Source organism: Cavia porcellus, unplaced genomic scaffold (genome assembly GCF_034190915.1).
Source record: "Cavia porcellus strain 051 isolate PalLab524CR breed Dunkin Hartley unplaced genomic scaffold, mCavPor4.1 scaffold_16, whole genome shotgun sequence".
Lineage (NCBI taxonomy): Eukaryota > Metazoa > Chordata > Mammalia > Rodentia > Caviidae > Cavia > Cavia porcellus.
The window spans coordinates 904,637-1,044,907 of record NW_026947499.1 but is presented as its reverse complement, the minus strand read 5'-3'; the positions used below and the strand labels follow the sequence as shown (position 1 = coordinate 1,044,907).

The following is a 140,271-nucleotide window of genomic DNA, read 5'->3' as shown; positions in this document are numbered from 1 at the left end:
CCGGAGTAGTGGCCCCCTCTTGCCCTTGGCCCAGTCAGTACAATGACACCAGTGCGTGACACCTGGGGGAGAGAAAGGTGAGGAAGACCCCTGCGAACTGGGCTGTGGCCCACGGCTGGGGAGTCCAGAAACCCCTGAGGAGGACGGTAGCCGTGTGCTCGCCAGCTGGAAGCAAAATTGTGGCCTTCTGGACAGGAATGGAGAAGGAGACACTTTGGGCGGGGTCACCACATGATGAAGCTCACGGGAATCCGCCGTCATCCGCCAGGACCGAGCCAGAGTGTGTTGCATAGCACCGGGGCGGGAGCAGCCACCTCCAAGCCCGAGTCCTTTGAGGGGACCCCAATCCCCGTAGCCCCCCGGGTTTATGACTCATGGGTTTCCCATGTAGAGACGACTCTGCCGACTCCCACTCCCTTCGAACCGTAAGACCCTCACCAACAGGGCGCCCAGGAAGCCCAGGCATCTCCCCCTCACTCGCAACTGGAGGTTTCTGAGCTGCATTTTAGCCAACCAACCAAATAAATCACCAGCAACTTTTTCAGCTCCACGAGCTGTGACATTCTGTTCAGAATCTCAATTTAAAGGGCCCTTATCAGAGGCACAGCCCGATCCAGGTTTCTGCCACCATTATCCCACACCCTTAAAGCCCGTTCCCGTCCTCTCCAGAAACACCTCTGCTCCTGAGAACTAGAAAACCCCAGATGTTCTGCAGGGCTGCAGCAGAGCCCCTCACGGGTCACGCTGTTACCTCACCTTGGGGGTCTTCAGAGACAAAAGCCAGGTCACAGGCCCAGAGCAGGAGTGGCAAACCCATGACACACATGCTCACTGAGAGCTCTAAAGGGTCACCGTCCCTGGCCTGAGGAAAAGTGGACAGTGAGGGTGAGTCCCGGGACGTGGGGCATCGTCTGGAAGGGCGGCTGCATCATGGGAAATCAGTGCTGTTCCCGTGGGCAACGCGGGATTGGCTTCCTGGGTGTGGAGGAGAGCCCAGCACCACGGGACAGAGGCAGGGCTGCCACTCAGCATGGAGAGATCTCACCAGACCCAAGATACTCGGTGTCCTCAGCCGAGCGTGGTTCCTCCCAAGTATCCCCGCTGCAATGCATGGACCCCATTCTTTTCCAGTCACTGTCCTCTGTTTAACTTTAGACATCGGGGGGCTCTTAGTCGCCTTCCCTGTGACTGAGACAGTTCCCAACATCCACAGCTCATAGGACGAGAGGTTTGTCTCCTTCACATTCTGTGCATGGTGGGTGGCTCCAAGGCAACAGCCCGGTGTGGGGCAGTGAACGGGGAGCCAGGAGGGCGTGACGCCTCCAGGTCCCAGCCCCAGACCCCGGATCTGCAGCCAGACCCCAGTTCCGAACAGCAGTCAGCCGGAAGCCCGTGAGCCCCACACTTCCGAAGGCCCGAGGCTGAGCGCGTGAGGTGGGGACACCTAGGTGGGATCCCTGACGGCGCGGTTGAGCCGTCTCACAGCGAGACCTGCCTTTGGTTTCTGCGACTTCAGCCCTGAGGCTGAAGGAGAGGAGGTTCCCCTCCGACACAGTTAGAAGCCTTTACAAGCTTTCGTGGGTCTGCAGCGGGAATTGGAAACTTTGAGCGGCCTTTTTTGTTTATGGCTTTGTCTTCACAGTGAGGAGCCTTCAGAACCTTTGTGCCTGTCCGCCGCCGAGAAGCTGAATCTCCAGGCTCCTTTCTGCCTTTATGCCTTTGACTTCTCACTCAGAAGCGTTTGGATCGCTTGTGGCGGACTCGAACGCGTGGTTTCCCTGTAGCCTAGAGATGCCGCAGGCGGAGCCACCATCGCGGGCCGCCTGTGCCAATTCCGTGCGGCTCAGGCGTGGTGAGCTGGGGTAAGGGACCAGGTCTCCTCCAAAACCTTAGCGTGGCTCTCAGTGCCCTCCTCCGCATCTCTAGGACAGACCGCGGCAGTTTTAGGGCTCATCCAGTGAGAGACCCAGCTCCCAAAAGCCACCGAGCTGGTAACAGAAATTCATCTTTAAGTCCCCTCCGTCCAGAGCCAGTTCTGGAACCCAAACTGTGTGAGGTCCTTTGCGGACACAGCACCCACGTAAAACACACACAGAGCAGGTGGCCAGGGAGCCTCAGGGCTCCAGAGCCAGGTGCGAGGGCAGGACCCGCACAAGAGGCAGGCTCGGGAAACGCTGTGGCCTGGGGTCCTCAGGCTCATTCACTGCGCCTGGCCCCGTGTGGTTCTGATTCTTCCTCAAAGTCAAAGTGGCCGTGCCGGGTAAACCCTTTGAATCAACTGGGGACATCAAAACAGCCCAGCCAAAGACGCTCCCAGAGGAGCCCTTCTAGGGCTGCTTCTAAAAGGGCAAGAAGGATAGGACACGCACATGCTTTTGAAATGCACTGGTGTCCGGCTGTCGAGGGGGAGTCATGGAATGTGCCTTTCACTGCAGTAAATGTTTTAAACACCCACTGTGTTTGTTGATTGCACCTTGGAAGCATTCAGTGGCATAGTTTCTCAGGGCTGAGGCAAGGACATTAGGGACCAGGTATTCACATGGAAAATAACACTCCTTCCTCTTCTCCCTCCAACTCCTCCCCACCCCGCCATCATCACCAGCATCGGGAGGCACTGTACCCCAAAAGCCATCAGTGGAGGGCCCTGCAGATGCATCCCAGGCGGAGGCCAGGATGGTGTGCCGCTGGCCAGGCGGTGAGCGGCCGTGCACCTCAGCAGCAGCAGAGAGCAGCGGCCAGGCCAGGGAGGAGCCCAGGGAGGAGAACTGGGGAGAGGGCTGGGCGCTGGCTGGGGCCGCGGGGACCTGCGACACAGGCCTGGGAGGAGGGGGGGCATCCTGAGACAGCCCAAGAGAAGACAGGACAGGGGCCCTGCCAGCCGCGTGCTGGGGCTCACAGCGTGGGAGACAGACGGGTGAGGGCGGTGAGGAAGAACTGGTGATGATGGAGACCGAGGAGGACAACCGCGACAGAAGTGAGACTTGGGAGAAGGGAGGGTGACGGCGATGCTGACGGGAGAGCGAGCGGGTGAGATGATCGCAGGGTCAGCTCCACGGGGAGGCCGGAGGGGGAGGCGGCAGCCAGGCAGGGGCGGGACGAGGGCCCCGACCGTCCTTCCGGCTTTCACCCCCTGCCCCGAGACAGACAGGGCTGAGCTCACAGCCTCCCGGTCTCTGCACTCAGCAAAGCACCCTGAGCCCTGAGGACAGGGACAGGGGGCCAGGCTGGGCCACAGTAGGGGCCAGCGAGGGCTCAGCCTCCACCCCATGGACCAGGAGGAGCTTCGCACCTGTGCCCGGGGCCCCGGACTCAGCATCAGGTGACGCGTGGCGCCTGCACACAGCCTGGGCACAGCGAGCCGGGCCCGGAGCCTCAGGCCGCTCCCAGTACCAGGAAGGCAGCACAGGTGGGGTGCGGGTCCCTGAGCAGAGCTCAGGGTGGGCGCTGGGGCCTCGGCTCCCCTCCCCCTCTGCCTCAGGACTGTGCCCCTCACCGTCCCCTCCTGGGCAGCCCCTGTGCTCAGATTCGGCCCGGGGACACAGCTCCTCCTGCGGCCAGCGGAGGATAAGCACGAGGACGCGTCCCTACCCCGGCAGGGCGGGCGCAGCCCGCAGGGGCGGCAGCTATTTATAGCATGAGCGAGCGCTGCGGGTTTGTCTCATCAGCCACCCGCTGCAATCACAGGGAGCTGAAATAACAGCCGACTCCTCACCGCACTGCCGCGTTGTTTCCAGGGATAGAGAAGACAGGAGGTGAAATTACATAACAAATATTATCCTAGAGAAGCAGGAGTGTTCCCCGGAACAAATGGAGACTGATTTGTTTAGCTTATTTTCACTTAAAAAATTATCTTAATTATGCAGTGATGCGTGAACGCGGCCTGCCCGCGGCGTCTGGAGATGAGTGCTCCAGGTCGCCCGTGCGTGGGCTCCAGTGATGAAGCTCGCAGGGCCCCACAGCCTCAGCCACCTGTCACCCCACACCTCATGGGAGCCGGGCACCGTGACCCCCCACAGTGAGCTCACACTGGCGTCTCACAGACACAGCAGGCTCCCAGGAGGACGCGGCCCGTGCTGGGTCCCCTGGAGACAGCGGACATCCATGGCCCCTGACGGCCCCAACGGCCCAGCATCCAGCTCCAGCACCTCAGTGACTTCGCTCTCATCGCTGGGACAAAATCTTGGTCCCCAAGGTTGGAGGAGGAAAGGTTTATTCAGCTCAGTGTGTGGAGGTTTCGGTCCATTACCCACCAGCTCCAAGGCACGGGGCAGGGGACTCGGGGCACCCATTCCTGGGGGTGGAAGACGGCAAAGCAGTGAGAGCTTGGCAGTGTCTCTCTGCCCGTTTACACTGTACCCCAGGCCCCTGGGGCTCGGGCGGTGCCACACCATCCGTGGGCGGGTGAGGCAATCACTCCCCTTAATCTGGCATCACATCTGGCCTCCTCCAAAACTAAACCTGCACCAGGCTTCAGGGACATTTAGACACAGATTGTAACATCTGGCCTGGAATGGGGCCTTAGCATGGCCAGATGCTTCCAGGGGTGCTGGGTGAGGGGCCCGGGGCTCTGTGCAGCCTATGACAGCGCCCAGGACCCTGAGCTCCCTGGGAGCCGCTCCTGCCTTGAGGTTGGATTGAATTCTGCTGGCACACACAGCCTCCAGCCGCACAGATGCGCCCTCCCTCCAGGGCGCACAGAGGGTCAGAGCACCGCCTTCCCCAGCGGGGGCCCAGCACAGAGAGGAACGCACCGAGGCCACGGGACCAGAGCACCCGTGGCCGGGAGGAGGCCAGTACAGGCGGAGAGCGAGTCTGGATCCCTGCAGCGGCTGCTGCCAGGAGGGGACCAAGCAGGGTCACCCCAAAAAGCTGAGACGGCAGGCAGGCTAGAGGCGAAAATGGGACAATGGCAATCTGCCATGAGCTGGGGGAGGGATGGGGACAGCCTCAGCCAGGGCACCACAGAGGTCTTGAGGGGTGCAGCCACTGCAGAGCCAGCCGTGTAAAGCGGGGTCCTGGGGGCTCTCGTGCCCAGGCAGAAGGGCCCCATCATCCCTGGAAAGCACCCACGGGGGAGGCTCAGAGACCCAGGCAGGGGCAGGACCTGGGAAAGGGCCCAGCAGGAGCAGCACAGCCATCTCACCTGACCAGGATGGACCCTGAGACTTCAGGCGCCCCAGACGCTGGGTGCTCGGGTCACACGGAGGCCTGCCGAAGGGGCCGGCAGCCAGGGCAGTGGTGCTGCCCTCGGGAGCAGTCGGGTCCCCGGCTTGGCTTTCTTCCTGGAAATGGATCTGTGCCTGGGGCCTGGCCTGGGCACAAATTCACGCTCGCAGGGTTCACAGACAGACGCTGCTGCCCTGTCTCTCCCCATTTGGGCTGGGCCCAAATGCACAGCCACACTCTCCACTTGCCCACTCTGCCTTGGCAGGACACGGTGCCCACTGCTGGCCAACACGCTGCCTGGGGCCCAGGCTGGTCACTCATGCCAGGCTGGAAAGTCAGCAGGATGGATCCTCATCGATCACACCAGGGAAAGCGAGGCCCTATGTTCCTCCCCACCGGCCACCCATCTGGCCTGCGGCTGTCGCCCTTGTTATGGGGCCCACTCTCAGTCCACTGTCATCATCGTCCTGTGTGCGGTCAGCCGTGGGGTCTCCTGGGGGCTGCGGGCCAGACTGGCAGCCCTGCTCCCTGTGAGGTCGGGGGCAGCTCAGGGGCAAGGGCTGTGCGTGTGGGAGCGTGCAGTGTGAGTCTGGCTTGCTCATGCCAGGCCGTGCATGTCCTGGGCTCCCTCTAGGCTCACAGGGCTTGGGTCCTCTGCACAGAGCCGTTCACTCTGGCCTGGTCTTGGTCCTCAGGAGCGGGCAGCAGTGGATATTTTGTGGGCTAAACCTGCCATCTCCCCACACCAGCTCCTGCACCTTCCAGGTCTGCAATGTAAGGACCCGACTGCCCCAGGTGGATTTGGGCAGAACATGCCCCTCCGGCACACTGCAGGCTGATTGCACCCCAATCACTGCCGGGTTCAAGGGCAGACCTGACCCTGCTGACAGGGACAGGGCTGACGGTCCACAGCCCCAGCTGGAGCTGATCTAAGGGTGGCCCGTGTGGACCCCAGGAACCTTCCAGGCAGGATGGCCACGGACAGTCACCCTGTATCACGGCTGAGGCACCCAGCGTCTCCTGCAGCTGGGCACCGAGAAGAAGGCCTGCCCAGCACCAAGTCCTCTGGCTCCTCCAAGCAGAGGCTCATGGGAGGGTCCTGGGGACCTGAGGTCTGTGGGGCAGGTCGCAGGCTGGCCGCAAGAGAAGCTGGAAGTGGAGTCACCTGACCATCCGTCTGCTCCCCACCCTGCCTGACCTAAACACCCCCCCCAGCAGGACACACAGCCCCCCTCTTCAGGGCTTCTGCACTCTCAACCCAGAGGCTGCCCCAGGAAGTAACAATGCAGGGTCACAGCAGGGCTTCTGACCCTCGTGCCCCACACGTGGGCGGGAGGAGCAGCGGCTTGGACACAGCCTGTGTGGGGCTGTGACTCCTCCAGGCTAGGCGAGAACTCCATCCTCTGCCTGCAAGGGGCGAGGGCCCCGGGCTCCCACAGAGCCCAGCGCAGGAGGGCGAGCTGGCCAAGGGGAGGAAGGGGGCAGTGCCTGGGGGCGTGGCCTGGGCCTGCAGGGCTGTCTGTCACATGCCGCAGGTGGGTAGAGGTGGTGCTGGTCCGCGCCAGTCCCAGAGCCACTGCTCCATAGAGGGTTCCTCTGCTCCGCTCGGACGCAGTCCCACCCAGTGCAACCTGGCAGCAGGTGGAGCCTGCAGGGCCAGCGCCTGTTCGTGCCATGCGTACCTTGGCAGCTGCGCCTCTGGCAGCCCTGCTGCAGGCTCTGTCCGTGTCGCAGTTACTGCCGGTGAACACCGTGGCCAGTGCCAGGGCAGCTGCTGACCATCGCCAGCAATCGGCACGGGTGACTGCAGATCACCACTGGTCACTGCAGGTCACTGCAGGTCTCTGCTGGTCTCTGTTTCTGCCAGTCAACCCGGTGATGCTGGCCTTCGAGCTTCCTGTGCCCTTCCCGCTGCTCTCTGCACCCCCAGTGCTGATAGCTCTTGTACCAGCACCCCATTCACACTCACCCTGAGGGATCCCAGGCCTTCCAGGCCCACCCTGTCACGGGAATGAATCTCAAGCAGAACCCAGGACCAGAAGCCGGGTTTCTTCGGACAGTGCGGCGGGTGGCACTGGGGCCAAATTTAAGGCTCGGATTCATCAAATTCGAGCCTGCTGGATTTGCCAGTGGAGACAGCGGAGAGCAAGCAGAGGAAGTGTGTCACGCTGGAATCCAGGCCCCGCGCAGTGGACCCCGAAGGAGCTGCATACAGAGCAGGAACGGGAGGATTCCAGCTCCCTCCGTGCAGACGTTCCTGCCGGAGCCGGGAAGGAGAGAGAGGCCCGCACGTGTCTGTCTGAGCCTCGAGTCCTAGGGGACATTTCTTGGCTGCTGGACGGAAAGGGGCTGGGAAAGGTGAAGGTCACACAAACCTAAGGCCTCTGCCCCTTAGGCCGCCGCCACCCCAGCGTGGAGGGGCACAGGCGTGATGGGACCCAGCTCCAGGCCCACACTCCAGGCCAGTTCCACCCCCGGGGGGATGCCGCAGGGTGCGCTTTCAGGGTTGGTGGCTTTTAGAAAATTAAACAGCCAAATCTACAGTCTCAGTAAAGAATCCTCTGATGAGGGCTGGGAATTTAGCTCAATGGCATAAGCGCCTGCCTTGCAAGTGTCAAGGTCGTGAGTTCAATCTCCAGTACCAAAAAAAAAAAAAAAAAAAAAAAAAAAAACCCTCTGATGCTTTTTGCCAAGATCTCTACAGTTGCCTCAGGTACACTGCACCCAAAAAGATATTTATTAAATATAAAACTACAAGGGTAATAATGGGCCTGGGGTTTAGCTCAGTGGCACGAGCACCTCCCTGGAAAGCACAAGGTCATGAGTTAGATCCCCAGTACCAAAAAATAAATATAAGGGTCAGTGTATCTATCAGCCAAATATTGCCTTCGATTCAGGTGTGTGGAAGTAGCCCCAGTCCACCTCCAGTCACCACGGCTCGTGGGGCTTTATGAAAACATCCGAATTCAGCAATACCCTCAACAACCCGAGCAGGATTGAGATCAGACTCGAGCTTGTCAGCCAGGGTCCCCTGTTGGGCAGACAGGCTGGGAGTGGACAGGGCTGGCCCTGCTTGCGTCACTGTGGCCAGGCTGTGGTCAGGCTGTACCGGTCGATCAGGGACACATCTGCAAGCTGTTTGATGCTCAGTGAGATCCTTCTCCCATCATGAGGCTGCGAAATTCAGATTACATGCTCAGGACGAGAGAGACAGAGATGAGAGAGTCAGAAATGAAATGCAAATGATACGGTCAAGATGAGAGAGAGGGAGAGGAGACAGACAGACAGAGACAGAGTCAGACACAGACAGAGACAGACATAGACACAGACACAGACACAGACACAGACACAGACACAGACACAGACACAGACAGAATAAGATGTGAACAGTTTGGTTCTCCAAAGGCCCTGCCCTCCCAGAGGCAGAGGGCTTGGGGGAAGCCTCTGTGTTCCCCCTCCTGTCTCTCTAGGGGACCCCAGTATTTATTTACAAGTGAGTTTTACACTCAAAATTTCCATCCCAGGCAAGCTGATTTCAAGGGAACCCATTTAGACCTACACTTGAGGCGCTGTGCTCCACCCTGCACCCCAGTGTTTATGACCCCGTGTTGCTCATCCTGAGTGTCAGCTGGGGTGTCTGAGGCCCGGGTCTGAACGAAGGGGCAGGAATCCTGGCTCTGCCCCTTGCTGGACATGTGGCCCTTGGTCAACTCTTGCCATGTGCCTCAGTTTCTCAGAAGTGAGACGTGGACGAGAACAGAGCCTGCCCCAAGGGGTGAGCACCTTCCAAGCCCTGAGCACCCGGCCTGTCACTTGGAGGTGCTGGCCACACAGCGGTCACCGTCAGCACCCGGCAGGAGGACAGAAGCGGTCTTGGGCTCATGGCGCCGCACTCCTGCATTCCTGGGGAGGCCCTGAGTCCAGAGCCTCCCGTCCTGCGGTACCTGGTCCTTTTCCTTCCCAGGCCCCAGGCCCAGGCGCCTCGCACGGAACACACACTTGAATCGCTCTCCAGCTGCACCGCCTGGACTTCGCACGGCTGACGGTGATGCTCAGGCTCTGGAAGCATCAGCAGCCCGGCCCCGCCTGCCATTGCCCTGGATTTTCTTTTAGATGAAATTGATTTTCTGATCCCACAGACCCTGCCTCCTCACGCGCCCAGGGCGATTAGCATTTAGTGGGGGCTCCTGCTCCCGCCCGTGCCCTCCCTGCCCTCCCCGCCGTCTCAGGGCTGCAGCCTCTGGCTCACTCAGGGTGAGTCTTCATTTGCTCCTGAGGGACGGTGAGCCGGCTCAGCCTCTCCCACCGCTCCCGCGCGCCCCCCAGAATCATTTTCCTCTCCGTCTGCTTCATCTTCTCTTTCTTGTATTTTCATACACAAAGCAAGTTTGCTGATTCCCAGAGCTCGGGGTGTCTGTCAGGCGCCCCCTCCCCTGTCTTCTCTGTGTTGCTATCACACATCGCCCCGGAGTGAGGGACTTGTAAACAAGAGACACTGATTCCTCACAGGGATGCCGGGGTCAGGTGCTGCAGCCCACTGCCCGGCCAGCACCGTCCCCTGCTCCCCACAGACCCATCCTGTGGGTGAGGGCCCGCCCTCGCCATGCAGCTGCCCCCAGACTGAATGTGAGCCCTGTAGAGTGCGGTCATCACACATGACACCTGTCGGGGCGCCCGGCACTGTCCCCTGCCGCCTGTGCCTATGTGAGGTCCACCCGTGGAGCCCAGCCCTGCCTGAGGAGGTTGTGGTCATGCTGATCCTGAGGTCCAGGCCCGAGTATGTCATGTGCGGAAGAGCACGGCACCTCTGGGAGTCACCCCGGTCCAGAAGGCTCTGGCAAAAGCCCAGAGACAGCTGGGAAATGGCTCCTCGTGGTGTGGAGGCTGAAGTCCAGCTCGGGCGCCAGCACGCAGGCCGGGAGCCCCTCGGCTGCACGGGGTGGGCATCCTCACATGGCAAGGAGGCACAGAGCTCCGAGGAGTCTGTTATAAGGGACCCACCGTGACCCCATCACCTCCCAAAGGCCACACTCCCTAAGAGGAGCAGAGAGAGGGGCCACGGAGAAGCAGGGAGCAGCCCTCAGCAGACCTCAGCACCGTGGGACCCTGAGGTGGACCAGCGAGTGGGGGAACTAAAACCCCGACCGTGGGCTCCAGTTCACAGTGCTGGGGCGGAGTCAAAACCAAGTCCTCGGGGCTGCTGTGGGTCTCACCTCCCCCTCCCCCTCTCCTTCCTCCTCCCCCTCCTCCTCCTCCTCCCCCTCCTCCCCCTCCTCCTCCCCCCCCCCACTGCCTGGACGCCCTCAGGCCCTCCTACCCCGTCAACAGTCGCAGCTCCCTGCCCTGCTGTCCTGCCCCCTGGCCAGCCTGGTGATGCCCCTTCCCAGAGAGCCACCTCCCCTGTGGCGCCCCCTGTGGTTGCTCTCGGGACTCTGAACATCTGGCCCTGGCCCAGCACGTCCCCCACATGTCGCCACCAGGCATGACAGACATCCATGGATTCAGCCCAGAAGGTTCTAGGTACCACTCAGGGTGCACTCTGAGGACCCAGCAGTGGCCAGAGTGGCCTCTGCCCCTGTGGAGACAGAGACGCAGCGACAAGGCTGTCAGGGGTCAGCTATCAACTCCTTCAGTGCGGATAGAGGTTGTGAGCCAACCATGCAGTTCCCAGGGACACTGGGCCCCCAGTGTCACCACTCTCCCTGACCCTCCACAGTGGCCAAGACAGCTTTCAGAATTCGTCCAGCAGCCCCTCGCCCCCTCCACTGTGCCCTGTGGGTCCAGCCCTTCCCCACCATCACCACTGCTGACCTGTGCTGGTCTTCGCCGCTGGTCACCCCTGGTAAACGCTGTTTGCTGTTGGTCCTGCCTGTTTGTCCCAGAATTCTTCAGGGATGCTAGTGCCTGGTTACCAGTTCACTTAGTGGCCCAAGATGACCCCCGTGAGCAGTCGAAGGCCTGCTCCAGCCAGCAAGCAGAGGAGACCAGAGGGAGCACTGCTCGCCACCCAGTAGTGTGGGTGATTCCTGTGTAGTGAGGCTCACATGCCAGCACACTTCACGGCCTGTCCGAGGACTCTCATAATGACCAAGGGCATGGGGCCATCACAGGGCAGGGTCATCAGGAGTGGCTACGGGGCAGAGGGCGGTGACTCAGGTCTGCTTCGAGCCTGTGTGGCCGAGGAAGCCGTCTCCTGGAGCAGGAGTGACCCTGGGGGACAGAGGCTACCTTCCACGGAACACTGGGGACGACGCTGCTTGGTGGACTCCTCTGCATCAGGAGGTCCGGCTCTGGTGGCTGCAGCTCGCTGGAGCTTGGGATCTTGGGCCTTCCCTCTCCAACCTTAGCCCCACCAAGGCTCAGCTCCCTGCTGCTCCTGAGAAGCCACAGTGGCTGGGAGGAGATGGCCCAACTGCTGAGCTGGAGGACAGAGCTGCAGCTGCCCCAGCCACCCTGGAGAGGGAGCAAGGGCTAGGGAAGGTGACCTGCGGGTGGGTCACACCATCCGCCTCAGGGAGCAAAGGACCCGGCAGAGCTGGGGGTGGCAGGGGTGTGTGTCCTCTCCAGGAAGCAGGGAGAACAGCGGGAAGGAAGAAGAGAATGGAGGAGGAAGGAGGACTCCTGGAGGACCCCAAACTGTCTCCTCACCAGCTCCTGCTCTAAGCCGACCCTCCACGCGAACCCCTCATCCCGCTCCCTTTCCGCCTTTCACTGTGGCTGTGAACTGGCATATGGATTAGGCCGCATTATCAGGGGCAAAAACAGGGTCCAGCCCCCTCAAAAAGAAAAAAAAACTGAGCCAAAGCAAGATCAGAGGTGTGCAGAGGTGATGGCAGGGTGGGCACTGCTGTCCCCCGTGGCGGCCTGGGACCCCCCTGTAGCCCCCAGGAAAGAGCAGTGCAGAGCGGCTTGTGTCGCACCTGCTCACATCCGGTGACCAGAGCTCGTGACAGAGGAGTCTGGAAACCCGGGCTCCGGCCTGGGAGCCCCAGAGCAGTCGGAGAGGGGCTGGTGGGGTCTCGGCCCCGAGAACAACAGGCGTGCAAGCCTGTCACTCTGATCTGATCATCACATGCTGTCTGCATCCACTTGGTATCACACTGCATGACGTAAGAATGTACCATTTCCAAACAATAATTTTGAAGGAAAAAAGCAGCAGGAGAAATGGCAGCGGGGCTGTGCCTGGGCCTCTGCACAGTCGTGAGGGAGGGAGGCCCCTCCAGCCGCGGTCCCGGCTCCTCAGCCCGTGCGCTGACCCAGGAAGCGCAGCCTAGACTCCTCTCTGGACAAATCAAAGCAAACCATCGGTCTGTGAGGAGCAATTCCGACTCCAGGAGCTGGAGCAGACTCCAGGTCGTTACTCACTGGGCAGGAACCCAGACAGAAAGCTCTTGTGGGCCCACCCCACCCCTTTGGGGTGCACTTTGGGGAGGAAAAGGGAACAGTGGCCGGCAGGATTCCACCCGCGATTCCCAGGTGGTGCATCAGATAAATCCATTTGTAACATGCCGTTAACTCACAAAGCGCTGAAATACGTTTAACTAAACTGCAATGAACTCGCCATCGGGCAGAAACCAAGCATGAACATTTTAATTCCTAGGAGGACTCTCTTAATAAAGCTGTGGCCACTGGAAACGAGGTGCGTAATGGAATTACTTCTGGGAGTTTCTGGACTGTCCACACACAGGAAAACGGTGCCGCCAGGAAATGAGGCGAATAATCATCCCAGACCACAGGGAAGTTCCCTGATGCTCTGGGGCACACTTGGAAAGAGCCCCGGACGCTGCAGTGTGGGGTGCTGGGAGGATGGGTAACATGCGCGGCCGTCACGGAGGCGCCCAGAAGAGGGCAGGCACCAGGACCATCCAGATTCTACTGACATTTTGCCAGTTCTGCCGCGTTTCCTCTTCACATAACGCAGGGCCAGAAGCCAGCCTTGTCCACTCTTCCCCTCGTTAACCTCTTCTGAATTCTAGAGGTGTTGTCTCATTTGCACACACCTGAAACGGGCAGCCTGGGCCCAAGAATCCAGGACAAGCAGTGCACCCCGAGGGGACCCCAGGAAAGGTAGTTATCCAGCCAGTCCCCTGGGTACCTGGCCAGCCCCCTGGGTACCTGGCCAGCCCCCTGGGTACCTGGCCAGCGAGGCCCCTGAGCTCCGCCCTGTGATTGGTGTGGGATGGTCACATGGCCCAGCCAGTCCAATCAGAGTAAGGTAAGGATCCCACGGCCAATGGAGAAGGGTCTTGTATCTTCCACTGGCCGTGCCCTGGCTGTAGTGGAGTCCAGTTCCATGGTGGAAAGTACAGGGAACCGGACAGGTCAGGGTCAGGTGCTCACTCGGGCACCTCAGACATCGCCCGGGGACACCCATCCCGGGATTCCAGTCCCAGCCGCAGCCTCTGACCTGGTATCTCAGGAGTCACGGTTCCCTTCTGTGCCGAGCACCGGCCCAAGAGGGCTTAGTCCATGGGGCCCCGGAGCTCTGCCCACCGCCTCGGGTCACTCCGTGTGTGACTCCGCACCAGGGCCTCCTTCCATCCACTGAGGACTTTGAATACAGTCCCCTCCTGGCCGCTCCGATGACAGCCTCTGGGTGCAGTGAAGCTTTTCTCTCTTAGATAAAAAAGAGCCTGCATGGCAGCTCTGCACTTGGGAACCTTCCCAGGGTCTGTCCCTGGCCAAGGCTGCCTCCCATCAGAGGCCGGCTTGATTGAGACAGCATAGCTCCGCGGCCAGCAGGGGGGGAGGATACTCCGGTGGGATAACCCCCCCCACCCTGGCTTGGCACCCTGGAAGCTGCCACTAACTTGCCAAGGTGGACCTAAGGAGGGAGTGACCACCATGTCCCCAGGTGCAGGTGCCTCGGACAGGACAGCACGGCCCTCAGAGCGCAGCCCTCCCTTCCTTAACACCCCGTGCAGGGTGCAAGGGCTGAGGATGCCATGCTCTGAGTGAAGAACTCATCAGGCTTTGGAGCTCCTGACGCTTGGCGCTGGCCAAGGTACAGCCCTGTGGCTCAGGCCCTGGGACCCAGCCCGACCCTGGCTGAGGCAGTGGCTCTGGGTGCAGCACCGCCCTGGACTCAGCTTCCTGGAAGCAGAAGCTACTCGATGCCTGACCCAACCACTGCTGCCCACATGGGACGGGCACAGGGGGTGGGCATCCCCTGACTGTGGCTCTCTCCGCCTCCTCTCTGCCCCCTTCCCACGTCACCTGCCCCCATGTGTCACCTGCCCCCGCGCTCCCCCAAGAGCAGAGAACTGAGGCTCTCAGAAAACATCAAAGTGAATTCAGTTTTCAAAAACATAGCACAGAAAAAATTAAAAAATTTGAAAACATAGAAATGAACATAGCACAGGTCCTTAGACCACCAATGACCACCAATGTCCCTGTCCCCTCTGTCCCTGCCCCTGGGCACTGCAGTGAGGCTGCCCCAGGACTCCCCACAAGCTCATGAATGGTGTGCAGAGGTTTAGAGGAGAGGGGACCCAGGGTACCTGGGATGCACAGACTGCAGCGGCTCCCTGGCTGTCAGGTGTCTAACCTGCCCAGAAGGGACCTGGATCCCCTGTGTCACCAACTGTGGGTACTAAGTCTGTCCCGTGACCAGCACCCTGCCATTCAGGGACCCATCCACATCCGCTGACTGCAGCAGGGCGACGGTGCTCTAGGTCCCTCCCTGCCTCAGACCATCACCAGCCCTGTGATCTCTAGGGTCCGCTGGCCACAGTCAGGCCCGCTGGCCCCAGGAAGCAGTGGTCCCTGATGTTCCACCCTTCTGTCCCTCTGTGTGACCCTCCCAGGGGGCCTCACTCTGACCTGTGCAGATCAGTCAGCAGAATGGACTCACCTCTTCCTCACATCCACACACCAGAGAGGCGTGGAAAGCGGGTGACAAACAGAATCCAGCTGTCATGGACCCCCAACAGAGGTGACGGGGAGTCTGGGGACCACACACAGCTCAGAGAGCTGGCAGGACATGCAACCAAAGGACACAGGTCAGGGGAAGCCCTGGGGCGGGAGGCAAAGCCCCCGGCTACAGATGTCAAGGTCACCGTCAGAGCAACAGCTAGCAGAGACGAGGCTCCGGAGCCCATACCGCCTCCCAGGGCTTGAACTCGCCAGCCCCGCAGCCCTGTATGTGTGCAGGCAGGTGCATGAGGCTGAGGCCCCGCAGCTCACAGTGCTGGGGTTGGGTCTGAACCTGGCCATCTGGACCCCTGCGCTGACCTGAGCTCCAAGAGGAGATGGAGCCAGGCATGCAGAGAAACCCAGGGCGGGCAGGGCCCAGCCCATACTGGGGATCTCGAGTACCAGTGCCAGAGTCTGGGCTGGAGTCAGCTGTGTACCCCAGAGCGAGCCCTGGCCCCAGAAAGCAGCTCAGGTCATCTCCCCAAGGTGAAAGACTCAGCCCCAGAGCCTGGAGCCATCACACAGAGTCCTGGCAGGGGACAGCAGGGAGAAAAGGACACACACAGGTGTCCAGCAGGGGCATGGGGACCGTGCGTCCCATCACAGGGGTTGCAGCCCCAGACCTCAGGGGTGGACCCCAGGCTGGCCCAGCCCCTGCCACCTGGGCACAGTGTGGTACAGAACCCCAGAGCCCAGTCAGGACCCTCAGGGCTGCGCTGGGAGGACTGGCTCCTACACTGGCTTCGTGCACCAGGCAGAGCTTGACACCAGGATTGGTGACTCTCCCCAGGTGGCTCTCATGGGTGGCCAAGGCCCTGCTATCCGTTGCTACAGTTGTCACTGAGTCCAGAGCTGGGAAATGATCCCTTCTGAGCCAACACTCTGCACAGCAGGCTCTCGGGAGGCCCAGAGCAACCCCTGTGATGGGATGTGTGGTCCCCATGACCTGCTGGACACCCTCCTACACCCAGACTGAGTGGGGTTGAAATTGTGCCTCAGTTGTGTGCAATGCAGAATCAGCCACCAGGCTGGCTCTGAAAACCACGTTTCACATTTCCATGGCTCAAAGTGTGTGCCATCGGCCTACAGGGTGCCCTGAAACCATGGCCCAGTGAACCAGACACCAGGCTTTCTCCTCAGGCAGGGCACGTGGATGGAGAGAAAGCCAAGAGGAGACACAGAGGACCCACACACTGGAATCTTCCCAGCATCCCGGGAAGGCGCGTGTGCCCAGGAGGCGCCCAAGGGCTGGCACCTGGCCTAGACACCCCCACTAAGACATGTCCGGGTTCCCTTTTGGTGATCTGTTCATGGGCAGTCTTCCTTCCTTAGACTTACCTGTAAGTTTTTCCATGACCAAATGTGTGTTTTAATACAAAGTTGTTTTTAAGAACAGTGGGGAACCTTGCAGTATGGGTAGCTGGGTACTTGGGACAGAGACCCCGATCAGTGCCACCCTGATGAGAACTGGAAGCGCATGGAAGACACAGCCTCCTGGGCTCGGCTCCCAGGCTCTGTGGGCTGCTGGGTCCTGTGTTCTCTGCTGCAGTGCTGTCGGCCACAGGTGAAACTTGGTCCCTTCCCCAACAGCGAACAGGAGGCAGTCCTCGGGTCGGGGGTGGCACAGGAGATGGGCGAGGCAGGGCTCGGTCCGGCCAGGTCAGGAGGCCAGGACTGGGCTCTGAGCCTCCCGGAAGGATGGAGGGAGCAGGCACAGAGCTGCTCCGGCTCCTGATCCTGCTGGGGATGGGCTGAGCCTCGCAGGATCAGCCTGGCTTCCTGCCACAGCCTGACAATTCCACAGCAGCACCGGCCAGTGAGCCGAAAGGATCCCCTCAGCCAGCACCCTCTGCCCACGAGGGAGAGGTCTCCCACCTAGAGCCCGCAGTAGCAAACAGGAACAGGTCTAAGTTAGCTGTCACTAAGCCAGAGAGAAACGCTTCCAGGACCACAACCTCTATGGAGCCCCCAGGCCCACCTGAGCCCCCTGCCAGGTCCTGGCCACTGGCTCCCCTCTGAGTGCCCTTGCAGGCAGGTGCTGAACAGGAGTCCTCAGCCCTACTGCTCCATCCAGGTGTGGCTGGGACCCCAGGCAGTCCGAGGTTGCTCTCACCCTGGGGCCCTGAGGGAGCCTGGGCTCAGAGCACACCGAGAAGCCCAGAACTGAGCTCTAGCCAGGCAGGAGCACCTCAGACCAGCCTAGGAGCCATGGGTGCAAGCGAGGCACCACGGGGCTGGCCAGGACCCAGACCTCAGGACACACCCAGGCTCTGATCTATCGATGAGCAGGACACACAGCACCCTGGCTGGCACTGACCGTGACAGGGTGAGGTCAGCCCCAGGTCACTCTGAGCCCACATCTGCAGGGCTGAGGCCACTTCTTGGCCGTCGGGAAGGGGAAAATATACCCCAAAGCTGCATGGGGTGCAGGGAATACCCCTCCCTGCCTGCTATAAGCCGGCCCTTGAGTGCCCTTCTCTGCCACCTGATGGAATCCACGCTCAGCCTTGGCCACTGGGGCTACCCTGAGGCTCCCCTTGGCCCACTCCAGCCACGTGTCCCCTCCCACGGGGTTTTGTGCCACTTTGCACAGGGGAGTTGGCAGCCACACTCGGTCAACAGTGCCAGCTTGCAAAGGAGAGCCAGGCAGCCCCTCCTGATCCGAGTCACTCCTCGGGTCCACCTGTGATCCCCGGCTCTGTGTCGCCCCAGGATGAGGGGACTTCCGCACTCCACAGGGACTCCTGGGTTTCCTCTTCCCACCAAGTCACCGACCACTGCCTCAGTTTACCCCCTTGCTGCCTGGCACAGGGACAGAGTCTGTCGCCCTCCAGACCTCATGGGCCCAGAGGTGGGGAGGGGGGACAGGGTCCCACTGCTGCACGGTGGGCAGGGATGAGGCCAGTTGCAGGGCTGCACCCACCTGCCCACTTCCTTCCTCCCCAGGCCCCGGAGGGCGTGGCCGCCTGCCAGGTTAATTTGCTGCGTTTAGAATTCATTACGAGATAATTATCCCATCCATCCCTGCTGGCTTGTTTATCACGTTGGCTTTTAGGCTAGAAAAGATGGGGAGGAGTGGCAGTGACCGCGGCAGCGCCTGGGAGCTGCAGGCCGGGGAACAACCGCAGCTCCATTAGTTGGAAGGCTTCATCCAGGGCAGGACGGCGGCGAGCTGGGAAGAAGACCTCCGCCCTGACCCTTAGAGGGAGCCTGCGTGGCCACCCCACGAGTGACCTTCACCCAGGGCCCAGGCCCTAATGCCTCAGGACAGCCCCAAGTTCCTGCCGGGGCCGCCTGCGGCCTTCAGCGCTGGGGCCAGGTCACCACGGGCAGGGCGGGCAGGACAGGGCCAAGGGCTCCGGAGCTCTGCCGCCAGGGGGCGCCCTTCCAGAGGGGGCGGCGCTGCTGAGAGCGACTGCTCGAGGAACTGGGGTGGGGGACACAGGCTTCGCAGGCTAAGTTAGCAGGCTAGGTTAGCACTGTGTGCTGCCTGCGGATGGGTCCACCCCTAAGTGCTGCTTCCTCAAGTAGGAGACAGAAGAACCTGCTCGGCGACTGCTCTAATGAGCAAAGTCAGCCACCGTGACAATTTAACTGCAGCCCCGGAAAACATGGACGTGAGCACAAGACAGACTCCTGCCTGGCTGGCCCTCTTCTGTCCCCCAGACCAGGGCGAAGCCAACCCGGTCTGTGTAAGAGCAGCGACCCCTCCCAGGTACATGGGCCAAGTCCACCGCCTGCAGACGCCGACCTTCCTGCCTCCTCTCCTGGTGCTCCAGAGCTGCCCTCTGAGCTGCAGCCCAGACGCACGGTCTCTAAGACATAGAAGCTTCCAGAACAACAGGGCAACCAGAAGTGCGTGTCCAGCCAACCCTACTGCAGCAGCTGTGGCCCAGGTGCCCAGAGCCCAGCAGGGATGAGCTGGCCCGGCCCAGAGCACCTGGAACGAAGCCAGCGTCCCGCAGAACACAGGACTCCAAGTGCCAGCCAGGCGCTATGTATGTGCGACCAGGCACACAGGCCCGCCTCAGTTCAGTGGACTGCACACTCCGCACCCTGGGGTGCTGCTTCCTACTACAGCCTGGAGTCCTTTCAGCCCCAAGGCCTTGGCTCAGTGGGTGTGCCCTCCCACCTACCCCGGGGGGTGTCTGGTGACATCTGGCAGGGGCCATCCCTCAAGGCCAGGATGGGTCACGGCCTGCGGGGGGGGGGGGGGGAGGGGGCCCTTCCCACCCCCACCCCCAGCCTGCAGGCTGTGCGCCACTCTGCTCTCCACTCACGCCTGGGCTAGAGTCTGAGTTCCTACACCAAGGAAAGGCCCTGGGTATGGATGCAAAGCCTGGGACATCACATTGACTGCACCCCAATTTAAAGCAGCCGCACGCTGCTCAGTCCAGGAGTGGGGGAGGCTTGGAGGTCTCAGAAGAACGTGGGGACCCTGCTTAGTGCTGAGCAGTACCAGAATGTGACTGGCATTTGCTCAGTGGTTTACCTGGGATTGAAGTCTTGCTTTTTGTTCTTTGTGTTTTTTCATCTCATCAAAAGCTGTTTAAAGCGCTCCTCTGAACTGTGGCTTCGGTGTGGGGAAGTGGCCAGCAGCAGAATGCAGCTCCCTTAGCCCGCGGGGAGGTGGCTGGTGCAGCAGGCAGGAGACTGGGCCGGCGGCACACACTCAGCTGCACTGGGCTGGGAGAGAAGGAAGCGCAGGGCTGCAGACACACTGCCGTGCCGGCCGTTTTCAGTTATCCCCCATGAAATCCACTAAGGGCTCCCAGGAAAACTGGGGAACCCCGAGAAGTCCCCGTGGGGAAAGCAGGGCCACAGAGAGGGCAGTAAGGAGCACAGTGCCCACCCCGGGGCCCTGGTGGCATGCCCTGCAGGTGGGTGGTGGGGATCACAAGGCTCTTCCCTGGGAGGCAGGCACAAGGATATCGATGGCTGAGTCTGGCCAGGATCCCCACCTGTGCCTGACTGCAAGTAGGACCTGCCTGGGCCTCAGGATCTCCACACCCACACCAGCACCATGGGAAGAACCCCGAGCAATGCGATTCCCAGCAGCTCAGCTGCTCTCTGTGGAGCACGAGGAGGACCCGAGGCTGCAGGGAGGCAGGCAGTGCATCACAGGGAGAGGTGAGGGCTCAGCCAGGCAGGGCCAGGCAGAGAGTGACCCCGGCAGACCTTCCACTCCCTCCACCAGAGAGCGCCGACCGCAGCATGAACTCGGCTCTTATCTGCCTGCGGTAACAACACATCCGGTCTCCAGCGAAAGTGCCAAGGTCTCAAGGAGCTCATAACCTCCCAGCAGTCATCGCCCACCTGTGTCAGACCTGCTGACAGGAAATTAAACCTGAGGAATACCACGGTAAAGGTCCTAATGGGAGAGATAATCAATGCACTATTTGTCAGATAATTTCAGCAAAGAAAGCAGCTGCAGGAAGAAAAAACAGTGATGTGAGATATCAGAATCACAGTCAGGAGCAAAGGGCTCTCTCCAGAGCTCACAGGTGGGCTTGGCCCTGCCTGGAAAAGAACCACTGGGTGCTGAGGGAGCCAAGGAAATTTCCTGCACCTGCCCAGGAGAAGGAAGGATGAGAGAGAGGAAGAAGCAGGAGAGTTTTTTTTAAATGATGGCTTCCACAAACAGTGGACAAAAGATCTAAAACACCCATAATTAAGACTCCAGATAAAGAAAGAATCAGACAAAAGAAATATTTGAAGGAATAGCCACAGAAAATTTTCCAAAATTACTGACAATGGATCCGAGAAACTCACTGCTAAGAACCATAAACAAAGACAACCACAAAAATCACCCTCAGCAGACCCTACTCAAATTGCAGAAAAACAGAGACAAAGAAGCCTTCAGTAACCTGCAAGGCAGTGCAGGGGGCCCATCAGCTACAGAGTAACAGCAGGAACGTGAGGGGCTGACGGCACTGAAAAGGCAGCCAGAAGCAGTGTGGACACTGTCACCAGGCTCAGAGTCCCAGATTTCCTCACTTAGTGAACCACTTCTGCTGTGAGGAGATGGTATGATGTGCACAGACCAAGGGAGCTTCCCATCTTGGAAGCTTTTACTTCCAGCTGCAGAGCCCCCTCCACTTCCTGCTGGTGGGTCGCTGTACTTCCTGCTAGAGGCCCTCTCCACTTCCTGTCAGAGGCCTCCTCTTCCTGTCAGAGGGCCCCTCCACTTCCTGTCAGAGGACCCCTCTACTTCCTGTCAGAGGCCCCCTCCACTTCCTGTCAGAGGCCCCCTCCACTTCCTGTCAGAGGCCCCCTCCACTTCCTGTCAGAGGACCCCCTCCACTTCCTGTCAGAGGACCCCCCCCATTCCTGTCAGAGGGCCCCCTCCACTTCCTGTCAGAGGGCCCCTCCACTTCCTGTCAGAGGGCCCCTCCACTTCCTGTCAGAGGACCCCTCTACTTCCTGTGAGAGGCCCCCTCCACTTCCTGTGAGAGACCCCCTCCACTTCCTGTCAGAGGGCCCCCTCCACTTCCTGTCAGAGGGGCCCCTCCACTTCCTGTCAGAGGCCCCCTCCACTTCCTGTCAGAGACCCCCTCCACTTCCTGTCAGAGGGCCCCCTCCACTTCCTGTCAGAGGGGCCCCTCCACTTCCTGTCAGAGGCCCCCTCCACTTCCTGTCAGAGGCCCCCTCCACTTCCTGTCAGAGGCCCCCTCCACTTCCTGTCAGAGGGCCCCCCACTTCCTGTCAGAGGCCCCCCCACTTCCTGTCAGAGGCCCCCCCACTTCCTGTCAGAGGCCCCCTCCACTTCCTGTCAGAGGCCCCCTCCACTTCCTGTCAGAGGCCCCCCCACTTCCTGTCAGAGGACCCCCTCCACTTCCTGTCAGAGGACCCCCCCATTCCTGTCAGAGGGCCCCCTCCACTTCCTGTCAGAGGACCCCTCTACTTCCTGTCAGAGGCCCCCTCCACTTCCTGTCAGAGGCCCCCTCCACTTCCTGTCAGAGGCCCCCTCCACTTCCTGTCAGAGGACCCCCTCCACTTCCTGTCAGAGGACCCCCCCATTCCTGTCAGAGGGCCCCCTCCACTTCCTGTCAGAGGGCCCCTCCACTTCCTGTCAGAGGGCCCCTCCACTTCCTGTCAGAGGACCCCTCCACTTCCTGTGAGAGGCCCCCTCCACTTCCTGTCAGAGGCCCCCTCCACTTCCTGTCAGAGGGCCCCCCACTTCCTGTCAGAGGCCCCCCCACTTCCTGTCAGAGGCCCCCCCACTTCCTGTCAGAGGCCCCCTCCACTTCCTGTCAGAGGCCCCCTCCACTTCCTGCTGTCAGACAGTCTCTAGATGTGAGCTGGACATTCTCTAGACAGTGGAAATGTAATATGGGGCAGAAAATGGATAAATACTATAAGAAATGCTGTAAAATAACAAACATATGGTTTTCTCATTTGAAGGATCAGCAGTAACTAAGCAGTAGTGGTGCTGTGGCCTGCACGTTTGCTCCCTAAGCTCCAGGTTGAAATCCTCTCCCAAGGTGATGGCAGCAGGAGGCGGAGCCTGTGGGGTACCCTGAGGCCGTGGGGTGGAGGTCTCCAGAATGAGGCCCCGGAACGCCCTGCTCCCTGTCGCCATCTGAGGACGCAGTGGGAGGGCAGCTTGAGGCCCTCCCCGGATGCTAGATCTGCTGGCCTTGGTCTCAGACCTCCAGCCTCTGGGTTTTGTTGCCTACAACCCACCCGGCTCCTGGATGTTGTTACAGCAGCCCAAACGGACTGAGAGAAAGCTGCAGGTGAGCAGAGTTGCCCCGGGGCTGAGGGGGCCGGACACACTGCCGTCCGTAGGTCTTCACACTTCAAGAGAAGCTCTCTCCTGTTCCTTGACGAGGAATCCAAGGATTGTAAAAGAATATTATAAATCACACTTCAACCACCAAACTGCTTTTCAGTGAGCTGTAAAACATAACTCAGTGGAAAAGACAAAACAACACAGTCGTGGGCTGCCTGACAATGTTTCAGTCAAGGACAGACACGTAGAGGAGGACAAAGGCCCACAGCTCATCGCCTAGGGACGCAACTGCCTTGGTTTGTGAGGCCTCTCCGTGAGGTTTGCACTTTTACCCAGCTCCATGCTTCCCGGGATGTGTCCCGCCATTCAGGAACACCTGACCAGGAAAACGGGTCCGTTAAACTCACGCAAAGCAGGCGGAAAGTCAAGACACAAACAACAAATAGAAAAACACAAACCCACCGCCCCATGGTGGTTCTGAATCTCTTCCCACCCCGAGGCGCTGGGAGCGTGCTCAGCACACACGTAAAGATGATCAGATTCGATAAAAATAGCCGTGAACCAAACAGACGCTATCTATGGTAAATTCACTTGAAAGACAAAAGCATCTGTCCGTGTACGGGTCTTTTGCCTGTAGCTGGAACACCCAGCACCACACTTTAAAGGAAGAAAGGTTGGTTTGGTCCATGATTTCCGAGGGTTCAGCCCATGGTCACCAGGGCAGCAGAGCCTGGGGCAGAGGGGCTCATTCTATGACAGCTAGGAGGCAGGGAGGGAGAAGGGACGATCTGGGGACAGGAGCACGCTTCCTGGTCACATCTCAGTGACACCTTACCTCCACGTGAACCACTGATGGACGACTCCCTAAGGAGCAGCGCGCCCGGGACCAGTCGGCTTCCATCCCTGAGCCATGACACTGGGGAGGCATCTCAGGTGCAGACCACAAGATTTGCTGAGTACCATGGCGGAGTACGGCACACCAGGCGGGCCCAACTGGAAGAAAACTGGAATAAATGCATTAATTTCAGCAAAACAGACTTTAGCACAAGAAAGATGCTCAGGCCAGAGTGGGCTGTTACCTAATGATAGAAGGACGCATTCTCCAAGCAGACATAACGATCCTAAACATCTCCGCTCCTGAGACAGAAATCCAAATTGCACGAGGTAAAAACTGATAGAGCCAAGAGAGGAACCGCCAGGTCCACAATCACAGCGAGAGACTTCACCCCTGCTCGCTCAGGGATTGATAAAACAAGGAGGCAGGAAATCGGTGAAGATATTGATGACCTGGGCAGCCTTAGCCACCAGCTTGACCTGATCAATATTCTCAAGCCCCGTCCTCCCCCCGACACCGGGCCCAGCGCGGAGATTCGCACCAAGTTAGACCACATTTCGGGCCATGGAAACTAAGGAACGTAAGTCTTACTGGTGTGTTCTTAAATCATAATAGAATTAAAGTAGAAACCAGTAACAAGAGAGGGAGGCCCAGGAAATTCACCAAATATTTGGAAATTGAGCGACACACTTCTTAAATAACCCATGTGTCAAAGAGGAAGTCTCAAGAAAATTGAACCCATACCCTTGAGCATTCTTCATATATGAGGTCTGTGAAAGCAAAATATGCCTGCTGTACTGAGAGCAACCTACACTGCGAGCTGCTGACCAGACCAAGCCAAGCCCGGGGAAAACCTGCCTGATTCCCTCGGGCTGACCACCAGGGTGGCTCAGCGCCCCTGGATGTGAGGGCCACACGGGGTCTTTCTTCTGGTGCATCTCGGGGCTGTGGCTCATGGGTAGATCAGTTGCTAGCATGGGTGAGGCCTGGGCTCCGTTCCCAGCAGGTGCGCACACAGGTGCACACACAGGCACACACACAGGTGCACACACAGGTGCACACACAGGCACACACACAGGACCAAGTGGAGAGCAGGCCACACAGTGCTCTGCCCCTGGCAATCCACGCCCTCCTCAGCTACACAAGCAGCCCTCGTATCTCCCGCACACAGAGCCCAGGTTGTAATAGTGCATCCTCCTCCCCGCAGCGCCTGTTCCCACCAACGCAGCAGCACAGGACCCCCAGATAGTGTGCAGGGTTCTCGCCCACCATCAGACTGTGGCAGCAGCTGGCCCCTGGAGCTCCGGCCCTGCTGCCCCTCCCCAGCTGCGGCTGAGTGCACTGAGCCGTCAATGCCCTGGGGCCCCGGGCACATGGACAGAGAAAGACAGCCACTGAAAACTTTACCCCAGCAAGGGAGCTCAGGGGAAACACAATTCATCTTTGAAGGAGGAAGAGCCTCTTCTGGAAGGAGCGAGAGCTGTCAGCTCCATCTGTCAGGAAATAAAACATCTGTTTCCACCGGAGGAGGAACATGCCCTAAATCCAGGAACTGAGCTTCGCTTCCTAGCAGAGGCTGCACAGTGATTTCAGATGAGCTTTTGTGGTCTGCAAAGTATTAAATTTTCCTTGAGGTTGTGCCAGTTTTGTAGAATTGGATTTCAGGTCAAAATCTGTGTTCCTGACTCCACTCAAGACTCCAGGATGCCCGGGCACGGGAGCCACCTGAGCAGAGGCCACCGCTGTCTGGGTCCCAGGAGTCCAGCTGATTTGCTCCAGCCTCACAGCAGCTGCAACCCCGTCCATCCTCTCCCAAGTCCCACAAGCCACAGCTTCCTGTGTCCACCCCTGGGATCTGCCCCAGTGCTGTATGGGCTAGGGGTGCAGGCAGCCTTCAGGACACCATGAGATCACACCGGCTCTGCGGGTAGGGCCTGCCTGGCACCCTGCCTCTCCCCAGGCTTCGGCACCTGGCAGACTTCCACCGTGCCCCAGGGTCATCTGCAGAACACACTGTGACCTGGCGGGACTTGCAAGGTGATGTCCCCACCAGAGAACAACCAGGGCCCCAAGGTCTCGTCTAGTGCAGCCACCCCTGCGGCCTCTGCCCTCTGCCCCCTGCCCTCTGCCCTCTGCCCTCTGCAGGGAGCAGCAGAGACACCTGAGGCCCAGCCCCCAACACCATCCTTGAGGGCCAAAGAGCCCTGCCAGGGAAACTGCTCTTTTCAGATCCCCGCAGTACGGTGGACACACGGAGTGGGGAGGGAGGGAGAAGCTCTTGGCAGTGGCCCTGACCGAGGGGCCCCACTGAGGATGCCCACCCTAGGCATCTCGGCCTGGTCCTGCCGGTGGTGGGGGAAGGGAGGCTCCGGGAAGGTGTCTTGGCCGCCACGGAGCTCTCGAAGCTGGCCCTCAGGGCCTGGGCTCGGCTCCAGGTCAGACCTGATCCGTCATCTGGGAAAGAAGGTCAGGAGCCTGCTGCTTTGCTGCAGGAAGCCGAGGACCGAGGGACACTGTTCTCACCAGCCTTGCCACCGCGCCTGCCCTCTGAGCGGCCTCCTCCTCCAGTGCGTGGGTGCTCCGAGTGCGGCTGAGAGCCTGTTCTACAGCAGGCTGGTGGTTTCTCTGTCTGCTGAGCATCTCAGCACTTCTGAGTGACCCCTCGAGGAGTCACTGACAACTAATAACTTGGCGGGCTGTCTCCTGACATGATGGCGGGGAGCCCCAGGCCAGGCCAGCTGCAAAGAACAGAGGACTCTGAGTCCTGGGACAGGAACCCTCGCTCCACCAGGAGTGCAGGTCTCTGTGCGTGTGGTGGACGTCCCTTCTCAACAGGACCTGGCACCTGGCACTCTCGGATCTGACTGGCCCGGTTCCTAGGGCCCCTGGGCCTGTCCCTCCCCAGAGCCGCTTTTGAGCCTGCGGGCTTCCAGGTGTCCACTCAGAGGACAGGCAGGGAGGCCAGGGCTCACACCCAGGCGCAGCTGCCAGATGGCACCGAGAACCTCACCCTGCCCCTCCCCCAAGGCTTCCCCGGTCCCCGTTCCAGGAACGCCCTCTCTGCCACCCGGTGTCCGGCACACCGGCCACACCTGCTGCAAGGCGGTTCTAGACCCGGCCACTTCCATGGTTCCTAAAAGCACAGAACCGCAGTGAAGGGAGTGGGGATGTGCAGAGCCTCGCGGCGCAGCACCAGCAGTCGGCACTGGGGCTGTGTGCCAGCTCAGCGTGTGCCAGGGTTTGTCCGCTGCCAGCGACCTCGCCCGGCTCAGCCGCGGGGCAGGAGCTGCAGGCCCAAGCGGAGGACGGCCTCCCCGCCCTGGGGTCCAAGGTGGTGCAGTCCCCATCCTGGCGGGGGCTCCAGCACTTCAAGACTCTGTGAGGGCAGGACCTGAAGGGCAGGGCCTGTGTGTCCTGGCGGCAGTGGCACAGCCCCAGTGCTTCCTGCCGTGGGGACTGGCTCCGGGATCATGCACGGGGTCCACCGCACGGCGCCGGGCGACATCGGGCAAGAACGTCAGCTCTGAGCCCAGCCGCCTGCTCACGCGCTGTGGGGGTGATGACAGTCCGCAGGGCAGGGGGGGGCCGTGAGAACTAAGACGCAGTGACTCACTCACACTCGTGGTGGGCACGCACTGAACACCAGGTGCAGACGTGGAGGAGAAGGGAGAACTGGCGCCAGTCCGAGGACTGCGTGAAGTCGGAGGCTTATGCATTTAGTGTTCACTAAGTGAGACTGTATAGGTCACTGAGCTAATGTGTGTAGGCACTAACACAGCAGCTTGCAAACGGGCTGCTAACTTCAGAGATGATGACGGTGACCATGGTGGCTGTGGCGATGGTGGCGATGGTGGTGATGGTGGTGGTGTGGGCTCAGTGGCAGACAGTCTGTGGAGGTCAAGCTCTGTCTCTCTTTACTTGAGAGGTCCGACTGCGTCTCCTCCCTGGAACCCTCACTGGAACCGGTGTGGCCTCCCCAGTACCCACCGAGGACAGGAGGGGAGTGAGGAAGTGACCGTGTTCTAGGCCAGGGAGAAGCGGCCTCCCTGACTGATTCACTGCCTGCAGGCTGGAGGGTAGAACTAGCCTCCTGGCACAAGCCCGAGGTCCCCATCGCCTGTGAGTGACCCCACTGCCGGCTGAGCTCCTAAGAGAAATTCCACAGCATCTCAGAAAAATAAGCGAATGCCTCTCTCCTGTCTCCGGTGTGTCTGGGGCCCGAGTCGGCTGTTCCACTATTGCGTCCTCAGATGAGCACCACGTCCACCTCTTCTGGCTTCCTCAGAGCACCCTGAGAACAGGGTGTCTGTCATTCGCCTCCTCCCTATGCACCCCTCCTGGCACAGGACCTGGCAGCTGACAGAAAACGCAGCAAACGCTTCCCGGCTTCAGCGGCTCGGGGACCAGAGCAGCCTCTCGGGCGGGTCCGCCTCCAGCCCCTGCCTAATTAACACAGAGGTGGGAGCCCCTGCCTGCGCCTGTCTTTACTTAGGCCCAAAGCCAACCGGCCCCACGAGAAGGAGGACGCAGTTCACGGGTTCCTGATGAAAGTAATTACGGGAAAGTGACAGGGAGATGGATGGAGGCTGCTGGACCGACAGCAGCCTGGACTGTTTCCGCAGAGCCTGCGTCAGGGACCAGCTTAGCCACGGGGGCCGTGCAGGGATGTGAGCCACTCAGCTCCTGCCCAGCACCACAGGAAGCGGGCAGTCCACAGCACCAGGTCGTGCAGTCCAGGGAACAGTGCTGACTGTCGGCCACCCACACAGGCTCTGCAGACCGAGCAGGCCCCTGTCTGTGGTGCTGGGCTGGCAGGCCACTGTCTGTGACCCTGTTGTCCTGGTGACCAACCAGACACTGGGGGAGAGAAGCTCCACAAAGTCCTCAGCTCAAGGCACCTGAATGTGACGCTGCTCACGGGCTATGCATGGTGTGTGTGCCCGTGTGAGGTGTGTCTGTGTGTGCAGGTGTGTGTGTGTGTGTACCATGCATGCACTTATATGTGTGCATAGCATGGACAGCTGTGCATGCACCTGCACATGTGTGCTGTGTACCTGCATGTGTGTGCTTGTGTGTTTGCACACACGTGTGATACATGCTGCCTATGTGCACCTGTACATCTGGATATGCATATGTACACGCGTGCATTTGTGTGCATGTGTGATCATGTGCACATCTGTGTCATATGCATGCATCTCTTTGCCCATGATGTGTGTGCACATCTGTTGCAGTTGTGATCCGTGTGTACAGCTGTGTACATCTATGAACACAAACATTCTCTGCCCCATCTCACAGTGGCCCCTGAGGAGGACCCCATGCTGAGGGAACCACAAGACTTGCCCCAGCTCCTCGGTGACAATGGGGTGAGATGGGAGAGATGGCCAGCCAGTCTGTCTGGGCCTCAACCCCAAGCTGAAGCACCTCAGCCTCACCGAGCGCAGCTCTGTGCTCTGGGGAGCCCTGGGCAGTGCACCCATCACGAAGCTCCCTGCTGCGCTCAGCCCCACGTGGCCTCTCCATGCCTCCTGCCCCCAAGCTCCGAGGCTGCCTGCAGTCTGGGGATGGAGGACAGGGAGCTGTGGGAGGCTTGTGGGGTGCAACCACTTTGCTCCTTGACTCGCTCACCAGTATTGGTTTACAGAGATTTGGGGGCATCATCTCCTCCAGAGATAAGAACCACCCTCGTCTGACAAATGAACCTAGGGACTGGTCAGGTACACAGCTGCCCAGCAGTGCCTCAGTTTACAAAATGTCCCTTCATGTGTCGGCACCTATGCTGTGCAGTTTGGAAACCCGAGATCCCATACAGAAGTCGGTCCGTCAACACCTGCGGGCACACAGAGTCCAGCCCTCGTCCAAGTCCGCAGAAATGCAGGACAAATGTCCAGCCATGGCAGCCGGATATGCAAATGAGCACGGGGCACACAGTGCTCCGTAGCCCTGGGATGATGAGGACGAGGCTAGGTGGGGACTTGGGAGGACACAAAAATGCCCAGAATGTGCTCTGGGGGGCGCTCATGGGCTTGGGGAGGTGGCGGCTGAGTCCTGAGTCACAGCAGACGAGCTGTCCTGGGATCCCGGCCAGCAGAGCCTCGGAGCCAGGAGGAGCTGAGCCTGGATTCAGTCCGTCCGAACATTTGGTTTTCCCGCCTCCCTTCCAGTGTGGTGTGACCTCAGTGAGTCCATTTTGCAGAACTCCCCATTCTCTGAAATCCTCACAGATCAACACCTCCGAAGTGAGATTTGACTGTCACAGGGTGCGGGACAGACTTGTCTTGTGCAAAGCCGGGCCCACACAGGCAGATCCAGAGGCAGCGTCGAGGACCCTGACCACTGTGAGCGTCCAGGAGACCGAGGGAAAGGAAGTGACTTCTCGGCTGCGTCTGCTTGGAATCAGACACTTGGTGGCTTAGTGACTGGTGGTCCATTTAACCCCAGCTGAACTGAATCACCGTGGTGCTGAGTGTGGACCGCTGCCAGCGCGAAAAGGAGACCTGGAGAGGAAGAGCAGCGTTGTGGGTTCTCCTAAGCATTGTTACTGTCTGGAGCCATTGGCTCCCCTGGAGGAGCTTGTCATGCTGGCTCCCCTCCTATGAAGCTGGCTGTGATTACCCGAGGAGCTCAGGGCCTTGTCACCGAGAATCGCTGTGGTTCACTTTGGGGGAGCTCTGGTCCTTGCTTTGAGCATCACTTCCTGGTTCCAGACAGGAAGATGTGTGCTGTTCAATCTCCAGGGGAAGTGTGAAACGCTGGCTTCCTGATATGAACTAGGCTGTTCCCATCATTGGAGGAGCTTGGGCAGGACCTCGCTGTCACTGAGGATGGCTGTGGTACTTTTTGGGGGAGCCCTGGTCCTTTTTTGAGCATTGCTTGTGGGCTCCAGTACAGAACTCTCAACCTTCTGGCACAGCTTCTTCACCCCACTGGCACCTCCTTGCAGCCCTGACTACAGCAGACACCCAGGCCCATGCAGTCCATCTGGTCGGCGCGGGCTCACCTGTTCTGGTGGGAGACTCAGACAGCAGAACGGAGCTTCAGGACCGCGGCAGGGTCTGGCCCTGCCTGCACCTCGGCCTGCCTCACGGCGACCCATCAGACAGAGGTGAAACCCACACGCACTGGGAGGCCTGTGGGGCCCAAGCGGCTTGGATTTCCTTTACCTTGCACAGTCAGGTTTGCACGTTATCAGAATGCACCCAAGTGTAACAAGTCGTGCTGATACCTGCACCGGTACCAGCACCGGCAGAGAGCGCAGTGCGTCCCGTCTCCGGGACTCACTACAGAAACAAGGGTTTGGGTTTTTTTTGTTTTGTTTTGTTTTGTTTTGTTTTGTTAACGAGGCCTCCCTATGGTGCCCACACTGACCTCCAGCTCAAGAGCTTGGAGATCTGCCCACCTCAACCTCCTGAATGCTGGGAACACAGTCGGTGCCCCTGTTCCTGGCACAGAGTACAATTTTTATTAGCCCATTAACTGGAAGGGCCTGAGAGGCCTGCATTTAGAGAGCTCCTTGGAGTTTTATGTATCTGACTGAAAGTGCCATTAAAGGCGAATCCATGCTGTGGGCGACAGATTTCACTGGGTCCATGAATAACACCCTGACGGGCGGCGGGTGGCACCGAGGCCCGGCGATCCTGCAGGTGTACCCTAAGCAGCCATGGGCAGCACGCCCAGCCTCTCACCCAGACCTCAGGCTTCCACGAGATCGCGCCATCTTCAGAGCGCCCACGTCAAGCACACCCACAAGTGCAAGTTAGGGAAGATGCAGCCACCCAGGGGCGCTCTCTGCACCGCCCACGACATGCCTGGCCAGGCTGGGAGCTTGCCAGGCTCCGGAGGAGCAGAGGTCCAGCCTTTGAGGCCCTCCAGGGACCTAGCAAGAAATCACAGTCATTTTAGGTCAAGAAGACCCAACTTAGAACCTTGATGCTGAGGAAGCTTGCCCAAAATGTCGAAAGTTTTACGGTATTTGGTCAAAATGGGATCACAGATTATTATGAAATAGTGGTCATTCTATTAGCCAGAGTGACAAATTCAGAGCTTTCTAAAGCAATCAGAGGTAAGAGAACATAGGTCTCTCAAGGCTCAGCCTTCTGAAGCAACGAAAAACTTGATCAAAGACAGAAATCCCCATTGAATGAGGGAAGAAAATGTGGCATTGACAACATCGGAGTATTACTTGGCCATAAAGAAAGAAAATCTTGAGGCATTTGTGAGCGAATGGAAGAATGAAAGCAATTATCAGAGCCAAACATCTCTGCCCCTTGCTAAGGGACAAGGAAGGGCCCTAAGGGGTGTAAAAGAGGCCTCGGGAAGCCAGCAGCGCTCAGTGGGGCCTGAGGCTTGGGCGGGCCGGGCCAGAGTCCTCTGGGCGCTGTGGGAAGAGCCAGGGCGTGCAGTGTGGAGGATGCCTGCAGGTCCAGTGGGAGCAGCTCAGCACCGCCCAGCGTGGTAGAGTACACCTGGGGCCCCGCCCCTCGGGAGGCTGAGACAGGAGGATCACCCTGGGCTCGGGGCCGGCCTGGGCTACATGGCAAGACCTTGTCTCAGAAGACTAAAATCTAAATCTGTCCTGATTAACAGTTTATTTATTCATTTATTTTGTCTTTTTGAGCCAGGGTCTCGCCATGCAGCTCAGGCTGACCTTGAATTCACTTTGTAGCCCAGGCTGCACTTTAACTCGAAGGGATCCTCCTGCCTCAGCCTCGTGAGTACTGCTGGGATTACGGCGTGGCCTCCTCACGACTTATGAGCATACGCTTTAGAGGGTCATCGAGTCTTAGTATTCCAGGTCAGGAAAATGACCCAGGCATCTCAGAGCGCCTGCCACTTCACACCACTAAGCTGTTAATCACACTGGGTGTTTATTTATGAACATTCGCCTCCTGGCCTTGTTTTCCGTCAGCTTGCTGGACCACAGATGGATACTGAGAGGCCCCTCCGAGCGCCCTGACCTCACGGATGGATACTGAGACGCCCCTCCAAGCGCCCTGACCTCACGGATGGATACTGAGACGCCCCTCCGAGCGCCCTGACCTCACGGGTGGATACTGAGACGCCCCTCCGAGCGCCCTGACCTCACGGGTGGATACTGAGAGGCCCCTCCGAGCGCCCTGACCTCACGGGTGGATACTGAGAGGCCCCTCCCAGCGCCCTGACCTCACGGGTGGATACTGAGACGCCCCTCCGAGCGCCCTGACCTCAGGCTGTTTCTGGGCGGCTTCTGCTCTGGTCAAGGCAATGCCGTGTGACCTTTGTCCTCCCATACCTTATCCCCCAGAACCCCAACTGGAGGCTCTGTCCAGTCAATGCCGGAAGCTCTGCAGGCTTTCTGTGCAATCAAACGGAGGGCGCGTGCTGGCGACCTGGAAAGTGTCCCTCTCACTAACTTTGGGCCCCACTCTTTCCCTGTAAGCAGCAGAGATCTCACACATTTGGGGAGAAAATTATCCTGTGCATAGAACATGCAGACATAGAGGGCGCCGGCAGGCAGCTCTGGTTTGGCCTGACCCCCGAGTGGAGAGACCCTGGCTGGGGGTGCAGAGAAGGGCTGTGACCCCACCGCATGACAGGATGGGTGGCCAGGCAGTGGGGACATCGCGCCAGCCCAGGGACCTCCATCTGAGCCCCACAGTCAGCGCTGGGGGTCAGGTAGGCCAAAGCCACACCACCTGAGGATGACCACTCTCCCAACCAAACAGCCACTGGCCAGAGACAGCTGCACCAGAGGGGACCACAGGCACCCCCTGGCCAAAATAGCATGGGGCAAGCCCAAGGCTGGCTAACCCTAACCCAGGTTGGAGCCCAGCCTGAGCAATTCAGCGACTTAGCAAGACCCTGGTCTCAAAATGAAACATAAAAAAGGACTGGGATTTGGCTGCATGCAAAGCCCTGGCTTCAGGCCCCTGCCCTGCGGAGAATTAGCCTCTGCCAGGAACTCTGGGCCAGCATCCCGGCATGGTCCCCAGCCTGGCAGCTCGCACTCTGGGAGGCGGGGCCGCCCCACATCAGCAGAGGGCCCCAGGTTGTGGCCCACACTTCCCTTGAGAGCGTTCACCAGGGACCCAGGTCCCACCACACCAGCCCCCGTGGCACTGGGGGGTCAGATTCGGGGTAGACAGAGCTGGCTTCTGCTTCTCCGTGGATGTGGGTGACAGGTCAGCAACACACTCCCCAGGGTTAGCATCGCGCCTGGCTCCATCCAGACCCTCAGGCATCAGGTCCTCACCGGGAAGTGAGACCCGGTCGGTGAACACACAGCTCACCCTGTGCTCCCCTGAGAATCCGCTGGGCCGGGCCGAGGAAGGCACAGCTCAGGGGCTGTTGTGAGTGAGCATAATGGCGGCTGCAAATCTGGGCATCACCTGCCCGGAGCCGGGAAGCAGCCTCAGCAGCTGAGAGGTTCCAGACTTGGGGTCCCCGCCCCACCCCCTTCCGTGTGCTTACCACAGCCCCACCCAGCTCAAGAGGAGTGAAGTTTGGACCCCAACTCAGACCAAGTCACTCACAGAGGGCAGCATCCGGAAGGACCCCCTCTCCAGTCCTCAGCTACTGAAGGACAGGACTGGGCCACGGGTCACACGCCAGGCCCAGAGCCCAGGAAACGTGTGCTGGGGTGCTTGAGACCTGGAGGGCTCCAGGCCAGGACCCCCCAAGCCTCCTGCGGGAGCCACATCCTGAGCGTGCTGGGGACCTTGCCTCAATGTGCCAGCAGAGAGGCACAGGCACCAGAGCGGCCACACAATGGAAAGAGAACGCATGGCCACGTGGGGATCTGCACCCAGAGCAGCTCTGAGAGCGGAGGAGAGTGGAGGGAACCTGCATGAGCCCTGCAGGGCCTGAGCCGCAGCCCTGGGAATTCAGACAGCTGTGCAGGGCTGGGGAGGATCGAGGGCTGCAGGGCCAGGCTAGGAGCCTGGAAGCCGCTCCCCAGCCCTCAGCAGCGCCCATGAAGCCTCGCTTCCCGCACCGAAGATGAACTGAGCCAAAACCGCTCAGCCTGGTTCCAGGTCTTCCCACTCCTCCATGGGAAAGTCCCAAAACATAAAACAGCAGGTGGCTGGACAGCCAGCACCAGGGGGCAGAAATGGACCTCCCTGCAGACACGCTGATGACTTCCATGTATTATCTGTACAATTTTAATTGTCCAGCTCCGAAGAAAAATGAGACACGCGGTGAGATAGGAAATCCGCTGTGTCCAGGAGGGAAAGGCCGGGTCCAGACTGCGGCCCTGCAGCACGAGAGGAAGTCACCTCACGGTTCTGAGTCAGCGTCACAAACTGGCTCCCAGACCCCGAGAAACTGGGACTCCAGAATCAACTGGACACGCAAGACCACACCCCACTAAACACACCCAGTGCAGGTAGGATTATTTTTAACTATCAAAAGACTTGTGCCTGCAATCCCAGCACTTGGGAGGCTGAGGCAGGAGGATTGGTGCAGCGTAGCTCAGAGCCCGAGAGGGGGAGAGGTGCGAGGAGGCAGCACACGGCCGCCGCATCTTCCTGAAGATCAGCACGTGGCAACTGGGACCTCCACTGTGGGACACGCAGCCCCTCCCTCTACTGCCCGGTCCTGGTACACCGAACGGCCCAGGAGTACTCTGCCCAGTACCCAGAGCAGCCTCCAACGGAAACAGAATGAAACGGACATCGACCACGGAGGCCAATTTCTGACACACAGAAATCGAGCGATACACTCCTACACAACAACGAAACAATCAAGAATTAACAAGGAAATTCGAAAGTATTTTGACAGGAACAAAAATGAATACACAGCACACCCCAAAGTGTGTGACACAGCAAAAGCTTTGCTGTCGGTGGGGAATGCCTGGAGGGGAAAGGGAAGGAGGATTTCAAACCAGAGCTTGTCGCTGCGCCTAAGAAACTAGAAAAACAGGAGAGAATAAGGCCAAAGCAAGCAGAAGAAAGTAAACACTGAAGCGCAGGTGTAAACAAATGAATCCGAGACTAGAAGGGCACTAAAGGAAATCAATGAACACTTCTGTGAGATTAACAGAAACGACATTTACCTGGACCGACCAAGGAGAGAGAGAAGGCACAAACCACCCACACCACAAAGACCACCAGGAACCTCAGAAACGGCACCTAATCACGGGGCAAAACCATGGACAGCTGCACACCAACAAGTTAGACACCTCAGATAAGGCGAAGGACAGCTGTGCACCAACAAGTTAGACTCCTCAGATAGGGTAGAAGGACAGCTGTGCACAAACAAGTTAGACACCTCAGATAGGGCGATGGACAGCTGCACACCAACAAATTAGACACCTCAGATAAGGCGAAGGACAGCTGTGCACCAACAAGTTAGACACCTCAGATAGGGTAGAAGGACAGCTGTGCACAAACAAGTTAGACACCTCAGATAGGGCGATAGACAGCTGCACACCAACAAGTTAGACACCTCAGATAGGGTAGAAGGACAGCTGCACACCAACAAGTTAGACTCCTCAGATAGGGTAGAAGGACAGCTATGCACAAACAAGTTAGACACCTCAGATAGGGCAATAGACAGCTGCACACCAACAAGTTAGACACCTCAGATAGGGTAGAAGGACAGCTGTGCACCAACAATTTAGACACCTCAGATAGGGTAAAGGACAGCTGTGCACCAACAAGTTAGACACCTCAGATAGGGTAGAAGGACAGCTGGACACAAACAAGTTAGACACCTCAGATAGGGCGATGGACAGCTGCACACCAACAAGTTAGACACCTCAGATAGGGTAGAAGGACAGCTGTGCACCAACAATTTAGACACATCAGATAGGGTAAAGGACAGCTGTGCACCAACAAGTTAGACACCTCAGATAGGGTAAAAGGACAGCTGTGCACCAACAAGTTAGACACCTCAGATAGGGCGATAGACAGCTGCACACCAACAAGTTAGACACCTCAGATAGGGCAATAGACAGCTGCACACCAACAAGTTAGACACCTCAGATAGGGTAGAAGGACAGCTGCACACCAACAAGTTAGACTCCTCAGATAGGGTAGAAGGACAGCTGTGCACAAACAAGTTAGACACCTCAGATAGGGCGATAGACAGCTGCACACCAACAAGTTAGACACCTCAGATAGGGTAGAAGGACAGCTGTGCACCAACAATTTAGACACCTCAGATAGGGTAAAGGACAGCTGTGCACCAACAAGTTAGACACCTCAGATAGGGTAAAGGACAGCTGTGCACCAACAAGTTAGACACCTCAGATAGGGTAAAAGGACAGCTGTGCACAAACAAGTTAGACACCTCAGATAGGGCGAAGGACACCTGTGCACCAACAAGTTAGACACGTCAGATAGCGTAGAAGGACAGCTGCACACCAACAAGTTAGACTCCTCAGATAGGGTAGAAGGACAGCTGAGCACCAACAAGTTAGACACCTCAGATAGGGTAGAAGGACAGCTGTGCACCAACAAGTTAGACACCTCAGATAGGGCAATGGACAGCTGCACACCAACAAGTTAGACACCTCAGATAGGGTAGAAGGACAGCTGAGCACCAACAAGTCAGACACCTCAGTTAGGGTAGAAGGACAACTGCGCACCAACAAGTTAGACACCTCAGATAGGGTAGAAGGACAGCTGTGCACCAACAAGTCAGACACCTCAGTTAGGGTAGAAGGACAACTGCGCACCAACAAGTTAGACACCTCAGATAGGGTAGAAGGACAGCTGTGCACCAACAAGTCAGACACCTCAGTTAGGGTAGAAGGACAACTGCGCACCAACAAGTTAGACACCTCAGATAGGGTAGAAGGACAGCTGTGCACCAACAAGTTAGACACCTCAGATAGGGCGATAGACAGCTGCACACCAATGTTAGACACCTCAGATAGGGTACAAGGACAGCTGCACACCAACAAGTTAGACACCTCAGATAGGGTAAAGGACAGCTGTGCACCAACAAGTTAGACACTTCAGATAGGGTAGAAGGACAGCTGGGCACAAACAAGTTAGATACCTCAGATAGGGCGATGGACAGCTGCACACCAACAAGTTAGACACCTCACATAGGGTAAAAGGACAGCTGTGCACAAACAAGTTAGACACCTCAGATAGGACAATGGACAGCTGCGCACTAACAAGTTAGACACCTCAGATAGGGCGAAGGACACCTGTGCACCAACAAGTTAGACACGTCAGATAGGGTAGAAGGACAGCTGTGCACCAACAAGTTAGACACCTCAGATAGGGTACAAGGACAGCTGTGCACCAACAACTTAGATACCTCAGTTAGGGTAGAAGGACACCTGCACACCAACAAGTTAGACACCTCAGATAGGGTAGAAGGACAGCTGCGCACCAACGTTAGACACCTCAGATAGGGTAGAAGGACAGCTGAGCACCAACAAGTCAGACACCTCAGATAGGGCGAAGGACAGCTGTGCACCAACAAGTTAGACTCCTCAGATAGGGTAGAAGGACAGCTGTGCACCAACAACTAGACACCTCAGATAGGGTACAAGGACAGCTGTGCACCAGCAAGTTAGACACCTCAGATAGGGTAGAAGGACAGCTGCGCACCAACGTTAGACACCTCAGATAGGGTAGAAGGACAGCTGCGCACCAACAAGTTAGACACCTCAGATAGGGTACAAGGACAGCTGTGCACAAACAAGTTAGACACTTCAGATAGGGTAGAAGGACAGCTGAGCACCAATAAGTCAGACACCTCAGATAGGGTACAAGGACAGCTGTGCACCAACAAGTTAGACTCCTCAGATAGGGTACAAGGACAGCTGTGCACCAACAACTTAGACACCTCAGTTAGGGTACAAGGACAGCTGCGCACCAACAAGTTAGACACCTCAGATAGGGTAGAAGGACAGCTGTGCACCAACAAGTTAGACACCTCAGATAGGGCGATAGACAGCTGCACACCAACAAGTTAGACACCTTAGATAGGGCAGATGCAAACTCCATGGAAGCTGTCCAAGCAGGGAACAGGAACAGGCCTGTGTGGGATGCAGAGGTCAGATTAACCACCTAAAACCACCTTCGAGAAGACAGATTCTGCCAAACATTTAAAGAAAAGTTGACATCAACCTTCACAAACTCTTTCAATAAAGACAGGAGGAGGGAAGATTCCGCCATGTATTCTCGGAGGGCACAATTAACTGATTCCAAAACCAGACAGAAACACCACAAAGAAACTACCAATCAATACGCTTTGTGAATAGAAATGCAAAAATCCTTTATGCAACTCTAGCAAACCAGACCCAGCAACTTTGTATAAAGAGGACTGTAACAGCTAAAAAAGAAGGGTTTACACCAGGGACGGAAAGGCTTAACACCTGAAAATCAATCAAGGTAACAGGACAAAATGGAACGGAGGACAAAACGCCAGGAAGACCTCAAAAGTGGCAGAGAAAGCGTTCAACAGAAACTCGCCATCCTTGAGTGGAAAAGAGCTTTCCCGCTGGTAAAGGGCGTCATCCCTGGCATCCATGGCAAGCCATCCAGACCCGGTGCCTGGGACTCCCAGGGAGCCCCTAAGAAGCTGTAGCATAACAAATGACCGCGGCACATTTGCACTCCACTTAAAAACTGAGTGTAATCACTGCTTTCCTCACTCGCTGTGGAGTCGGATTGCTCTTAACACTGAGGTGCACTGTTAGGTTATTTATTTGTGCTCGCTCTGTTTTTGTGATGTGGGCATTCAGCCATAAGCCTCCCTGCCAGGACTCTTTCCATGGTGTCCTGCGTGTTCTCATGTTCTGTAGGCTGTACCAGGTTACTGATTGTTTTTGAGACAGGTCTCACTATGCAGTGTAGGCTGGCCTTGGACTCTATGAACCCCAGGCTGGCCTTGAACTCAGAGCAATCGTCCTGCCTCAGCCTCCCAAGTGCTGGGATTACACGTGTGTGCCACCACAGCTGGCCGTGGATAATTCTAAGAACTATGGAGAGCAATCGGTGCCTTAAAGCGTGAAGTGAGACCCAGGCTGGGGCTCGTACCGGGTCATCCCAGGAGACAGGCAGAGCTCGCACGTGTCTGCCCTGACAGCACCACGGTTACCTGCACAGGAGAAGCGGGGACGGTGCCACATCACACCACAGCAATGTTCACCCCAGTTCCTCGGGCCTTGTTTCTGTCTGCCTGACAAGCAAGGCCATGTGCACCCCAGGGGTCCTACGCTCCTAACAGCTGTGAGCTCCCCTCACTCACACTGTGCCCACCCCATGCCAAATGAGGTCACTTAATCCATGCACCAGAGCCGTCGCCCTCAGCACCCACCGTGACTGCCACGTGGTCCGCTAAGGGGAGCGGCACCTGGCCTTGGTCCCCCGTCTGGAGACTGCACTGTCCTAGAGGGCCGTGCGTGCCCCACCTCAGCCATCAGAGACTCCAAGGCTCTCAGCCCAGAAACAGAAGGGCCAGGGGCAGAGGGACGGCCAGGCGGGGGCCCGTACCCATGTCGAGGCCACTGGAGGACATGACTAAAGAACCTGCAAGGAGGAGCTGAGCCCAGTGGAGGCGCCCACAGCCAAGGGGAGCCCTGCCCCGCCAGGAGTGGCCCCGCCCCATGGAGAGGAGCCCCCGTCCAGCTGAAAGGTGACCCTGCCCTGCTGGGGTGCAGTCACAATCACAGAGACAGCAGGGCCTCAGCTCCACGCAGAGTCTCGGCTTCAGTCTGGCTTCTGAGCTGCGGTGCTGAGCCCTCACTGGCATCTCGAGTGGGGTTTTCCTTCCCTGTGCTGCGGCCACAAGCTCGACCGAGGCGCTCGCGTCCAAGGCCCAGCTGTTCCTTCATATGTGTGGGCAGGCCTGGCCTCTGTCCAGGGAGCCCTTGGGACCCTTGCAGACACGTGAGCAGCCAGGCAACATTAAGGTTAAGTGCCAGAAATTTAGCTCAGTGACACAAGTGCCTGCCTGCCTGCCAAGCTCGAGGTTGAGTTCAATCCTCGGTACCAAAAATAAAAAATAAGTGGAGCAGAGCGGCACCTGCCAGGAGAGGAGCTGGTCCCACCGGGCGCTCTTCAGGGAGTCCTTGCTACAGGACCGCACCCCTCCTCTCCCTGCCCGGTTCCTAAAAGCCATCAAGCCCTGCTGTGTCTAATGTCACCGACCCGGCACACGTGGCTGTTCCCAGCTCCGCCTACCGGCTGAGCCGAAGGGACCCCAACACGGGTGCCAGGCTGCCATCATCCTGGCTTGGTCTCCTTGGCCCTGCAGCTGCCGGTATGGGGTGGCTTCCAGCGGCTCAGGCAGTGGCTATGGCCTGCGGACGTTGTGAGGCTCCCAGAACCTCCCCGTGGGAGCAGGATGAGCCCAGGGCTTCACACAAAGCCTGGGAGCCCCGGGCTACGTAGGCAGCCTCTGTGCGGAAGCTGGATTGGGGCCCTGGAGGTCCCCGGTAGCCAGACCCAGCCCCCCAGACCGGGGATGCCTGAGCTGCAGGCACACGCTTGTCCTTGTATGGCAGACCCAGGAGGCCTGGCCACAGCATATTTCCCAGCCTCCCTTACAGACGTGTGTGATCATGTGACAAACACTGACCAATGAAACATGCACTGAATGGTCATGTGACAGGTAGTGACCAATGAAACTTCAGTGCACTGTTGGGGGCAGGTCTGGACTCCCAACAGCGGTGGCCCCCAAACCACTGGTGGAGACCTGGAGGGCCTTGTGGCAGCTGCTCCAGCCGTGATCTGCCCTCCTTGGGACCCCTGATGGAGGGAAAGCAGCTCCTCTGCTCAGGTTCTTCTGCCTCCTTTGCTTGCGCTGACCACCACCTTAAGGAAAACAGGAAGCACGACCTTTCCTACTGCAGATCCTTCTGTTACTGGAAACGTTAGGAGGGGAGAAGGAGCCAGACAGCAAATTTCTGTCGGGCTATAGCTGAGGTGAGGAGGCGTGGCAACTCCCAGTGTTCAGCTAGCAAGATGCAGGTGGAGAAAGACTGGCCTGGGAAGTGAGGACACAGTGCTGACCACCACCTGCCACCCCAAGCGTCACCACACTGACACTGCTGTCCTGAGGGAAGCGGCTTCATCATCTGCTCTGTGGGACGACGCCCACCAGAGGCTCAGTGTCACTGCCCAGGCCCAGGCTAAGGAGTGGCCAAGCCCAGTCCAGCAGGGACCCCTCGGGGTCACCCCCACCATGGAGCTGTCCCCAAGGCGCCTTCATTCTGGGCCCTGTGCCGCCTCCCTGCAGCCTGGGCAGGTGGGGGGGAAGCCTGGCAGACAGCAGCCCTCATGGAATAAACACTCAGGATCGCAGGAGAAGCGGTAACAGAGCACGCCCAGCCTCTGTGGGAACACTGCTTCCTGTCGTGCAGAGAGTCTGTTTCACGGGTCCCAGTGTGCGCTCCTGTGCCCTTCCCAGACCCTGCCCTGAAGTGATGTCTCCTTCCTCTCCTGTCTGCCTCCTTTCCAAGGTGTCACTTTCATGCCATTGATTGTTTTACTGGATTCCATCGCCATTTTCCTAGCAGGGCCATCAGTGTCCCTGCAACCCCTGGGAGACCGCAAGTCCCTGCAGCAGAGGCTTCTCCTGCCAGGCCTGGCCACTCGAAGCCCAAGGACCATGTCGCAGTCAGCACTGTTTAGAGATGTGCAGGGTGAACTTCCACTTCTCCTCCCCTCCCCCTTCTTTTCCTCTCCTCCCCCTCTCCTGTCCTTCCCTCCCCCTCCCTTTCCCTCCTTCTTTGTCTCTCTCTCCCTCTCCCTCTCCATCTCCATTTCTATCTGTCTGTCTCTGTGGGTCCAGTCCAGGAGTCACCATTTCTGCACACATGGCCTCCATCAGGCCCCTGCTGTCCACTCTGACTGTGTCTGTCCCTCCCTGTCACAGGCCACAGCCTGGTCTCATGGGGACAGAGCCCAGAGTGGCTGCTAGGGGTCAGCACAGAGGCCACCCTCACCCAGGACAGGCGGCACCTGAGAACCCAGGTGCAGAAGGGAGAGACCATCTGCAGGACCTCCGGCCCCAGACAGGGACGACTCTGGATGTGGTCAGGGAAGGACCTGGGCCTGGATGGCACAGGCCTGGGTCAGCAGCTCCAGCGCTCAGAGCCCAAGCCCTCACGAAGTGCTTAGTCCAGCCAGCCCAAAGCTGCCTCTGCAGCCAGGTGATGACAGCTGAAGCACCTGATTCCCTGATTCCCTGATGTCTCTGCTTCTCAGTTTTCATTGTGTTGTCAAGAAATCGAACCAGACACTGCCACAGCAATAGGTGCACCCTGCACCTGACCCTGCCCAGCCCTGCGGCACACAGCGTTTCTCACCCCAGGGAGCCGCTCACCAGTGCAGGGGGCAGTGAGTCAGCCCAGAGCCCCCCACAGCTGCAGCACCGTGGAGCGCAGAGCAGAGCCAGGGCCTGGCACAGAGCCCCGTCTCTTCCGGCTCAGCGGGCTGCAGTGGCTTGCGGGCTGGCAAGAGAAGACTGAACGGCTGTGCCTGGCGGGGCCCCAGGTTGGGCTTACAGCCCGCAGAGAAACTCACACCCCTCTGTTCCAGCACCGTAAGTCTACGAGGGACTCGTAGGATTCACTCAACCCACTCACGCGGCCCGACTCCTCCTGTGGGATCCCGATACCTCCCTCCAGGAGAAGATGGATTAGTTTAAAAGCCAGGGCCAGGCGCACAGCGCTTGTGTTTCATGCAGCACACGCAACGCCTCTGGCTGTCAGCAGGAGGTGGCGTCTCCCTCCGCACACCTGGAGACCCGCCTCACCCTGTGCCAGCTGGATGCCCTCAGCAGACACTCAGGAACTGTACGCAGTAAGGCAGGCTGCAGGGAGAGACTTCCTCACTGGACAGAACTGCAACCTGGTCCCCAGGAGCTCAGGTCACCCTAACTCACCACTCTTCTGTTGAGTTGGGGTGGACACACTACAGGGCTCTGCGCGTCCCCTCCACCCCTCCAGTGGTCCTCACCCCCCTCTTTTCCTCCTTTTAAGTGACCTGCCTGACCCCTGAGCCAGCTGACTTCCCTGCTCTTCCATGAACACTCGGAGAAACAAACGTAGAAGTGTAGCACAGGCTTAGGAAGTCCGAGTCAGAAGACACAAAAGGACAGAGATGGGAAGACTGCAGGCGCATAAGTGGGCTCCTGGATGATCCTCCACCCCTCTGTCCACCCACCCATCCACTTATCCATCCGTGAATCCATCCACCAATTCTCCACCGATCCATCCACTCACCCACCCACCCACTCACCCATCCACCCACTCACCCACCCATCCATCCATCCATCCCACTCATCCACCCACCCACATGGTATTTTCTGAGCCAGTGCTAGGTCCTGGAATGCTGGAATACTGTAATTCACAAAGACATGAAGGCCACGGCCCCGCCACCCTGAAGCTTCTCTTCAGCACCTGCAGGGGCTGAAAGGAAGTGAGGTCAGACAGACCTAGGCGAGCTCCACGCAGCGGCACTCTGGGTTTGTGACCTTGCAGGTGAAGCTCGCCTCTCTGCACCTGATTTTCTGATGTGGAAACTGCAGAGCGCAGCTTGTAGGACTGTGTTAAAATCAGAAGTACTGCTTCCATGCGCAGCCGGAGCCCTGATCCCCACTGTCGGTGGGTGGACAATGCCACAGCACCCACCTGTGGCTGTGCCAGGACGCCTTCCCTCCCTGGCCGAATGGGCCCTCCGGCAGGAGAGAAGCATGCTGGAACCAGAGCCCAGCTCTGCCCTTGCTGCAAGACACTGACGTCCAAGCCGGCGTGTGAGGAGCTGAATGGGGGCAGGGGACAGATGTGCCAGCAGCCTCCAGTAAACTGGCCAGGGAGCAGTAATGACAGATTGCTACTGATGCAGAGGCCCCGTGTCTATTCAGAGGTTGTCCAGGATCAGGTTGGACATTGTGTGACCAGTCACACCCTACGACAGGTCACGTGCCAGCCTGAGCCTGCGGGGAGAGGGCCAGGGGTTGTGGGCACAGAGGCTGAGGGCTCTGACACCAGTCCTGAAGTCACTGGCACAGGTCTGCGTGAGGAGGAGGGGGCAGGACCCCCCTGCACCAGTGGCTCTGAGTGTGTCCAGAGGAAGGAGGTCATGGAGACACTGGCCAGCAAGGGCAGCACTCCGTGACAGGAGGGTGTTTTGGGACTCAGCCCAGCTCCATCCTCATCCCATGAGCCGGGTTGCACCCAAGTCCTGCTGTGAGAAAGCCACAGTGAAAGGTCAAGGACCCCAAGACCTGAGCACTGTGACAGGGACGCACTGGACGCACTGCCCTCCCAGTGGCTGTGGTCTGTGAGGTGTCCACGGTGGCCCCCAGAGGGGAGTGGGATGGATGTTAGGTCACCACACAGATGGCACAGGTGCCCAGCTGCTGTCTGCGCCCTGCCTGGTGGTCACAGACTCCAATCTCCCTTCCAAGGTCCCCAAGCTTCTCTGTCCCACTAGCTCTCACATAGCTGGGTGCTCAGGGATGCAGGCCAAGCCCTGCTTCAGTGCCTCCCACACTGTGAGCCATGGGCAGTCCCTCTGGGCTCTCTGAGGCACAGGGCTCTGCACTCTGACACTCCCTTGGCCCAGCATCACCCGCACTGACCTGCACTGGCGGCCACACTGCTGTGATCTCAGGGAAGAGCCTGGCCCGAGGCCCTCACACCTCCCAGGGGCAGACGCCTCTCAGCTGCCTCCTCACCCTTCTCAGTTGCCCCCAGTTGCTAAGCCCTCAGCCCCAGCTCCCCAGAACATTAGCGGACCTCCACCAACTCGCAGGCCAAGCCCAGCACAGGGCGCTCACATCGTGTCCAAATACAGCTCCACCCCTCTGACAAAGCCAGCTGGTCCCAGGGCCACTTCCCAGAGCTGCGGCCTCTCCACCACTGGAAAAGTCTCCTTTGTAGTTTATCAAGCTCTTTATAGCTCCAGCTAAGTTGGCCAGAGGAGTTTGTGACCAGCACACGTGAGCTGTGGCCCGGACCTCCTTCCTCTCAATCTTTGTCCCTTGGAGGCCTCACAGGGACGCAGCCCTAACACACAGACCACACGATGCCTCCGACGCGGCTCCCGGGGACCGCAGACCCCGGCCCAGCCCAGGCCCACGTCCCCCGGAAGCAGCACCTTGGTGTCCCTGGTGCTCCCTTCCTGTTGGGCAGTGCGGGGTCCCTCCTGCCTTCTTATAAAGCTCCTTGCTTTGTCCCCTACTTCCTCTTCCTCTGTGGGCGGGGTTTTACATGTACCCCTGAGCCCCAAAACCATGCCGACAGGAGTGGACGACAGCCCCAGCTCCAGGACACATGGCCATGTTCCTGTGTCACAGCTACGTTCTGCTAGCAGGGAACTGGAGGGGACCGAGGAGCCTCCCGCCACCGCCTGCCCACAGTGGCCGTGCTGGAGCACCTCGACGCTCCTGCCTCTGGGGTCTATTAAAACAAGGTGAGCTGCTCTGGCACCCGTGTCACAGCTGCTCCTCGCTCCCCCAGGTGCCCGAACACTGATCTGCCCCGTCTCCTTCTTGCTTTCCTGATGGCGTTTATCCTGACAGACAGGTGCTTCCCCATAGGTGACAGCCGTCTCGCTGTTCAGGTGACTAACTTCAGAGGATCTGTCCTCCAGGCTCTGCAAGCCAGCGGCCGGGCAGCTGTGTGATAAATGCCGGCTGCTGTCCACTTCCTGGCATGAGCCAAGGACAGCAGCAGCCCTGAGGGGACGCAGGTCCAGTGTCCCATGGGCAGCCGCATGGTTCTGACATCTCCAGGCTTGAACTTGGCTCCAGCAGGATCACTGCCCTCGGGGTCCCTCCCTCTGGGCCTCTGCTCTCCAGCCCACAGAATTAGTGGCTCAGACTTCCCCCTTGATTCTACAATGTCTACAGAGCACCTGCCCTGCACCACGAGCCCTGCGGTGCCCAGCACTCAAAGGCACAGGAAGCCCAGCAGGAAGACAACAGGTCCAGGGACACAGAGGACACAGACGCCCCACAGAGCAGGATGCAGTGTGGCCCAGGAGCTCACGAAGAGAGCAGGAAGGAGGCAGCACTGCTAGCAGAGTGACACAGGTACAGAAGCCTTGGGGCTGGGACAGAGGCAGAGGGGACTAAGGAACAGGACAGTATTGTGAGTGTTGTCCACACCAGCTCATGGGCCACCCAAAGGGGAGCGCTCACAACGTAGCAGAGCCAGGGCCAGATCTGTCTCTGATAAGGGCACCTTCTCTGGTTCTGTGGTGGGGAGCAGAGAAGCACTGGGCCTGGAGGAAGGCCCTGCAGCAGCAGGGGAGGCTGTGGGGAGGAGAACGGGCCCAGGGACACCCTGGCTGGAACCACCCAGGAGCAGTGTGTTGAGCCCCAGAAAGTTGGAGGGAAGAAATGGAGGTCTCCCGACTGAGCAAAGTGACGGCCTTGGACGGTGCATCCACCCTGCACCGGCCGGCTCTGCACCCCACACACACCCCCATGCAGACCTCGGGCACCTGACGGCAGCCCAGAGCTCAGAGGCAGCTCTCGCCCTCAGCCACACTCGCTGCAGACCCAAGGGGGCCAAGGGGGCCGAGCTGATCGCAGTCAGGAGAAGCTCTGGCTGGCTACATCTCCCATGCCGTCTCTGCACCATCCTCCTCGGAAGCACTCTGAAGGCCCGCCAGGCGCTGCGTCTCCACCACTGCAAACAGCCATCAAATGTTAAAAACCCAGAGAAGCCTCATTAGCAGTACGAGCCCGTCACCCATGCACCGATTAACGAGCTTACGCACTCTGCTCTGGGCTGCAGGCCGCCAGCTGGAGAGCAGACTTCTGGCAGCACCAGGGCCGCAGGAGCCCAAGGGACAGCAGCCATGGCCTGAAACCAGGGGACTGGGCCCCGGGTAGCCTTTGAGGACAGAGGTTCAAGGGTGCACCGCAGGGTCAGTGGGTCCCAGAAGTGTGGGCTGGGACGAGGGCTGTGTGGAGGGGGCTAGGCACCCCAATGCCAATCATCACCGGTGCCAGTGCCTGGGCCGAGGCCGGCCTCACCCTCCCGCAGGTCTTCACATCCCTCCACGCCTGCCAGGCTGGCACCACACAGACACCCGAGCCACAGGCAGACCCCGTCTTGGACTCAGCCCCAGAGCCAAACCAGCCTCGCTGCTGATGAATCTCCGTCCTGGGACAGCAGTTAGAGCGGCAAAGCCAGGCTGAGACGCATGGCGTTTGGAGTCTGAGGAACAGGTCTGGGGATCCTGAGTCCCCAGCACATGTGTCACGCGGGGCTGCAGGTGGAATCACTGCCCGGAAGCAAAGCACCTGGCTCAGTAGTCCCTCGCCTGTCTCCCCTCCCCTCCTCGCCGGTGCAAATGGATTTTGATCGGATGCGGGCACACAGGTTGGTGCTGCCAGATGGTTCGAGGGGAAGGAAAGGGAGGCGGACAGGGCGACACTAATGTTCGGATCTGGCTCATGGTGGGAGCTGGAGCGGCTTCGATGCAGTGACTGTTGCCTGAGCTCACCGCCAGCCTGGCCGCTCCATCTGTGGCTGCCGTTCCTGGGCCGAGCAGAGCACAGCGGTGCCCGGGGCGCTGCTGGATGAAGACGGAAGAGGGTTTATCCCCAGGGGCCAGGCTTCGGCGTCCCTGGTGCACCTGCCAACATTACTTATTAGTCAGAATTCTCTACAGGAGCAGTCGCCAAAGTGCATGTGGCTCCTGCCTGGGATTTAGGGGCTGGGCCAGCAGGAGCCGAAGCAGAAGCCTCTTGGTTGTGTCCGTTGACCTGGAGATGAAGAGTCCTAAGTGGTGGTCTGCACCAGAAGCAGCCCAGGGCGGGAGGCCCAGAGCTCCCTGCAGTCACCAGTGAGTGGTCTGCAGTGGCAGGCTGAGCAAACTGAGACCAACGCCCAAAGGCAGCGGCAAGGACAAGAGCGCCTCCAGAAAAGGGAAACACTTCCTTCTGCAGAATTTTTTGTTTGGTTTTTTGTTTTGTTTGAGGAAGGTCTATAGCCCAGGTTGACCTCAAACTCACAGTGATCCTCCTGCCTCAGCCTCCCCAGTGCTGGGATCACAGGTGTGCGCCACCACACTTGAGTAATACTTCCTTCTGCTTTCCCGTTTCATTGTGTCCAAGATACGAACCTATTGGTAAGGGCCACGCACATTCAGGGCGAGTCCTCTCCCTTAGTTTGCTGCTCCACATGTCAATCAGGCACAGCCACACCCGGGGTTTACTGATCTGCCAGTCAGTTCTTACTCAAGAAAAGCTGACAAGTCACCAGAGGTGTAGTGTGCAATTTTAATGGTAATACCAGTCCAGTGTCCAGCACTCGCTCAGTCTACATGGACACTCCTCAGTATTTGGTGTTCCAATCCCTTGCCTTTCATTCTAGAAGCTTCTACTAGAGTCAGCTGAGGCAGTGCCTGTGGCTTGAATGCAAAGGACACTGCTGGACTTCAAGGGTGACCTGGGTTTTAAACCCAATAAAAGTCACGCTGTTTTGTAGGGCAGTGTCCACTGGGGCAGTGCAAGTGAAGGGGGGAGACCAGCAGAAGCAGTGATAGGATGCTCAGAACCTTCCAGACACGTCCTGGGCAGCAGGTTAACGGTGGGCGTCTGTCAGGGGTTTGGATTCAGCATGTCCCCCAAATCCTCATGCACCAAACGAGGTAGGGCTTTTGAGGGGCCATTGGATCCTGAGGGTTTGGTGTTCATCAGCAGATTCCTCTAGGCTCAGTTTACCGTCCGAGTGCGCCGTGAGGAGTGGGGCACGGTCACTGTGCGTGTGAGTCACTGTGGGCATCTTTCCCTCCGTGGCTCCTCCCTTCTCTCTCTGCTTCCTGGCCACAGGGACTGAGCAGCTGTCCCCCACCATGACGCGTCTGCTTTGGAACAAGCCATCACGGACTGAAACCGACAGATTGTGAGGCCAAACAAACCTTCCTCTTTTAAACTGCGGGTGCTGGGTAGTTTGTCTAAAATTAAAGCACTAACCAAGAAAATGTGGGATTGATGCATAAGAGCTTGGGCATCGAACAAGGACAGGGAAAGGACACACTTTTCTTTTCTTTTCTTTTTTTTTTTTTTTTTGTCTTTTTCGTTATCGGTACCAGGGATCGAACTCATGACTGCCTGCTTGCAAGGCAGGCGCTTATGCCGCTGAGCTAAATCCCCAGCCCCCAATTTTCTGCAGTGACATGACAGTGCACTGCTGGCCCTCCAAATAAAGCCACCAGGATGACAAGGGATTTCCACCATGACACCGAGCAGTCTCAGGTCCTGGCGGGGCTGCCCACTCTCACGGGGCAGCGTGTCTTCACGCACCCTCCACGCCTCCCCCAGGGGTGGCCTTTGTCTGCACCTCAGCAGCAGCCTCGAGGGGCAGCTTCAGAAGGGTCATGGACAGGAGGCAGACTACTAGCATCTGCAAGGCACTAAAAACTCTCAAATTTCAACAGTAAAAATGCTAACGAGCCGCCTGGGACGTGGGCTGGGTACAGGCACAGACGTTTCTGCTGATAACCCACCCAAAGTTGCTCAGCGTCCAGAGGGTAAAACGTCACAGCCGCCTGGGAAGCAGCCTGACTGTTCCTCAGAAGAGCAGATGAGGTACCCACAGGATCCACTATGACACTAGGGCATTTGTCACCAGGAAAGAACATTTCTGGTCTCACAGAAACCTGGACACAAACATTGAGAGCGGCCTCACTCCTGATGGCCCAACTGGAAACACCCCAGGTGTCCGTCAGCAGGCGGTGGGGGCCCAGCCGCAGCACACACGCGGAGGTTACTGCTCAGGGAGGAAGGATGAACGGTAGCATTCACAAAGCTGTGGACGAATCCCCAGGAATTGGTGCTGCGGGGAGAAGCCAGTGAGTTGGGGTTTGTGCCTCTGATCCCCACCGCATCCTTCTGAGCAGTGGCGGGCGGGTAGCCCTGGGGGTCATGGTGGTAGAAGGAGGGGGTGTGGTTATAAAATAAGCTGAAAGGAAGGTTTGCAGCTTGACTGAGGATGCAGGGACCCACACTGTCCTGTGGCTAAGAGGCACGCTGTCGGGACTTCTATCTAGATGTCCCCCAGTGCCTCAGACACTCATAGGTCGGGCTTCTTGGAGGTGACTGGACCATGAGTGTGTGACAGCGGACCATGGGCGTGTGACACTGGGTGAGTCCCTGGTGGGTTTATGGCTGGGTGTGAGGTTGGGGTGGAGCCCGGCAGGAGCAGGGGCTCACTGTGGTGTGGACTGCAAGAGTCTGTTCCCCACCTCCCTTGATCCCTGAGTGCTTTCCGCTGCCAGGCCACGAACTCTTTCTCTTCAACCATGTCTCTCCGCCATGTCACCCTGCCTTGGGACCAGCTGATTATGGACTGGAACTCCTACAAACTGTAAGTTGAAATAAGCCCAACTTGCTGGCCAGGGGTTTAGCTCAGCGACATAAGCACCTGCCTGGAAGGTATGAGGTCATGAGTTCTATCCCCAGTACCAACAAATAAATAAATCAGTCACCCTGACTTTCTTTTACTTGAGTGCTGGCTGCTGTGTGCCAGCAACAGGAAGGCAGCTAAGACACGCAGATGCCTCATAAGGCAGCATAAACAAAGTGGGGGATTCAGAGTCAGATCACTGAGCTGCGTCAATCTCAACAGTCTGCGTGTGGGCTGTGTTACGATGTGACATCTTGTACACTGTGAAGTGTGTGCAGGACACTTCTGTGGTTTATCTCGCAATAGAACATCCACCTGGCTTCAGTCTGATGCCACAATTTTAAAAACAGGTCCTAGCTAGGCATGGTGGTATATACCTATCACCTCGGTACTCAGGAAGCTGAGGCAGGAGGATCACCATGGGGCCAACTGGAGCTACACAGTGAGCTCAAGGCCAGCCTGGACTACATAGTGAGACTCCTGTCTCCAAAACACCAAAGAAATAAAAATAAATAGCAACAGGTCCTCTTTGCCTGGAACAGTTCTGGGGTGCACTAATTTCAGCCACACTGGTTTAGTTCCCAGCAGCACAGCTCGGGTTTAGCAGACCACAGCGTGGACATACGACTGACCCACAAGCACAGGGCACTGCCAGGGTTGGCCACGATCACCAGGCAAAGGACAGACTTGCAGGACGCCCCTGTGATCTCCTCAGAGTCTGCCATTAATGGGTCTCAGGACTCCTTCGTTTGCTCAAACCTTCAGCCAAAGGGTTCCTCAGTCTTCCTGTCTCCTCCACAACACCAAGTAGGAAAAGAAGATTAAAATAAACCCCTGCAAAAAAGAAGGGAAATAGAAAGCGGGTGGCAATGAAATCGTAAGCAGGAAAACAGAAAAATCAATAAAACACCAAGTCGGTGCTTTGTGTCCTCCGGTGTTAGATATAATTAGCAAATAGAAATTGTGGATATTCCTGGTGCTCAATAGGATGGCTCCATATAGCCACAGCCTGTGACAAAAGCGATGGGATCTTTGAAAATATCAATGCATTTGACAAATGCTTGCAAGACCGAAAAAAAGCGAAGACGTAATTGGCTTCTACTAAGAACAAAATAGGAGGTAAACCGCAGGCCCTGTGGACCCCACGGGCAGGGAAGCTGGTAAACAATCTACACTTAGCGGAGAGTCCTGGAAAAACACAAACTGCCACCACTGGCCCTTGATGAACCACGTAATTTGACTATCTCTGCAACTACTAAAGAAATCCAAACTATGATTAAATATTGCTGAATACAAAGTTTTCAGGGAAGCGCACAGGAGCACGAGACCAAAGCTCTAAATAGAAGTTGGCATTGACTTTTAAAAATGTTTCCAGGAAACAGAAGAAGAGGAGACCCTTTCCAGATTACTTCTGGAGGGTGTGCTGGGCGTAACAGAAACAGGGCACACAAAGGGGACAAAACCAGTGCCCTCGGGAACGCAGGCCGCGTCGGGTACCGGCAACAGAGCTCAGCAGCGCCACACGGAGCCCAGGGTCAGGAGCAGGAGCCGTGGAGCTCCGAGGTGCTGCCCTCCGGATGGGATCCAGGCCTTGTGAAAGAGCTCGGCTCCCTCAGCCTTTGCTCCAGGTGAGGACGCAGGGACAGCGCCATTGAGGAGCAGGAAGCAGGTCCTCAGCACACAGCAAATCTGCCAGTGCCTTGACCTGGGACTTCACAGCCTCCAGAGCTGTATTGTGTTTAAACTGCTCCGTCTGTGGTATCTTTGTCGTGGCAGTGCAAAGGACAAATGGAATGGATGGAAGGGGAGAAGAAATTGCATGGATGGGATACGATGGATGAATGGCATGGGATGGGATGCATGGATGCATGGATGGGTAGGTAGATTGATGGGTGGGTGGATGGATGGACAGGGGGACCACAGGATGGCAGATGTGGTTTGTGTCTAGGTGCCCCCAAAGCCTAGCGCAGTCTTAGACAGGACTTTTGTGGAGGTGGCTGACTCTAGAGTGTGTGATGTTGCCACTAAAGTGTGTGACTAGTAAATCAGTCCACTGATTGGCTTGGCATGGTCCTGGCCAGGATTAAAGGGGTCAGTGCTACACCTGCCCAAGGGCAGGTATTCTGCATACAGCACAAGGGGCAGAAAGAGTCTTGTCTCCTCCCTGTCTGCTTTCTCTAGCTCCACCGCCATGAACTGTTCTCTGCAAAGGCACCGTGCTATGGAGCAGCCGATTGTGGACTGAAACCTCTACAAACTGTAAGCCAAATAAGCCTTTCCTCCTTTGACTTCGGGTATTGGGTATTTTGTCTCAGCAATGAGGAAAGTAAGCAGATGTATGGAAGGATGGATGGAATGATGGTGGGTGGATGGATTCACGGATGGATGGATGGATGGATGGATGGATGGATGGATGGCAGGTTGATGGGTGGTTGAGGGATGGGTGGGATAGAGTACGGATGGATAGATGGAAGGGGTAAAATGAAACGTACACACTAGGTAAAATGAAATCAAGGACACTTACAAGGACCCTTATTGGATATCACTTCTGCCCATCAAGCAGATCAAGCTTCTCCTCCCTAATTTCTCAGTCAGATCACAACCTCTGAAGTGACCAGAATCTCATGAACACAGTGTTCTGAGAGCACATGAGCCACCAATGGGGTGGGGGAAGCTCTCAAAAAGTAAGTAGACTGCGTACCTCCACGTCACCCCGATCCTGTCAGCCCCACACATAAAAGGAGAAATCCGGTGTAGAGGGTAAAGCGAGGGTGCCTCGAGCCCATGTCAAGGCTCGGCCTGTGCCCCAGGGCTCCTCCAGTCACGGGCACTGCAGCCCTTGCTGCTGGTGACCACAAGGACAGGAGGGCTGGGCCGTCTATCCGCTCCCTGGAAACGCACATCCCTGGTTTGAGCCCACTCCTCCCTGGGTGTGCTTGCTGCCCACGTTACACCAAAGACTCACAAGCCTCGGACACCCCTTGCTTGTGAGACCTGTCCCCTTCCTACAGGCCTTTCCTGCCAAGGATGTGCTGGGGGTGAGGGCCCCAGAGCAGGCCACAGCCACCACATCTCCAAAGATGCTTTACATTTCATCTTGGTTGCTTTTCTCAGACAAGACATCCACCACCCACAAGTAAAGGGAGGAAAGGCTTATTTAGCTCACAGTTTGTAGAGGTTTCAGTCCATAATCGGCCGGCTCCAAGGCAGAGTGGTTGGCAGAAGAGCCTCACAGAGGAGAAACAGTTCGTGGGGGACAGAAGGCAGCACCAGCAAGCAGGGGACCTCCACAGCTCTGTGTGCACCTCACATCTTATCCAGGCTGCTCAGGGCAGGCAGCACTCACACCCCTAATCCAAGCAGCCCTTGATCCTAGCATCGTACCATGCACTGATCACACACTCCAGAGCCAGCCTCCTCTGAGAAAGCCCCTCCTACGGCCACATGAGGCTTTGGGGGACATCTAGACACGAGCCGTAACAGTGACCACACAGAAAAGCAGCTGGAGGGAGAAACACCCCAGCCCATGCTGAGGCGACTGGGGAGGAGGGCGGCTCATGGGTCCCCACTCAGGGAAACAGCCGTGTAACTCACAGCAGCGGCCAACCTTGGGAGTAAACGGGAAATGATTCCAACATGGCAAAGGGAGCCACTCAGCTGGACGCTGGGTTTGGAATTTAATATTGCACTCAAATTATGGAAGCAGGGATCGTTATGAAATAGAATTTCCACTTTAGCCTCTATCCTGTCTCCTAAAGGGAGGTCAAGGAGGCTGAGGTGTAACCCTGGGCCATATTTAACAGGAGAGGCAGCTGAGGCCCAAGGTCCTAAAACAGACTCAGAACAAAAGTTTCCAGTGCAGCACGTCTGCAACCCGCACGGGAGCTCGGCCCCTCTGGGCCCCTCTGGGCCCCTCGCTGCCCTCTCGGTGCCGTGGGTGCCAGTGCAGCGGGGTCTGCCTCTCTGTCCCAGGGCCCACTCCCTCCCTTCCTGTTGGGGCCCCCAGCTCCTGTTCCTGTTTCCGATTTTAAATGCAGCCCCTCCTAGAAGAGAAAGCGTGATGTGGACCTCAGCAGGCCCTCACACAGGTCCTCACGCAGCCCTGCCTTCCTCTGCCCTTGGAGTCCAGGCGGGAAATCACCTTCCACCTACCGACAGCCTTCAGAAGCCTTCGGAAGGCGTCCTGCTGTGTTAATGCAGTGGCACAGCTCAAACACAAGCCAAGGCGATGCCCAGGGTGACTGAGAACCCAGGGCACAGACGCCAACCACCCCAGACTGGACCCAATATGGTGTCCTCGAGCCTGGACCTCCGGATGCGGAGGTGTGGGATGGGTTTCCATGGTGACGTGATGCTGAAGGGCCCTGGCAAGAGGAAGGACAGCGAGGACTCAGCTGCACATGGGCCACAGACACTGGGGAGGTGACCACCTGGATGTGGTTACCATGGCAACGTGATGCTGAAGAGCCCTTCACCACCCAGAAGGGGTGGCAAGCACTCGGCCCACGCCCCATCCCCAGGGCTGCACACCAGGTGTTTGGCTCCCATTTTTTAAAAAAAAGCTGGAAATCCTGATGCTTACATGGAATTTCTAGTTTGCAGCATTTCACAACTCATTCAAATGTAGAAAATAAATAAAAACCAACACACCAGCCAGCCCGCTCAGGCCAGGAGGTCACCCGGGCAAACAGTGAGGCAGCCTCCCAGCTGTGCGGCTCCCTGAAGGGTTCACGACATGGGAGCAACGCACAGCGCACAGTGAAGGGGAGGGCCGCTCTGTCCCAGGGTCCACGCCAGCACGCCGTCACTGTGCCAGCTGCACACAGACCTGGGCAGCCCTGGCCACCCCACCAGCCTCTCGGCCAGTGTGCTAGGTGGATGGTGACCTGAGGGTCCACGTCCCGGTGACTGCTGTCTCCAGTACCCCGTGCCGCCCATCTGCCTGCCCTGGGGGCCACTGCCACCCCAGGATCCCCGTCCCCTATGAGGCAGCTCCCCTCAGTCCTCATAGCTGCCCTGCAGAAGCCCCTCTGTATCCCCACAGCCCCCAGGAGGTGGCCTTGGGGGACGGGGAGTGACCCACAGGTGACGAAAGTACCCTGCTACTTCCGCCTGTCAGAGCCTCAGGGCTGTGAGCGGGCACAAGCCGCAGGGTGAGCAGTGCACAGCCACACTCCTGTCCTGCGGGTCCGATGGCCACACTGTCCCTCTGCCTTCACCCCATGCCCCAGGATGGGTCAGCAAGCTGTCACAGGGTCACACCGATACTACAGGTGGGCAGCGTCCACCTCCTGTGGCTGTGGGCACCCCAGGACTGCAGCCGGGCAGAGCAGGGCTCCTCTTCAGCCCGACTCGGGGAAGACTGGACCTTTCCTCTCTCATTTCTCAACAACCGTACTGGAGGCTGTGGTCGCCTTTCTCTGGGGCATGGACAGCAGCGGGCTTGTGGCCACTGAAAACTCCCTCTGCTTCATCAAAAGTAAATGAGTGAGTGGCCTGGCCACAGGTGGCCCTTCTGTCACGTCCAAATCCCGCCTGAATCCCACCCACCCCAAGAGCCTTCACACCCAGAGGTGGAAACCGAGGCCACCCTGGAATTCTGCACAGCCTGCTGGAACCCCAAACGCTCCCTTGCCAGGTCAGGGGAAGGGAGGAGCTGCCTGCACCTCTGTCCTCCCTGTCTTCCTCCTCCTCCTGCTCCACAGAGCCGTGGCCTCCCACTCTGCGGGTTTAAGTGAGATTCAAGGAGAAAAACCTTCCCTGGGCCCAGCTGCATCTGAATCTCTCCATGCCATGCAAAATTACCCTCTGCCTTGGCCAGAGAGTCTGTTGCCCAGGAAAGAAAATTAAATTCTAAACACAGAGAGTCGGGTTAGGTAACGATGGGTGGGAGTAGGGGAAACACACAGCGTTCCAGGCAGCGGCCACCCGACCCGGTGCTCAGAGCAGCCCACTTTCCCTCCCGCGGTACCACGCAGCTCTGTGCGGGCAGCAGACCCTTAAAACAAAGGACGAGGGGAAAATCTAAGAGCGGAGCCAGGCACTGTCTTCAGAATTTGACTTTAAACACTTGCCTGTGTCTAATCCCCGCTTGTCCAAAACAAACGTGTGCAAGGGTTTCACTTCGCAGAGCAAAACTCTGCAATACCTCGGAAGACTCCGGGGCCCGGAACCCAGGGCCTCCTGGCTCTTCTACAGAGTTGGGCTGGCCTCTCACCACCCTTCCAGCACCGCGCTGCCTCTCAGCTCCAAGGAATCGCTTTGATTCCCCACCCCCAGCCCATTATTTCTAGAAAACCAGCCCAGAAGCAAGGAGGTCCCCAGCTCCCTGCCCAGCAGGATTTCTTCAGGCTCAAAACCAAACACAAGCTGCAACAAAACCACCTCGGCCTCCCAGGTTTATTTCTGTTTTGTTCCCTCTGCCTCTCAGGTCCGCACACTTGTGATGGTTCTCCATCTTTTCTGAGGTCGCCAGACGGCTGGAGGAACCACTCCCAAGCCCCTGTCGCCTCCTGTCCCCTGGCTGGATCCGACCCAGACACCACAGGACCAAGGTGTCCATGCTGCACAGGAGTCCAGACAGAGGCTCCGCACCCCGGGCAACCCGAGTTGACCCCTGCACCCAGCCTGGCTTTTCAAAAAAGGTTTTGCCCTTCACAAAGGACTCCTGCGCATGCTCTCACGGTGGCCAGCGGGGCTGAGCCTGGGTGCAGCCCTGGAGTGCCACGTGGGCCAGGTGACCTTGGGGAGTCCTCGGGGACGAGGCAGAGAGTGAGAAGTGACGGACTTGCCTCCCCATTAGGGCTGCCCCTGCCCACTTGGGTCTTTGCTGCTCTGAATTTCCATCTCATCTGTTCAGAGAGGCCGTGAGCCAGCTGAAGTAAGATTAGCTGTCCCCCAGGGTCCTCCAGCTCTGAGAACCTGGCTTCACGGAATATTAAATAGGCTGATCGGGAGGCTTTCTGTGAGCCGTGCTCCACATTGCTGCCTTGTCCACTTGTGCAGGGCACAAGTGCCCCCTGAAGGTGGCCTGGCATGCGGTCCCACGTCCCGGCGTGAGTCCAGCGGCCACCCTCAGAGCCCACCGCGCACACACAGCCACTCAGCACGGTGCTGAGGGTCACCTGGGCCCAGAGGAGCCTCCAGAGCACCCTCTCCACCACCCTGCCATTCTTTCCTTCCTCACGCCTGGGGTTCTCCTGACTGCTGTTCTTTCTTTGTGCGTGGACCGCAGATCCAGGCGTGGGGGAGGAAGTGCCACCATTACACCTCTGCAATCTTGAGCAACATTACAGTTCAGCACGAAAACAGCCCCGGAGCCCGGTGTGCTTGGCAGGTGATTGGATGACAGGGTTTTAGCTGTTCAGAAGCTGGGGTGGGGGGAGTTTCTGGCCCAAAGAAGCTGTCCCTGGGCGTGGCCCGGACCGGTGCAGCTCCCTCTCAGCTCTTTCCTTCCCTTCTGCTTCCTGTCCACGTGCTGTGAGCAGCTTCTGCCACCCGCCCACCATGCACGGACTGGAACTTCTAGACCATGAGCCAAAGTAACCTCTCCTCCTCCAACTTGTGAGCGCTGGGCATTTTGTCCCAGTGATGAGGAAAATGACCCAGTCAAGCTGGAGTGGTGGCAGTGGCTCCTGCCTCCTAGGATTGCCAGTGTCCTCTGATTCCAATCTGTGGCTCAGCACCTGTGGCTTGTTCCGTTCTTACTTGTTTGTTTTTCTGCCTGCCCTGTCCCTGAGGGACACTTCGTTCAGCCTTTCCACTTCCCACATAACCAGACTCTCCGTCTCCTCATGACACACCTGGGTGGTGGGACAGACATGCAGAGCCTAATGCTCACAGCACACCGCAAAAAGCACTAAAGGAGATGAGCAAGAAGCCGGGGCCCTCGGTCAGCGCTCTGCAAATGGCTCATAGCTGAGACGGGCTGGATCCAATTAAAAACACCACCGGGACGCAAGGCTTTGTTTCTCTTGAGTCAGATACGATCTGAGTTTTATCATCAGCTCTATTTGATTTACTAGGGCTGAATCCAGTGGACAAATGAGATAGAAATAAAAGCCCATCACAGGCACTGGCTGAAGTCATGCAACCAGTTTAAGGGACCCTGGGAATAAACAGCTCCACATGTACTTAGTATCATCTCAAATTAAGCAAACGCTTTCAATTGAGCTTGCACTCTTGGTCTGGTTTCTGCAAGTGTGCATCACTCAAGATAAAACCAAGCTGCCATGGAGCGGGGCTAGGACCCTCCTCCGCACCCCACAGCCCTCTCTGCGTCTCTTGGCAGGGCTGGTGTGGCTGCGTAGACATCATGTTCCGTGGTGGCTCACGCAGCTGGCTTGCTCTGGAAATTTCCATGTTAGGAAGTGGAGGGCGACCCAAGGAGGACGGCCCAGGCCCCCAGGTGACACCTGCGGGTTTTGCTGGGAGCAGAAAAAGCCATGAGGAAGCCGGGGCTCTTGTGTGTGGTCCGGGCTCTCATCCTGCGTGCAGAGAGAGTCCTTGGGCCGGCAGGCAAGGTCAGGATCAGAGAGGCACACCAGGGAAAGGAGAACCTCCCCCAGCCTTTGGAGCAAGTCGCTGCGTCTAATTTTGATGCCTCTGAAAGCTGATTGCGCTGTGCAGGGGTCAGGCATGAGTGGCTGCCACCGAGCTCACAGGGGATGGGCTCTGTGTCCTTCTCAGCCTGGGGCGAGCAGCGCCGGTCACCCCGGGGGAAGCGTCGGTGCTGAGATCATTGGAGTCAGACGCAGCCAAGCCCTGGGAAGCTTCAGAGAACTCCGTCGCAAATATCTTAACACTGCGGTTAAACCCTGGGCCCCAGGCAGCAGAGGACAGAGGGGGGACGTAGCCCGAGCTCCCGACCTGGCTCTTCTCCTGCGTTTTGTCACTGAGCTCCTCCAGGTTTCCTCCCAGCAGAGATGTCACACACGCAGTGACCGTGCTGCATAGACAAAATTCTCAGGGTTGCCAGCCCATGCTAAGCCCTTGGGGGTGCCCTCCCTCCCATCCACTCTGGGCCGGCCCACTCAGAGCCCTGTCTGTGCTGCCACACCCTGTTCCCTCCACGGCATCCTGGCTCAGACCCACTGTCATCACCCTCAGGCAGCCTCATGTTCATCTTCCTCATGGTTGGAAGATGTTCTGACACATGGCCCACACCTGCCTCTCCGCCACCCACACAGCCACCACCCAGCGCTGGGCAGTCTTGTCCTGTGGTCGCCAGTCAAGCGCTGCTCCCAGCACATGCCCAGAGCAGCCCCTCCCCTGCTGGACCCCACCTCCCTGCTGCCCACCCTGCCCTGTGCTCACACTCACGCACGCACACACAGACACACGCACAGACACATGCAGAACACTGCACCCTGCTTCACCTGCACCTCACAGGCACCAGGTGGCACGGCCACTCCGCTTGTGGTCTCTCTCCAGGAGGACTCACCAGGGAGTCACCTGGTGGCCGCCTCAGGCCCCACAAAGACTCCATGCTCGGGCAGGTGTTTCAAGCACCAGGCCCCTCAGGGACCTTCTCGAGTCCCCTCGTGGAACCTCTGTGACTCACAGTGGAGGAAGCAGCTGTCCACAGCCTGGGCCTCCCAGCAGGCTGAGGTCAAGCCTCCCAGTGCCACCGTGGCACCGACATCAGCAGGGAGAACCTGGCCTGGCACGGTCAGCCTGGACACCCACCAGGGGCATCCCTCCTGCTGCAGGGCAGGAGGGCAGGAAGCAGCTGGACAGTCCATGGGGAGGGACTGCCAGGGGAGCCGCCCTGAACCACAGGCCCTTGTCAGGGTCCCAAATATGCCTAGGGTGCACACCCAGACTCTGCCTGAGCCACACACGGATGTGGGGAGCACATGAGGGGTAGCAGCAGGATGAGGTGCCACTGTGCCCTTCCCACCAACCCCAGCGTGGCTGCCCTGTGGTACCGTGGAGGCCCTGGGGGTGACACCCGCGAGCAGGAGGCCTGCTCCAGACAGCACAAGGATGCACCACTGACACTGGTGAGGAATCACGTTAAATGTTTTAGAGAAAACAGGACTTAAAGGCTCCCTCAGTGAGTCACATTCACTCGCAATGAGCCACAATCATCACTTCAGGAAAGTCTGTGGGGCTTCGGAGAGAAAGGAGGCTGGGATCTGAGCCCAGATCCAGCCCCTCGAGCAGTTCTGTGCCAGCAAGGGGTTCATGCAGGAATATGAGGTGCCCTCATGCCGGGCGAGCCTGGGAGCTCCAGGTTACTCGCACGGTAGAGCGAGGAGATGCTGCAGACATGGGCGCTGTGGACCCGGCAGGCTAGGGGGAGGCGCGTGATGGAGGTGAAGGCCAGGTCCTGAGCGGCAACCTTGCTGGGGACAGCAGCACCATCAGGGTGGTCCTGGCGGGCGGGGTGGGCTCACGAGAGAGTGACCTGCTGGAGTGAGCAGCCTCCCCAAGCAGACAAGTTGGGGGACTGAGACAGGACAGCGTTGAATAACGGGGTTCGGGCAAGCACAAGAATTCAGAGAGAAGAAGCATGGGCAGAGAGGACGGGGAAGGGGGGACAACAGTTCTCCCCAACAGTGATCTCAGCTCCGCTGCCACCCACAGAGGCAGGGAGCTGGTGGTGAAGGATGTGGAGTCCACGTGATCAAACCCAGATGAGTAGGGGGTTCACTCAGTCACCCTGACGCCTTCCCTGGTGTCGAGGTGCAGAGGTGGGGGCACCGCAAGGGCGGGGTTTTCCTTCTCTAGGCCCGGGGGGAGGGGTGAGCCCAGCCTGCTCTCTGCACCTGGCCAAGTTATGACCCGGAGAAGAACTGTGGGCCACACTACCACCCCCACAGGGTCCCCGTCCGGCCTACCACTCAGTGGGGTGCTCTCCTGACCCCTCACCCCAGCAGGGATCACTTTCCTTCAGCCCCTGGCCTCAGTCCTCTGGTCTCTCTCTTGTCAAGGTGGCCTGTCCTCCTCTATGGACATGGACACTGTGTCCCTGCTCGAGTCCTGTTCCTGTATCCCCCATGGCAGTAAGATCCAGGGTTCCCCAGACCACCTTAGAGCGAGCCTGCAAACCTCAGCCTCGCCTCTGCCAAGCCAGGACTGGTGGCCGGGTGCTTCCCTCCCCCACCCAAAGATCCCCCAGCCCCTCCGCCTCCTGCCCGGACCTTGAGTTATGACATTTTTAATTAAATTACTTTGCCCCAGGCGGTTCGCTAGGAAAGCAATCCCTCTAATTGCTCGTTTGGGGATGGACCTGATAGGCCCTTGATGGAGGCCTGTGGAGCCATTAGCAGAAGTTAAATGTCTCCATTAGCACACCTGTCATGTCCTGCACACGCCCATGTGTGCACGTGCACACATGCACACACACACGCGCGCACACACTGCTGTGTTCTTCCCAGAGCCCCGTGCCCCCTCCCTGCCACTCCTGGGTCAGCATCACATCTGCCCCCAGTCCCCTGTGGCTCAGCAGATCCCCCAGGGGAAGCAGCTCCCCGGCATTGGGGCTGCACAGCCCGGTGCCCACACACAGGTCACATGGCCTGTCACAGGCATGGCCGAGGCAGGAACTTGTGGCAGATGTCCCAGTGGTTCAGGAACCCAGGAATTCCGCCGGATGTCTCCCCATCAGCCGTCCACACGTCATCCACCTGGCCTCACCTGGAAACTGCCCAGTGCTGGCTGAGGGCCTGGGTCTGGTCTGTTCACAGCACAACACATGAGGACGGCCCGCATGGACCTGGGGACAGGAGTGTGGCCTTGGACATGGACCCCAGCACGCCCCATTCCCTTCTACAGGGTGTGTCCCCACAGACACTGAACCCTAGCAGCTCAGCTGTACCTCTAGGCCCTAAGGATGCGGTGTGACCCAGGCGCTGGTGAGACCTGGCCCTGGAGAGGCACTGACCTCGCTGAGTGGCACAGGCACGGCCTGGCTCGTCCCCAGGCCGGAGGCCCCACAACAAGCATGGCCTCCTGAGCCTGACTTGTGAGCTAGCACCCACGAAGGGCCTGGGTGGACAGAGCCCTCCTTCCCTGAAGCAGCTGGGTCTCCCGGTAAGATGCTGCAGAGCTGTGCCCCCACGCTGCCCTAAGAACCTGCTGTTGGCCATGGCCTGAGTCCTGGGCCCAAGCACTGTCCCTTAGGTCCTTGCTGTTTACAGTGTGGGCTTCAGGCCAGCAGCACCAGGTCAGCAAAGGCTCGTCAGAAGTGCAGGACCTCTGCAGCCCCATCCCCACAGGGTCAGGAATAGTCCCAGCAGTCCACACACCCAGTAAATGCAAATGCCCCACACAGTGACACGGGAGACCCAGTGCTCCTCAGCCCTCTGGGACGGGGACTGTGGTTCTGTCTCTAAAACCCAGTGGTGGGAGGAGGAAATCGAGCGCCCTCCCAGGCTCTCCAGGTGCCTTTGGAACAAGAAGAGGAGGAGATGTGACCGGGAAATCCTCCAAGTCCTAAGCGAGCACACAGGGGACCGTGTCCTGAGGGCTGGGGTACCAGTGGGTGCCCACAGAGCTAGCTGTCAGTGCAGGAGCACTAAAGGTGGGGTCCTGCTGTCCAGGGAGCCAACTGGACCTTGATGAAAGACCACAGACTCCAGCATCAGGCATCTCCTGGGAAAGCGTCCCAGTCACCGCACAGCACAAACTCTACAGGCCAGGGACACTCAGGGCCACAATCAGGCTGTCCTCCACGAGCAGCAAGGTGACCACCACCACAGAGGAAAGACGGGACACGGGAACCAGACAAGCTGGGTGTGGTGACACATAGCTGAAATCCCAGCACTCGGGAGGCTGAGGCAGGAGGCTCACCACAAGTTCAAGGCTAGCCTGAGCTACACAGGGAAAGCCTGTCTCAAAAACAACCAATGAAAAAGAGAGAGACAGAGACACAGACACAGACAGAGACAGAGACAGAGAGACAGAGAGAGACAGAAACAGAGAGAGAGAGAGAGAGAGAGAGAGACAGAGAGAGAGAGAGAGAGAGAGAGAGAGAGAGAAGTCAATGGGAAGAAAACACGCAGAGGGAGAAGAAAACCTGAAAACACTGCTGATGTCCTCAGGGCAGCAGAAGAAGACACAGGAACAGGGTGCTTCCAAAAGTGAGCCTTGGGGCCGGGATTTAGCTCAGCAGCATAAGCACCCGCCTGGCAAGTGTGAGGCCATGAATTCATCCCCTGTACCAAAAACAAACAGAAGAAACTGAGCCGAAAGGGAGCCTTGGGAAATCAGGACAGAGATGTCTGAGAAGGTTTTTAAACTTTAACTACTGCTGAAAAGGTCAAATTGGGCTGTTCTGCCAGGGAATCCCGAGGAAGATAGAGAGGTTCGGGAGACCTCCTCCGGCCTGGGCTGGCCTCCCGTCCCTGCAGGGCCAGGAGCCTGGGCAGCTCCTCCCCGCCATCCTCCCGAGCCGGGCACAGGTAGGGGCATCTTCCTGTGCGAAGCTTTCTCCAGTCCTTCTCACTGCCTCCTTCATCAGCCACCTAACCACAAGGTCACCGCTGGTGAATGAATGTCCCCTCCAGACCCGGCGACACAGCTCTGCCCAGCTCGGCCCAACACCCTGGCGGCCCTCCCCTGCCCTGCCCGGCCCGTGCCCCGCTCCCCTCCAGACTCCCCCGCATCCTGGCTGCGCCCCTGTGTCTCTGGTCCATCCCGACCGCTCTAACTAAACCATGAGCTTGTGCTGATAGAACATGGAGCTTGATTTCTGACCGTGCTAAGGCCGAGGAGTCCAGGGTCCGGGCAGTGGCCGACTCTGGGTCCTGAGGGGCCGTTTCCTGGTTGAGGGGCTCTCACCTGGCCAGACCACTTCCAAAGCCTGACCCCAGCATCTGGAATGACTGAGTGTCCCCCAAGGCTGCGAGAGCCCCTAGGTCCTGCCCTCCTGATACTTCTGCTTGAGAATTAGGATTTCAGCACCCGGATCTGGAGAACGTTTCACCCCAGGGACCTGCAGGGCTGGACCCAAGGGATGCAGCAGCCCTGGGCCTGACTGCTGCGTGCTGTGTGAGAGGAGGCCGTCCCACAGCCATCCCAGCCAGGCTGGGTCCCCGAGGGCTGCCTGGCATCGTCCTGAGTGGGCCCGTGGGCTGCGGGGTGTGGGCTGCAGGCTGGGTGGAAACACAGCTGCCCTGCGGGTTCCGAGCAGAACAACGGCAGAGCGGCGCTGAGACTGCAGCTCGGCGGCAGAAGTGCTTCCCTGGCACGTGGGAGCGAGGTCCATCCCTGGTGCCAAACAGAGAACTGCGGAGAAGGCCCTGGAGTAGGCCGGTGTGAGAGCCGATGCCAGCCTCGGGGAAGTGAAGTAACATTTCCCAGGCTCTTCCGCCTCAGGGGTCTGAGAGAGGGGACGGCTGGGCAGAGATGCCTGGCACAGTCCAGAGCTGGCAGAGGTGCCTGGCACAGTCCCCTCAGCCCACAGTCCCGAGGCTCAGCCCGGCCTCTGCTCTACAGCTGCCGCCTGGCCGCATGATGCCAGGGTGCGAATGTCGTGGTGACAGCCGCCCCTTTCCTGTGACAGCGTCAGGACAGACGGCAGGGTGATAGCGGGCACACCAGGTGGGAGGCCTCACCCAAGCCCGGGCTCTGCCCACACTGCTTCCCTGAGACCAGGGCCACAGGGGTTCACCCTGGCTCCCGAATCTGCCCCCCTGTGCAGCCCCCAGCCTCCGGCCCTGCCCTGTGCTTGGCAGTCCCAGAGGGCACAGTGAGGGTGCCCCATTTTCCCTCGTGCTGGACCTCGAGGCCTCTGCCCTGTGAGGGTGCTGAGAGCACGGGAGGAGCGGTGGACCCCCGGAGGCCTCGTGGCTGCTGTGGGGGGGTCTGCAGGACCAGGCCGTCCACTCTTCAGGGTGCAGGGCCAGCCTTGGGCGTCAGCTGGGCGTTGGCTGGGCATCAGCCTTGGGCTGTGGCTCAGCCCACAGAGGTTTTAAGTCTCCGCAGGGAAGGCAGGGCCTGCTGCTGTGCTGGGGCTGTGCGGCCACGGAAGACTGGGGCTCTGGGCACAGGGGTACAGGGGCGTAGGGGATGGAAGGGGTTAAAAGGGGTGCAAGGCACAGGCTGGGCCGGGCAGAAGCAGCCAGCTGAGGGGCGGCCATGCGTGCTGGGTAAAGCCACAGAGTCTGGAAAGGAACCAAGCATTCCGTGAATCCACCCTGCAGCTGTCTGCAGGTGGTGGTGGGGACCCTGGTGATGAGGGTGAGTGGGAGAGGGACAGGGTCAGCTCAGCACACACACACACATACACACACACACACACGCACTCACACGCATGCTCACATAGGTTGTGTGTGGGGAAACCCCCTCCAGCCGCCCTGCCTCCTGGTGAAAGGCCCATCCTGTCCCCAGTTTTCCCATCCTCCACCCTCTGCGAACCCCAGCCGTGACTCTGTAGTCTTGTGGGCACTGGCTCCTCCATAGGAAGCTGCTGTCAAAGCCTGGGCAGTGTGGAGCTTAGCTCCCAGGAGAGCCCTAGAAGGGACAGCTGGCATCCCCTCTGGAGACAGTGTGCATGTCCACAGCCGGGGACCCTTTTCCTGTGCAGCCCAGGGCCAAGGCCATAACTGACCTGGTGACCCGTCTGGCCAGGCTCTGTCCCTCCAGGGAGGTGGACACAAGGCCAGTTTTTGTTCTATGAAGGAGGAAACAGGACCAGCTGTGCCATCCCCTGCTGTGGGCCAGACCTTTCCCTGCAGCCCAGGGCTGGCCAGCCTTCCTGGGGCTGGGCGTTGAGGTCCTGGCCTCGGAAGGCACAGGCAGAGCCCCCAGCAGCGACCCCACATGAAGGACCACCTTACCTGGGGTCACCCAGCTGAGCACCACCAGCTTGACTCCAGACAGAGTGCTGGACAGCCAGCAGCTACCACTGGCCATGGTCACAGTGACAGTGCAGACTGCTGCCAGCCTGCAGGGAGTCTGCCGCCACAGGGATACTGCTGGAGCTCGTCCAGACTCCTACAAACCCTCTGAAAGTTCCAGACTCCTCACAACCCCAGGGTCATCCCAGCCCAGGGACACAGCTCTGAGCTGTTCACGCACACATGAAGACACACTGCACACATGCACGTGAACAAACATGTGAACACGTGAATGCCCTGCACACCCACACACAAACACACACAGGAAACACACTGCACACACATGTGCGCCCACAGGCACACACATTTCCTAAGTTTACACAGGACTGTGGTCCACACAGAGCACATGTGCACGCAGCAGGGGCCCCCCGCTGGGGTGACCCTGCCAGTGACTTCTCCCGTAGGAGAGGCAGTGGCCACTGGGTGATGGATGATGACAAGATCCTCAAAGTGCTGCCCCTTCTGCCCAGCCTGCAGGGACAAGGTCACAGGCGAGGGGCCGCAGCTGGACTGGGCGGGGGCTGAGACAGACTCACAGAGCACACAAGGCGGCCTTGTGTGGGACCAGCAGCCCACACTGTGTGGCCGGCCTGGGGTCACCACGGGTCTATTTCCAGCTCCACCCCTGCCCACTGGAGGCTGGGGACAGCGCAGGGGCTGTTTGCAGCACGGAGCATCGCCTCGCAGCAGTGATCTCACCGAGGCAGGGTCACAGTCCTCAGGGGGTCAGGAGCCCAGCTGTGAGCGGTGGGGCCAAGGCTTCATTGCTGACCAGGAGGCTCCCTGGGACCTTAGGAGAATGACCTCCCTCTATAACCGTTGATGGCTCTCCATGGCCAGGCAGGGAATGCACTGCCCTCACAACCACCCTGGCCTGCCACTCTGAACTTCCTCCTCCTCTGTCCCCAGGGTCAGCCTGGCTGGGAGGCTGCAAGGGCTTGTGAGCAGCCAGGGCACAAATGTCTAGACCACAGTGCCCAGGGCAGAGGGCAGCAAATCTCTGTCCTCCTCCAGGTCAGCCAGGCCCTGGGCACTGCAGGGAAGGAAGGAGGGCAGCCTGCTCTGGGCAGAAGTGTCCCTGCCACCTGGAGCTCCCTGGGGCTTGAGGCCAGAGAGGAGGACCCAGGTGGGACACTGCTGAGCCTTACTGTCTGGGCCCACTGTGCTAATGACCCTCAAGGGACAGAGAGGGTGAGGATGGTCCCTCTACCCTATCCTCATGGGTCGTCCCTGGGGCAGTACCCTCTTCCTTGGGCCTCAGGATGGCAGGAGGGGCTGTGTCCCTGCAGCTCTAACCCTCTAGATTATTCCCTCTGCTCCCAGACACTGCCATCGTGACAACACTGAGGGCCTTCATGGCCCCAACAGCCGGTGTGGGAACACAGCATCCCATATTTCAGGGGACAGGGCTTAGGAGGCCAGTGCTGTGGAACCAGGAGGAGGTGAGGGACAGCTCACTGACCCCAGGGCCTCCTGTGAGGGCTGGAGGAGCCCTGACCACACATATCTGATCAGGTGCCGAGGGACCTCTGTGTCCCCGACTCCCTGGGTGTGAGGCACCCCTACAACCTCCTCCCCAGCTTCAGCTCAGCACACAGCTAGAGGCTGATTCTCCCTCCACTCAGCCCTGAGCACCAGGACCCCCAGTCATGTGACCCTCAGGGCCTACTAGGCTGCACAGCAGGGATTCGGGGCAGCTCAGAGCAGCAGGGCTGAATTCAGGTTCAAGAGACACCCCCACCCCAGACACCTGTGAGGAGCAGGGTCCTGCAGCGCACAGCTGGGCTCACAAGTCAGCAGGTGTCACTGTCCCTCACTGCAGAGACGGGTGCAGAGCGCACGTGTCTCCTCTGACACAGAAGCCAGGTTGCTTTGCAAAGGTAAATCCCTAGCCAGAGGTCGTAAGTCAGGAGAGCTGCTCCAGAGAGTTCTTTTTTTTAATCGGTACCGGGGATCGAACTCATGACCGCCTGCTTGCAAGGCAGGTGCTTATGCCACTGAGCTAAATCCCCAGCCCCATGAATGGGAACTATGAGGGCAACACGTGAGCACTGGGAATTTCTGGCATGTTTCAGACATTAAGAGAGACTTCAAGAGAGAGAGACAGAGCCAGGCCGTCTTTCTCCCAGCTGGTGCATGATCATCCATCAGCTCTCAGGAGAGTTTGCGTGTTTTACCGCTCAGGCTGAAAAGAAAGACCCCTGAACTGGGAGGGGGAGGAAAGGGTCTGCAGCCCCTTGGTGAGTCAGCCCAGTGAATCGACTTCGTTGGTGCTGGAAGAGAAGCAGCCGCTTGAGAGTGCGGAGGACTTGGCTTTAATGGTGCCAGGACGTCACATTCCCACTTGCTTTGGGTTAGAGTCCAAGCTCAGGGTCCCGAGGTTGCCACGGCAGCCCCGAAAGCTGCCCACACTTGCACTATCCTCTCTTCACGCAGCAGGCGCTTCTCAGGTGGCAGCTGAAATGCGGTTCCAGGACGGTACTGGACATGAAGGATGGCCTCGAGGTCTCCCAGCCAGGTGCAGAAGCTCCGGGCTCCCGCTGACTGCACCTCGGGGCTGTGTGATGCCCCACTGCGTGTTACAAGGCGATGATCATAAAAATACAGCACACGTGGATGCAACGTGCCGGAACCAAGCCGAACCCCATGAAACCGTTTTCTATGCTAAAGGTGTTGAGGGCGCTGCTGTAGAGGACCCCGGGACCCCAGGAAATAACAGCGAGGACCCACAAGTGGAAACGCCCTGACAGAACGTTTCTGCAGAGGGAAGAGGGAGGGATGAGGAGGCGGGCATGGGGGGGACGCTTCTGGTCGCACCCTGCCGAGGGTCGGGGTCCTAGGGTGAAAGGCAGCCTGAGCAAAGGGCTTCAGCAGAGACTCTGGGGAGCACGGGCCACTCAGAGAGGATGAGAAGAGGCTCAGCACCTCCAGCCGCCGGAGAAACTGGACCAAAGATTTCTGCTGGGATTCCTGGGCATCATCGGGAACAGAGAGCAGCAGAGGCTGGAGAGGCCGGGCGGGGGCGCCTGGGAGGGAAGCGGCTGAAGCTAAGGCAGCCCGTGTGGGAACCCCTGAGGTGCTCCTCAAAACCGAAAGTAGTGCCGCCTCTCCTCGGGGCACCCCCGAGGGACTAAAGGGACACGGCACACCCACTGCACACTGCGCCAGTTCCAGCCTACAGCCTGTCAGCCCACAAAGGGGCAACATGGGTGTGCATGTGGAGTACTACTCAGCCCTGAAGAGAAGTCAACCCTGTCCTGTGCGGCAGAGTGGGCAGAACTGGGGAGCACCGTGTCGGGAGAAACGAGCTGGATCCAGAAATAGGAGCACCACAGTGTCCCTAACTTGTGGATCCAAGAACAGTGGCCATGGGAAGGTGACCTGGAAGCAGCAGGAAGGTTGTCACCGGGCGAGGGGAAGGAAATGACAGGATGGCAGGGAGGGAGGTGCCAGGGGGTATGGTGGTTCGCCGACTGGTGGTCAATCTAAACACCAGCTGACCTGAGTTGGTGGGTGCAGGATGTGGACAGCTCACCTGAAGACTGCTGCCAACATAAAAAGGAGAGCTGGAGTGCAGGAAGTGGCACAGTTGGTTCTCTGTTGGCACTGGTTCTCCTGGAGGCGTCTGCTGAGCTTGTGTCCTGATGCCAGCGTGGCTGTTCTCACTATCGGAAGAGTTCGGGACCTCACGATCACTGAGGATGGCTACGTTCACTTTGGGGAGCTCTGGTCCTTAGTTTGAGCATCGCTTCCTGGCTCCAGTGCAGATCCTCACTCGCTGGCACAGACTTTCTAGCTTCTACCGCTAACCTTGGGCCTTCCCAGAGCAGATCCACAAAGCAGACTTGCAAGAGTCATTGCCGTGGTTGCTAGGTGTTCAGCTGGACTCTTGAAGGGCACTGTCCTCACTGGATGGTTCGGGTCTTTAGTGTGTGGACAGATTTCCTGCACTTTTTGTGTTTGTCTCTTTGGGTGACTATTATAAAATAATACTGTAAATTACGTGTCCTGTTTTCCTTCCTACAACAGGAGGGTAACAAGGCAGCCTGTGACCAAAATGTGTAATTTGCATGTATGAGAATAAAATAAAGGTTAACACAAACATCTTGATAAGCCTGGCTAAGCCTCATAGCTAACTAACCCAGGATCGATGGGCACCTTTTTCTCACGGTTGATGAAGCACTTGGGTTGTTAAATCAGTAAAGAGGCGCTCCCTGAACAGCCTGAAGCACAGCTCCCAGCACCCCCTCCTCGGGCGGGTGGCGCCGTCTGGCCGTGGCTCGCCGGGCTTCCTCCCAGTGACTCCTGAGCCAAGCAGTTATTCAGTGCTCTCCTGCACTGTTGCAGTTCCTCTGGCGAAACATCCTGAGCTCTCAGTTATTATTTTTTTGTGTGATTTTTATTTTAAAGAGAATAAAAGCAAAGAAAATAAAGTTATGAGCCATTAAACCCGAAACTGAACACACATGCAGGGCTTCGGCATGGCCAGGACACAGCCAACTGGAGAACGAAGAGATGCCCCAAAAGGCAAGCTACGGTCACAGCTGAGGATGCCTGACCCCACCTCCAGTTAACTAAATAAACTGTAGCCGCAGGCATCTCACAGCATAGAGATCTTCTCCTGAGGTACTTCTCCTGAATTAACACAAGATAGTCCTACATTAAACAGGATCTGTCACTTGGCAAAGTCCTTGAATCACTCCCAAGTTCTGTTCAGTTTCCTGTGCTTTCCACACTAGCCCCTGCCTTGTTTGAAAACTAATAAATACAGCCCCCCCAGAAACTTTCTTTGTCTCAGTCCCCAGAGTCTCGAATTCTGCAGAGAGGTTTGATCCTCCTGGAAGCCTAAAATCACATCACTTGTCTCATTTATTTAAGCTTTCGCCGTACACTCGTGTGGGAGACTGAGGATCTAGGCCAGGTCCCCAATAAAATAAAACAGAACAAAGTCATTTAAAACAAAGCAGGGTAAGTAATACAGGACTTCAAAACAAGATAATAGAAAATCGACAATGGCTACCGTAATGCCTCTTGTATGCAAAGTAGCTCCATACCGTCAGACATGGGAAAAATCAAACAAAATAGCACAAACTAGAACTAATAAAAACAAAACATGAATGCAATAAAGGACTTCAAAACAATATAACAATAAACCCAAGATTGCTACCATGATATGTCTTCTTATGCTTGAAACTGCTGCCCAAGTTGCTGGATATGAATGATATAATCGAAGAAGACGAAACAGAATAAAACCCAACCAAAGAAAGCACTGAAAATGACACAGGATTTCAAAACAAGATGAGAGGGAATGAACAATGGCTCCCACCTGCAGAAGGCAATCCCCACAGAAGTTACACTGCGTACTGCTATCCTCTGAATAGACAGATGATCAGACACCTGGCCTTCGGCCTGCAAAATCAGTGAAACCCTAAACACTACCACCATTAAATTGTGTTTTACCCTGATGGCTATCAGCACAGCCTGTGTTTCTCTGGATCAGCCGGTCACTTGCCGGGTTGCCAGGGGAGGCCTTGATTCTTCTTGTCTCCCAGCCTCAGCTGGAAGGGCTGGTGTCTTCCGGTTGGCCACAAACAGCGCTACTCGCAGGGAGGGCTTGGCTTCTTGATCTCGGTTGTTCATCACTGAGAGCCCGCGGCTCTGTGCATACCCTGGACTGGAGTCCACCGCTTGGCGCCTCAGCTGCTGCTTCTCTGCAGGCTGCGGCCGCTCCTGTCATTCCCCGATGAGGAAATTCCCTAACCTCGCCCTGCGCACTCTGAGCTCGGTGCGTCTCAGGAGGTTTCCAGGTCCGGCCCAGGGTCTCTGCAAGTGGACACCCAGCTGCTGAGCTGCACTTGAGGAAAAGCCCATCTTTGTCCCTTGACCACTGGGCCCAAATTGCATGTAGACTGAAAGGTGTCCCCTATCAATATTCGCTGAGGACGACCCAGCCTGAACCTGGAGGCATCACCTGCGGGAGCCCAGCACGGGAGGGCACTGCCTGCCCGTGGCTCTGGTGTCTGTGTGTCTGTGTGCAGTGAGGAGACACGGCCGCCCCAGAAAGGCAGTGGGCAGTCCTGTCGTGCTGCCACACACTCTCATCTCCTGGGAGCCTTTGAGGGTCTGGGTCCCTTTGTGATCCAGGGGAGGCCCTTTCCCAGCTCCTTCCAGTTCCCCAGGTCTCCAGTACTGAGAACCGGGGCTCCCGGGGGCAGTGTGCAGGGAGGGTGCTGGCGAGGCCCTAGCTCTGAGTGTGAGGAGGTGGGCCCCCCAGTGGACCCCAGGGCTCTTTCACAGGCTTCTGCTCTGATCCTGAATTCCAGCTGCTGGCCAGGGAGTCACTCTGGTCCCTGGGGAGCTGTAATTAGGCTGTCCACGTAGAGTGGGTGGACACGGCATTGCCGCCCTCATGAACTCCCCTTTCCTCCCCATCCTCAGCTTATAAAGGTGCAAATGGAAATCAATAGAAAGTGGCTGGTGCGTGTGTACACAGGGAGGACGGTCTGTGCAGGAGGAAAGGGTGCTTCAGGGGCCCTGGGCCTAGGGGGCGACTCAGCCTGGCTGTGTGCAGGGCCAAGAAGCCCAGGGTCGCCTGCAGCTGAGGGCTTCAGATGCAGCCATGTGGGGACATCGGGCTGGGGACCCGCTGAGCCAAGTCTGGGTGTCCTGTGCCCTCCTCCCTCTCAAGGAGAGTTTTCTCCTAAAAAGCTCAGTCAGCCAAGCCACCGCCTTATCCCACCTGCCCCTCGGCCTGTGGACAGGAACTGCCCGTGTACCACGCCCGCCCCAGGTGTGCTGACCACCTGGCTGGCCATGCTACGCTCCCCTCCTTCCCGACTCTTCACTGTGCTGGGAGCCAGTGGCTGACTCACAAAATGGAGCTGCAGGGACAAGGACCAGAGAAAGGCCAAGTTACTCTGATGTCACTTGTGATCTTGAGGCCAAAAAAGGTAGCCACCAACCAGGGCATGCCAGGACTCCCAGATCCCCATCTGTGGTGGGGTACCCATGTCCTCGCCCACGGGTGGCTCATCCTCAGCCTTGCTAAGGGGCTGGCCTTGCTCCAGGAGCTCTGGGGCCTTGGGAGATCTGTGCACACAACTGGGACACCAGGCGGGAAGACGTTCCTGCAGAGGGACCCATGTGCCATCACTAGGAATCTGCCGAGTCCTGCGCATCCCAAGGGTGGCCTGCACCATTCAGAATACACGCAGCAGCCAAAGCTTCCCCTGCATAGTGTATTCCATGCCACTGTCCCAGAGAGCAGCCTGTAGAGGTCCACCAAGCTTTCCTGTTCTAATGGTGCACTTTGGTCAGGACTCTCCCTGGCTTACCTAATCCTGCACCTACTGACAGATGATTCAGTAATTTTGGATATTGGTAACAAACTGTACTGTAAAGATGTTTTTCCCTGCTTGTAAGCATCAGAGATCAGCACTTCAGCGCAACACCCCTGCTAACCACACTGTACTGCATACTTGAAAAGTTGTTAAGGGGCCACTCTCACCAGAAGTGCCCTTGGCTATAAAGAAAGCACACAAGAGGCTTGGAAGTGATGGATATGTGTGCCACTTCGGTGGCGCTAACGCAGGGCTGCATGCGCACATCCAAATTCATCAAATTGTACACATTAAATATGTTTTTATGTCAGTCGTCCCTTAATAAGCTGTTCCAAGAAGCACAAGCATTAACAAACACACATCGTTCTTAATTCTTTAAGAACATTTGAGAATCTATTTGTAGAGGAAACTTCCAAAAGATGCAATTGTGATGTCAAAGGTAAAGAAATGTGAGATTATTTACACCGCAGATTTGTGGGACCCGGACAGCAGAACGCGCTGCCCGTGGAGCCTCCGGCTGCCCCGGGTCCCACCAGGCTCCGCCCAGACTCCCACTGTCAGAACAGGAACCACCAGGACCCCACCCAACACAGAGAAGCCGGCGCGCGGTCCAGCACCGCACTTTCGTCACTGTCCGCTCAAGGATTCACAAATAAAAAATTCATCAGGTCCTATAACTAGCAGCTCCCATCGTAGCGACGCGTTTGACTGAGAAAACTAAGGCTTGTTTATTTTCTATCGGCTTCAACGGCTCAGAGCCATGGCGAATCTGCCGTCCCTGTCACCGGAAGTGCTGCGCTCCCGCCGGAAGTTGCTCGTCCCCCATTTTGTGGCCCCCCATGGCGGCTGTGTTGCGGTTGTGGCTGGGATGCGGAGTCTTTGACTGAGGGTGTAGGCCAGGCGAGGGACCGGGGACGTCGCGCGGCTCAGCAGGGGATCGGCTTGATCGCCGGGGACGCTGTCATGTACGGCGCGGGAGGCGGCCGCGCCAAGCCCGAGAGGAAAGGCGGCGCGAAGGAGGAGGCCGGGCCCGGCGGCGCGGGCGGTGGGGGCAGCCGAGTGGAGCTGCTGGTCTTCGGCTATGCCTGCAAACTGTTTCGGGACGACGAGCGGGCCCTGGCCCAGGAGCAGGGACAGCACCTCATCCCCTGGATGGGGGACTCCAAGATCCTTATCGACAGGTCGGTTCCTCCCCCGCCCGCCGCCTCTCCCCTCCCTCGCCCGCTTGATTTCGCCTGATGTTGACTCGGTGGCCGAGACCGGACCGGGGTCGTGCGGAGCCGCGGGGCTCGTTCGGGGAGGGGACGGTGAAGCCCGCCCTGAGGCTCTGCGGGAGCGACTCGCCGGGTCGGGGAGCCGGGGCGCTTTGCTCCTGAAACCTCTTTGGGACCCGAAGTCAGCCTGAACCTTTCCTGGCCCGGCGCCCGAGCCCCTCGCGCGTTCCGACCTCCTGCAGACAGAGGGTCGGGGTGAAGTCAGTCGGCTGGAGGCGGACGCTGACCTCCTGACCTCCTAGGGTCGCGACCTTAGGGCTGGTTTCACTGTCTCCTAAAACCGAGGGGTGGAGCTGGGCTCCCGGTGTTCTGTCTCTTCTCAAATCATGCCTATTTTAGGTGATCCCCCTCCCCAGGGAACTCAGCGATCGTGGGTCTGGGTCAAGGGTCGGATTGGGAATTCCTAAAGGTGCTTGATTTGAAAAGGATGACTTTACGTGATGTAGGTTGTTTGCTCCCCCCCCCCCCGCTTTTTCAGTCCCCCCTTCTCCCTTCCCGCTGAGGTGTGGGATTTTTTGCCAGTTGGGCAGCACTACTTTTGGGGCCTGGACTGAAAGGCTAACAGTGACCAGCCACTAAGCTGTGGAATAGTCTCCAAGGGAAGGAAGTCCGTCGCTTGAGACAATTAAAACTGGATTCTGCAAAGCCCTGGAACATGACTGTAGGGATGACCTCTGTGCTGGCCAGAATGGACTCATTAGTGACCAAATAGGCCTTTGCGGTCCCTCATGTTTCCACCTGAAGGTGGATCTAGGAAGCAAGAACTCCTGGCGGGAGGGAACCGATCAGATCAGCTCTGGACCCAGAGGCTTCTGCTCTGCTCAGTTGCTGAGCCTTGAACCTCCATAGTTTATTGCAAGTGATGTTGCCTGGGTTACAGACTTGCTTTCCAAAGTGTGTCTTGTCATGTGTATCCTAAGCTCGGCTCTTGATACAGTTTCCATATCATTCTGTACATGATTTGAGTGAGGTCTCCCAAAACTGGTGGGGAGCAAACACTACACATGTACTACACATGTAATATTTTCAAGTAATAATCTACATTTGTAAGTTAAGGAGGTTTACGTCAAAGTAAAACTAATTTTTAAATTTAATAAAATTCAGTTCTTGGGTTCCTTGGAATTTATGGCTTTTTTTCCCCTATAAAGACCTTTTTTTCTGTTAAATTGGTTCCTGTTTCAAAAGTCAGCCCTAATAAATTAAGCAGACTTTTGTCACTTTCATGTGCTTTTGCAAGTCAAAGTCAGGGTTTTTTAAAAGAACTTACTAACTCATTTGTTGTCTGATAGTTATATGTTGTCAACATCTTCTTTGAATCTCATGTTGAAACATTGGAAATGTGTTTATTCTCAGTTTTGGTATTTGCTGGTCCATGCAAGAAAAATGGATTTGTCTTCACTTACTTTGTCTCCTGAGCTATAAAGTTTAGGGGAAGGTACCGATAACCACAGCTTCTAATGGTTTTGCCCACCGTGAACCTCCTTAAACTGCATGTACATGTTACTGTTCCTATGTATGTGTGTCTCTCTACCACATAACCCAGCACTTCTTTCCTCAGCCAAGTGGCTAGGGGCCCAGCCTAGCCAAGATTTTACCTCCAATGGACGCAAGTGTCTTTGATGAAGATCTCTCCTGAGCGTTCGGGACTAGCAGAAAGAAGCGAGGAAATTTCGACCGTTTGGTTCTTACGGATAGGTATTTATGTATTTGGTTTGTGTGAATGTAAGCTATAATATTTAACTCTTCAGAAAAAAGTTTGGTTTTTTTTTGTTGTTTTTTTGTTTTGGTTTTTTTTTTTGCTTTTTTGCAAGTGGCGTTGAATGGTACACGTTAAGAGCTGCTAGCGCAGCGGGTGCCATTTTTGATAGAAGCACTGTCCGCCTCAGTTGTTAGCCTGAAAGCACTGTGGAGCGAGCTCAGACTTTGTTAAGGTAACGTGAGTGTAAAGTAGGAGAGAAGGACTAGCCACGTTAACTGTAAATCTGGGAAGAGCTTGACATTGTTTTAATACTTTTGTTTTGTTCTTTTACTTGGTAAGTATAAACCTGGTGTGTCACAGGCAACCAACCGAGGTGGTGACTTCTGTCCGCTGACCAGCGTATTCGCATTACAGATACGATGGGCGCGGTCACCTGCATGACCTCTCTGCGTACGATGCCGAGTATGCCACTTGGAACAGAGACTACCAGCTGTCGGAAGAGGAGGCGCGGGTAGAGGCGCTGTGTGATGAAGAGAGGTATTTAGCCTTGCATACGGACTTGCTTGAGGAGGAGGCAAGGCAAGGTACTGCTCAAGAAAGACTTACTTCAGCCACAACTTTTTACAATTTTAAGTATTTAAAAGTTTACTCCCATTCATTTTTTTATACTCACTCTTTCTGATATTATCTTGACAGTACCCAGTGGATTGGAAAAACAGGAGTCTTTGCGTTCTGAGAGGACCTCAGGATAGTTTATATATAGAGCCACAAAGAATTTTCCCAGCTTTTGAGGGCAGACTGGGATTTGAAAAAACAAAAACCAAACTCTTTAACTGTTCTTCTTTAACAGTATCGTATGAATTAAAATTGATGTTCTTGTCTTTGCCTTAACAATCTTTAATACAATTCTTAATCCCAAAGTTTTCTTGGCAGGAAGAAATTTTCCACAAAAGATGTGTATTCTGCTGTCTGTGGTAAACATGTACTGGCAAAAGTGCACATTGATAACTGTAAAGTGTGCGTGTTTAGAAACATTTGTACCTCAAAAAGGTTGAAGACAGTGTGTTGTATGCTTTACTGACTGATAGCTACAACTTTAGAGATTCTAAGATTTTTCTCAGTAAACTTTACGTTTGTTAATAAAATTCCCCTTTTTATTCAAGAGGAAGAGTACAAGCGATTGAGTGAAGCCCTGGCCGAGGATGGGAACTACAGCGCTGTGGGCTTCACTTATGGCAGCGACTACTACGACCCGTCAGAGCCGACGGAGGAGGAGGAGCCTTCGAAACAGAGAGGTGAGGATGAGGGCGAGGCCCCGGCGCCCGGGTGGCACAGGTGGCCGCAGCCCTGCTACTTCTGGTACTGGAAAGGGTGGCTGATGGGTGGAAAGCCAGTTCAGACATTGCCTTTTCCTGTCTCCTGCTCGGTTCAGGGAGCGGTGAGGGGCCCGTGGGACTCTTTGTTCCTGGGCGGTGACACCCTCGGTGGCATCCTATGAGGTTCATTCTGAGGCCTGCGTAGGCTAGGCATTGGCTAGGGCAGGTGGCGGTGCCTCTCCCCACCCTTGCTGCGGGGTGGCAGGGCACCCGAGAGTTGGTTATTGCTAGGTAGAAAGCCGCACGTTACTTCTTTCCCACTGCTGGGGAACAGCCTGGGGCCTTTGGGCTGAGCTAAATTCCCTGACCTTGTTTTTTGTTGCTGCTGCTACTGCTGCTGTTTTATCTCTCCCTTTTTCGAGGATGGTGGTTGCTTGTGAGGAGTGTTTTGGGTTTTTTGCTTTTTTGAGAAGCGTACTATATAGGTCAGGCTGGATTTGAACTCATTATGTAGCCCAGACATTTTGAACTCACAGCAGTTCTCCTGCCTCAGCCTTCTGGGTGCTGGGTTTATAGGCGTGTGCCACACACGTGTTTTTGTTTTTGAGATAGGGTCTTGCTGAGTCACCATGTTGTCCAGGCTAGGCTTGAATTTGTGAACCTCTTGCCTCAGCCTCCCAGTATGCTGGGATTATAAGCATGTGCCACCATGCCTGCCTGCATGTAAGACTTTTAATATAAAATAATCCTACATGAGTGTTTTCTTGGATCAGTTCTGGGACTGAGTATAAAAAATGGTGCTATAAAAAAAAGCCCCAAGTTCACATAGTATAGGAGGAAGTGTCCTTGCCACGTCCACGAGGCCTGGCATCACCATTGTCCCAGGATCAGCTGGCTTTCAGTTACAGACAGCAGTGGACATGAGGCCGAGGTGTTAAGGACCGTCCCTCAAACGCAGACCTCTGTCAAGGAGGGAGAGAGCTCTGAATGGAAATTCACTCAGATGAGTGGAACAGCAGCCAGATCACAGCCGTGGAGAGTTCATGTCCAAGATTACTTCCCCTGTTACCTGGCATTGTGTTCGTTCACCTGGAGTAACCAGTCTGAGGAGGCCGCAGGAGGGTCCCCCACCCTCCTCCAAGGGCCATGGTGGAGACAGGACTGCAGGCATCCGTAGGGGGCCTTCTTTCTGTCCTTCTGCCTCTGTAGTCCTCTGTGGTCCCATGGATCGGAGAACCCCAAGCACAGTGCTGTTCTGTGACTTTGCAGAGAGACTCCGAGTGTGGCGTGAGGCCCCCAGAGTCAGCGCTGGCTAATGCTTCATGTGCTGACCTGTGAGCCTCACTGTCCTGTGGTTGTAATTGCTGGAAGTGCTGTAGGGCTAAGAAGTACGCATTTGTTTATCCAGAGTAAGATTCCTGCTGGGGTTCCAAATAGTTCAGATTTTGTTGTCTTATCTCTGGATCACATGCTTTTATTTTTCTTAAAATCTAGAGTTTTCATCAGAAGGAAGGTGTAAATTATCACATCACAAGTGAAGGTTTGACGCATGTAAAACCAGCTGTCTTTTTAGGCTTATATAATCTTCAGAAAAGTCCATACAGACTTCCTGACCTTCTGGACTAGGTGTGAGGGAGCTGTGACCACGGGCCGTCTGCCAGGTTTTTATAAATAAAGCTTTATTGGCACACAGCCATGCCCCTCTGTCCCACTTGCTGCAGGTCTGTGTCCCTGCAGCACAGATGTCTCCCAGAGCCAGCAGTGCCTGCTGCCTGGCGTCACTGTTTGTCCCTCTGCTATAGACATTGGTGTGCATCATTAGTGCACTAAGTGATGGTGACCTTTGTTCTGATTTAATTCTACAAATGTCTGTGTGACTTTGTCTTTTATAAAACTCTCTCTAGTATTTTATAAAGTTCTTTTCTTTCTATAATCCTAGTCTCAGCATATGCAGATTAATTTTTTTAATGGAAATTGGATTTGAGTGACACAGTTAGACATTTTATATTTAATTTGTGCGTATAAATGCAAAACCATACCCTTAACAGAAATCAGTGTGGTGTCCAGCACCATGGACAGCCAAACTCAGTGTCACGTTCTTTTGAAATAAAAAATAACTGTGTGTCTTCCTGAGCCTTTACCATGATTTGTTAAATTACCACATTAGCATATTTAGTGTTTTCGCACCGCGGTCCCGGCCTGGAGCCTTCGCAGAGCCTCTGCGTCTCTGTGTGGCTGGCTCCCTCCCCGCAGCAGCAGTCTTCACAGCCTAGCCCAGTGCTTTCATCATGACTGTCCCTCTCTTGAAAGAAAGGTTGTTTCAACTGATGTGGATCTGAGTTTGCGTTGCTGTGATTTTGCTTCCCACTGCTACAGCTATTTCTCTGTGAACAGAGGCGTCCGTCAGAGTGGAAGGACTCTCTTCCCCTGTGATTCTCTCTGCTTCCTACTGGAATGCCTGGATTCTTGAGTGCAGCTTTGCGTTACAGAAAGGGTATTTGAATAGACCATAGTTTAGTCCCTTTTTTATTTTAGGAAAGTACAGTGAAAGTTGTGCCCCAGCCTCATTCCCAAAAAGGACTTGAGAAAGCTGTGAGTTGGCATTTTTCCGATAGCAAATCTTCGCAAATTAGTGTTTGTGACACTTGGCAGTTCTCTCGTCTGCTTACCGGAGCTGAGCGGCAGGCTGCTGATGACAGGAAACCTTGAGCCAGTGGCGACTCTGCCTTCCCGTGCCTCATTCTCAGCAGAGAGCAGGGCCCCATAGGCAGAAGTGGGGCACTGTTCATCACTTACCTGCGGTTTGGGATCAGCCTGAGTGCTGCGTGAGCGGCCGTGCACAGTGGAACCTGCTCAGCACATGCCTGTAGTTCCCTAAGAAGCTTGGTTTGAAGAAGACAGCTGCGATCATTGATCTGCTGAGAGGTGTGCTATGCCTGGTGGATTTGCTTCTTTAGTGTTGTCTTTTTCCAGATAAAAACCCAAGTGTATATTGAAGTAATTGAAAGTGTTGCTTTTTGCCAGGCCCACGTGGTGGCATATGCCTATAATCCCAGCACCCGAGGGGGCTGAGGTAGGAGAGGATCACAAGTTTGAACCCAGTTTGGGCATTTTGGCAATTTAGTGAAATCCAGTCTCAAGAAAAGAGGAAGTCTAGGGGTGTTGCTCAGTGAGAAATTAGCACCAAGAAAAGCTACTTTGTAAAGTTCTGTAGATCCTTGTGCATGTCACTGTATCCTTTTAGAGCAGCAGTTGTGGGTGAGTGAGATGTATTGAAACTTAGGAAGTTGTGAAGGGTAGCACCTTGCCAGGCAGGCGCTTACACTGCTGAGCTGAATTGCGGGCCGAGGTAGTTAATGGAGAAGTAGAAAGGGCAAAGCAAATCAGATTCTCTGTGAAAAGAGATCAGCAGCTTAGGTGGGGAGGCCTGGCCAGTGTTGGAAGGATGTTTTGCAGTTTGATAATGAGAACTGGTTACCTGGCATTGCACCGCATGCACTGAGAAGCCCTGATCGCTTGGGGGAGGTGCCGTGCTGTTGAGCCCTCCTGCCCCTCCTCCCCCTCCCCACCCTGTGGGACCCCAGAAGGAAGGAAGAGCGGGTTTAAGAGGCGGGGGTTGGGAGGTGAGGAGGCGGAGAACCTGTCTCCACGCTTCCTTTGTTGCCCATCTGTGATGCCTTCTTTCCTAAGCGTCACTCTGAAGTTTGTAATTTTCTTTTTTATAGAAAAAAATGAGGCTGAAAATTTGGAAGAAAACGAAGAGCCTTTCATAGCTCCCTTAGGACTGAACGTGCCCCCGGATGTGGAGCTGGTATGTGGCACCTTCAGGGGTGTTGTGCGTCTTCGCTGCTGCTGGGAGATCGGGCAGTGTGGGGTCTGCGGGCTGCTGGGTAGGAGGTTGGACCCCACTCTGTTGCTTGGGTGGAACTAGAGTTAGAGCAGGCACCCAGCGTGCTGGGTGTGTGGCGGTGGTGGGTCGAGTCCATGGCTTACCTGGCGTAGGCAGATTGTCAGAGCTGGCAGTGCTTGGTATACAGCCTGGGCCCGTGTCCTGGCGTCTTCTAGTGTGGTTCTGTGGGCACTCGACCTCCCGCCTTCCATCCTCTAGGCAGTGTCCCCTATCCAGGCTGCCCTTCCAAGGAGGAGGACCGCCAAGACGGGGCTCCATGTGGTCTACCACGTAGTCTCGGTTGGTAAAATAAAGATCAGTTACAACGGGTGCCAGGCAAAAGGTTTGGTTTGGTTTGGTTTGGTTTGGTTTGTGAACATTTATAGAGGATTTCTACGCTGCAGGCCCTAGGCGGAGATGCTTTTTATGCGTCTTCTCATATGATTCTAACAGCCCTTCTAAGTTAAGTACCCTTCTTCTCCCCATTTTACAGGTGAGGAAACAAAAACTGTAGAAGGTCATAGAATATCAGCCAGAGGCAGAATCTCAGGCCTGGGGTCTCTGTCCTGCCCGTTGTTATGCTTTGTAGGATTTTGTGTTTGTGTTTTTGTTTTTTGAGACAAGGTCTCATTATGCATCCAGTGAGTCCTCGAACTCACTGTGTATCCCTGCCTGGCCTCCGACTCAAGGTGACTCTCCTGCCTCAGTCTCTGGCTGCTGTAAGGTGACGGGTGTGCAGCACTGTGGCTAGCATTTACACAGCTTTATATGCTTATTAGAGATGCATGAACACCTGTGAGGGTTTCCCACGTGTTAGTGCTCTGCAGAAAGTACTTTCTTTGACATTTTCCTAACTGGACCACGATTGGGTTTGTGTCCAATGTGCAGATGGCCATGCCTGACATGCTCTCTAGGGCCGCTTGCAGCCACCCTGAGTGAGTTCAGTGCAGATTCTGTGGGTCTTCCTCTCCCCGCTGCTTTTGTGAAGTGACAGGCGCAGATGACGAAACAGCTGTTACCTCCTGCCCCGCCCACATGGCTCTGCTGTAAGAGCCTTTCCCTCTGGCTCAGCCTGGCCTGTGGCTGTGTGTGCATGCACGCGCCTGACCCTGCCCTCCTTCCCAAGGCGCATCCTCCTGAAGATGCGCTCTCCTGTCCCCAGTACTGGCCACAGAACATCCCGTGTGCTCAGTCTGATCTTGAGTCTACAGGAGAGACTGTTGAAACAACCCTGGCTTAGTTTCTCATACTCAATGCTAAAAACCTTCCTGAGAGCTCACCTCTGGGACTTCACTTGCTACAGACCTTTTTGTTTAATTTTTTATTTCGTTTTGTTTGGAACTGGGACTCAAACTCAGGACCTTGCAGTTGCCAGGCAGGCACTTTGCTGCTGAGCTGTATCTGGCCCCCTGCAGATGTCTTAAAGGCCTGTGTGAGTGTAGATGCAGAGGTGTTGTATGGCTTGGCCGCTCCATTTCACCCCTTACGCTGAGGGACGGCCATGCATCCCCGTCGTGTGTCCCCCTCGCCCCTCCCCAGTATCACTGCGTTGCAGTGGTCTGTGGAGTAGCTATGCGGGCACTGCCCCTCCTGACTGGTGATGGACATCACACCAGTGCATGTGCACTCTGCTCCTGGGGTGTGTAGGTGGCTGTCCTGCCTGCCGGCTGTGTGCTGAGACCCTGCTCCAGGCACTGCCAGGGGAGGCTGCTGCCTGGCTCTGGACTCTCAGGGGAGAGCCCAGGAGCCACATGCCAAGGCCCTGCCGGTCTCTTGCTGGGTACCTGCCCCTCCACTTTGTAGACTCTCCTCCCCCCTACCCTCCCCCCGTGAACCACACGTGTGACCCCACTCTTTTGGCTGAATAGGCCACCTGAACTTTTAGCTTGTTGTTGTTTGAGATAGGGTCCCACTATGTGTAGCCCAGGCTGGCCTTGAACTCCCAGCAGTTCTGCCTCTGCCTCCCAAGTACTGGTATTATAGGCATGCGTGAACTTGTAATTTTTCAGAATGATTCAGTGTGCCCGTTTCCTGCTCCGTGAACCTTTGGAGCCTACTTTTTCTCTAGATGCACAGCTCCACGTCACGTATCCAGGTGTGGCACGTCCAGTGGTCCCTTTCCCAGTCTGGCTGTGGGCTGGCCACCAGCCTTCTCCTGCTCCACTCTGGGTGTGTGCTGTGCTGTGGCTTTGGTGCTTGACCACAGCTGGGGGTGGAGGTGGAGAGTGTCCCCCACCCCATGCTGCCCGCCTGTCTCCGGTGACGCTGTAGGTGGCACACGGGATTCCAGAGCCCGCTAAGGAGTGACATCTGCTGGCCTTGAGGCCCAGCCTGTACTCTGGCGTGGGTTTTACTTGTTTTCCTCAACGGTTGTCAGGTGTGGCCCAGAAGCCATGCTGCTCAGAGTGCCTGTCAGGAAGTAGTTTGAGACAAACCACCTCACGGATGGAGAGAAGGGGAGGGCAGCCCCAAGTTTAGTTACTGCTGGTGCAGCACTTTTTTTGTTAAAAATAACGTGTGTTTGTTGAGCACGTACTGTGTGCCAAGCATATTAGGCAGAGCTTCTGCACCCAGAGGGCTGACCTGCTCGAAGTAACAAAGTAGATGCAGTCGTTAACCGTGATCCAGATGAGATGCAGTGAGGCTGGAGAGGCTGGCAGGAGCTGCCTGGCTCAGGCACGGAAGGGTCCAAGCAGGGCTTGGACCACTGAGGCTCAGCCTTACCAGGTGTCTCATAGATGAGTGTGGTTGTCAGCACAGTGTAGGTGCCCAGTGCATGGCAGGGCGGCAGGAGGAGGAAGCTGAGGGCCCCAGGAAGAGCTTGGCTTTCCTGCGGGGTGCAAGGCCCCTTCTCGGCTGCCTGGTGCTTGTCCAGGTGCCCATCTTGTAACTGTGTGGGGCTCCTTCCTGGCAGGAATTCATGACCTGCCAAGTGTCATCTTCACTGCTCTTCTGTGCTGTCACTTTGCGGAGCTTGGCTGGCAAGATGTTTCCCTGTCTCAAAGGTTGGAATCTTTCCCTGTGTTTGTTGTCTGGTGTTGCGCTAGGTGGGAGTCTCACGGTTCTTCCCCTGTGGGAGAAAGCCTGCCCAGCTGCTCTGCTGGGGTCCGGCAGATTTTCCATGCTGCACCTTCCCAGAGATCCACATGGCAGGAAGTCATCTGGCCGCCGGCTCTACCTGGTTGGCTGCTGTGCTGGGCCATGCTGGGGTGGAGGCGGAGGTCCTCTGCTGGATCTGAGTCCAGAGTTTCTGTCTTGGTGGGCTTCAGCTCTGCTCTCCCACTTGCCAGCGCTTTGCTGTGTTGGACCCACACGAATGTGGTGTGAAGCTCTCCCGGGATGCCCACCCACTCAGCACCTGGGCATTCTTAGCCGAGCGCTTCCTGAGGGCTTCCCCAGGGAAGCCAGACCCTTTCACCAAGAGTGTCAGCTGGTATTCTGGTCCTGAGTTGGAACCAACATGCATTCTAGCCCCTGCTGCCTCTGTCTTTGAGATATCACTGTGGAAATCTCAAAGATATCTTGAGACACCTCAAGTCTAAAATCTGCATAATAAAGTGGAAAAGAACGATTTTTTCCTAAGCCAGATAGTCTTATCTCCTGTGCTGTGAATCTGATAGCAGATCTTGAGCTGTTTTCAGAAGGTGCTTTTGTATTTCAGCCACTGTGTTCTGAATATTATTAGGTCAATAGTGGGCCTGCTTGTTGCATATTTTAGACCCAGAGTTGGTCTGTTGAATAGCCCATTTTCCCTGAAGAGTTGTTGTTCTGAAGTAATCCTTAGTCATTGCCTGTCTATGGAATTATGCCATTTTTTAAAAAGGAATCTTCCTGTTTAGCTAAAGCCAGTGACAGTCTGCATCAGATTCCTATTTCAGCACACAGTGACTTTTTAACACAGACTAATTTATTTGGAGATCTAAATAAATTTAAGTGTAGACATTTATCCTTTTTAAATGTGGACATTATTCAGAAATTAAATTTTGAAGTTAAGTCCTTTGCATTTTATGAAGAATGAGTCCCTGAAACTACAGTGAGCATGTTGAATTCTTAATTGTGTCTAATGAGAATAATTTCCAGTTTTATTTTTATGTGATTTCCTAGTGTGAATCATTTCTTTGATATCGAAAGTATCTGAGAGCTGTGGCTTCCAGCTTCTGGTCTGGCAAGGTCACTTCTCAGGCAAACACGTGCTATGGTAGATGAGACTCAGTAGCAAGGGAAGGCAGGGTCTTGGCTGCTGGTGGAAGCTGGACAGAACGCAAGGAGGGGACCTGCCACCTGCATGTGCCCGGCCCTGTCTGGCAGGCAGGCCTCTAGGCTGCCTCTGTCTGGGACTCTGGTTTAAACGGAAACCACAAACTGGGTATAAGAACTTCAGGGTGTTGAGGTGCACAAGAGAAAGAGCCTTGGCACCAGCTCGGGGGTTTCCCCGTGTCCAGAGGCTGGGTAGGCGGAGTGATCTCCCCACCAGGAAACCCAGCACAGCTCCCAAGGAAGGAAAGGGGCAGGGGGAGTCTTCTGCCCTTGAGGAGTTGACCTGTGCGTCCCTCCTTCTGGAAGAGTGCGCGTGTGTGAGAGAAGTTCACATGCATCTTCCTAGGAGTCCTGACCTCCTGAAGCCCACCACAGAACCCAGGTGGCTTAGAGACAGGTCGATGTGGTGCAGAAAAGCCTCACCCCTTGGTGCTGCACAGAGGTGGGGTGACCCTTGCCCTGGGGGTGTCTTCTCATCAGTTCTGGTGAGACTCAGGTGCAGACCGTTCCCTTACCTTGTGTGGACAGTGTAACCACGGCTGCCCCCAGCTTGGTTAGATCAGAGGAGGACAGCTCAGTAACGCTGGCTTGTGTTTCCTCACAGCCACCCACCGCCAAGATGCATGCCATCATCGAGCGCACTGCCAACTTCGTGTGCAAGCAGGGAGCACAGTTTGAAATCATGCTGAAAGCCAAGCAGGCCCGGAACTCCCAGTTTGACTTCCTACGCTTTGATCACTACCTCAACCCCTACTACAAGTTCATCCAGAAGGCTATGAAGGAAGGGCGGTACACGGTGCTGCCCGAAAACAAGAACGAGGAGAAAAAAAGTACGTGGGCCTGCTCTGTCTTGCTTCTCCTGGGGCCCCGTCAGGGCTGTGGCGATTGAGGGCTCCTTCAGAGACTGGAGAGGTGGACTCCTCAGAGCTCAGCTTGAGGCTGCTTAGGAAGTCCTGCCGGCGGGGCTTGGCCAGCAATCCTGCTGGGGCACCCATGGAACATTCTAAGCTGATCTTTTTTAGAGGTAGATGTAATAAAATTAAAACTCTTGATCCCATCCAAAGAAAATGATTTGATTGGAAAGTTTTTCTTTTGGCTTGCTTAACATTTTGCAGAGACTGTGTAAGTTTCACACTTTGTCAGGTGATTGGCCAGTGAGCGTGCTTGCACAGGGCCTTTACGGAGTGGGAGTGGCTCATTCAGTTGGATCTCTTTCGAGCCAGTTGTGTCTCTTGTGAGTAACGTCCAAGGAGGAGCCTCTGTCTATATTTTTCACACTCTTGTTCTCCTCAGCTGAAAGCAGACATCTCTAGTCCGTTACATAAAGAAATCCCCTGGCAGTGAGCTCCACCCAGCCCGCTTGGGTCCTCCTATTGCAGGTCACATCTTCTGCAACTTCGTCACTATGGGGTTTTGGTTTTTGTTTTTTAATTTCTGTTGCTGCTGTTTGACTTTTCATGAATCAGTAAGATTTTTGCCTTTCAATAAAGCCAGAGCTCTTACAGCACGCCCAGATGTGTCAGAGCCAAGCGGGCTGTGATGCAAGCAGCGATGAGGCTGTGGGCTTCCCGCTTCACCCTGGCTCTCCTCTGAGCCAGTCGGCCACCACGGTCGTCTGCTCCATGGGTCGTCTGCTCCATGGGCATGTGCGCTGGCTGCCGACTCGGCATGAGGAGTTCTGGCCTTGAAGGCTGCTGAGGGTTTCAGGTTCTTCCCACCTTACGTATGGAGGACAGCGAGCCATGTGCATGGTGACACTAAAATTGTGAAATGTGATTTTGATTTCAGAGCCAGGGACAAACTCTGACAATGAGGATGAAGATGAGGAGGAAGATGGGAGTTACCTGCACCCGTCCCTCTTTGCCTCCAAGAAGAGCAGCCGTCTTGAAGAGCTCATGAAGGTATCACCTCACCACTGAGCTGCACGGTGTCCTCCCAACCAAAGTGCTTCCTCAGCCCACCATTTGTGATGTAAAAAGCAGCGGTCCTTGAGGTCTAAGCTCGGCTTTCAGCACCTTGCCACCTGGCTGATCCCTGGGGGGTGGTTCTATTGATTGTGATTGAGTGGAAACTTTGTACTCGATCTAGAAAAGAACAGAATATTGCAGAGAGGAGGCAACTAGATAGGAAGGGTTTAATGGGGGCACGGAGGGAGTCAGCACAAGGAAGGCTGAGGGCTCCCTGCAGACAGAGGGCAGGTTCTACCTGATACAGGCAGGCTCTGATGGGGTAGGGCTCTGAGGACTGATGTGGGCTGATTTATTTCGTGAGAGTGCAAGGGATTGGGTAAACCTTTGCATGACTGAGCTTTGGCAGGGACTTTTTGGAGGGAGAAGCCATAGGGGCTTCTGGGAAGAAGGAGGTGTGCATCGTCATGGCACAGCTTTGAACTGTTACCGTGATGATTATGCTGTCTCTCAGACAGGGGACCTAACAGATTGCACAATGCAAGATCATTGAAAATCAGAAATTCAAACCGGATGTGGTGGCACACTCCTGTAATCCAGCACTGGGAAGGCTGGGGCTGGAGGATCATTTCGAGTTCAAGACCAGCCTGGGCTACAAAGTGGGCTCAAAGCCAGTCTGAGCTGCATAGAGACCTTGTGTCAAAAAAAAAAGAGACAAAACACAAAATCCAAAATTCTGGCCAGGTTTGGTGGTACATGCCTGTAATCTTAGCACTTGGGAGGCTGAGCAGGAGGATTGCCATGAGTTGGAGGCCTGGCTGAATTACATAGTGAGGCCCTGTCTCAAAAGTAAATAAATATAAACAGAAGTTTCTGTAAGGAAGGACAAAGTTTGAAGTTTTCTTTGAGTTGGGACATTCACACTTCACACTGGGAGTTTAGGCCTGCCGCCCTCCTCCTCTGCTTAGCCGTTGTTGCGGAGATGAAGCCAGGTGCTTACAGAGCTCTTCTGGGCCAGCTGAGCACTTGCCCATGGCTCCACATTGTTGCCCCCAGAGGGATGGGGACATTGGTTCTGGGGTGTGAGGCTTGCTCCAGGAATGAGCAGAGGGTGACAGTCTGGGTGTGTGGGGCTCTGACTGAGGTCCAAGAGGTAAAAGGAGGGCAGGGTTTCAGCCAGGACATAGTGGTCCCAGGACCCTTATCCCTGGCTTGGGGGTCAAGAGCAAAGGGGTGTTGGTCTGGGCTTGGCCAGGTGGTGGCCAGGCAGACATCCCTGCAGAGCAGTGCCGTGTACAGGCCGCCGTTCCAGCCCACTCTCCTGGGTCCTTACTGCTGTACCAGGGATTGAACCCAGGGCCTTCCCATGGCTCTCCATCCCCGCCATGCTTGTCCTTTTTTCTGAAACACGGTCTAGGTTCCTGATTTGTCTGGCTGGCCACCACTGTGCATGTGACCCCTTACTCTCTGTCCTGCCTAGGTGACTCTACCTTGGCACTGGCTGCTGTCACTCTGAGTGTGAGAGAGAGAGTGTGTGTGCGTGTGCGCACGCACGTGCATGTTCAGGCACAGGAGACACTAAGGCGCTGTCTTTTCTGTCCTAGCCCCTGAAGGTGGTGGACCCAGACCACCCCCTGGCAGCCCTGGTGCGAAAAGCGCAAGCTGACAGCTCTGCCCCCACCCCGCACGCTGCAGATGGCGCCCCCACTCAGCCCTCCCAGGTGGAGTACACGGCCGACTGTGAGTACTCTCTGCGTCCGCCCTGACCTGCGTCACCCCTGCAGCACCACCTCGCCAGTCGGGGGTCCGGGAGGGAAGTGTGAAGACTGGTCAGGCCGCCGGGCGGCCCCATTCCCAGCATGGCTCTGCCCTCCAGGAAGGAGGGAGGGCAGGGTCCAGGGCAGAAGGCCGGTGCTGGCTGGTCCTGAAAACCGCACCGCGACGTCCTTTAACCCTGTGAGCTGCAGTGGTGTCGTGTGGTTTCCTCCCTGCAGTCCAGGCTGGGGAGTGATGCAGCAGTTAGTCCATTGCTGCCTTAAGAGGACGGAGCTGGTGTGAGGACCAGGGAGAGCAGACATTGTGTGGGCCCTTAGTGCTGTCTGGGCCGTCGCTGGTTTGTGGTACACGGTATAGCAGGACACTGGTGTTGATGTCCAGGACTGGGCAGGCAGAGTTGTGTTAGGAAGAACGAAAAGGACGGGTGCGGGGTGTGCTCAGCACCCTCCGCCCAGAGGGTTAGAGGCGTGGTGTGAGGCAGTGTGCAGCAGCCCTTCTACATCCAGGAGGGGGTCCTTGGTTCCAGGGGACTTAGAGCACCTAGAACGGAGCTGATGTTGCTCAGTAGTTATTATGCTGTAGCATTTAAGGAGTAACCAGGAAGAAAGTTTGGATAGTATCAGTGTAATTTTCCCAAATGCTTTCCCTGAGCTCAGGAGTGCCTGTGGGTGTGGAACCTGGGGTGTTTAAAACCTGCTGCAATGTGTGCCGCAAATTGCATGTCCGATTCTTGCTGATAGCTGTTCTTTATCTTTTTAATTACCTGAAGATGTTTCCTGAAAGCTGAATCGGATGCTTGTGGCCTCTTCTAATTATGTTTGGAGCTAAGCGCTAACCAGGGAAGATGCTCCCTTGAAGCAGGAGCTGGGCTGGTCATCAGCTGGCCCTGCACTGACCCGACCCTGAGTGGCCGACTTCTGTTCTTGGGTGCGGGCAACCCTGCCCCGCACCAGCTCCTGCAAAGTGCGGCGGCTGCTTTTGTGCCTCCTGCTTTGCACCAGCACACTCTGGTATCATTTTGCTGTGCTAAATTGATGTTCTCAGACTGTGAAAATCAGTTACATCTGTGAATTTTCTGCATGTGTCCCCAGAAAACCTCTCAGAGAAGCTTGGATAGTTTAAGTGATCAGATCAAGTCTTGAGAGAGGGAGCGAGGGCATGTCTTTAGCAGGCCCATGGAAGGCTGTCTGTGGCGACATTCAGTCCAGCCCGGTACCAAGGGACGTGTCCCTGCCCGACTCCCTGCTGACTGTGTCCAGCCAGCGTGTGCTGGATTTTGCTCACAGCAGACACAGCGTGCTTGCGTGTGGATGCTGTCCCTGCAGCCACGGCACTGCTGTGGAGGAGGACAGGAAAAACTCAGGCACAGCTGGACACAGCTCATCATGGTGCGGCACATGGCCGAGTAAGATGGTGGTGCTGGCCAGGAGTGGCCGCTCTGACACGTCATCCTGTGCTGGGACTGAGGGGTGGGTCAGGGCGTTCGAGGGCTGGGCAGACCCTGGTTGGTACATGGCTGTGCTCCGGCACTGGCTTGTGCAGCCCTGGCCACTGCCACTGCCGCCGCCTCCCCGAACTGCTTTTTCTCACCACAAGAGATGCATGTGTGCATGAACAGGGCATCAGCTGGGTTGGACATGAGAGGTATGGGCTCCAGATGCCTGCTGCTGCCTCTACCCCAGGGGACACCAGAAGCACAGCTGCCTCTCTAGGGTCCCTAAAGTCAGAGGTGGGACAGGTGCAGGTGGCCTGATTGCAGTTTCCCTAGAGAGCTAGAGCTGAACTTGGGGGTCTGAATGGCAGTGAAACCTCGAAGTCAGGAAACACCTGTGCTGGGGTTAGAGTCCGTGATCCTTTACAGGGTAAGAGCTCTGTCTCATACTGGTCGGAAGGGCGTGTCCTGGGGTGCAGCTGTGGCACGCCCACCTTCCTCCCTGCATGCCAGCTGTTTCTGCTGCCATCTAGACTGCCTGGTTCTGATGGCGCATCCTGCTGTGAGCTGCTGTGCCTCCGACGACCTTGCTGCTGGGTAGGACTGTGGCGAAACGCCTGTGGACTCAGGCGTCCTCTCTGGCTGGCCATTGGCCAGTTATCAGTTGCCCTTGGGAGGAGCCCATAACCTCAGGCCTGCTGTAGAACGCAGTTGCTTTGCAGCTGCCGGTGATGGCCCGGGTGCTGAAATGCAGCGGCAGGAGACCGGCGCTGCTTCGGTTAGTTCCCTGCTAAGTGCGCCTGGTCCATTTGCCAGCAAGAGCTCAGCTGCGTTTACAGCTGTAGGCAGGGGTGCCACCTGGAGCACGGCAGGGCTCAGTCACCTCTATAGAGCAGTGGCGTGGTGGTTTCTCTCTGAATTCTTTACTTTGTGAATGGTCACTGGGTCCTTTCTCTCCCTCTGTTGAAGGTCATAGGTCATTTGTAGCTCTGGGGCTTGGAGCTCTAAGGACAGGCAGTCATGACCTGGTCCCACCCTCCATAGAGGTTGCATCTGCAGATTCTCCCAGGACCCTGCTTCCCATGGCAGGGAAGGGCCCACTGCTGTCCACTCTACCTGGCCTGACAGGAAGCAGGGAGCCTGAGTGGCTGTAAAGACTGGATCTGGATGGAGTGTGGGGCAGACACGCACACCACACCGTGCCAGGTCATCCTCTCCCTCTGGGGGTTGTGGTGGGAGTGTTGCCACGGGGTCTCGTACAGAACCTCACTTGTGGCATGCGCTCGTGTTCTTTGCATTCTTTGGGCGAGCATAGCCTTCTGGTTTCCTGAAACACTTCGTACAGAAGGGGCGTAATATTCACAGGCAGTTAAACAGTTTTCTCATTTGCTTGATTGGTGAGTTTCCACCTGGGAAGGTACACCAGAAAGTTACTAGGAAGAAAGCTATGTTAAAAATTGCTTAAGATAGTGGTCACTTTTTGGAAGACTGGCCTAGGCAGAGACATGGGCTCAGGTTCGTGTGGAGCCAAGACCTTCTGCTGCCCTGACTGCTCTTCCAAGAGCAAGGTGCTGTACAGTGGACACCGCTGTGGACACAAGGAGCAGACACCCGGGTGGGGGATGGGCGTGTGACCCGCATTAGACTGCAGCCCTGGGTTGAAACGAGCTGTGCCTGCAGGGCCAGGGCAAGGTCTCCCTGGGACAGGGTGGTGACACCAGGGATGTTTCTGTGTTCATCAGTGTGTCTCGTGCTCACTTCTTGCCCATGGAGCAAGGAGGGCACTTTGGTGATCTCAGGGTGTCGCATCCAGCTGTGTAGGAGCAGTGCGTACTGCAAGGCCTTGTGCAGCGCCTACAGGTGAATCGTATGAGACGCCCTGCCCTGAGGGAGCAGCAGAAAGCAGGGTCAGCCTGGACAGAGCAAGAGAGAAGCCCACCACCGTGCCTGCAGCAGACCAGGGCGTGACCCTGAGCTGAGCAGACCTCAGGCACTAGGGCCTGTCTTCCAGATGCCAAAACCTGACTTTCTGGATAGAAACAAGGCCCCAACCAAACTCCGACAGGTTTGACCCCAGTGTGTAATGCAGCGGTCCTGGAAAGGGCCCTGTGTCCAGGTATGGACTGATCACCCTCACCTCATCCAGGACCTGATCGGGTCCGGGCACAATGGCTCTTCACAGGACCACCCTTTCCCCTCGACTTAGTGGAACAGTGGACTTTCGGTCCTCAGGAAGGGGAGAATGGTCTCATTTGGTCAAGACTGAGCCCCAGACGACTTTAAGAAGAACCTGCCAGGGGACGAGAAGGCTGCTGTGACCAGGAAGCGGCTGTGTGGGAGTCGAGCTGGCTCCAAAGGTCCCCACTGCACCTGGCTGGCCCAGGGCGTGTGCTGCAGAGTACAGTACACAGCATGCCTAGTGTCTGTCTAGGCACTGCGTACCCCAGGATTGGGGAGTATCACGAGAGTGACAGCCACATCTGTCCTGGTGGGCAAGGTACCCACACCTTCCACAGGACACGGGGTTTTCAGGGCCTTGTGGGAGCCGTGGGTGTTGCAAGGTGTATCTCTGTGTTCACGTGCTTGTTAAGCACACTCAACCCTGCAAGCAGGCGTGTATGTGTCACCAACATGGGGGTCAGTGAGGCCTTCCCCAAGTGGCACACGGGGGTGTGATGAGCACGACACTCCTCCCGCAGCCCCACAGCCCACTGTCCCCACTGGCCACTGCAGAGGCAGGCAAGGCATGGGGTCAGGGCCAGGGTCAGGCCATGTAGGGACAAGCAGGGCTTCCCCAACTGAAAGCAGTGCAAGGGGTCTGGATGCTGGGGAAGCTGTGGGGAAGCTTGTGGGAGAGGCACCCAGGAAGTCCTGTGCGTTGATGGGCAGCACAGCCTCCGGGAGCCTTGGGCCTCAGTTTCCCTCTTGTGAAGTCAGGGCATTAATCTATCATCTCCTGGGTAGAAATGCTCACAGTGCGTACCACGTCTTAGGAACCTTAAAGGTTCCACGTTGAGCTGGACATGGTGGCACACGCCTGTAATCCCAGCACTAGGGTGGTTGAGGCAGGAGGATCCTTGTGAGTTTGAGACCAGCCTGGGCTACAAAGTAAGCTCTAGGCCAGCCTGAACTGCATAGCAGGACCATTTCTCAAAAAGACAAAAAATAAAAAAATAAAGGCTCCATGTTGGTAAGATGCATTGAAACCTGGAGTGGGTTCATACGGGGCCTATTTTATCCTGAAAGCAATGAGCTAGAAGGTGGGAATACTAAGCATAATAAAGGGCAAAATACCGCTGGTTAACCCCAGACAATAGAACCTGGGGTCACTGTAGGAGCCCTTCAAGCCTGCAGATGTGTGACTGGGGCCGGCTGGGGGCGCTGCCTGGGCCTGAACCACCGCACACTACAGCTGCACCGCCTGCCTTGTGATCTCTGTCAGAGTGGAGCCAAGAGCGCCCTGCAGCCGGGCCCTGCCTTGGAAGCTCGGTATTTCAAGGCCTTGGCAGCTGCTTCTCCCTTCTCCACTTGCACTGCAGCCTGCGTGAAGCACAGTATTTTATCCAAATCTTGCAAAGCGTTCAGCTTCATATCCACAGAAACAAGAGTTCTTTTCTCACTCAAATTGCATGTTTGCATACACTTGAATTAAGTACTTGGGCCCAGTAGGCTTTGCTGGACACAGCAGTGGAAGTGAAAACCAGTACTGCTAAAAGCAGAAGCCCTCATCTTCTGAGGAAGAGCTGCACTCCTTGCCCTGCACCAACCGCCCAGCAAGTGGAGCCTTCAACTCATGGGGCAAGGAGGGATGAGCAGGAGCCAGCGCCCCAGCAGGACAGGGTCTCAGGAAGCGTCTCCCCTGGCAGCAGTGGCAAAGCCTTAGAGATTCCAGTGGTAACAGCCAGCTGCGGCATGTGTGCTGCAGGCTCGCCACCCCTACCACAGGCCTTCCCCTGTGGTAACACAGCAGCCACGTACAGGCGGAAGCGCCAGGTGTGGGAACTCTTTGCAAGGAACTCACACTTGAGGAGAAAGATTTGATTTTATGTTGGTTTTTGTTTTCATTTTTATACAGTCTTGCTGTGTAGTTGAGGCTGTGACCTTCCTGACTCAGCCTCCCAAGTACCAAGATTAAACATTTTCACCTCCGTGATTGACAAGAATCTTCTGGTTTTTGTTTTTGTTTTTGTTTTGTCCTTTTGAGACATAGTTTCACTATGCAGTTCAGGCTGGCATTGAGCTGACTTTATAGCCAGGCTGGCTTCTGACTCTTAGTGACGCACTTGCCTCAGCCTCCCAATGCTGAGATTCTAGACGTGCATCACCATGCCCAGCTGGTCCTCTGTTTAAGCCACAGTCAGCACAGTGTCTGTACTGTATGAAATAGCAGGAGGGAGACACTGCTGAGAGTGCAGGGAGGTGACCTTTGCTGTGCATCGGTTTTGACAGTCCAAGGGGAAAGGCCTGCAGTGTGGGCGGTTCAGAGGTGAGCGGAAGACGGGAGTGGGAGCAGTGGGAGCTTCCACTGCTGTGTAGCGCCCGAGCGAGAGGCAGGCACTAGGCCGGGGGACAGGATTTCACAGGCACGGGTTCAAGTGTCAGCAGTGGAAACTGAAGATGCAGGCAGCTGTGGTGCCTCTGTGGCTGTCACTGAGGCAGCCCGAGTCCCCAGCAGGTTGCAGATGTGTCAGGTAGCAGTGTGTGGGCGGGCACAGCTGTGAGGACAGTCCCATCTGCAGGGCTTTGAGCAGTGGCAGAGGACTGAGGTAGCCTCCGAGCTCTGCACGGTGCCCTGGGAGAGGGCCAGCCTGAGCTGGCCCTGGGAGGAGGGGAGCGTGTGAGAGGGCCCGTGGATGGCTGGCGCAGCTGCACCATGGGGCTGGCCTCCTGTGCTGCCTGGATTTCCCACGGTGTGCCTTAGCAACTTCTGTGAGACATGCAGATCTGTGTTCAGTGCTTATTGTGAGTCCATTCTTCACGGCTCTGCAGCTTTAACGTGCAGCCCACACGTGGCTCGGCAGCCTGGGCCTGTGTTCCAACTGCAGCAGCCTCCTGAGCCCTGAGCCCTGAGCCCTGAGCCCTGCGCCCTGAGCCCTGCGCCCTGAGCCCTGAGCCCTGAGCCCTGAGCCCTGTGCCCTGCGCCCTGAGCCCTGAGCTCTGAGCCAGTGCTGGTGGGTGGGTGCAGTGGTCCTGTGTGCCTTCACATCCTTGGTGTTTAACCTGCCCCAGGGTGGACACTGGTATTTCTGGTGTTTACTCTCTAGGTAGAGGTTTTCCTAGGTTTTGGAAACCTGGGAAGAGATCTATTTTTATTTTAAAAGCATTTTTGTAGAAGGTGTTTAAATACAGATATGTAAAAGTGTGAGTCTGATAGCGAGCTGCTTTTGTGCTCTTTATTTTTGGTTATGACTTAGTTGTCTTTTGCTATAACAAGTGAGAATAATTATGGAGGAGGCAGTAGTACTGAGATACTCTTCACGGTAAGCCAGCCATGCTTTTTGTGATGGTGTAAAGGCTCTATCAGTTTTTAAAATCGTTTTCTTGTAAGTTGGGAGAGGTGGAAGACAGCACACGGGCCGCCTTCAGCCTGGGAGACCGTGGGCACGAGGAGCCTCTTGCCTCAGCCTGTACACGAGTCTTGACGAGTGTGTCACTGGAGAGTTTGTGTTAGAGGGAAAGCTGCCTCTGTTTTACTTGGGCTCAACAGAAGAACGTCTAATCCAGAACCACAGTGAAGTAGTATTGAAAAGAATTAAATTCCCCCAGTACTCGGGAGGCTGAGGCAGGAGAATGGAGACTTCAAGGGCAGCCTAGGCTATATAGGGAGACCTTGTCTCCAAAAAAAACTTAGTTCTGAAAGATTCCTTTATAGTCAAGAAAAAGATTCAGAGGTCGTGATTGTAAGTTTGTCTTCCATGTTACGCATTTTTATCTTTGACAGTAAATGTGAAAGTGGAAGACGTTGGTCCCTGTCATAGTTATTTTTCTCTCCTTACCAAGACAGAGCTCGCAGTTTTTGGAGCTTTCAGTCCATAGTCAGCTGGCTCGAAAGCAGGGTGACATGGCGCTGGGCAACAGCTCAAGGCAGCACCCAGCAAAGCAAGAGCAGAGTGGCGGGCAAAGAGCACGCCTCTTCTCCGCCCTTAAACTGTTAAGCCGGGTACCACTCCCAGGGCAGGTGCAGCCTGGCGCGCACGGCCTCTGTGCCCTCCTCTTGTCCAGGAAGAGGAGTTTACAGAGTGAGGCCTGTGGGCCCTGCTGAGTCACTTCAGTAAACTTCTACACTTCTCAAGCTGTTAAAATCCAGCCCCTCTCTACTTGGCAGCTACACTCATTTCTTTAAACTGTCTCCAGATGTAAAGACATGCTTATTCTTACATTTTCACAACTGGTACACGTTTAACAGTCCTTAAGAACCAACTGATCCTAAGTCTGTCAATGTTACAGTACATTAGAACCATGACACCTCTCCCCTGGTCCGCCAAAGACTCATGCACATCCCTTTATGCCCAAGTCACTTAGTCCATCTGCAGGAGTCCTAACAGTTTCCACATTGCTCAAAGTCCAAGTCCCAGTCTCCTCTCAGATGTAAGGCACTCTTAGCTGCAGGCCCCTGTACAAATGGAAAAGTAAACACTTCCAGCATTCAGTGGCACAAGATAAACATTTATTTTCATTCCAAAAGTTGCAAACAGGAATACAGAGGACTGGGACCAAAGCAAGTCCAAAATCCAGCAGGGCAAACATTAAGTCCTGTAGTTCCATGTGCAGCATCTGAAGCAATCTCTGGCAAATGTGGGCTCCAGAGGGCTTGAGTGGCTCCAGTGCTGTGGCTTTCCAGTGGTTACAGCTCCCACGGCTTCTCTTGGGCTGGCTTTGCTCCCTCCTTGCAGGTTTGCTTAGATGATCCAAACTTCTGGTGTCTCCACTGCACCTTCGGCTTCGTCCTCACCACCTCACACACCGCCCACACTTCCTGGTCTCCCAGGCCCTCTGAAATTGAGGTGGAAACCTTCTTAACTCCAAAACTCTTGTATTCTGCATGCCCCTAAAACCAGTACCATATGGATGATGGCAGTGTCTGCTGCCAGCTGGTGCCATAAGCAGGCTCTCCTCCGTTGCCTGGAGGGAGTCCAGTGCTGGACCACTGTGCACTCTGAGTCTAGCTCTGAGGAACAGATTTCCTATGCAGCCACCATTCTGGAGCATAATGCTCCACAGCTTTCTCCTCATAGCAAAGTCTTTCCCTTTTGCAGTTTTGAGGCCGCAAAGAATGGAGACTTGCCACTTCTTGTGATGCCCTCAGGCCATCTTTTATATTCTCCTGTTCCTTCTCAACAATCGAGATCTCCTCAGCTCTGTCTTTGTAGCACACAGCTTTAATGGAACTTCCTTTCTGGCCAGACTCACATTTTAAATCACCCTGCTGGGCTCTTTGCTCTTGATTCTCAATGTAGGTCTGGCTAAAAGCCCCCAATAACAGCCATGCCACTACCTCAACATTCAACTGCCTCAAAATTTTGTGCCAGTTTAATGAGTCTGCTGCCCTTAATCTCAGTGTCTGGCAGAGTCTCTGGATAGAAGCAAAATGCAGCAGACTTTCTGCCAAACCATAACGCACATCGTCTGGAGTCCAGCCAGCATCCAGTTCCTCCCAGCAGAAACCTCCCAAGCCTGGTCTTTACTGGCAGGATTTCTGTCAAGGTCTCCTGAGCTCTGACCAGAATCTCCCGTACAGCACAGGTTAAGGGCTTTCAGCTCTACTGGTGCAAGCTGCATCTCTGAACATTTCCAAAGGCTCTTGAACCACATGGTCAGGTATAGACACAGCACCGACCCTACTTCTCCAGAGAGAATTCTGTCTTGGTTACTTTTCTCTTGTTTCTGAGGCAAAATACCCAACACTCAGAATTAAGGAAAGAAAGGTTCGTTTAGCACGCAGTTTGTGGAGGTTTCAGTCCGCAGTCAGCCGGCTCTGAGCAGGGTGGCTTGGTACAGAGGCAGCAGTTCTAGCTGGCAGAAGACCGCAGAAACAGAGAGAGCAAAAGGCAGGGGAGAGGGTTGCAAGCCTCTTCTCCTCCCTTATATTGCAGGCAGGTTCCCTCCGCCCAGGGCCTGGGTAGCACTCACACCTCCTTGGTGCCCTCCTTGGCCCAGAATGAGGACAAAGTGAGGCCCTGGACCCCTGCTCGGTGGCTTCATTAAACTTCTCAGGTTGACACAAAGTGCTTCCCCAGCTCAGGGCTCTTCTCGCCTGAGTTCCTGGCTGCTGCCTGCCTGCCTGTGAGACTGAGTCCTCCTTCCTTCACCCCCTGTGGGCTGTTGGTGAGGAGGGCTCTGCTCAGGGGTTGGTAACTGAGACCAGCCTCCAGTCCCCACGCACAAAGGCGCCTGACCCAAGCCCCGGCCTTGCTGGCTGGGGGCAGCCCCCTGCAGGCCTGCTGGCCCTGTCTGGCCTTCTTCATGTGGGGAATGCCCCCTTGGGGGTCCTTCTAGAGGGCTGCGCCCCTCCATCCCGCTGCCTTCAGCGCTTCCGGTCCTGCTGGTCCTGTGCCGAGCCCAGGGAAAGGCCCCTCAAGCCTCCGACGCTGTTCCTACTCTAGTAGCTGGCTGTGCTCTGTGGGCTCCCCCTTTAGAGCTGCCTCTTCCACGACTCCCATCTTGGTACCAGCGTGATTGGTTGTGTGTCCCGTGTGGATGACCTCTTGCAGTCGTGTGACGATGTCCTTGGGTCCTCCACTGTTTCAGCCCATGGCATTCCACAGAGGCCTGGGCAGGTCAGGTTGGTGAATCAGGCGGCTCTGTGTGCAGGCAGCCTCAGAACATCACACATTGTGAAGCTTGTGTGTGGATGCTCAGGGGTAAATTTTATGTCATTTCTGCACCGTGGAAGAGTGTTTTGTTTGGTTTATTCACCTGCTGTTTGAAAATGTTAAGTCATTCCAGCCTCAGGGTTATAGCCAGCCAGGCAACGGGCCTGCTGCTGCCCCTGCTCAGTGCTGCCCCTCTCATCTTCTGCTTGCTTGACTTTCCTGCGTGCTTACTGGGCTCCTGTCCTCCTGGTTCAGCTATGACCCGCAGAGCTCAGGGGTGTGGGGTCATGTTCCTCCCAGGCTGCTGTGGAAGCCCCGTAGCCATTCTCTTGAACCTGCTCACCCTCTCTGGAAGACCCCATGCTGCTGCTGCTGTGTGGGATCCTGAAAATGTCCCGATCAGGCCCCCAGGGAGGCGTCATACACCTGTCAGGCCAACCCACAGCCCTTCTGCTGCCTGCACTCTGTACGGAACTCTGAGAAGCTCCTTTTGAATAGCAAGTCTCAGGAACTTAGCATGGCACCAGAGCCTTGGGACACTTTATGTGAGGCTCAGTGGCCACCAAGAAGAGAGTCTGAGCTGCAACTGGGACCCAACAGGGGGGCCCTACCCTTCTGAGTGAGCCTTCCTGTTGCAGCCCAGTGATGTCAAAACAAGTCTCCTTTCGCTTGGAGGCTTTTTCAGGATGAGTGGGTTGTGTGAAGTTACAATAAAGCAGATGAGGTCGTGTGGCCAGCGTTAGCACTCGTTTTCTCAGATGCGTTGTGACATGTGAGAGCCATTAGCAGACCGCTGGGCAGAGTTCTTTGTTGTAATGGGGTAATCTCTATCCACCAGCTCCATTGCAAAATGCACGGCATGGTGTGGGATGAACCACGAGATCCGTGCCGTGACGTTCTGGGGGATGGGAAGGAGAGTGACATTTCCTGCATAAAAACTGTGGACATGGCTGGGGTGATGAGACTCACCGGCAGTCCCACCTGCTCGGAAGTCAAGTTCAAGGCCTCCTTAGTCATCTTGGTGCTGTCCTGTGACCCAGTGAGACCCTGTCTCACAAGACATCGAAAAAGTTAGCAGCCTTCAGCAGACAGGCAAGAGCATTGCCACGCCTTGAGGCCAGCTTGGGCTATGCAGTGAATCAACACCTGCCTGAACTACATGGAGAGAGCCTGTCTCCAAAGAGAGAGAAAGAGAGAGGGAGGGAGGAGGAGAGAGAACAAACACCATGTGGGAGGAGAAAGGTGTTCTGGGTTTGAGTTCCACAGACAGAACTCAAACAGCCTTGGCCTGGGGCGTGACAGGTGCAACCCACACAGGGATCCCCCAGCTGCTGCACCTCAAGACCTGGCTGTGCGCACCAGCACCTCTGTTACCAAAACGCTGACACCAAGGCTTACTGTGGTTCTAACTGGAGCCAAAGGTGGGCTGTTTGGTCATGAAAATTGGTATCTATGAGATGCCCTCACTTTCAGCCTTTGGTACACAGAAATAGCTGCTGTCTGCGTGTTAATGGGGAATTACCAGTCCCTACTCCATCCCAAGATTAACGTAGATAACTTGCCCAAATGCCAGCCTCATTTAGTGTGGGCATCTCAGGGCAGTGTGCCGCCCCTGCCATGGTGCCAGCATCATGAGTGTGCTCACACAGACCCGGGAGGTAGTGGTATCCTGGGAGGGGGAGGGTAGAAGGGTTTTTGTTTGTTTTTCTGGAGGCTTGGTTGGTTGATTTGATTTGGGTTTTGGGTTTTTGAGTCAGAGTCTTACTGTGTAGTTCAGGTTGGTCGTGAACTCACTGTGTAGACGAGGCTTGCCTAGAGCGTGCGCTGACCCTCCTGCCTCAGCCTCCCAGAGTACTGTTGTTTCTCTGACCATCTTCACCGTGGACTGGAATTCATGCATCTCACTGCTAGGTGGCTAGAGCCGCTAGTGTGACACATGTGGCCAGCACAAGCGTGGCTGTGCCTTCTCTACCCCAGTGGCTTAAGCCGGTGGGCATGTGTCCACTTCCTTCAGGGCGATGGTCTTGCAGACTGAAGTCACCACAGGGTCTGCCTTACACAGTCTCCCCCCGTGTGCTATGCGCGATCCCAGAAGTCTGTGTGCCAGGACACATGCAGCCCCGTCTGCCTGGGCCCGGCCTCTGGGAAGTAGAGGTAGCCCTCACCTGTAGGTCTCCACTAGGGCCCCCACGATCTGAAAAGATACACTGGAAGGTTCCACACACAAGCAGTCTGTGCACGTGCTGCTGCTTCCTGTCCAGGACAGGAGTTCATCATCCACGCACCCTGTGGGCAGTGCAGTCCACACACCTGCCTGGAGTTACCGCACAGCATCTTGCTTGCCACATCACCCATGGCACCATCCAACGCAGTGCTGTGTGCAGACAGCCCTCACGGGGCCTTCCTGCTGCAGAAGATTGCAGAGAGTGGGTGGGAATGTCGCCGTGTGCTCAGTCTTGGTGGTCATCTTTGTGGTTCTGAGGTTGGCCTGCTGTGCCTGCTTTGTGAGTTGGACACCATCTTGGGCACATCTGTCTGGGAAAGGATGCAGGTCTTCTTGGGCCAGCCCTGGGCACAGCGTCATAACCCCTGGGGTCTGGACAGGTGGCCTGCAGACGCGGGGCTGCTGTGGACCAGGCACAGGTGCGGGTGGTAGCCAGGACAGGGAAGCAGGGGCTGAAGACATTAGTGGTGCTGGTGTCCTGGGTCAGGGGGCCGGGGTAGGATATGCAGGAAGGTGGCAGAGCCCTGGTCACAGGCTGGCATGGCCGTGGAATGGCGCACCCAGAATGGAGGCTGAATGGAGGCCTGGACAGGGTCTGTGCAGAAGGGCGGCGTGGACAGATGGGAAGAGAAATCCAGGACTGTGTGAACACCAGTGACCGGAGCCGCGGGAGACAGGAGACCAAACTCGAGCAGGATCAGCTCTCAAACTTTATTACGTACAGCGAACCGGACCTGACAAGGTCCGCCACCCTCAGTGTTGCTTCCTCTTCCGCCGTTGGGGGCAGGAACAACCTCTTATAAGGGGAAGCAGTATCCAATCACAGAGAAGCGCGCCTAACAAGCTGATAGGCTAGCGTCACGGGTAACTGGGCAGATATGACAATTTGGCGGGCTTGTTCAGGCCGGGAAGAATCCGGAAGCAGGAAATGGGCGCCATTCATAGGCGGCTTCCCACATCTCCCCCTTTTTTATTTATTAAAATAGGATGGTCTGTAGGTCCCTCTAAGGTGTCTATGACCTTGTTGCTGTTAGACACCTAGGAGTGGGCCTACCTTGTAGGCCGAGGCATGAGAGAATGTAGAGGTCTATACCCTGCTGTGCATCACCCTGTTTTGTGCATATCCTTGCGCCAGGACCATGCTCAAGGTGAGTGGTTCATTTTTTCGCAGGGCCAGGCTTTTGTGAACCGAACCTGGATGCATATAGACATTCATTCCTGCCTTCCCCCCAACCTTTGAGGCGGATGGCACTGCAGTACCCTTGGTCTCGCATCTCAATGCCAATAATTTGACTCCAGAAGGGACCCCTGGCCTTATAGGCCATGTATATCTGAGTGGAGCCTGTCTTAGGTTGACCGGGAGGGCTTTTCCCGTCTTACCCGTCATTGGCTTGCCCAATCAGCTTTTATAACTGATGTTCTGCAATGTGAAGGAGATATGCGGCGGCCTGCTGGCCTGATGGGCCACCTGCTGCCATTTGCATCGCTGTCATAGCCGTGATCTTAACCTGCTGCTGAGTTTGTATGAGGCGATCTAACAAGCATTTAATAACCACAAGCCCTACTAGGATAGCCATGGCAATTAGCATAATCAAGGACTGTTTGATTGATGGTGTAAACCCTGGGTGAGGCGGGCGAGGCCGCCGAAAAAGGTGCCAATGTGGGCGGGTGGTGCCAAGGACCCCAAAGATATTGTGGTGGTTCTGTGGAATCTGAGCATATCACAGGGGTGATTAATAGGAACCCACAGAATAGAAAAAGCTAATAGGAACCCACAGAATAGAAAAAGCTCCAAACCAGACATTTTAGTTTGTAGATGGTCTCGGGCGCTGAGCGTCGGTCCCAGAAGGGTCGAGTTGACTTGTGTCCGCGGGCTTATCCTCCTGTGCTTTATCAGGAACTGGTGGGGAGTTTACTACTCGTGTCAATCTTTCCGGGACCCACAGCGGTTCGCAGCCTGGTTCCTGTGGGAAGACACAAACCGCACCTCGGGTCCAGCTAATCACTGGATCCGGGCCCATCCATTGTCCTGTAAGGATATCTTTCCATCTCACCAGCCCTTTGTCGGCCGGGGACGGGTTATTGTGCTCCATGGCAGGGGAATGATTATTATGATTAAGGTTTAAAAAATTTATGGTAAAGAGTGCCAATGATATTCTTCCTTTGGGCGTTAGGCCGTGGCCACCCAATTCACGGCACAGGCGTGTCCACTCTTCTAAGGACCTATTTTTGTTAGTTCTTAGGACATCACGGCACTCCTTAGTGCACTGTTCAAAAATCAATTGTTTTATGAGAGGGTGAGCCGCCTCAGCATCTGGAAAAATCCTGTTAGCGGCCTCAAGCATGCGGGCCACAAAGTCTGAAAATGGCTCTCCCTGCCCTTGTATAATTTTTGTAAGGTGACCCGTATGTTCTCCCTTTCCAGCCAGCCGTCTCCAGGCCTGGAGGCCACAGCGGCTAATTTGTTCATAAACCTGGCGAGGGTATTGAGTTTGATCTTCCTCAAAGGCTCCTCGCCCTAATAGCATATCCCTGTTCCACTCTCTCTGGTTATTTTCCCTGTTGGCTGCCGCCTGCTCTACACAGAATTCCTCATTCCAGGACTTCCAATCTAAATATTGTCCGGGGGAGAGGCAGGCGCGTGCCAGCTGAGTCCAATCTCCAGGAGTTAAAAGCAGACCTGCCAATGCCTCTAAAAGCGCCATGGTAAATGGCGCATTGGGCCCATAAGCTGAAACTGCGTCCTTGATAGTTTTAAGTTGTTTAATTTCTAAGGGCTCATAATATCCTCCTCCTCCCCTGCCTCCTACTTGTACCGGGAATGCATGGAGACCGGAACACTCAAAGGGAAGCCGCAACCATACCCTCTGGTGGAAGGAACGTCCTCCTCCCTCCCCAGATGGGGGCGCAGAAGGCAACCCAGGAAGTAGCTCTCCCTCTAACCAGGGCGGTGCCATAGGTTGTGGTGGCAGCCCAGGGAGCAACTCCTCTTCCGGCCACGGCGGTGCTATCTTCCCGAGCCCTGAATTCGCGAACTTGCCAAAGGGCGGAAGGGCTTAGTGGGGCCTGGCGCCCTGAAGGGGGTGATCGTGGGTCGCGAACTTGCCAAAGGGCGGAAGGGCTTAAGGTCTTCCCGTAAGGCGGAGTAGCTCGGGCAGGGTGGTGTTTGGTTCCCCTTTTTATCTTCCCGAGCCCTAAGTTCCTCTTTTAACGGTGTAGGAGGGTCATGCTTAGCAAAGACGACCTCCTCTTCTGAGCCTTCCAAATCCGAATCAGAATTAGAGCCCTGAGGGTCCTCCGGAGACCCACAATCGGCAGTGGCTCCGGGCTCCTCTGAGCATTCCAATCGAGCTCTATCAAAAGCCTGTCGGGCTGTATAAAGGGAAAAGAAAAGAAAAAAAAAAAAACCAGCGTCCACTCGTGTGGCGCTCAAAATCTGTTAGGTGCGTCCACCCAACCCAGGTGACCCAGTACTCACCTGTCCCGGGAACCGCTGTATCTCACGTAGCTGATCAGGGTGAAGAGAAGAGGCGCTCGCGGCCTTCCGTTGTTATTGGGCCAGGTCCTCCGTCGTACCGCAGGCGACAGCAATCGCACCTCCCGGCCGAAGAGGCACGTCGCTGAGTCTTTTACCTTTTTCCCCGTACGGGGGCCACCAGATGACCGGAGCCGCGGGAGACAGGAGACCAAACTCGAGCAGGATCAGCTCTCAAACTTTATTACGTACAGCGAACCGGACCTGACAAGGTCCGCCACCCTCAGTGTTGCTTCCTCTTCCGCCGTTGGGGGCAGGAACAACCTCTTATAAGGGGAAGCAGTATCCAATCACAGAGAAGCGCGCCTAACAAGCTGATAGGCTAGCGTCACGGGTAACTGGGCAGATATGACAATTTGGCGGGCTTGTTCAGGCCGGGAAGAATCCGGAAGCAGGAAATGGGCGCCATTCATAGGCGGCTTCCCACACACCAGCACTTCAGAGCCACCTGGATGGGGTGCTGAGAGGGCACCAACACCCAGGCACGGCAGGCTGAGGACTAGAATTTCTACGTCATCAAGAGTAGATGTGATTTAAAGCTGTTGAGCTCAGACAGGCTCTAGGATGCCTGTCAACTAGATGATTTAGAGATCTGGGAAGGGAGGCAGAGAGGCTTGGCAGGGAGGGGGACCTGGCTGGGGATGGGAGCAGAGGGATGGTCCCTCCCTCTGGGAACTGGGAAAAACTATAGGCAAGGAGCTGGCACCAAACCAGCAAACACATGAAAAGCGTCCCTCAGATTGTCAGAGCTGTGCGTTAGGAAGGTGTGCAGAGGTCAGGAGCGGTGGAACACACCTGTCATCGCAGCACTCCGGGAGGCAGAGGCAGGAGGTTTACGTGTTCAACCCAGCCTGGGGAATTTAGCAAGACCCAGTCTCAAAGTACAAGATACAGCATGCTGGGGCTAGGGCTCAATGTAGAGCCCTGGGGTCAACCCTTTTATTGTCTTAAAAAATAATGCCAAATTTTCTGCCATGCAGCTTAAACAAGCTGTGTGCAACCTTCCACAGACACAGGTTGCTTATCTCCCCGAGCTGGCCTTCAGGAAAGCAGCGGGGGCTTCGGGAGGCACTCAGTGACTTCTCCGCCCGCTCCGGGGCTCCAGCACAGTCATCAGCACCCCCTTCCTGAGCCCCTGCACCTCAGACCACAGCGGGCACCGAGATTCCTCCCTCGCTTTATCAGACATCACGTTTACCTTGCTTACACCCAGCTCCGGCAAGGCACCGGCCCAAGCGCCTGTTGCCCAGCTACTTGAGAGCCATGCTGAAGCGTGGGTCTCGTGGACAGCCTAGGTGGCATACAGGCACCCCAAGTGAAGAACATCAGACACAAACTCCAGTATCGTGGGTTCCTCTTACATGTGTCCTCTGAAAATGTGCGCTTGTTTCTTTTTAGCTGTGATTCAGTTTCCCCTTTAGCAGTTACAGTTCTTTCCAGATCCATCTTTGGGGGGTTGCCTTGTTTGTTTGTTACAGAGTGAGCAGTCTATGCTGGCCTTGAACTCCCAGCAATCCTCCTGCCTCAGCCTCCCTCCCGAGTGCCAGGATCACAGGCATGTGGCACCGTGTGGGTTATGGTTCCATTCAGCTCTGCAGCCTGTGATCACAGCATCCTGGGGGAGGCAGGAGGGTGCTGAAGTGCCGGTGTGGCCGACTGTCTGCCAGTGAACACGGCACGATGCTCAGCTTTGGCTTCTCCACCCTCCTCTCTGTGCACTTGGCCTCAGGTCCATCCAGGAGGCCTTTCCAGTCCAGGCTTGTCTGATTTCCACACTCTGAGATGGCGAGGGCCCCTCTGCGAGCTCGAGTGCGGTTTAGATGGGACCTTCCCGTTACAGTTCGCATGTTGGGATGGAGGGGCCCTAGGGCCGGAGTCCACCCTGTGCCATGTCTGTACCTCCTCAGAGGGCAGGCATCGCACTCCATCCAAGAAAAAGGCAATAGTTGGTCAAAATTACAAGGAATTTCCATTTGCTCCTAGGACTAGAATGCCTTACTTGTTGACGCTATAATTGGAATTTCCTGGGGTTTCCTAGGCCAGGTTGGGGCAGGGTCAACAACACCCCCCACCCCCCGCTGAGATGTGTCTGGAGTGTGTCCCCAGCCTCCCTGTGGGACAGGGCTAGGGCCACGGCTCTTCAGAAGAGCCTCACCTTTCTCTGCTGAGGCAGGTCTGTGGCCACTGGATCATTCCTGGGGAACGAGTGGGAGGAGGGATTCCATGCTGCCGAGGACACCGTGTGTCAGCGAAGGCAGCCACCCTCTTTCACGGTAGACCCCTGTGCTCCAGCCTGCGTGTCACCTGGTCCCACACACTGCTTAGTGCTGGGTGAGCAACGGGCTCCAAGTCCTGTGCCGCCCACCCGCCTAGGGGTCCGGAATTCTGCTGAGGGCAGTGTGGAGACGTCCAAAGAGCTAGGATGGTGATCCTGTGTCTCCATCATCCCTGTGACCCTGAGCCAGAGTGACAGCAGTGTCGTCCTCCGTGTGTTCCTGATAAAAGCAGTGGTGTTGATCGTCTGTCATGTTCTCCTGCCTGGCGTGCAGGATCAGCCTGTGTGTTTCCAGTGAACCAAGATAAATCAAAATACAGTTCTTTCATAGGAAAATCCTTTTGCCATCCCCAGTGAAGGAAAAACTAGACTCTGTGGAGCCAGAACCCTGCTTTTCTACAGCAGAATAGCAAATAGGGATCTGGTTACATCCGTCAGCCTGTGTTTGGCGCTGGTTTTGAATGTCATCCAGAAGAATGTCTAGAGCTTGCAAGGCTGTTGACTGTTACCCAATGTGCCTAGATCTCCCAGTGTCACCTTTGTGCACAAAATGCATAGAAGCTGTGTACCCCGCCATTGAGAACGAGGGAGCCAGACACTGGCAGTGCCCGCGTACAAGGGTGTCATGCAGGGGCATAACAAACAAACAGACAGCATCAGTGTGGCGGGTGCCGTGGCCACTGTGGAAAGGGGAGGTTCCAGAGAATATCAAGCTCAGGCTGTGCCCTCAGACACCATCTAGAGCCCACCTGGCCCCGCTGGGTAGGAGCAAGGCAGCCGGTAATCCCTGAGAGCCTGCCTCCTGTTCAGCTGAGCAGGGGGCCAGGGTCTCATCAGGAGGGTCCTTGGGCACCTGGGCATCCCCACAGTCGTTCTCCCTCCACTCAGCCCTGACTGTGTCTGGGCGTTGCTGGCCGTGCTGTGTCCTGCCTGGGTGAGGAGGGTCAGAGGCCACCTCAACCTCACTCAGCCACCCCACTGTCCCTGCAGCACCCGTGGCAGCAATGTACTACAGCTACTACATGCTGCCTGATGGGACCTACTGCTTGGCGCCGCCACCCCCGGGGATCAACGTGGCCACCTACTACAGCACGCTGCCTGCTGGGGGGACCGTGTCCAACTCCCCCGGGGTGACAACTACTGCACCGCCGCCTCCTGGGACCACACCACCGCCACCCCCAACCACTGCCGAGACAAGCAGCGGGACGACCTCCACCACTACCACCACCACAAGGTGTGTGCCCAGCCTGAGCCCCCTGGGAGCAGCAGCATTCAGGTGCCCACACTTTAAGGGCAAGGTTGACAGACAGGGAAGTTTTCAGAACTGGGCATGTTGCCTGAGAGATGCCAGCTCCTCAGGAAGCCGAGGCGGGGTGGTCACAAATTTGAGGCCAGTCAAGGGTCTTAGCAAGACTTTGTTTTAAAAGGGTGGGTGTGAGGCTTGGTCAGCAGTGTAGTTCAGCAGGTTCAGTTCCCAGAACCAGTAAATGAGAAGGAACATTCTTAGCAAGAGGCCTGGCTACTCAGGAGCTGGAGTCTCCCCTCTGCCACTGTGTCCTTTCACGCCAAGGCCAACCTCCTCTGACCCCTCACTGGGTAGGCCCTGGGCCTGCATTGGTCAGCAGAAGGCAGGGTTCATAAAGCTGGGCACTTCTGAGTTCATGGCCACATGATGACAGGATGAGCTGGCACCCATGGTGGTCACCAGAGTGTTTTGTCTTCCACTCAGCAGAGGTGTCCCAGAATGCCAGCAAGACACCCAGTGCCCTGCAGAAGTGATTTTGGCAGTTGTGCTGAGAAAGCCAGGCAGGAAGGGTGTTGAGTTGTGCTGGCCGCTCATGTGACAGAGAAGTACTGTGTGACCCACTCTGGGTGTGTTCCCCAGAGGTCACTCAAGGTAGGCAGTGTGCAGTAGGTGCAGCCTGAGCCTGCCCATGCTCTCGTGCCCCGTAAGAGTCCATCGTCACCATCCACAGTGGTGCGTTAGTCCTGTTAAAGTTGGGGCAGCTGTTGTCTTCAGGGCTCCCCACAGATGTCATCGACTCTGGTGTTCCCACGGCCATCGAGGCCGTGCAGAGGCCCAGCGCTGGGCTCTGACCCTGAGGGGCTGAGGCGCTCACCGGCCTCTGCCCCGCAGTGCACTTGCTCCCGTGGCTGCCATCATCCCCCCGCCCCCCGACATTCAGCCTGTGATTGACAAGCTGGCGGAGTACGTCGCTCGGAATGGCCTTAAATTTGAGACCAGCGTCCGTGCCAAGAACGATCAGAGGTGAGAGCGAGAGTTTCGTGTGCTGGGCTGGAGCCTGACACTGGGGTCCTGGAGCAGCGCGGCCAAGGCGCTGGTTCCCTTCCCAGCACCAAAGGGAAAGTAGTTTTAAGCGTGTCTGGTAAATATGATTTGGGGGTTTTATTTTGCTTTTTTTAAAAAATCTGGACTCATCTGTAACCCATAACTCTGGGAGACTGAGGGTCACAAAATAGAGCTCAGCTTGGGAAGCTTAGAGACTGACCAAGACTTGTCCCAAAACATAAAAAATAAGGACCAGGGGTGCCTGGGTTCAGTCCCCCAACAAGCCAGGCATGGCAGCTCACAGCTGTAATCCCAGCACTCAGGAGGCTGCCACAGGAGAATTCCCTCAAGTTTAAGAACAGCTTGGGCTCCATAGCAAGTTCAAGGGCAACCTGAACTACAGGCAAGAGGATTATTGCAAATTCGAGACCAACCTGGGCTACAAACTTGAGTTCAAGGCCAGTTTGAACTGCATAGTGAGAGAGACCCTATCTCAAAAAGGCAAAAAAACTTAGTGAAGTCACGTTCCTCCCCACGGAGGGGCCTCTGTAGTAAAGTGTGACTGTGCAAGCTGCACAGCGTCACAGCGCGCTCTCCCGCAGCATAGGGTGACGGCTCCTCGTGCTGCCTGCTGAGTGACTGCTCTCACCCACAGGTTCCAGTTCCTGCAGCCCTGGCACCAGTACAATGCCTACTACGAGTTTAAGAAGCAGTTCTTCCTGCAGAAGGAAGGGGGCGACGGCGCACAGGTATGGTCCACTGCAGGCAAGAGAGCCTGCGCTGGCGGAGGTGGAAGGATGTTGAAGGGCTTGTCCAGCTGGCACCAGTGCTGTCTGCCACGGCCCTGGTCCGTGCTGTCCCCGCCTCTCAGAGGTGACCTGGGCTGGCTTCGCTCACACGGCCCCTCAGAGTCAGTGTGTTGGGTGGGGATCACTTGTCCCGCACACTCCAACATAAAGGTCCCGTTTTTTCCTGCACTGGGTGTCTTGGCTGCCAACTCTGTGTAGCTTCTTTGGACCAGGTCCGAACACTGGGTTGTGGTCGCCGAGTAAGGGACCAAAACGGACCTGGCCCTGTATGCTGCAGGGCCGGGGTTGCCTGTACCCTGGACCCCACCAGTGCCATGTCCATGCAGCCCACCCTCCACAGGCACCCTGACATTTACTGCTAGTTATCACACGAGAAGCCCTGCTTAGCAGTCGATTTCTCAAGCCTTTAAGTCCAGTTGCTCAAACTGAAGAGAATTGACCCATCAACAGGTGCTGGAGATAGTCCAGGACCCTGAAAGTGTTCTCGGTAACCAGGCTCCCCAGGAAGGCGTTGAGGCCTGGTGCTGGAGGTGCAGGGTGGGCTCTTCCTCCTCCTCCCGGCTCTCGTGTCCCCTGAGAGGCACAAGTGTGCCGTAGCATGACTCGTGTGTTTGATGTCTGCTCTCTGCAGCCTGTGTCTGCACCAGAAGAGGCCCCTGCCGAAGCTGCTTCCGAGAAGCCCAGCGACACCGGGGAGGACAGTGTGCCTGAGGATGCTGCCGAGGGGACGGGCAGAAGCGGCCCCAGTGGGAAGAAGGAGACAGCATCCAGTAAGGGTGCGGTGGATGGGAAGCTGGTGAAAGGTGAGGGCCTGGGGCAGACAGGCGGGCCGTGCAGCCCTGTGTTCCAGCCTGTCCTGGCTCTGTCTGCACGGCCACCTGCTCTGAGGACTTTAGTGCTAATGTTCCCAAAGCTTCAAGCATGGTCTGATCCTCTGCAGACCTGCACACCTGCATTTGTGCAGATAGTGGCATGGTAACATTCAGAGGACCCTAGAGCACCTCCAGTGTGCAGTGCTGCTCATCCCCCCTGCTCTGTTCTGGGGTGTGCAGAGAAGGGCCAGGGAGCAGCCTGTCATCTACTAGGAAGGAGCAGCACTGTGCAGAAAGGCATCTCGGCCTAAGGGCGGAGTCGCGGTGACCTGGACATGGTGCGCGGGCAGGGTAGGCGCAGGAGGAGACGGAGGCAGAGGGGCTGGGAGGGAGCTGCCGTGGGCGGGAGAGGGGCAGGCAGCGCTACCTTCACAGAGGGGCCTTTGAGGGGCACAGAGCAGTCGCTGTGCAGAACACTGCCTCGGCACACGCCTTGGTTCCCCGCCCTGTCGGGCTGCGTTCGGCTCTCAGTGAGGCAGACTGAGACGCAGGGCCCCCAGGCCACCGTTGGGCCGGACAGTTGCTCTGGGACTTGGTTCATGGAGGGGAGGAAGAGTGCGGACTGGGCACTGACTCCAGGGAGCCACTGTCAATGTGGAGGGTGTTAGGTGGGAAGCTGGGACCCGGAAAGGGGCACGCGCTCGCAGGATCCCTGCGCAAGCCAGAGCCCGAGGCTGGACAGACTTGGCGGTGTCCGCCAGAGCCCGCCCCACCTCCTCAGCTGAATTGCTGTGTTTTAATTGGTACATTTTAGATGTACTTAACGGTAACATTCATCCCAGGGAGTCTGTACCTACGTGGTATCCCTTGCTGCTGCTTTGGACCCATTCCCCTGCAGCCTGCAGTCCTCACCCCTTCTCCATTTACAGGAGCTTAGCTCATGTTTCTCTTGGCCCTTCTGCCCTTCTCATTTGAACATGTTTCTATTTCCCAGTATCTGTGGCACATTTTGGTCTTTATGTACACTTTCGGTTTCTCACATCAAAGAAAAGCATACCATGTTTACACACGTGTCCAATTTATATCACTTGAGTATGTTCTCAAGATGCACCCATTTAGCTAGAAGTGTCTTAGGCGAGTCCTCCTCTGTGGGGAGTAGTAGTTCATTGTGTGCACCCCCACATCTTCCTTATCCATTCATCCCCCTCCAAGGGTACGGGACTGTTTCCAAGCTCTTATAAATTGTACCACTGTAAACATGGCAAGCGTCTGTTGCTATGGTATGATGCTTTTAATTCTTCTGGGAAGACACTAAGAAGGTCCCGCAGAAGCCCGGATGACACGGGCATGGAGAAATTCCCAAAGCACACCCAGCGGAGCGCTCTCGTTGGCAGCCTGTTTCTCATAGTCAAAGCTGTCGCGAAGCGAGCCCAGCTTGCGTCTCCCATCTGCAGAAGACTGCTAAGAAATAACTCAGTGGAAAACACTGCCATCAGATGGGATGAGGGGACAAGAAGAAGAGAAGTGGCAGCAGGGCACCAACGTGGAGGGGTCTCGAGTGCCGGAGCAGAAGTCAGGCAGGCAGCACCCCAGATTCGGCCACAGAGCTGAGCACATGGCAAAGGCTACATTCGGAAAGGAGTCCGTGCTCCCAACACCTCGGGGCACCGGTGAGCACCAGGCCATGGGAGACCGCCAGGAGAGTGCCAGTTCAAGCCCAGCCTGCAGCTCAGAAAAGGAGACTTTATTCAAAGAAAAGCACACATCCCATGCTGGGCTCCAGAACCCAGGGGCCAGTACACTTCCTCAGCATCTGCACGGCCCTTGCATGGTCCCAGGACCAGGGAGGAGGGAAAGGAAAGGCACTGGAGGAAATGGTCAGGTACATCGATGGGGAGCAGGAAAAGTCGGAGGAGGAAAGACCGGTAAATGCCAGGCACTGGGCACATTCAGTAGAGAAAAAGCAAACGCTGAGGTGCAGATGAGGAGGAAACACCACAGGTGCTTTTTAAAGTACTCAGGATTTTACATATATAAAATCATGCGTTTGAATGGATTTGAAGATCAGTGAAAAAAATACTCTCAAAACATGCTGTGCCGGGTGTGGTAGCACACACCTGTCATCCCAGCACTCAGAAGGCCGAGGCAGGAGGATCGTTGCAAGTTTGAGACCAGCCTGGGCTACAAAGTGAGCTCAAGGCCAGCCTGAATGCACAGTGAGGCCCTGTCTTGAAAAAGTCAAAAAAGAAAGAAAACAAATGCTAAAGTAAGTTCAAGAAGAGCAAGGAGGTTGAGACTGAGCCATAAGCCTGAGGGTGTGAGGTGTCGGGGAAGGGCTCGGGAGCAGTCAGGAGTGCAGACACACCCTGGGGAACCAGCCGCATCTCTGTGCTCAGCCCACAGGCCACAGGCCACAGGCCACAGGCCACGGCCACGGCCACTCCAGCAGAGGTGCTGGGACACAGGTGGACCCAGCCATGCAGGAGAGCAGTGATGGGCATGAGCAGGCGGGCCCCGTACCAGGCACCCGGGGTGGCACCGCATCTGTCTCCTGGCACAGTTAGCTCAGCAGGGAGCCTCTGGAACGCTCTGTAAGGAAATCTTTAGCTGATAACTGAAGCTGAGGAAACAGGCTTTGCACTTTGATCAAAAATTAATAAGATATCTCACAGGAACAACTCCAAATGAATTCACTATTTTAGTGTTAAAAAAGAACCATAAAATAGAAGGAAAAGCAGGTAATTTTTTATAATCTGGAAATTAGGGAGGACCCCCCCATGAAAACTAAAGTCGTAAACCATGACGAGAGACTCAGAGGTCTGACGCAAACAGGGAGGTGGCAGGCGGCTCCCGGTGGGAACCGCTGACCCTGGAAGACACAGGCGCCCGCCCTCACTTGCGGTGCTCTTACAAATCAGTACGGAAAGCTGAGGGCTCCGGAGAAAACAACAGGAAGAGGTGGCTCGGAAGAGGAGCGAGTATCCTCTCAGAGGAGAACACTCGAGTGGCGCCACATGCCCGTGTCCCAGCCCAGGAGTTCAGGACCCTCCGGGCAGCACAGCCAGGCCCCGGGGCGGGGGCAGTGCAGCAGCGGGTCGTGGTCATTGCAGAGAAGTTCAGAGGAAAGACGAGGCAGCAAAGTGGAACAGCAGCTGTGACTCCAAAGTGTGGTCTCAGTGTGCGCGTGCACACTTGCACACATACAGTACGCCCGCCAAGGACATTGAGGTCTCTCCCGACCTGCATCGCGGTTGAAGCTCTCCTGGCTTCATCCGTGTTTCCTCAGCCTCCCAGAGGTCCGCAGTGTCCCTCGGAAGTGGCAGCCTGCTCTGTTCTGGGTGGAAGGTAGAGGATTTGCTCGGGGCTCCAGTTCCTCCACAGCCACACAGCTGGGGTCAGCCTGGCACAGCCCTGACCCCCCACCCTGGGCACAGGAGAGGGGGCGCCAGAGCCACGAAACCTTAGAGGCTGTGGGAGGAGGGAGCTCGGCCCTGCAGTAACCTCGGGGAGACCCTTCACCAGAGGCTGTTGGCAGGGCCTTCCACACATCCGCAGGAGCAGCCAGAAAGTTGCTGCAGCTTTCAGCGTGTTTCTCTCCCTTGAGCGGACGTCTGTCCTGCCATCCGTGCCGTAGGGTTGGCGGGGTGGCCAGCAGCAGTGAGCAAGGAGGCAGGGTGCTTGCCTTGGTGAGCCAGTGAGCCGCGTCCTGCCTCAGCCTCCTTCCTACGAGCAGGCGCCTCAGCTGCGTGTGGGCCTGCACTGCATGGAGAAGCGCTGTGGGGAGTGCCACGGGGCGTTAGTTCCAACTTGTGCTTGTTGGTTCCTCCTTTTCTAATCAGAGGGACGAGATGGTGTGGGAATAATTGTTTCTCCAACTATTCTGCATATATTTCAGTCTTGCACTTTGACTGTTTTCATTAATTAACATTTTCTGTGAAGTTTTCTCCCCTTTTAAAATGTTCCTTGACCCTGTGTTTATTAAAGACTGAATTGCTGAGACAGTCAGAGGTTCATTTTGTTAAACTTTGTTTAATGTAGAAAGCATCAGACACGTACAAGGATGGCATGCTGGGTGGCCCTCTGGCTCCCACTGGGAACATAGGCAGACACCGACAGGCCACCCTGCTCCTCTGCAGGCACTAGTGTCCCTGGGTGCTTGCCCGTGACAGGTAGGCAGCATGACACAGATGCTGCGTGGGGGTCAGCAGTGTCCCTGCACCCCAGGGCAGAGGCACTGGAGTGGGGCTGCCCAGCGAGCCTCAGCCCTCCCCGGCTTTACTTCCCACAGTCGCTTCCTCTGGGGTGCCCGGCAGTTCCCAGGGCTGGCTGCTTCTGTCCCCTCCGTAGGTGGGAGCTCAGGGCTGTACACATAGAGAGGACTGACTGCACCCAGGCAGCTGTTAGCCAGGGGCTGAAAGAGACGGGATCAGCGCCTGCGGAGGGTGAGGTGGGGCTGGGAAGAGCTCCCTGTGGGGCTGCAGCCTCCCCAAGTGCTTTACGTACCCTTCAGGGGATAAATTGTGTTGCCTGAATTTTCATGGCAGACTTGGTTTTCTGCAGTCACCGAGCCTGGTCTAACATGCCATTCATGAAGTGGGCACCTGGTAGAGTGTCACCAGGAAAGAAAAGGACTCTGCGGCCCATGCTCTGTGAGGACAGGCTGCTTTGTTAGCGTGGGCCTTGGTAAAGATGCTCTTTTAGAGTGCAGCTGCATCATATGCCTGTTTGTGCAAACTCAGTTACAGGAGGAGCCATGAGCTTTTTTAAAACAGCAATGAGAAGACCTGACAGTTGAAGGCAGCGGGCCCAGGGTGGTATTGTGGCCACACAGGCCACCTGTTTCGGGTAGATGGCAGCTCTGGCCCGCCCTCTGCTGAGTGTGCTTCAGGCCTGCCTGCCAGGCAGGGATGTCTCGGCAGGGCCCCGTGACCCTGCGGGTGACAGCTGCCTGCCTGGCTCAGGCCGGACTGGGGTCTGTGATAGTCCTGCCCACAATCCGGCTCCCTAAAAATGTGTCACACTTGTCACCTTTTCTCACTAGCTTCATTCGCTCCAATAAGCTTTGCAATCAAGGCCAAAGAAAATGATCTGCTTCCCTTGGAAAAAAACCGAGTCAAGCTAGACGATGACAGTGACGACGATGAAGAAGGCAAAGAGGGCCAAGAAAGTTCCAGTAGTGCTGTCACCACTAGCCCGGCTGCAGCCCCGCCTTGCGCAGTTGTCGAGGAAAAGAAGCCTCAGCTTACCCAAGAGGAACTAGAAGCAAAGCAAGGTTTGTCGCTAGCTTTTCAAGTTCTCAGCAGAAAAGAAGTAAATATGAAATGTGGCCACTAAACCAGAAATCTCGAGCCTGCCACTTAGCCATGTGGCCGCTGTGTGTGCGAGGCATGTGAGCCGTGAGCCGCCCTCCTCAGGAGCACAGCCGTGGTGCCGCTGCCCCTGGTGATCTGTGCGCGGGGAGCCTAAGGCACTGCCGGCTGTACCGGAGGCTCCCACCTTGGTGCTGCCCGCAGGGTGAGCCTCAGCCCCACTCCCAGCCCGGTCAGCGGATGCCCCCAGGAGGCTGGCTCTCAGCAGAGCCTTCTGCCCTTGGCGCAAGCAGGGGCCTCAGCATGGCAGTCTTCCTGGTCACAGCCTGGCCCCACTCTGGGATGAAGAAAGAATTCATTGCCACTGTATTTGTGGGGTTTATCTATTCTGGATTCTTGTGTTGCTTTTTCTGTGTACACACAAACGGATGTAAGCAGCCCTTAGGAGAGGGAACTCCAGCTCCTGTGCCTTCCTGTCCAGCACGGGCACTGTACCTGTGTTTCCCGGGGGTCTGCTCCAAGACTCTGAGCCCGGGGTGGCGCATTCTAGAGTAGCCGTTGCCGGCCACGGCGGGGTGGTGGTGATAGTGAGAGCACCCTGAGGGGTGCCCTTCTCCCAGCCTCCGCTGGTGTGGGACCCGGCATCCTGCTGACCAGGAAACCAGTTCCCTGTCCCGAAAGGCCCGCTTGTGCGCTCCTCCTCTGCGGACGTGTCTTGTCCGCTGTCTGTCCAGCCTGCCGTCTGTGTGTGCTCCTCTCTGAATGACCCTGGGGGCCTGTGCTGCTGTGACAGGCCGGTGGAAGGTCACCGGCACATTTGCTCCCGACTCCACCTCTTTCTCGTTGCTCCTTTAGCAAAGCAGAAGCTGGAGGACCGCCTTGCGGCTGCTGCCCGGGAGAAACTTGCCCAGGCATCCAAGGAATCAAAGGAAAAGCAGCTTCAGGCAGAACGTAAGAGAAAAGCGGCTTTATTTTTGCAAACCTTGAAAAATCCTCTGCCTGAAGCAGAAGTTGGAAAAATGGAGGAGAGCCCTTTCAGTGTAGAGGTATGTTGAAGGAAAACCATGTCACCTCACCACTGGGGTGTAGTGGCCAGAGACGCACGCACTGGTCACCTGCCAAGGCGAGGCATTGGCAGCCCAGCTCCTGCTCCTGCTCCTGCCCCTGCCCCTGCTGGGACACAGCATCGGTGTGCTTCACTGGCTCAGTTCCAGAGGGCGTGGTGGGGTGGCCTGGCTTAGACCTGCGGGGTCGCATTCAGGCAGCCCCGAGTGAGGGTTAGCGCGTGCTGAGCGTCACCTCTGATCACACTCGTGACACAGCCCTGAGCCTCAGCACCCTCACCGAAACCTTTCCCAGCCCAAAGACCTTTACGAGAAACAGAGGCTGCAGGAAGTTTACTGTCAAGAAGTCTCACCCTTTGGAAGAACATGGCAGCCAGAGCCTCCCAGGCTGGCAGTCCGCGCCCATGTGTGTGCACACCCCCACACACGCGCTGGCTTTCTCTGAGCCATGTGCAGGTCGAGTGCAGACACAGTAACAGCTGCTCTAGTCACTGCGCCGTGTCCCACTGTGGGAATGCCATGCCTGTCACCGTGGTGTGTCCCTAACTCCACAGCCATGTGTCTAGGTGTATCCACTGTCTTGTGGCTGGCATGTGCCTATAGCACCTCTTTCCCATTCATTTACATTGGTCACTCTGACTGTCTGTCTGAGACAAGGTCTTACCACGTACCCAGGCTGACCTTGAACTCGGCAGCTTCTTCCTGCTTCAGCCTCCTGAGTGCACCTTGCCATTCATTTCTAAGTCTGTATTCCAAGGTGATTCTGTGTGGTGTCTCTTGGCTACTTTCATGTTTCTGTGAAAAGCAGCGTGGTGTCCTGAGTTCGGGATTGGACCTCCTTCTGCTGGAGGCAGTTGGCTTCTTGGTGGGACCCTAAACCCCCCGGCAGTGTGTGTCTTGGCAGGACGTGGTGCGCCAAGTGGTGGACCAGACGCCTCTTGAGGGTCTGCTCTGTGCGTTCTGCGGAAGCCACCTCGCCCATATCCTGGGCTTCCCGGGTGCTCTCCTCGGAGATGCCCCCTACCATCTGCCCCTGCCCACCCTTTTGCACTCAGCGCTGAGGCTTCTCAGCAAAACGTGCAGCAGCTGTGCCTGCCCCAGAGATGCTTTGACACAGAGAAGGAAGAAGCAGAGCACGGACGTCACTGCTTTGTTCTTGTTCTTATTTTTTGCAGGGCTGGGATTGAGCCCAAGACCCTCACTTGTGACATCCTGCTGCAGCCTCCCATAGGATTACAGGCGTGCCCTGCCACACCTAGCTAAAAATGTTTGTGCCTTCTGGTTAAGGCCCTGAAACTGATGTCCATAGCGTGGAGGGGAGAAGCAGAAAGCAGGGGTGCTCCCTGGCTGGGAGAGGCCTGCAGCCCACAGACGCCTTGTCGTTTCCTGCTGTCTGTGTACTGAAGAAAGGGTTTTGCCGAGAATGCTGCAGATAGGGACACGGCCACCAGGGCTGCTCCTTGCACTCCGCCACGCGCTGGCGGATTCTGCTGGAACTCAGCTGCCAGGCTGTTCCACAAGCGCAGGCTTGGACCAGTGCCCGCCGCCCCGCCCCCGCTGCCCAGCCTGAGGTTGCTCTAATCCCTGGAAATGGTGTTTAAACCTCTGGGCGCTCCCCTGGACATGTGAGTGCATGCAGAGGATGGTTGCTAAGCCCTTTTTGACACAAATGTAATGGTAGGGGCAGATGGTGATAAATGTCTTTAATTGCTTTGAGACAAAAAGTACTTGTAATTAAATTGGAATTGTCATAGCCGAGAGTTGGGCCTCAGAGTGCCGTTAGCCTTAGGAGCTCCCGGGCCGGGCCAGGCCGGGCTGTGCTAGACGCACTTGTGTTCTGACGGGCACTGTGCTGGTTGGTGCCGGTGCTTTTGGTCCAGCAACTCAGACACACGGATCTCAGTGCAGCAAGGACAGGACAGGGCGGTGGCTGCCGTCTCCCGAGCTGAGAGCAGGGGCTGGGTGAGCAGGCCTTGGTCTGCTTCTGCTCAGAGTCCCATGGCAGCCCCCATTCGGCCACCGCCCTGGGACAGGCATCTGTTTGCTTTTCTGTTTTCTCTTCTGTTTGCTTTTGCAAAGGCAGCGTAGCATAGGATGTGAAAGGCGCAGATACCTGAGAACAGTGCGTGAGCAGCAGAGGTCTTCTCATATGTCCTACTTTGCTCCTGTGGACACGGTGGCTTTTGTTTTGTCCTTACTGTGATAAAGTACTGACCACAGAAGTCCTCCTTTTTGCAGAGCACTGTCCATGTGCCGAGCACATCTGCAGGTTGTCCCCAGAGCTTGCTCATCCTTCTCCTGAAACCGCCCCAGGAACCTCCACGGCAGGCTGCCTCTCACTCAGCACGGCACTCACCTCCCCTATGTCGTACTTCGTGTCACGTTTTCCTTCCTTGGCAAGGCTGCCTGTGTCTCAGTGTCTGTGCGGACCACGTTTCGGTGATGGTGTGTTCTCAGGGGCAGCCTGTATCTGCACACTGGACGTCTGGTGGTAAGGGGCATGCGTGGGTCCACGTGGGAGAGGTCATGAATGTTGTTGGTTTCTATGAGGAGACAGGTCCCAAAAACAAGGGGTGGTGGATGGAAAAAAAGGAGAAGCAAAGTTGGGGTGTGGGGTGCTAGTCTCCAGGACTGACAGCTCCATTGCAGTTTTTTCTGACTTTTTATGAGAGTCTTTCCTTTACAAAGAGTAAAGTAGGATGAGGGAAGGGGAAAATGCAGAGAATGAGAACTACAAGTTTAGCTACCCCTGGACCGTCGCTGGCTCTGCCTCTGGACACTCAGCAAACAGCCCTGCGCTGTCCCAGCAGTGTTCCACTGAGACTCGAGTCCTGCCTGAATTTCCTGTAACACGATGAATGTATAAAACTTTCTGCAGGACACACGCTCACATGGCTTAGTAGAGCACATGGGTTAAAGTAGTTTAAGGGAACCTGTGGCCCACAGGTATAAGGGGTGTGCATGTGTGTGTGCATGGGAAGGTCCATGAGTGTGGAGCAGAGGGCTGAGGTGGTGCTTGGCAATCTGTGGCTTCATGAAGGGTATGAGGCCAGGACTGCTGGGGTGCACTGTCCCCGGGTTTGGAAGCAACAGGTGCAGTGTGGGTTCCTCTCTCTGACCAGCACCCCTCCAGCCCTGGGTCCTGTATCTTGTGTCTGGTTTCTACCAAGATCACCAGGCAGAGCCCTGGCTGTGGAATTGCTTTCTTAATTTGATGTGTGGCTGTGTTTGCAGAAGGGTCTTGGCAGCTTTGCTTACCTGTGGTGGCACTATCCATGCAGTCCTCACCCACCAGTCTGTTCTGGAGCAGCGGGAGCTGCTGTGACTGTGACCAAGGGGTACTGAGGGTCCGCTCCGGTTGTTGGCATTTGTGTCTCTGCCTTGTACCAACTGCCCATCCTGCTCAGCTCTCTGCCCCACATTGCTGGAGTCTGTGGTCAGCACTGGGAATGTTCTCCACTGCACGCATTTGTCTCTATGAGTGGGGCACACAGAACTGGACACACACTCTGGTCTGCATCTCCCTGTGCATGTGCTGGGTCCCTTTACACCTGATCTGTGTCTGTACACCCTGCTTGGCTCCAGCGGTCACTGGAAGAGGTGGTCATATACTGGGCAGGCTTTTAAGTAATGTCCTAATGTGCACTTATTGACAAGAATGATGAGTAATACCCTAAGCTTCAAGCAGTGTACAAGAGAGACGTGTGCATCCATAGTACATATAAACCTGCGTGTGTACCTTCCTCACCTTTGGTGAGTACCTGTGTGCTTAATTCAAAATGAAGAGAAATCAGAAGCTTTGCTCCTCTTCTGTGTGTGTGTGTGTGTGTGTGTGTGTGTGTGTGTGTGTGTGTGTGCGTGTGTGCGTGTGTGAGAGAGAGAGAGAGAGAGAGTCAGCCTTAAAATCCTCCTGCCCCTACCTCCCAAGTGCTGGGATTATAGGTGTGCACCGCAGTGCCTGGCCGTGGCCCCTTGAGTTATGCAATTGCTTGCTACTAATAGCACTTCAGGGCCCTGTAGATTCCAGTCTTTTCAAGCTCAGCCTTGCTGAGTGAATCATGTGATAGTTAGAAAAGGAATTAGGAATAAGTCAGCCAGCGTCGGCTGAGTCCCTGCAGGTCTGAGGTGCTGAAGCACGTGGGGACGTGAGTAAGAAACTGTCCATTGGTGCAGCTGGGCAAGGCCCAGGGTGGGATCCGGGAGCAGCCCCGAGGATGCCCGCGGCAGGCCCCTGCCCCTCAGCCAGTGCTGTTCATCCACTCTGGAGCCGGTGATTCACTCAGCCCCCACAGGAGATGGTGGATGCTGGTTGGCATGCTAACATACTGCCAAGTAAACACTCAGTTGTAGTAGAGGACTGATCAGCACGACTCTCCACACTGCTGAAGTGGTGGGCAGCAGGCGGCCTGACAGCACATGAATCCCTGCTTTTCTACACTTCCTGTGGTCTCCCAAACAATACTTGACCCCAGCCTTACGCCAGCCACGGTTTGCTTTGTCTCTGTTAAGTGCACCCTGGAAAGGTGGCTCTGGCTCCCTGGCCATGGTGCACGAAGGGCATCAGCAGGTGCTCCGGGACCCTGACATGGTGCCGGCGGGGGCCCAGTCTGCACTCAGGAGGTAGCCACTCAGTTGCCCTCCTGGCTATGCCTGCGGGGACGGTGTAAGTTAGCAGCAGCCAGGGTCTTCTGGTGCGGCCAGAACAGTGCTCACCTTGAGAATGAATGTGTTTGAGATGTGCACTCTGTGGTGTGGCAGCCACCAGCTATACCAGCGGCCTCTAGAGGAGAGGGGACGAGTTCAGAGCCACTCCTGGTCACTGCCCAAGCCGGCCACAGCAGGAGGACCGTCTGCCCTCCACAGGGCCTAGCCGGGTCTTGCTTTCTGCACTTCTTGTGTTTCTGAGGCCAAGCAGGGCAGTACACACCTGTAGTTCTTGCTGCCGAGGAGGCTGAGAGAGTAGAGTCACTGCAGCCCAGCCTGGGTGGCACAGTGACACCAAGGTGCGGCTCAGGGTGTCTGATGGCTGTGAAGTCTTGAGCTCAGCGCCAGAACTGAGTGGAACGCTGGAACTGGGTGTGCTCAGCATCTGCTGAGCCACGTGCGGGCCGGGCTCATGGGCTGGCTGCGGGCTCACAGCCTGGTGGAGATTCATGACTGACTCACGAAGGGAGCCTTGTGCCTGCTCAGCCAGCTGGCGTAGGGTTCCTTTGGCCATGCATGGCTTGATGGAGGCCATGCCTGTCCCCACGTGTAGCACCATGGCCAGGGAGGGTGAGGCCTTCTGGGCTGCATCCCCTGCCGCACGTGCTGTGAGCATCACCAGAGTCTGGGTTGAGTGGGTTCCAGCTCAGCTTGTAGGCCTGCCTCCCTGCATACCCTCGCAGCTGGTTCTCCTGCTGACTTTCCACGCACACTCACGCGCACAAACCCCCTCCTCTGTCTTCTACAGCTGGGCACCCCGAAGTACTGTCGGTACTGCTTGGAGAGGCAGTGATGCGCAGTCCTTGGTCAGTGTCTGAGGCAGCTGACTCTAGGCAGGAGGCACAGGGCCGGCCCTCCCCACCCCACCTTCCTCCTGCACCGCAAGCGTTGGTCAGGGGACGTACCCCGGGCACCTGTCCTGCCACCAGCAGCTGGGTGTGGTGCCTGGTATTTGGTATTTTTCATTATTTTGTTCTCGAGTCTGCATACTGAATTTGTAAATATTCCTCTGGTACCTTTAATTAAAAAAACAAAGAGCTGACCACAATGAATCATCTAGATTTTGCCTGCGAAGGTCACCATAGTTACCAGGTTTTGTCTTACTGATGAAGGATAATCTTTGGCTGGCTGGCTGACTCGCTGATTCGGTACTGGGGATAGTACCCAGGGCCTTGCGGTGCTATGCAAGCTCTCTAACACTGAGCTACCTGCCCAGCCCTATTTATTCTTTGTTTTTGAGACACAGTCTCACTGAATCCCCAAGCCGAACTCATACTTCAGCTCTTCCTGCCTCAGCCTCCTGAGTAGCTGAGTAACAGGCATGTGCCCCTGCAGCTGGGTAGGATAGTCATCCTGCTGGGGTACGGAGATCTCGTGGCTGAGTGCACGCTGTAGTTTGAAGCAGCTCTTCTGAGCTTCCTCACTTAGCAGCTGAGCACTCTGGCCTTGGCAGCAGGAGGCAAGTCAGTGACGCGTCCAGGACAGGCATCGCTTGAGGTGGAGGTGAGGGAAACAGTCACAGAGTTTAGAGGGGCGCTGTGCTGGGCTGACTGTGAGGACCCTAAGGACGCGTCCCCTGCTGGCTGTGCCCTGGTGCTGTCTGGCCCTGAGCCTGTGGAGCGCTCCGTCTGTCTGTGTGATGTGTGTGACCCTGTGGCTGCAGCGTGCTAGTGCTCATGACGGCGATGAGGATGTACGGTGAGGCTTGGCCGCCCTTCACTTCCAGCCTGTGAGAGGTGGGTGTGTCTCGGCCTTCCTCTTTGGGGAAGTCCTGAAAGGGCCTCATACCTGAAAGGGTGGCAGCCACCCAGGATCCACAGGGGTGCAGCGTTCTAGGGCTGGCATCCATGGGGTAGTCTTCGGTTCCTGCTGTCCACCTCGAGTCTGGCCTCCAGTCTCATGAGCTTGTGTTCATGGGAGAGGCCGGGGCTGCTGGGGTCTTCCCTGTGTAGGTGCTGATTTGTCTGGGGCTGCGGGGTCCCCTGGCTGGTCTGCAGCCCAGGACATGGCAGTGTGCACCCGGCTGCCCAGCATGCTCCTTCTCCCACACAGGGCGGGGATCCTGTGTGAGCATAGGGGTGAGCGTGGGAGTAGGGCTGCTCGGAGGGCTCTTTGCTGTGCTAAGTATGTTTAACAGCAGACTGTGAAGCTCTGGCTCGAGAAGCCGTTCTGTCCCGTGCTGAGTGGGCTCTCTGGAGGTCTCCAGGCAGAGCCTCCAGAACGGTCCTACTTAGCCGAGCCTGGGCTGCCCCTGCATGTCACACTGCTCAGGAGATGGAGGTGGGAGGGCAGCCAGCATAGGTGAGGAGGTTGAGCTGCACATGTTGGTGCCTCCCTTCCTGAGCCGCACAGGCCCCGGCCCTTTGGGCAGGAGCTGGTCTGGGACAGGCCCCAGCCAGGGCTGAAGCAGCTCCCAGGATGTGCGTGGGCAGGCGTGCATGCTGCAGTGGCCCTGTGTGCAGCGCCCATCTACTGGCCTGGTGGGCGGGGGGTGGGTGGTGCGGACCAGGGGAAGGTCGCAGGCTCTGTTGAAGTTTTCCAAAACCCACAAAGCTAGACCTTCGACATGCATGATGTAGAGGTGCGAGGTGTTTGTGGCTGGTTAAAATTCATTTGCAGTGAGCAGGGACACCCGGGCGTTGCCTCCCGTGGGGTGGCCCCCATGCTCCAGCCACTGTCCCCTCTGCAAGCACTGCAGCGGTTCTGATCAGGCCTCCAGCTCGAGAGACAACCACAGCGGGCTGTGGAGTCTGCTTGGGGGAAGTTGCTGTCGAGCGGGTGTAGGTTTCCCGAAACAGCTGCTGCCCTCATCCTGGGTTGTCCACAGCCCCAGCTGGCTGCGGGGAGGGCTGATTCCTCCACCTGAACCGCCTTCTGGGGAAAGGAGGGTGAGCTGCTAACCGCCGTGGGGCGGGGCAGGTCATCCCTGCTGGGACACCTGCCCTGCTAAGTGAGGCCTGAAGTTAAATGTTGTCACCTGCTCTCCTCACTGTGCATTTCTCTGCTGATGCCACAAATTTGCTTTTTTCCTCAGGAAACCGGTGCTGCACCCTGTCCACTACTGACCGGAAGCAGACCCCTGCCTACTTCAGAAGTGAAGCCACAAGAAAGGCCTTCAAGCAAAAGCAGAGACCCACCGCGGGAAGAAGAAAAAGAGAAGAAGAAGAAAAAGCACAAAAAACGGTCTCGGACTAGGTCCCGCTCTCCCAAGTACCATTCGTCGTCGAAGTCCAGGTCCAGGTCCCACACTAAAGCAAAGCACTCGCTTCCCAGCGCCTACCGGACGGTGCGGCGGTCGAGGTAGGTATGCAGGGCCCCAGCACCCTGCAGGTCCCCGTCCCCGCGCACAGGACCCTGCGTGAGCTGGTGCCCGCCCAACAGAGTGGGGCAGAGGTTCACAGTGGGCGTTTGCTGCCTGTGCCCTCCATCCTGTTCTTGGTATCGTAGCCAGTGCTGTAAGTTCTTCCACTTCTGCTGGCTTTAAAAAGAAATAAGCAGGGTTTATTTAAATGGTAGGAGACCACAGGCACCAGCCTAGCAATTGTTTCAGTGTGCAAAAACTGCACGAGAAGGGATGGGTCCTTCTGTTTATGTGGGTGATCTCTCTGTGCTGATTTTGTGTGTGTGTGTGTGTAAGTTTCAAAACAGAAATCTTCACCCCGTAGTCTGTGCTCCAGTCCACAGTACCCGGGTGGTGAGGAGGTGGCAGCAGGGCAGGTCTTCTCCCTCCTCCGTTCCCACCACTGCGCAGAGCTTTCCTTCCCCGGGCACCCTTGGGGAAAGTGCTTTCCCATCTCTGACAACAGCAGCACTACCCAGAATTTACTACTTAGCAGCACAGTTTAATCCCAGCTCCTCAGGAGGGGAAGGAGGACCTCCTCTTCAGGCCAGCCTAGCGAGACTGCCTTTAGAGGAGGGAGGGCAGGCCGGGGTGCTCAGCTGCAGAAAGGCCTTGCTCATGTGCAAGGTCCTGGATTCCCCATCAAAAAGAAGGAGCATAGCTGGCCAGCTTGCATGAGGTTCAGAAAGGCTGTCCAGTTCCTGGGCGCTCCCGTCTGCCTTGTGTGTCCCCCACTGTCCCAGACTGCAGCACCTCCATCACAGACCCAACTGCAGGTACCTAGCGCTCCTGGAAGTGAGGTTTCCCTCCATGGGAAGAGGGTGGAGTGGACCAAGGCTGCCAGACGTCCTGGGCAGAGCCTGTCCTTCTGCTGTGCCTCCTCCTCCTCCTCTTCCTCCTCCTCTTCCTCCTCTTCCTCCTCCTCAGCGCAAGATCCATTGCTTTGCTTCCTACCATGACACACACACAGCAAAGAAATCAATCAAGTGAATGAGTAGCTTTGCTGATATACTTTTGGTCTAAATCTTCCCAGGAATTTGTATTGCAGATGAAAGCCTTGTAGAGAATTTCTCTCACCTAAGAAAGTTTTTTATGCAGTCACAGAACTGGGAGGAAGTGCCACGTGCCTGAGCCAGTCCTGCTGGCACACCGCACCCAGGGACCCCGCTGCGTTCAGGGGGAAGGCGGGCTCCTCTGTGGTCCCCAGGTGTGGCCCTGCCCCAGCACCCGCACCAGGGCCTGTGCAGCAGGGGCAGGGCTGGGCACCTCACACCCGTAGGGTGTCAGAGCCGGGCATTAGTTTCCTTGCACTAGTCTGGAATACATTAAGTTGAGCCTGTGTTACTGTTTCTTTTAAAATAGATTTACACACAAATGCATCTTACTATTTTTATACATTCAGCACTGGTAAGTCCAAGATGGATGTCTTACTCCTTAGTTTGTAACTTTCAGGTACAAGGAAAAAAATGAAGAATATTCTGATTACAGTTTCTGCCGTGACGGTAGGCCACCAGTTCCTTCTTGACCTATGTGAAAATATTTGTAGTGTCAGCAGAGCCGAGTATTCTGCCACTCGAACTTCTTAATCGAGGTGGTGTTTATAAGACTTGTAGTTGATTTTAGTGAAATAACTGACTTTTAAGTGTACTAAGTCAGATTTTTGGAATTTAGTTTTGATAGATAAAATAACAAGGCAAAGTACAGCCTTGCTATAAAAGACTGACTCCCAGCACTTGGGAAGCTGAGGCAGGAGGATCACAAGTTCACGCCCCAGTCCCAGACTAAGAGTAATGGCAATAGAGGGCTGGGGGTACAGCCCAGAGGGGCAGCCTCGGGTTCCGTCTGCAGTAGAGACCGATAATGTTAGGAAACAAACCTTCCAGCTGTTGAAATACACAGCAGGCACGAGGCCACCCTGGACAGCCGCACCCTGGGGCGGGTGTTTGCTGGGGCTGTGGCCCTCGGGCTGAGGCCCGCCCTGGCTGGCCTCCCATGCGGGGACGCAAGTGGATTTCACGTGCTGCAGCTGCAGGTAAAATGCACGCATCATGGCCTGTGCCTCCCCAGCAGAGGTCACTGACAGCTGAAGCCAGCTGCTGCCCGACCGAACCACTGAGAGCACCAGCGCCCTCCTGCTGCCTCCATCACTTCTCTTCAGCCAGCACAGCCCGTTACAGACCACCGTCCCGGGGGGTGCCCCAGGCTTGTGGCCTGACTGGTCCTTGTCGAGCTGCTCCAGCTCAGCTAAAGGCCACCGTGGTGGCCATGTCTCATCGTGGTGACACGCACTGAAGTGAGTCACTGTGGTCCTGTACATAAATAGTGCTGGACGGAAAGGTCAGGCGGCACTTCTGTCGGGAGTCTGTTTACCGTGGGGCTGCTGACACCATGGGGAGCCCCACTGCCTCTGCAGGCCCCGAGGAGAGGCAGTCAGGACCCAGGAACACGCCAGCATGGCAAGAGTCTCTCCCAGGTCACCACGGTCATTGTCGCCTTGGGAGGCGCTGGGTCCTCCATGCTGGCGGTGGCATCCGACTTTCCCTCCCCGTGTTGTCCCTGCTCCATCTGTCCTGGTAGTGGCCAGGGTCTCCGTCTTCATGGCGAGAAGGCACATTCACATGGGTGGCTCACACCTAAAGCTGAAGGTCACCATGAGGCACAAGTCTCGTTAGGCACATGAGAGGACTGGAGCCTGGAACTGCGTCTGGTTTTGACCTTCAGCCAAGACTGCACCCTTTTCATGTCGGCCTGGTCGGGCTCTGAGCGGGCTTCAGACTGTCCTCGTAGAGGAGCTGTGTGAGCACCTGGGTCCCTGTCCAGAACTTAGCTCCCCAGAGAGCCTCTGGGGAGTAGCATGGCTCTTTTAATAGTTTAACATTGAAAAGCAGCGTTCAGGCAAAAATAGTAACTGCAATCATATTTTAATTTGGAAGTTATAGTTCTTCATTGTCCTTTTTTTCTGTGTGAAATACTGCACAGCAAACCAACCAAAGGTAAAATTTAACCTTCTAATCCCGCTTCTGAAAGGAAGAGACGGATCCTCTAGAGGCCCCTGTGGAGACAGTGCCGTGCTGGGGTGAGGGCAGTTGCTGGAGGTGGTGAAGTAGTCTGCTGGTGGCGGGAAGCCGGGGCTCCGCGTGCCCAGTGTAAACTGGACGCCAGGGGCGGCCTGCTGGCCTAGAGCGAGCGGCCCTGGTGCTGACGGCCTGGACGCAGCATGAGGAGTGGAGAGCAGCTCTTTATAAACACACTGAGGGGCTCCGATCAGATCTCCGGGGTTTACCCCCGAGAAAGGTCTCCCTGTGCCTTTGAGAGCAAACCCTTCTGAGTACGCATAGCAAAGAGAAGCACGGCACCCTTTAACCCAGGCGGTGTCGGCTCCCAGGAGCCTTTGTGGCCGAGGGTGCCGGTGCACGCCTGTCATCTCAGCACTTGGGAGGCTGAGGCAGGAGGCCAAGCAGGAGGGTTGCTGCAAGTTCAGGCCAGCCTGGGCTACAGAGTGAGTTCAAGGCCAGCCTGAGCTGCACAGCAAGACCCTGCCTCAGAAAGACCACACAAGACGAAGCCTCTGTGCCGAGGGGTAGCGGGGCCCCTTGGCTGAGACCAGGCAGCTGTGGCGAGAGCCTGGTTAACAGTAAAAACCCTTGGCACTTCTTGCACTCGGAGAATCACCTACTGCCATTACTGCTCCCAGTGCTGGGTGGGGGCTTTCCCTCTGACGGGAAGCCTGCAACAGCTTGGCACCTGGAGAAGCGTAGCACCCATAGCCCCGCCACCAGATATTGTCTGCAGAGTCCAGTCTGTAGGTGCTGACGGTCTGCTTGTCCTGCCCCGAGCTTACCAGGGGCTCCTGTGTTAAGCATCCTGTGGGTGCCATAGCTCTGGTAAGCGGAGCCCTTCCCGAGCTCTGGTAGCGCACAGCCCTTCCGAGTGTGAAGTGTGTGCCTCCGACCACAGGCGCACGGCCTCCCCAGGGACCCTGAGCACGGAGCCTTGTCAGAGCCGCGCGGCGGTGGCAGCAGCAGCCCAGCGAGAGAGTTGTCAGGCAGCCTCGGCCTCGGACAGATTTGACTCCCGGAGCTCTGTTGAGGGGAAGCCTGGTAAACTGTCAAGGTGTCTAACTGCCCTCACTTTGTAATCTGTCACAGGAAGCTTAGGGCAGGTCTGGGGAGACGGCCCTCACCTGTGCAGTCCCAAGGCCGCTGTGCCAGAGGGGCCAGTGCTCAGGATGGCCGGGGGTGGGCTGCGCTGACCAGAACACCCGTGTGTGTTGTTTAGGGGCTTTTGATGTAACTCAAAGGATTTAGTGGAGGGCTTTTTTAAAATCAAGCTGCTGTTGTTTTGTTTTTGAGTTGGGTTGTCTTGGAAACAGAGTGGGGGAAATGGTGTTTCCCCCAGACTTCTGCTTATTGCAGGATTTCCTACATCAGTAACTTCACTGACTGAATGAAGAACTAAAGTAAAAGTCCCAGGGCCGTCCAGGGGCCCACGTTAGGGACCCAGCTCCTTTGGTGGCCAAGGGTGTCGTGGCCTTCTGTGCCCAATGTGGGCTGGGTAGATGGGTCCTGTAGTCCCAGGAAGAAAGCAGGAAGGCTAGGGGTGGCTCTGCAGTAGCTGAGCCCACGCCACCATGAGACGGCATGCTCTGGAGCTGGGCCCATGCCAGTGTGCCCAAAGCACACTCCACCCATTCCTGCCAGCAGCAGCCTGAGGCCAGAGCGGGCAAAAGCTGCAGCCATTACCCTCTGCCTCCAGGGCCTTCTCTTTCTCACTTCAGGCCAGTGTTCAGACAAGAGGATGGCCGGCCGTGTCAGCTCTGTTCCTCACCGGCTGCATCCGCAGCACTGGTGCGTGGGAAACTGTAGGCAGAGGGGAGAGCAGGCCCCCAGGCCAGCCTGGGCACTTCACATGTGGAGGGGTGACTGTTTCCAAGGGCTGGAGCCCAGCGACAGCAGGGCCTGGCTGGCCAGGCAGGCACCGTGCTACCACACCTGCAAGCGTGTCGGTGCTGGCCTGCCACACACAGATGCATGCCAGACACCCAGGCTGTGGTGCCAACCCTCTGCCTGTCGTCTTCCATCCAGATCCCGCTCCCGGTCCCCTCGGCGGAGAGCCCACTCCCCTGAGAGACGGCGGGAAGAAAGAAGCATGCCCACTGCCTACCGGATGAGCAGTAGCCCCGGGGCCAGCAGAAAACGAGCCCGATCCAGGTAGGCTACCTCCGCCCAGGCGCCAGCTCCCAGGGCTCCTTAGAGAAAGGTCTGAGGTTGCCATCCGCCTGTGTGAGACAGCTGAGGGCAGTGACCATGAGTCCCCGGGTCCTGTGGAGCACTGTCCTTGCTGGGCGCCCCAGCTCTGCCCCTCACCTATCAGCAGTGCGAACCCCTCACTTGATATCCTCTCTGGCCCCAGGCATTTGCTGTTGGAGCTAGGGCTGTGGCTTCAGCTCCCAGGAGCCCTCAGTGCCTTTGTCACCCAGAGAGTAGGAGGGGTGTATGGCAACACCAGGGCCCCTGGTTGCTGCCACTGTTCTGAGCACCAGCCACAGCAGTGCACCCCCGCCCAGCACTGCCTTTACAGGGGCACAGGCAGTGTCCCAGGTCAGACATGGGAGGGTGGCTCCACTGGGGCAGAGAAGCAGGCTCTTAAAGAGGGAAGTGCTCAGAGAGCTGGGCAGCTGGTGGGTGCCGGTGTGGTTTATCTTGCCAGCCGCTCTGTTGGTGAATGGGGTTCCGTGCCTTGCTAATCCTACACCGAGCACACGCAGCTCTCTCGGTGCATCAGCTCATTCCCCAGCAACTCACTTAATGTCGCAGTTCATCACCGCCTCTGGCATCCAGGGAGGGCATGACCTAAAGTTAATTGTCTGTCGTAACAGAAGAGTTCCTCCTTGCCGTCAAATTAACCTTTGCGCTAAAGCAGAGATGTGAGGACTCAGAGACCTCGGGTGTGGCTGCAGGCAGCCTGTGACAGGAGGGGTGGGTTGCACGTGGGCCCACTCACCTCGAAGATCACCAAGCCTGAGCCCACTGTGGTGACGGCAGCAGGCAGATCTGCTGGCACTGGATGGATCCGCTGGCACTGGATAGCAGTGAGCGCCTGCACGCCGCTGCCTGTTCTGCCCTAACCCTGAGGGCTGAGGCCTTGCACAGACGGCGTGTTTCACAGGCACTGCAGGTGGACTGTCCCCTGCTGCTGCTCACCTCTTCCACAGTCTTGCGGTGTGGGGACAGTTTAAGCCATGCAGTGAACACCCGGCCCACCCTCCTTTCTGTGTCTCCGGATGGCGTATGCCAGGCCACAGGCGGCCCTGTCTCCTGGCTCTCTCATTGCACCAAAGACACAGACACGGCCCTGGGATGCCAAGGGGGCCATCGCCAGCAGTGACCCCCCCCTCCCCGGCCTTGCCCACTGAGCCCTGCCCTGCCCCTGCACTGACGAGCTAACCCTCTGCTAGAAGGTAGCATCACTGTGGACTCGAGCCTTTGGGCTGTGCTTCCTGGGGTGCAGCAATAAGTCGCTTTATTGTTCTGTGACATCACATTGTCTCACACCAGGCCCTTGGAGCGCTTTATAGCAAGTGCCACACTGCTGTAGGCTCCTCCTGCTGCTCCGAACACTGGGGCAGGTGATGCCAGGCTCGCCAGTACCTTCCCTGCCCCCACCAGGACAGGCACGCATTTAGAAGTCCAGATCTGTGGTATTAAAAATTGAAAATATGAAAATGTAAAAACAACATGCATCCCAAACATTGGAGTACATCAAGAAGTACTTGTCACAGAATGCTGGTCAGGGGTCACAGCCCTGCCTCGGGACGCCCCGTCAGCTTTGTCACAGTGAGGCCAAATCGTAGGGGCAAGCTGTGTGCAAGCTCGTGGGGCAGGTGTCCTGGAGGTGGCTCTCGGTTACACGTGAATGTTCTTTCCTGGCGGTGGTACCCAGGCCCCCAGCAACCAACTGAAAGGAGCCGACAGAGGCTACGAAACAATTAAAAATGCTCTACTAAATTCAAAAGGAAGCAGAAAAGGACTGCAGGCCACAAGCGGGACAAATAACCAAGAGGATGGAATTAAAACTGCTCGGCCAGGCGTGTGGAGGACCTAGAATCCCAGCACGCACGGCTGAGACGGAGGGTCAGGGTCTGTGGCCCCGGCTCGTCATTGCTACTGTTCAGCTGGGTGTCCAGTGGGGAGCGTGTCCCTCGCTGCCCGAGGCTCTGCCTCAGGACCGGTGTACAGCAAGTCTGTTTGGGTTGAGTGCTGGCAGATTGAAATCCATGATGGAACAGAAGCCTGAGGTTGGATCGTTTCTGACCTGAACATGGAAATCAGAAGCAAGAGGCAGACAAGCCCAGCGCAGCACGCGGGGAGGGCCGGAGCGTGGCCGGGCTACTGGGCACCAGGTGTATGAAGGTAGGTGAGAGCAGGCTGAGGCCACGTCTCCCAGGGCCAGGGCTCACTTCCGCAGGACATGCCGGCCACGGGATGCACATAGCGGCCTGGCCAGCAGCTGAGGTTCAGGTCATTCCCAGCCCACAGGGCGTCACCCCCAAGCCACAAAGAGCTGGAGAAGTCCAAGTGCTGGAAGCCAGATGCTCTGAGTCCAAGAAGGCCCTGGAGGAAGTGGAGGTTTGCTTCGGATGATAGTGAAGGACAGAGACATGCTCAGGGCGGAGCGCCAGCCTCACCTGGCTTGTGCAGAGCCCACCCATTTCCTCTGCAGCACCACCAGAGACCACATCCCCTCAGAGCCCTGCACATGCAGAACCTACTCCTCTGCCCAGTGTCGTGGATGTGTCTAGGACGTCCCCATACACACCCACAGCTTCAGGCTGCAACCTGAAGCTTGTGTGCAATTGAGAGGGACAGGGAGCGGCTTTGACTTCAGCATCTCACCACTGACAGGACAGCCACGGTGATTGGGACCAGTGGAATAGGGGAGAGAGTCCCAGAGGGCCCCGCACATGGCCACACAGGTGCTGACGGGGGTGCCCAGGCGATTGGCGAGAACCTGGAGGTCTTTGTAGCCAAGGTGCCAAGCAGCTCCCAGAGGACGGAACATGTGCCTGGGATCCCTCAGAGCCACAACCCGACTGCAAGGAGAGGCCACAGCGTCAGCCGGCATCAGCATTGAAGGCCTCCCTCTGCTTGTCAGCACAGGCCAAGCCCCACCACGGTGACTCGAGGGCCGAGACCTACAACGGCTGCCCAGAAGAGCAGCTCCGAGAAGGAAGGGTGGCATGGGCGTGTGGTAGCCTGGTAGAGGCTCGGTGCGGCCACTTGGGGGGCAGGCCAGGCCCTCACAGAGCTGCTGCCTGCTGCTCCACCCAGCATGGATTCTGATGGGCGTGAGCCTCGGACCCAGAGGTGCCTCGGCCCTGGTGGAGATGGTGGAGAGAACGCATCGCACAGGCACCTCCCTGCTGGGCGTGGCAAGCTCTGCTCAGTGGAACCACACCCTGCATCGAAGTTGGACTGAGGTCACCTCGGAGAGTGGGGGAACATCCCAGAACTCCAGCCTGCTCCTGCTGCTGCAGGGCTCTTCCACAGTGGGTGCTGAGGCCATACACACTGGGCCTCAGCCACCTGGGGGTGGCTTCCTTGCTCCCATGTTCCTGCAACAGGGGCCTGGACGGCCCACCATTGAGCTCAAACTGCAGTCAGTCTGAGCTGGTGTGACAGGAGGCTCCTGAGCTACAGGCAGCGTCACCACCACCTGCACCTTAGGCAGCCAGACTTGGGCCCCACTGTGCTGGTCAGAGGCCGGTTGCTACCGGGTACTTCACTGTTCTCTTTGCTGCTTCCTTTGAAACCCCAGCGGATTAGAATGTTAATTCACTGATTGGGATTAACTAGGGAGTAGAAGCTGCACAGAGAGAGCCAGATGTGGTGGAACTCACCTGTAATTCCAGTGCTCCAGGAGACAGGCAGGAGAATCACGAGGTCTGGCCCAGCGAGGGCAGCAGAGTGAGACAGGGTACAGCTCAGCGTGAAGACCTGGGCTCACCTGAGTATTAAAGAGCAGAGCAGGCCCCTCGCACAGGCCGCTTCTGACAGCTGCACCCCTGCTCACCCATATGCCCTAGGAGACACCAGGTCACTGGCGTGCAGCCCTGCTCAGCGAGGTCACCGTCCCCAGCAGCAGGACGGCCTGGCTGCATGCTGCTGTGTTCTGCAGCCCATGGCCTGCCTTCACCCCACCTGCTCAGCACACCATCAGCCTGGTACTGTGCCCGGGCTCTGGGTTGGGCCTCCATGGATCAGGCACACAATGAAGCCGTCGGCAACACAGTTCAGATCAGGGAAGGCACCAACTCATGCAGGAGCTGCCTGGCCACTCCTAAGGGATAGAGGGCCTCAGCCTGGAAGCAGCTGGCTTGGGGTTGGATTGGCAAGCAAGTGTGTGGGTCCCAGCTGTGTCCTGGAGGGTAGAGGGTGACCTGGATGGGAAGGGCCTTGGTACCACTCCCAGCCTGGGGAAATCAGGGGCACCCATCCTGGCAGAGAAGGGGAGGCCCCTGCAACCTGGATGAACAGCTCCTCATGCAAGCCAAGATGCGGAAGAAGCGTCTTGGGACCTGGAGGGCCTGGGCAGAAGGGCTCAGGCCAGCTGCATGCTTGCAGCTGTCACCAGGCCTGCGTGTGTGCCTGTGATCTCCACACCCAGGAGACAGAGGCTGGGTGGCAAGATGCTGCCTCCAAAGAAAGCTGCTCAAGACAGATCAGTCACCTCAGGGCCTGGGGCTCAGCAGGGAGCAGGGCGGGAAAAGCGTGGCCGGGGTTGGAGAGTGGTTCTAACGGGGAGCCTCCCTCTGGGGACTTCCCTCTGAGGAAACAGGCACCATCAGCACTGAGTTGACCAGGATTTGGGCCTAGCCGCATGTCCACCGGGCTTGCTGTGGGTTTGGTTTAGGCAGCGTGCAGCATTGGCGTCGCCCCTGTCTCGTGTGTCCCCATTTAATCAGCATATAAACCCCAGCTGCTCAACACAAGTGTTTTCAGCACACGTAGAAGCCAGGTGGTGCCTCCTGGTGCCAGGTGCTGGAGGAGGCCACTGCCTCCCTGGGAGAGGCTCTTCCAGCAGCTCCGCTCACCCGGGCAACCCCGGGCCTCGGTTCTGAACCCACACGCTACACTCTGGGACCCTACGCCTTCAGCAGATGTGCACCTCTCTTAGGAGCACTTCTTTTCCAGAAGCCCCCACGAGAAGAAGAAGAAGAGGCGGTCACAGTCTCGGACCAAGGCTAAGGCCCGGTCTCAGTCGGCATCCCCGAGCAAACAGGCGGCACACCGGCCGGCTGCACCCTCGGCCCACTCAGCCAGCATCTCTCCTGTGGAGAGCCGGGGCTCCAGCCAGGAGCGCTCCAGGTAACCAGCTGGGCGTCTGGGAGTAGCGGCAGGGCACTCGGGCAGAGGGAGCCCCCTGAGATGCCCAGGGGTGGCAGCATCTCAGAGGCCAGGGTCTAACCAGCAGCGTCCTAGCCCAATGGGGCCCATGCTGCCCAAGGACCAGGAGGCAGGCAGCTTTGAGGTGGGCATTGCTGTCCTGCCCTGCTGGGGCCGCGGGAGGACTCACGTGGCAGGCAGGATGTCACCACTGCGTTGCTGGCCTTCCGGACCGTGCACGTCACAGGACCCACAGCTCACGTGAGACGCTGTCTGGGCAGCTTCCTGTGCCCCAGGAGGGTGACGCCACGGTCCTTCTCCTGGCCCTTCCCTTCTCACCTGTGCTTCCGGTGATGTTGGTGCAGACACGAACCCTGCTAGGTGTGGTGGTGACACCATGGCCCCAGCACTCCAGGAGGCTCAGGTGGGAGGGTGGGAAGCTGGGGCCCAGCCTGGCAGCTCAGCGACTCAGGGAAACTGTTTCTAAGTAGAAGCGGAGGGCTGGTGGGCAGCCCAGCGGTATGATGAGACTCTGGGTCCGCGCTCAGCCCCAGGGACGCCGCATCACACAGCTGTCTGAGTCAGGTCTGGGGCAGAGGTGTCTGTCTCTCCTGGTGTGAGTGAGCTCAGTCTGTCTGTCTGCGCCAGGGGAGTTTCTCAGGAAAAAGAAGGTCAGATCTCCTCGGCCATCGTTTCCTCTGTGCAGAGCAAAATAACTCAGGTACGCGGGTGTGGTCTCTTCCCCCTCTCCTCCTGCTGCCGTCCACTCCTCCCTGTTCCGCCCTGACCCAGGCTGCCTCCAGACAGAGGCCTGTGGGCGGATCCGGACAGGAGGCCCTCCTCTCTGCGGGCACCCTGCCCCGTCCCCACAGGTCCCCTCCCTTCTCGCCCACACAGGACCTTATGGCCAAAGTCAGAGCGATGCTTGCAGCTTCCAAAAACCTGCAGACCAGCGCCTCCTGAGACCCGGCCGGGGCCTGAGGCCGTGCACAACAGACACCCTGGGCAGGGGTGGCTTTTGTAAATTAATTTTCGATGATATTTTCAGTTTCAGATTTTTGACCAGCAGTCTCTTACCTGTATATTTGTAAATAATATCATGTTTCTGTGAAAATGTATTATCGAATAAAACGGGAGGAAGCCTTTTCTAGCTAGCAGCCTCATCAGTGTCTTCCTTCTTGGCGTGGGGACAGTGACAACTGGGCTTCCCCGTGCAGGCGTGACCCGCCATGGGCAGGCAGCACTGCCCTGTGTGTGGCCTTCCGGCCGTCAGCTGTGCACCCCATACCCCAGCCTGGTGGCCGTGTACCCCATGGGACGGTGGCTCAGTGCTGCTGGAGGATCTGTCCCATTGTTCCTTGGGGTTCCGGTGGGGAGCATCCTGGGCCAGCACAAACCAGAAACAGAACCAGGCCCAGCTGCATGTGGCGTGAGGTCCAGTATGACAGTGACCCCGGACACACGCAGACCCAGCTGGCCCTGCTCTCCCTGGGGCGGCCGGACCTGCGGGGTGGTGCTGTGGGGACGGCATCTGTGCCCGTAGATCCTGGCTGAGGCGAGGACAACAGGCCGCCTGCCCCATCCTCAGCCCCACAACGTCCCCGGGGAGGAAGGGCTGCTGGTGTACCAGCCTTTGGGATGCCTGGCCGGCTGCAGGCCACCGACCACGGCCGCTCCTGGACAGGCTGTAGCTGCCAGGGGGAGGTGCCGGCCTCTCCTCGGTGAGGGCTTGCTGCCAGCTGTGTCCCAACGGGCTCCTCCCTGGGCTTTGTTCATCATTCCTTTCTGTCCTCCCAGCACAGGACAGACCCAGGGGTGCTGTGTCCCTGAGCTCGGTTCCCTACCCGTTATTTTGAGACAGAATCAAGTTAAATTAGGATCCTCCTGCCTCAGCCTCCCCAAGTGTCAGGATGTCACCCACGTGCCGCCGTGCCTGGCTGAGCTTTTCTTTGTGTGGGAGGGCTCACGTTTTGTGTAGACGGCTGCTTTTCTGCCAGCTTGGGGGTCCACGCGCAGTGGCAGCCGATTCCCTGCTCATGTAGCTTCGGTGTCTCCTGCCGTCCCTGCTCTGCTGCAGGTTTCCCATTGACGGACAGAGGCTGCCGGGTCGCGACTACAATCTTGGGGTGCCAGGGAGTGCTGGGTAGCCAGCTGGCCAACGTGGCAGCAGGAGACAGCCCCACCGCCCAGAGGGCACCCTCCGCACCAGGCCTCCCCATGCCACTGCCCTGGGGGCCCTTAGTTCCCGACGTGCCTCACCTCCACCCTTTCCAGTCACTGCACGCCACCACCTGCGTCCAGGATGGGTCCACCCCGACGACGGCCCAAGGGAGGCCTGGGTATCCGCTGAGGGTGTGGTCGGCACCCATGGCACTCTTCCCCTGCGGTGCCATGCAGCTCCCACGGTGGCAGCACAAGGAGTCGCTTTCCTCACGAGGCAGGCACCGGAGCAGAGCAGGGAGGTGAGAGGCACCCCGAAGGCCCCTTGCTCCTGGCTTTCAGCCCACAGCAGAGGCCCTGGCGCCCAAACAGGACTGGCACAGCACGCAGGTCTGTCCCCGCCCCACCCAGCTGAGCGAGCACCACTGCTGATGCCACTGTGCTGCCCACCAGCCCTGCTGGTGCCCTTAGCCCCTGCAACTCCAGGGGTGAGGGGTGCAGCCTTGGGCTGAGTGTACACTGAGGACGGAGGCGGACTGCAGAGAGGACTGGGGATCAGGTGGGGGCTCAGGAGGGAGCCGAGGCAGAGGGTATGAGCAGGGGCACGGGCTACCCGAGAACCTGCCCCATGTCCCAGGCAGGGGGTGAGACTGAGATCCCCTGTGTTCCGGAGGGAAGACAGTGCTGGACTGGAGGGGAGGGGACAAGCAGGCACCACAGGTGTGTAGGCCCCGTCCTCCCGAGTCCTCACTGGCATAGAGGAGGGCGGTGAACAGCCGCTGTCCTGCGGAGGAACCTGGATCATCACTGTCATTCAGGACAGGACACTTCCTCAAGGCGACT

At 56.8% G+C, this 140,271-nt stretch overlaps 1 protein-coding gene across 8 annotated transcripts; it reads left to right on the top strand.

The window, feature by feature from the left end:
• The first annotated feature begins 74,970 nt into the window (after positions 1-74,970).
• Sfswap (splicing factor SWAP) lies at positions 74,971-138,418 on the top strand. Of its 8 annotated transcripts, none has more exons than XM_013149029.3 (19): positions 74,972-75,339; positions 77,546-77,715; positions 78,295-78,426; positions 82,173-82,258; positions 87,198-87,423; positions 88,382-88,494; positions 90,105-90,240; positions 109,546-109,789; positions 110,693-110,824; positions 111,501-111,594; positions 112,286-112,424; positions 117,508-117,738; positions 118,631-118,821; positions 126,578-126,843; positions 130,841-130,996; positions 131,968-132,093; positions 137,077-137,250; positions 137,917-137,989; positions 138,166-138,418. In XM_013149029.3, exons 1-19 carry the CDS (start codon positions 75,122-75,124, stop codon positions 138,229-138,231), a joined length of 2,973 nt encoding a protein of 990 aa, XP_013004483.1. In that variant the 5' UTR covers positions 74,972-75,121; the 3' UTR covers positions 138,232-138,418. The 8 variants fall into 8 exon arrangements, 7 of the variants coding, with proteins under 7 accessions (XP_013004483.1, XP_013004480.1, XP_004999452.1 ...); XM_013149026.3 differs by having other exon boundaries at positions 112,286-112,457; positions 137,080-137,250; XM_004999395.4 differs by having other exon boundaries at positions 74,973-75,339; positions 112,286-112,457.
• Positions 138,419-140,271: the final 1,853 nt, after the last annotated feature.

What these genes read in the sequence shown, in the direction of transcription:
- Sfswap (XM_004999395.4), top strand. Translation starts at nt 75,122, where the DNA reads ATGTACGGCGCGGGAGGCGGCCGCGCCAAGCCCGAGAGGAAAGGCGGC. An exon ending in ACCACTACCACCACCACAAG is followed by an intron (nt 109,790 to 110,692) that starts GTGTGTGCCCAG and finishes TCTGCCCCGCAG; the next exon opens with TGCACTTGCTCCCGTGGCTG. An exon ending in GGAACTAGAAGCAAAGCAAG is followed by an intron (nt 117,739 to 118,630) that starts GTTTGTCGCTAG and finishes TTGCTCCTTTAG; the next exon opens with CAAAGCAGAAGCTGGAGGAC.